Source organism: Capra hircus, chromosome 6, assembly GCF_001704415.2.
Source record: "Capra hircus breed San Clemente chromosome 6, ASM170441v1, whole genome shotgun sequence".
Taxonomy (NCBI): domain Eukaryota; kingdom Metazoa; phylum Chordata; class Mammalia; order Artiodactyla; family Bovidae; genus Capra; species Capra hircus.
Window position 1 is genome coordinate 90,165,852 of NC_030813.1, and position 144,179 is coordinate 90,310,030.

Here is a 144,179-nt window from a genome sequence, read left to right on the forward strand (position 1 = left end):
AATGGTGGAAAAGAAAGATAGAAGGAGCTCCTGTGACATCAGTGAACAGCTCCAGATCCACACATCTTGTATGAGAAAAACAAACTTTCATCTGGTGAAACTACTGTGACTGAATTTTCTACCATTCTGATTTGAATAAATTCCTAACCTAAATAATGTGAGGAAATGCCCTATAGCCATAAAGCTATAGAAAGAAGAATGCTTATCAAAGTGCTAATAGATTTTTAATTAAAAAAACCTGTGATCAAATGGTCTGGGAAACATCAAGGTAAACCTCATTAAACAGCTTGCTTTAACCAAGTAGATACAACATAGTGTACAACATATTGCTTTTACCAAACTAACCACAGGGTACCATTTCATTGTCTATTTTAATCCACTACTTTTCCTAGAATAAACTTTGGGAAATTCTATTACATAAAGTATTAATAATACAGGAAATGGCTAATGACATTGCTAAATGGAAAAAAGCAATTTATAGATCAAATGTATTTCTTTTCACTAAGGTTAAGTCTAATGAGTAATTTTAACACTTGATCTACTTGTTTTCCTTTTCCTAACTCTATAAGTAAATTACAACTACTATACATTGTTTCTATAATTAGAAAATCACAATTAATATTTTTTCCCAGTAGCATTCTGTTTACTTGTATGGAATGAGTGGAAGGATGTTAAACTCTTAAATATCGTAATAAGTAACAGATCTGCGTTCCTGCAATTTGCCCACCTGGATAGCATGGCTATTCTATTGCCTCACAGCTCAGCAAAATAGTCTGTTTGCTTAAAAACCTGCTGACTGAGCACATGACCAGTCGGGGAGACGGGAAAGTAAGGAATTTAAGGGGTAAGGCCCAGGTCAGACTATTTTATGGCATCAACAGAAGCCTTCTGAGAAGATGGAAACTCTTCAGTTTAAGGATAACCTTTTTTTTTCTAATTAAACAAAAAGAATTTTGAATAGTCTTTATTGAATCTGTTGAAATGTTCCTTCAGTTTTGTGTTTCAGTTTTTTGGCTGAGAAGCATACGGGACTTAGCTCCCCAACTAGGGATCAAACCTGCACCCCCTGCATTGGAAGGCAGAGTCTTTACCATTGCACCATGAGGGAAGTCCCCATAAAGATAATCTAAACAAGGTCCTCACAGGAGTACCAATTGGATAAGCTCCTAGTGAGTACAGATGCTTTCAGTTCTGTCAAAATAGTAAATATATATTAAAGAAGGAATTAAACAAAATTAAAATCATCAATACCTTATTCCTTCTGCATGTATTTAACCATAGGAATTAATTAAAAAATATCCTGCCACAAAAATAGCAGGTATTTGTAATTTATTTGGATAATAATGGTTTTTCTGTTTCTTTTTTGGGGGGTGGGGACAGGTCCAAAAAGAATACAATTATCAATTATCAAATCATTTTGGTATGGGAGTCATTAAAAATTGAAATGGGATCCAAGAATTACTGGTGGCTCAGCCGGTGAAGAATCTGACTGCAATGCGGCAGACCTGGGTTTGACCCCTAGGTTGGGAAGATCCTCTAGAGGAGGGAATGGCAACCCACTCCAGTATTCTTGCCTGGAGAATCCCCATGGACAGAGGAGTCTAGCAGACTGCAGTCCATGGGGTCACAAAGAGTCAGACACAACTGAATGACTAAGCACACAGCACCCATTGTATGTATATCAATTTCAACTCCCTCATTTTGATGGTTGTCTCGTAATAACATAGGAAATGTCCTTCTTAGGGCTTCTCAGGTGGCACTAACGGTAAAGAACGCACCTGCCAATGCAGGAGACATAAGAGACACAGGTTCCATCGCTGGTTCTGGAAGATCCCCTGGAGAAGGGCATGGCAAGCCACTCCCGTATTCTTGACTGGAGAATCCCGTGGACAGAGGAGCCTCATGGGCTACAGTCCTTAGAGTCACACAGAGTTAGACTACAACTGAAGTGACTTAGCATGATCGTAGGAACTAGACATTAACATATTTGGGAATGACAGGGCATTGATTTGAAAACTTTCTGTCAAAAGATTCAGTGGAAAAAAAGTTCTTTTTTCTCCAAAAAGTATTGCCCTTGCAACTTTTCTGTCAGCTTGTGACAATTTCAAAATGTAAAATACGTATTTTAAAAAATGGTAAAAGAAACAAACATGCTAAATTTCACTTTTCACTCTTTAACCCTTTCCTGTACATTACTTTGGAAAGGCATCCTCGAAATACAGTTCTTCCTCTATTTCAAAGTCTATTTTGTCTGGTATGAGTATTGCCACTCCAGTTTTCTTCTGATTTCCATTTGCATGGAATATCTTTCTTTCGTCCCCTCAATATAGTTCTTTCTAGTGAGCACCTTGACAGCATCAGTATTTCTTGGAGGCTAAAAATACTTTACTATCTAAATAACTATTCTCACCAATGAAGATACTGTATACTCAAAAAAAATAGTGAAGATTGCTACTTTTATTTTTATACTTTTAAAATATGTTTATATTTCCTTTATATTTTCCAAAATGTTTTTACATATCTTATATCATAGGGTTTTCATCAGATTGGAAGGTAACTTGGAGGAGCTGAAAAGAACAGGCCCTAGACCAGGGATGATGAGCACTGTGATTACAGCTCCATACATCCAAGCTATGTGACCTTGGGAACACCAGCTAAACTCTTTGAGCCAGTGTTTCATTATCTGAACCTTTGAATAGCAAATTTACTGTTTACATAAATTACACTTCCCATTTTGAAGATTTAGTGGGGTATAAATAAATGTGTCAAGGTATGAAGCGCAATCGAGGACCATCCATTCATCCAGCTCACAGTTATGGTGTCCCTGGCAGGTTCCAGGCACAGTTCTAGGCACAGGAGACAGAGCTGTGACCTAGAGATACAGTCCCTGCTGTCACAGAGTTAAGTCTAATGGAAGCCGAGACAGAGAGGACCATCACGTGCTGATGTCACAGAGAAACTGGGCTAAGGCATAGAAGGACTTTAGGTAAAGGGTGTCACAGGAGACTTCTCTGAGCAGAGCTGAAGCCTCAGTACTGTGAAGTACCCCTGCTAAGATCTGGACAGAAACCTCCTCCATTGTCAGGCACCAAAGACTGTCTTCCAAGGGGCAAGATGGCTTTGTGGAAATACGACCATGCTTACCAAGGGACAGCTTTCTGTTGGTGCCCTGTGATCTCACAGGTTTTAAAACACAATTCGCTTGTATTAGTCAGGGTTCTCCAGAAAAACAGAACCTGTGTATAAAAGGCGGTTTATTATGAGGAATCGGCTCAGTTAATTATGGAGGTAAAGCAGTTCCACAGTCTACCATCTGCAAGTTGAAGACCCAGGAAAGCAGTGATGTAATTCAGTCTGAGTCTGAAGGAGAATCAAGGAAGCTAATGATGTAAATCCGAGTCCAAGATGAGATGTCCCACCTCAACCATGAGGCAGGAAAAAAGAGGCAAATTTCTCCTTCCTCCGCCTTTTATTCTATTCCGTTCCTCCAGGAAATGAATGAGGCTCACCCACATGGGGGTAGAGGGTTGTTGTTATTGTTCAGTTGCTGGCCATGTCTGACTCTTTGTGACCCCATAGACTGCAGCACACCAGGCTTCCCTTTCCTTCACCATCTCCCAAAGTTTGCTCAAACTCAAATCCACTGAGTCGGCGATGTCATCCAACCATTTCATTCTCTTTCATCTGCTTCTTCTCCTGCCTTCAATCTTTCAGCACCAAGGTCTTTTCCAATGAGTCAGCTCTTCACATCAGGTGGCCATAATATTGAAGCTTCAGCTTGAGCATCGGTCCTTCCATTGAATATTTAAAGGTGTGGGTCAGCAGTGTCTTGCTTTGGGGGCAGGGGCACTGGAAGTAGCAGTCCTGGGAGGCGCCTGTTGGCATAATTTCTTTTCGAGGTCACCCTTAGCCCTAACATAGAGCTTATAGACTTAGGACTGGGAGGGAGCACAGCCCCACCCATCAGCAGACAGTTGTGGGGAGAGGGGCGGCTGCAGTCTACTGAGTTCACCATTCAGATGCTAATCCCATGTGGAAACCCCTCACAGACACATCCAGACACAATGTTTAATCTGGGCACTCAAGGGCCCACTCATATTGACATACGAAATAAACCATCACACCCCTTGAGCCCTGCTCTTGAGGTGGACGGTGAAGAAATCCCACCAGCATGAATGAATGCACTCTATTTTCTGTACCCCACCTCTAAGTCAAATAGAAGAGACTCAGCAAAGGCATCCTCCTAGGCTTCTTGGGACTATTATCTTAACAATGAAAATCAATAGAAATTATTTTGATACTGAGAAATGAATAGTGACACTTTTCCAGGTTATACTTAGAGCAGCAATTTATTAAAACAAAAAGATAAATTTAACCCAGCATATTTGATCATTCGCTTAATGAAGAGAAGTGAGTAACTAAATCCACTGTTAATTTGGCAAAAATCATCGACATTAGTGAAGATAATATAAAACTCAAAATACACTGACACACCAAGATATCAAAAAACACTGACTAAAGAGTGCTGTCAATTAAAAACTATTTGTATTCAATCATGGAAGAAAAACACTTGAAATGTTGGGGATATTTTTTAAAGCCAGTTTAGTGTTGTGTGTGTATGTGTGTGTGTGTAAGACTGGATTTTTTTTCATATGCTATTTTATGAGAATATTACTTGTGAAACTGGCTGTTTCCTGTTCTCCTAACTCAAACATTACACTCCCATTTAAAGACTATATTAGGGCAATCATACCCAAGTGTGATGAAATTGCTAAGAAAGGTGCAAATGAAGTCCTTGTGGCAGCACACAGGCAGACTGCATTACCCCTGAACTGCCATGACCCATGGAAGAAGCAAGGAGAAAAAGAAAGGAGAAGTGATTCCAACTCTAAAACCTCCAACTACCTACCCTGTCTGTCGTGAATTGTCCACAAATGTGGACTATTGGTTTTATTGCTACTTATTGTGAACATTCACAACAGGAAAAGTTTTATCACTTGATTAATGCTTCCAAATTGCTTAATTAAAAAAACTTTTCATGACTCAAAAATGGAAAACTCCTGAATTAGAAAGCCTCGTTTGCATTTATGTGCCTATTGGTGCTGTAAATGATTTCTCAAGTCGGCATTAACATTCCAAGCTAAGATTGCTCACAGAGAATTCTGAAATGCTTTCTATATTTGGCAGAACTGCATCAGAAACCAAAATATGCCCATTTAATTTTAAGAAAACATACCATGCTTTACATGTAATTCTAGCTCCCTCTTCCCTTTGCATTTTTCTTCCATAGGGGAAAAAAAATGCTCTCAAGCTATTTGGTCTCTGGCCAAAAATCTCCCAAAGACCTGTGGCTTCCTAGGAAAATGAGGACCCCTCACAAAAGACCTGGTTCAAAAAGCCAGGCACACAGAGCATCCCTGAGGTTCTTATCCTCTCCCTCCTCACCTGATCTTCATCATGAAGAAGAAACAGACTCACAGATATGAAGAACAAACTACTGTTTACCATTGGGAAGAGGGAAGAGGGGATGGGGGAATATGTGGATAGCAGATCAACAGGTACAAACTCTAGGTATAAAATAAGCTGTAAGATTTATCGTACAACTTGGGGAGTGTAGCTAATATTTTTCTTGCCTGGAAAATTCCATAGACAGAGAAGCCTGGCAGGCTACAGTCCATGGGGTTGCAAAAGAGTTGGACAGGACTTTGAGACTAAACAACATCAGGACTTCCCAGGTGGCACAGTGATAAAGAATCCACCTGCCAATGCAGGGGACACAAGAGAGGCAGGTTTGATCCCTGGCTCAGGCAGGTCCCCAGGAGAAGGAAATGGCAACCCCCTCCAGTCTTCTTATCTGGACAGTTCCATGGACAGAGGAGTCTGGTGGGCTACAGTCCATGGGATCGCAAAGAATCAGACACAACTGAGCCACCACCACCACCACCATAAATAGAGTATAACTTTTAAAAATTGTGAATCACTATATTGTATACCTGTAACATATATTATTACTGTGTACATCAACCGCATCAACCATACTTCAGTGAAAAATAAGAAGCACTCAAGTACACAGAGGCGTCAAGGAAACATTCCAGAATTAACTGAATGTTCAATGACTGCTAAATTGTCTCCCAATAGCACCCTATCCCCTTTTCCTTTTCAATTCCTGAGTATTGGCTGAGCAAAAACCTAACCATGGGTGGACTTCTCCCATCTAGGTGCAGATCATGTAGCCAAGTGTTGGTAAGCAAAGCATGAGCACAAGCTATTCCTCCAAAGAACCTTCCCACCTTAAAGAAGCTTAAAACCTGATGGGGAAAGATTTGTGCAGAAGGAACTACACGGCAAGGGAGGACGCACTAGCGCCTCGGGGAAGGCACTCTGCCCTACCAACCTCTCACACTGGCAACCACGGTGTTTCTGGAGCTCCCACAACTGCAGAATCACAACCATCCTCCCAAAAAGTAACCGAGAAGCTTATTTTCACTCCTCTCTCCTCCCTGTTTCATAATCTTTCTTCCCACACCAGCTACCCAGAGTCAGTGCTCTGCCACAAGCCTCATTTGCAAAGGTACCCCGTGTCCATATTCCCATCAAAATGTGTGTGTCAGTGTCCTTGTTCCTCAGGTTCTTACTTCCTGAAAGAATTCAAAAGGTTAGTCTGAGACCAAGTGTTGAAGGGATAGTAAGTTGCTTCTTTTCTAATGGTAACAGCTAACATTGATTCAACATTTACTATGGACCAGGTCCTATTCTAAGTTCTTTATATGTGACTCACTTAAGACTCACTGCAGTCCCATAGGAAGGTACTGTTAGTAAGGAGTGGTCAGTATTTGAACCTCGGTAGTCTGATTTTTGAGCATCCAGACTCCATGTTCTCAGCCACCACATTACACAAATTTTAGTATTTTATCTGTCACCTTTGGAAAATAAGAGCCTTGAATGCTAAGTGGTATACTCACAGGAGTTAAAGATGCTTTGTCAGAACCATCAGGGAAGAGAATTTGGTGTAAAAAAGTCTACACATCAGACCTTGAAGACAAGAACCTATCAGTTGTGTGTCAAATAAGCCCGCTGTCGTCTCCATGAGGTTAAATGAAAATTCTTTAGGAGACAAAAGATAGCTTCTCTCATCTCAAGGGCTTACTACCTGAAAGACTCTGCAACAGTTCAGTCTGTTCTGGGATGCTCTGGGGATTCTTTCAGGAATGAGGGGGCTCCCGTGATTAGGAAGAGAATCTGTCTGGGTACCATTCTATATGATGTCAGTATTGCCTGAAGTGAGGAGTGCTGTGCTGTGATTGCCTCCTCTTCATCCCAGTGGTGAGAGAAGGATTTCCTCCCTAGGAATATGGGGATGGTCGGACACACGGCATCTAAGATTGGAGAGGAGACCTCAGCCTCCCATAGCATTTTACTTGGGAACAGAATGAACAAGCAGCGCTCGTGGGGGCAGCCTCAGTGGGAGAAAGAGGATAAGGTGACCCCTGGTTCCTGTAAAAGATGTGACTGGCTCGTTTTAACAATTCTAAAGGCTGAAGCCTGCCAGGGAGGTGTAAGTAGGCTTTGTGCCTGGTCTCTGTAATTAGGAGGGTTGTTTGGTCAGGGGACATTTTCCACAGAGCAGGGGGGGCAGGGCATGTGGTTAGACCATCCAGTGCCTCCCAGTTTCATATGCCAACGCAGCACAAACACGAAATCTGAGTTCCAGACCTTAGACCACAAGAAGAGAAGGCAGTCATGGTAGGTGGTAAGGTGGGCTCAGGGAATTCACATAATCGCATTGAATCACCTGGTGAAAAAGTTACTGCCTTTCCAAGTCTCGTTCAATCCTCAGATTGTCAAGGAGAAAGTCTGGGGTTAATGCGAATGTGTGTTTACATCCCTCGAACACTTGTTAATTTCTCTCCAACAAGAATGAAGCAAGCGCCATTCTGATCCCCTGGTCATCTAACACTGTCTAGTCAGAAATTAGAAATATTTCCTTTTCACTGCAGTAGTATTTGTGGTTCACCTTCTGCTTCTAGTAGGTGATAATGATTTTCCAATGATGTGATAGAAGTCCATTTTAAAATGAACATAAATTCAAAATGCAAATATTAAAATGCCAATACTAATATTGAATAAGTGAATCTACAAACAATAGTACAGACAGAAGTAGAATTATTAACAAATTATCAACATTTAGGAAGTAATTCTTTATGTCTTTTGAGTTTCCTGGTCTATCCACTCTGGGCACATGACCCTTGATTTTAAAAAAAAAATTTGAAGTACAATGTTATGTTAGTTTGTGATATACACTGAAGTGATTCAGTTTATATATATTTATATTCTTTTCCAAGATGGTTTATTATAAGATATTGAATCTGGCTCCCTGTGCTATAATGTAGGACTTTGCTGTTTATTTTATATATAGTAGTTTATATCTGCTAATCCCAAATTCCTAATTTATCCTTTATCCACTTCCCCCTTTGGTAACAATAAATTTGTTTTCTATGTCTGCAAGTTTGTTTTTATTTTATAAAAAAGTTCCTATTTTAGGTTCCACATGCAAGTGATATCATGTGATATTTGCCTCTCTGTCCGACTTGTGTTGCTTAATATGTTAATCTCTCGGTCTATCCGTGTTGCTGCAAATGGCATTGTTTAATTCTTTTTATGGCTGAGTAGTGTTCCATCGTGTATATATACCTCATCTTCTTTATCCACTAACTGTTGTTGGACATTCAGGCTGCTTCCATGTTTTCCATGCTGTAAATAGTGCTATTATGAACATGTGGGTGCTTGAATCTTTTCAGATTATTATTTTTTTCCAGATATATGCCAAGGAGTGGGATTTCAGGATCATTTGGAAGGTCTATTTTTTTTTTTATTTTTTTAAGGAACCACCATACCGTTCTCCATAGTGGCTGTACCAATTTACATTCCCACCAGTAGCATAGGAGGTTTATATTTCCTCCACACCCTCTCCAACATTGATTTGTAGACTTTTTGATGATGATCTTTCTGTTAGGTGTGAGGTGATACTTCATGTTAATTTTGATTCACATTTCTCTAATAATTTGCTTTGTTGAACATCTTTTCATGTACTTATTGGCCATCTGTATATAAGGACAATATTAATTGAATCCATCAATGCTGGGCAATGACACTATCTGAAGAAGTTCTTGTAATTCCAGACATTCAAGGACTAAATATCACCAAAAATAGTTTATTTGAAAAGACTAGCACCCTCACTATATGATTAGTTAACAGCAAATAAATATACACACACTATTCTCTTTCTCACAACACATAGAAGTTCAAGTACATGCCAGAATGGAAAGAAAGATTAATTTGGAGTAACAGGCATCAAGTCCCTGCCCTGGTTCTAAACCCAAAGTTCTTAAGGCTACACTTTTTACTTCTTTGTCATAAGTTTTATGTACTCTTTTTCCTTCTAGAAATAGAACTTCACAGCTAAACAGACTTAGGCTCAAATTCTGACTGTAGTAACCACTTGCCAGATAACCTCAGCAAATTACTCAGCCTCTCTGTGACTTATTTTCTCATCTATAAGTGAAGGTCATTTGAAGAGATGCTAGAACTAATTCTTGAAATGGGCCTAGCAGCAACATTAAGTCCTTGAGAGCTGGCAAATGCAGCCAATTGCTCAAAGTTCACATGTTAAACTTATATTGCCTCTCTGCCTGGACTTCACATGACATCAAGTGTTTCGCTCCTTATAGGTTTCATACTTGCTGCTGCAGAAACGTGACATCCAAGGACCCTGTAGAAAGGTGTCTCCTCCTTTGCCAATACTTCCCAGCAAAATTGTTGTTGTTCAGTAGCTAAGTTGTGTCCAGTACTTTGCGACATCATGGACTGACACACATCAGGCTACTCTGTCCTCCACTGTCTCCTGGAGTTTGCTCAAATTCATGTCCATTGAGTCGGTGATGGTATGTAACCATCTCATCTTCTGCTGCTCCCTTCTTTTGTCTTCAGTCTTTCCCAGCATCAGGGTCTTTTCCAATGAGTCAGCTCCTCTCATCAAGCGGCCGAAGTATTGGAGCTTCACCCTCAACATCAGTTCAGTTCAGTCACTCAGTTGTGTCCGACTCTTTGCGACCCCATGAATCACAGCACGCCAGGCCTCCCTGTCCATCACCAACTCCTGGAGTTCACTGAGACTCGCGTTCATTGAGTCAGTGACTCCATCCAGCCATCTCATCCTCAGTCGTCCCCTTCTCCTCCTGCCCCCAATCCCTCCCAGCATCAAAGTCTTTTCCAGTGAGTCAACTCTTCGCATGAGGTGGCCAAAGTACTGGAGTTTCAGCTCTAGCATCATTCCTTACAGAGAAATCCCAGGGCTGATCTCCTTCAGAATGGACTGGTTGGATCTCCTTGCAGTCCAAGGGACTCTCAAGAGTCTTCTCCAACACCACAGTTCAAAAACATCAATTCTTTGGCCCTCAGCTTTCTTCACAGTCCAACTCTCACATCCATACATGACTACTGGAAAAACCATAGCCTTGACTAGACGGACCTTAGTCGGCAAAGTAATGTCTCTGTTTTTGAATATGCTGTCTAGGTTGGTCATAACTTTTCTTCCAAGGAGTAAGTGTCTTTTAATTTCATGATGAATATTAAGGGTTGTTTCCTTTAGGATTGACTGGTTTGATCTTCTTGATGTTCAAGGGACTCTCAAGATTGTCTTCTCCAACACCACAATTCAAAACAATTAATTCTTCAGCATTCAACCTTCCTTATGGTCCAGCTCTCACATCCATACATGACTCCTGGGAAAACCATAGCTTTGGCTATATGGATCTTCATCGCAAAGTGATATCTGTGCTTTTTAATACACTGTCTAGGTTTGCCATAGCTTTCCTTCCAAGGAGCAAGCACCTTTTAATTTCATGGCTACAGTTACCAACCATAGTGATTTTGGAACACAAGAAAATAAAATCTGTCACTGTTTCCACTTTTCCCCCTTATATTTGCCATGAAGTGATGTGACTGGATGCCATGACCTTATTTTTTTTTTTATGCTGAATTTCAAACCAGCTTTTTCATTTTCTCTTTCACCCTCATCAAGAGGTTCTTTAGTTCCTCTTCAATTTCTGCCAGTAGAGTGGTATCATCTACATATCTGAGGTTGTTGATATTTCTCCCAGCAATCTTGACTCCAGCTTGTGATTCATCCAGCCTGGCATTTCACACTGATGTGCTTTGCATATAAGTTAAATAAACAGGGTGACAGTATACAGCCTTGTAGTGCTCATTTCCCAATTTTGAACCAGTCTGTTGTTCCGTGTCCAGTTCTAACTGTTGCTTCTTGACTTTCATATAGGTTTCTCAGGGGGCAAGTTAGGTGGTCTGATACTGCCATCTCTTTAAGAATTTTCCACAGTTTGTTGTGACCTGCGCAGTCAAATGCTTTAGTGTTGTCAATAAAAACAGAAGCAGATGTTTTTCTGGAACTCCCTTGCTTTCTCTATGATCCAACGAATGCTGGCAATTTGACCTTTGGTTCCTCTGCCTATTCAAAACCCAGTTTGTATATCTGGAATTTCTCTCTTCACGTACTGCTGAAGCCTATCTTGAACGATTTTGAGCATAACCTTGATAGCATGTGAAATTAGTGCAACTGTGCTGCTGTATGAATATTCTTTAGCATTGCCCTTCTTTGAGATTGGATGAAAACTGACCTTTTCAAGTCTAAAATGCCTTTTAGAACAATGCTTGCTCCAATTACAGAGGCAATGAGAGGAGTCCCGTCAATCCGGCTATAGATAAGACAAAGTCTCCCTCCTGAACTTTTATCCATGATGAGCAATGTGACCAGAACTAGAAGCTTCTGAGGGGTCCACAAGAAGTTTTGAGACCAGGAAAAATACATTGGTACCAACACAGAGAAATAAAAATCTTACCAAATCAAAATTGACAAAATTTAGTTGAATAACCACAGAACTTAATACTGTACTGTAGTGGGTTGAATAGTGGCCTCCAACACATCAGATCCTACTCTCTCGAAGTCTATAGATGTTAGCTTATTTCAAAAAAGGATCTTTGTTGATAGAAGTTAAGGGTTTTGAGATGCAGGTATATTCCTATATTATCTGAGTGGGCCTTAAATGCCATCACTGTTGTCTTTCTAAGAAAGAGATAGAAGAGTATATACCCAGGGACTTTCTTGGTGGTCCAATGGTTAAGACTTCACCATCCAAGATCCCACATGTCTCAAAGCCAAAAAAACAAAACAAAACAAAACAGAGAAGTAGTATTGCAACAAATTCAATAAAGATTTTAAGTTTTCCACACCAAAAAAATTTAAAAATTAAAAAAAAAGTGTACACCCATAGAGAAAATAAGGTGAAAGTGAGGGTAGTGATTAGAGTAACACACCCACAAGCCAAGGAATGCTGGCAGCCTACAGAAGCTGCAAGTGGCAAAGAATGGACGTTTCCCTAGAGTCTCACAAAAGGAGCATGACCTTGCCAACACCTTGATTTTGACTCAGTGAAACATATTTTGAACTTCTGCCCTCAGTAACTACGAGATAATATATTTCTAATATCTCAAGCCATCCAATTTGCTATGGCAACTCAAAGAAACCCATTCATATGCCAACATGTCATACACACCTCACTCTCCTATAAACAGTATAAAGTTTATATCATAAGACCATAAATTCTTAATAACACTCAACTTTATAAAAACTTTTGAAATCAGTTTTATAGCCCCAAACACATCATTTGCAAAGTGAATATATTTTAATATATTTGGTATGGCAAAGAATGGAACTTCCAAAAATGAGCTATTAAGAATGTGAGCATCTGAAAATGTCCCTGGGTTTATGGGTCTTGAGATGCGCCCTAATTACTCAGAGATGCTCTAGTGGCATCTTCCAGGATAAGTAATTGGGATTAAAGTCCAATTTACTGTTCCTCCCACTCAAATATGAAAATAGGGAGATCAAACGCACATAGCTAGAGGAAAAGAAGTTAAAGTAATTTTGATGAGAATAGCTTTTCTTGCCCAGGCTTATTGTTAATTAACATTTTTATAAAGACTGTCCAAGTTATAAGATGCGTTTTGGTCATTACCACTAAAACAATCTGGGCTTTGTCTGTAACTCAGAATGTGTGTTTCCTTTACATAAGCTGTTGCTCTCTGAGAAATCTTGAGGACTGGAGGATTTAATGGTTTCTCTGGAATGGTTAGAAAATAAAATAATTGAACACAAAAGGCAGAACGATTTTTTTTTAAATTAGAGTTAATTGCTTTATAATGTTGTATTAGTTTCTGCTGTGCAACAACGTGAATCAGCTCTCAGTTCAATTCAGTCATTCAGTCACGTCCAACTCTTTGAGACCCCATGGACTGCAGCACATCAGGCTTCCTTGTCCATCACCAGCTCCTGGAATCTACTCAAACTCATGTCCATCAAGTCGGTGATGCCATCCAACCATTTCATCCTCTGTTGTTCCCTTCTCCTCCCATCTTCAGTCTTTCCCAGCATCAGAATCTTTTCCAATGAGCTGGTTCTTTGCATCAGGTGGCCAAAGTATTGGCGTTTCAGCTTTAGCATTGGTCCTTCCAATGAACATCCAGGACTGATCTTCTTTAAGATTGACTGGTTGGATCTCCTTGCTGTCCAAGGGACTCTCAAGAGTCTTCCCCAACACCACAGTTTAAAGCATCAATTCTTCAGTGCTCAGCTTTCTTTATACTTCAACTCTCACATCCATATATGACTACTGGAAAAACCATAGTTGTGACTAGATGGACCTTTGTTGGCAAAGTAATGCAAATATTAAAGTAAATTTAAAAAATCTTTTTAATATGCTGCCTAGGTTGGTCATAGATTTTCTTCCAAGAAGCAAGTGTTTTTTAATTTCATGGCTGCAGTCACCATCTGCAGTGAGTTTGGAGCCCCCCAAAATAAAGTCTGACACTGTTTCCATTGTTTCCCCGTCTATTTCCCATGAAGTAAAGGGACCGGATGCCATGATCTTCATTTTTTGTATGTTGAGCTTTGAGTCAACTTTTTCACTCTTGTCTTTCACTTTCATCAAGAGACTCTTTAGTTCTTCTTCACTTTCTGCCATAAGGGCGGTGTCGTTTATATATCTGAGGTTATTTCTCCCTGCAATCTTGATTCCAGCTTGTGCTTCATCCAGCCCGGTGTTTCACATGACGTACCCTGCATATAAGGTAAATAAGCAGTGTGACAATATATAGTCTTGATGTACTCCTTTCCCAATTTTCAACCAGTCCATTGTTCCATGTCTGGTTCTAACTGTTGCTTCTTGACCTGCATACAGATTTCTCAGGAGGCAGGTCAGCTGGTCTGGTATTCCAATGTCTTAAGGAATTATCCACAGATGGTTGTGATCCACAGAGTCAAAGCTGAATATTGGTATAGTCAATAAAGCAGAAGTAGATGTTTTCTTAGAACTCTCTTGCTTTTTTGATGATCCAACAGATGTTGGCAATTTGATATCTGGTTCCTCTGCTTTTTCTAAATCCAGCTTGAAAATCTGGAATTTCATGGTTTGAGTACTGTTGAGACCTGTCTTGGAGAATTTTGAGCATTACTTTGCTCTTGTATGAGATGAGTACAATTGTGTGGTAACTTGAATATTCTTTGGCACTGCCTTTCCTTGGGATGGAATGAAAATTGACCTTTTCCAGTCCTGTGGCCATTGCTGTGTTTTCCAGATTTGCTGGCATGTTGAGTGCAGCACTTTCACAGCATCATCTTTTAAGATTTGTAATAGCTCAACTGGAATTCCATCACCTCCACTAGTTTTGTCCGTAGTGATGATTCCTAAGGCCCACTTGACTTCGCATTCCAGGATATCTGCATCTAGGTCAGTGATTACACCATTGCGATTATCTGGGTTGTGAAGATCTTTTTTGTATAGTTCTTCTGTGTACTCTTGCTACCTCTTCTTAATATCTTCTGCTTTTGTTAGGTCCATACCATTTCTGTCCTTTATTGAGCCCATCTTTGCATGAAATGTTCCCTTGGTATCTCTAACTGTCTTGAAGAGATCTCTAGTCTTTCCCATTCCATTGCTTTCCACTATTTTTTTTGCATTGATCACTGAAGAATGCTTTCTTATCTCTCCTTGTTATTCTTTGGAACTCTGCATTCAGATGGGTATATCTTTCCTTTTCTCATTTGCATTTAGCTTCTCTTCTTTTCTCAGCTACTGTAAGGCCTGCTCTGACAACCATTTTGCCTTTTTTATTTGTTTTTCTTGGGGATGGTGTTGATCATTGCCTCCTGTACAGTGTCATAAACCTCCGTTTATAGTTTTTCAAGCACTTTGTCTATCAGATCTAATCCCTTGAATCTATTTCTCACTTCCACTGTATAATCATAAGGGATCTGATTTAGGTCATACCTGAATGGTCTAGTGGTTTTTCCTACTTTCTTCAATATAAGTCTGAATTTGGCAATAAGGAGTTCATGATGTGAGCCACAGTCAGTTCCCAGTCTAATTTTTGCTGACTGTATAGAGCTTCTCCATCTTTGGCTGTATAGAATATAATCAATCTAATCTTGGTATTGACCTTTTGGTGATGTCCATGTGTAGGGTCTTCTCTTGTGCTGTTGGAAGAGGGTGTTTGCTATGACCAGTGCATTCTCTTGGCAATACTCTGTTAGCCTTTGCCCTGATTCATTTTGTACTCCAAGGCCAAATTTTCCTGTTACTCCAGATATCTCTTGACTTCCTACTTTTGCATTCCAGTTCTCTATGATGAAAAGGACATCTTTTGGGGGTGTTAGTTCTAGAAGGTCTTGTAGGTCTTCATAGAACCATTCAACTTCAGCTTCTTCAGCATTACTGGTTGGAACATAGACTCGGATTACTGTGATATTGAATTGTTTGCCTTGGAAATGAACAGAGATCATTCTGTCATTTTTAAGATTGCATCCAAGCACTGTATTCCAGACTCTTTTGTTAACTATGATGGCTACTCCATTTCTTCTAAGGGATTCTTGCCCAGAGTAGTAGATTTAATGGTCATTTGAATTAAATTCACCCATTCTAGTCCATTTTGGTTCACTGATTCCTAAAATGTTGATGTTCACTCTTGCCATCTCCTGTCTGATGATTTTTAATTTCTGCTTTATTGACTATGCCAAAGCCTTTGACTGTGTGGATCACAATAAACTGTGGAAAATTCTGAAAGAGATGGCAATACCAGACTACTTGACCTCCCTTTTGAGAAACCTGTATGCAGGTCAGGAAGCAACAGTTAGAACTGGACATGTAACAACAGACAGGTTCCAAATAGGAAAAGGAGTACGTCAAGGCTGTATATTGTCATCCTGCTTATTTAACTTATATGCAGAGTACATCATGAGAAACACAGGGCTGGAAGCAGCACAAGCTGGAATCAAGATTGCCAGGAGAAATATCAATAACCTCAGATATGCAGATGACACCACCCTTATGGCAGAAAGTGAAGAACAACTAAAGAGCCTCCCGATAAAAGTGACAGAGGAGAGTGAAAAAGTTGGCTTAAAGCTCAACATTCAGAAAACAAAGATCATGGCATCCAGTCCCATCACTTCATGGCAAATAGATGGGGAAACAATGGAAACAGTGACTGACTTTATTTTGGAGGGCTCCAAACTCACTGCAGATGGTGACTGCAGCCATGAAATTAAAAGACCCTTACTCCTTGGAAGGAAAGTTATGACCAACCTAGACAGCATATTCAAAAGCAGAAGTATTACTTTGCCAAGAAAGGTCTGTCTAGTCAAGGCTATGGTTTTTCCTGTGGTCATGTATGGATGTGTGAGTTGGTCTGTGAAGAAGGCTGAGCACCGAAGAATTGATGCTTTTGAACTGTGGTGTTGGAGAAGACTCTTGAGAGTCCCTTGGAGTGCAAGGAGATCCAACCAGTCCATCCTTTAGGAGATCAGTCCTGGGTGTTCATTGGAAGGACTGATGTTGAAGCTTAAACTCCAATACTTCTGGGCACCTGATGGGAAGAGCTGACTCATTTGAAAAGACCCTGATGCTTGGAAAGATTGAAGGCATGAGGAGAAGGGGACGAAAGAGTATGAGATGTTTGGATGGCATCACCGACTCAATGGACATGGGTATAGGTGGACTCCAAGAGTTGGTTATGGACTGGGAGGCCTGGCGTGCTGTGATTCATGGGGTTGCAAAGAGTTGGACACAACTGAGTGACTGAACTGAACTGAACTGAACTGAATTTACCTTGATTCTTGGACCTAACATTCCAGATTCCTAAGCAATATTGCTCTTTACAGCATCGGACTTTACTTCCATTGCTAGTCACATCCACAACTGAGCATTGTTTTCACTTTGGCTCCATCTCTTCATTCTTTCTGGAGATATTTCTCCACTCTTCTCCAGTAGCATATTGGGTACTCACTGACCTGGGGAGTTTATATTTCAGTGTCATATCTTTTTGCCTTTTCATACTGTTCACATACTGAATCAGCTGTTTGTGTACACATATCCCCACTCTTGGGCCTCCCTCCCATCCCCGCATCCCACCCATCTAAGTCATCACAGAGTACCGAGCTGAGCTCCTTGTGCTATGCAGCAGCTTTCCACTAGACACTGCTTTACACATAGTAGAGTATATATGTCAGTGCTCCTCTCTCCGTTGGTCCCACCCTCCCTTTCCCTCACCCGGTGTCCATAAGTCTGTTCTCTGTGTGCTTCTATTCCAAGCTGAGTGATTTGGGCAGAATATTCTGGATGAGCAGGCTGTAAACTTGGATGCACTTGACTCTGTGGACTCAGCACAGACTCATCTGCCTGAACACCACCCTCACCTGGAAATCAAAGGGCTGGCGGCTTGACCTTTTGTCCTTCTGTAAAACCTGACTCTGACTCCTCAGAAAAGTGTCAAAATCAGTTTGACACCCCTTCTGACTGGTGATAATGGGTGATTTTTCCATCTTATACTTTTTTGTACATCTTGAAATTTTTGACAATGAGGAGTCTTCCCTTTCAAAATCAGAAAACAGTAAGAATAAAGGGGGTGACTTAAATTGCATTCAATTTGTATTTGTGTTCTAAAATGAAAATCTGGGCCCTGGTTTCTTCTCTTCTGTGCCTACTTACCATCAAAGATTCCTCCTTTACTTTGAGTCCCAGACTTCGTCCAAGGTTTGCTGGTAAAGAGCTTGGTGGCATAAAGTTAGTTCCTTTAACTCTGCATGACTCCTCTCTGAAGTCCTGAGGGCTGCAAAGGGCACCTTGCGTTATGACTTATTAAGGTCTCCGTAACAGTGAAACTGAGCAAGACAATTTCTAATGTAACCTGCCGTTTATACAGCAGCATCTTTTTAGCCAAGACTAATTTAATTCGTAGTCTCCCTTTGGCTTGCGAGATGACCCAAGAAACCTTGTTTTGGCTCAGGATGAATTCTAAATAACTATAAATCTTTATTATTCTTATCAAGCCCTTGCACGTGCCCTCCTATTCAGGCAGAGACTAATCCACACAGTTTGGAAGCTTACATATGGTGAAATGGCACTTACCTCTCTAAAGTCTTTCAGTTTTATCATGCCAAGCACCCTTATGTTTACCACGGAATATAATTAAGGTGAGGCTCACCCAGCACATAATTCAAAATCCACAAATTCAGCCTTGTGTCCTTTCTAGTTCTTTCCTCTCACCTCCCTAGCTAGTTGTGAAAAACAATGCACCCCCCCAAAAAAAAAATCTTCAAAATCTGTCACAGATCATTGTCCTCCAAAAAGTACTGTTGCCATGGAGATAGATTCTTATCATATCTTTCTTTTCAACTAAAGCATGACTGGAATATTTTTAGCTGTGGACAGTAAAGTCTGTTTATTAAAAGTTGTTACTAATTTGTGCAAACAAATTTCTGTGGGTTTAAAGCAACTGTGAATCACACATATCCATGATGGCTTGAATTTTTTTTTTTTTTTTTTAATTTGAGCTTCTAAATTTTTTCACTATGTGAGTTATCTCCTTCCAGAGCTAATTAGTAAAGGAAGTAAGACAGAACGAGAATAGATAATTGAGGGAAGTGAGGGGGAAAAGGGGGGGGGGGACAAAAAGACAGGTTAAGTATTTTTCTTGGGATCAGAGAGATCTCAATCACATAACAATGGTTTTTCACCCTGCTCTGAGAAAAACCAGCTTCACTGACTTAAGAGAGATGCTTAAGAAGAGAATTGGGTTTCTCAGTAAATCATGACTGGTACCCAGTCCTGCAGCTGTAAAAGGGGCTTTGGACCAGCTCGGTGAATTCCATGATGCACTTGGAGGAGTTTGGAGGGTTCCAAGCATGGGCCTTAGGAACAGCCTGGGTTCCCCACTCCCCAGTTTTTAACTGGTATATGCATTCACCCGCATAAGATTTTGCTACAGAGACATAGGATTTGGGGGCACGAGATTATTGTTTGTTTAAAAAAAAAATGGAAAATGAGACTGGTTAATCTCAAATGAGATTAAAATGAGATTGCTTTAATAATAAAGTATATTGTATATATTGTATAAACTGTTGCCCTATCGAGACTTTATTGCAACATCCATTACTTCTAGTCCTCACAACAACTCTGCTGGGGAGACAATGTTATTTCCTTTTCACAGATGAGATCAACAGGTACACATACTTCCTCCTCCCTTCTCTAGGGGATCTTCCCAACTCAGGGATCAAACCCCGGCCTCCTGCTTTGTAGGCATATTCTTTACCCTCTGAGCCACCGGGGAAGTTCTGCCTTTTTACAGAGGAGATCAACAACAACACACACTCCACCTCCTCCTCTTTTATTCAGATGATGACAAGCTCTAGTTGAGTGAATTACAAGGAAGCTGCCTCCGTGACCAGCGCTTCTACTTTCCCACATAGTTTCAATATTTTTCTCAGTTCTAAATTCTTCATGTATTTACTGTTTCTTTCTCAGGAAACTTAGGATGCAGAGAACCAGTCCTTAGATTAACTCCCCTCACTAAGGGTGAATCAGTGACCTAAGACGACCCTGCACACACAGACTCTCGTATTTCCTCAACTTGAGTTCATTCTTTCAAGCCTTCTGTGGAGCAGGCACTGGATATGCAGCAGCAATCAAAGTCAAGGCATGCCCTGTTCTTGAGGGGTTTCTCATCTGTGCCCCATAGTACAACTCCAGCCTTTTCAATGTCTTATCAAGAGCTTCCATGCTGACTTCCAGGAGCAAAGTGGTCACTTCCAAGGGTCTTCTCAATGCTTTCCTCAGTGGGCCTTTTGGTTCTCCTTGCAAAGAACTACAGCTATCATGACACTTACGGAGCCGTTAGTTGAGTGTGTGGTTCAGTCACCAAGCAGCCTGAGATGCCATCTCTTTTCCAGCTTTAGGGCATTATCAGTCAGCTCTGCAGTGCTGACTAGTTCATTTATGAAATGACCTCCATAAAATAAAATAATAGTTAAAATGTGAATGGCCTGAAACTCTTCCCCTGTTCTAACATCGAAGAATTCTGAAAGCCACATCAAAGTTCCAGAATGTAAAGAATTTTTTTTATGATAAATTAATCTGTTTTGGATTAATCTCTCCTATTTGTTGGAGATGGTCCAGCATAACAGATCTATCATTGCAGCATCTTCAAATCTGAAAGTGTTATTAACAATACTGAGACCAGTCCCCTTAACTTATAGATAAGGAAACTAAAGACCACAGGGGTAAAGTGCCTTCCTTAGGTCACAACTCTAGTCAGGAGAAAGCCTAGAAACAAACCTTATCCAGTGATCTTTTAACAACCACAAAATGTTACGTTGCATCTCCAGGTTCATCTAGAATTAGTGTCACATTCAGTCCTGTGACACATTCAAGCTAGGCAGTCTTTCTTCTGATAGTCGGTTGCATTGTATGAAGCATCCTAAAAAGGATATAATCTCATTATTATGTGTCATAGGAAATGTTGCCTACAATTAATTAAACAAAAAATTTCCCCAGGAACATACCTATCGTGGGAGCTTGCCTACCCCCTTCACTTTCCAAGTCTGGATCCTTCTGTGTCTAAGTGCCTGTATCATAGTAGAGGCTGATTTTACTAACTGTACTCAGATTCAGCTTGGCTAAGCCAAGAGCTAGGTGTTAGCTTTAATATTTTTCATGTGTGTGCTCAGTTGCTCAGTCATGTCCGATGCTTTGCAACCCAGAAACGATAACCTGCCAGGCTCCTCTGTCTGTGGGATTTCCCAGGCAAGAATAATGGAGTGGGTTGCCATTTCTACTCCAAGAGATCTTCCTCACCCAGGGACCAAACCTACATCTCTCATGTCTCCTACATCGGCAGGTGGATTCTTAACCACTGAGTCACCTGGGAAACAATATTTTTAATAGTCAATTTAAATGTAGTTTAAACCACAGTCATTTTATATAGCATCTACTTTTGTAACCAACAAAAGCTATAATCTTGAAAGTCAGATGCAATTGTACCTTGATATAAAAATTTGAAAACAGAAAGAGTAATCCAAAATTGTCTCTTTCACTAAAATCTACTTAAACCGACTATGTTAAATCATGTCTGTCTTAATGGAACAATCTAACTAAGATGACAATTTTTAGACTTAACCCCATCACCAATAATCATGTGAATTGGGGCAATTCAATCCTCTATGGTTCCCACTTTCCTTTCTGTACATGAAGAAAAAAGAGAACTAGAGTTGATCATCCCTCAGTTCCCTTCTAGCCCTAAAATGCTAAGCTCAGGGGGAAAAAAGTGAGACAGCATATGTACTCAAATGCTAAAATGTGAAACCTAACTCTGAGCATAAATCCAGACTATATGAGGGTTTGTTCTATGAAAAAGTAGTTTTTGTGTTGTAAATTCCTGAGATCTATACCCCTTCAATCCCAATCAGTGTGTCTGTGCTGTCACTTCTGTTGTGTCTGGCTCTTTGCAACATATGGGCTGTAGCCCAACAGGTTCTTCTGTCTATGGGATTCTCCAGGCATGAATACTAGAGTCAGTTGCCTTGCTCTCCTCCAAGGGATCTTCCTGACTCAGGGATTGAACCCACGTCATTTACATCTCCTGCATTGGCAGGTGGGTTCTTTACCACCAGCACCACCTGGGAAACCCAAACAGTAGGCAATATGTTTTCACTTCATATGTGTTCAAATAGTATAAGCTACCAGAAAACAAAAAATAATGGCTGTATCAGAACAGCTATTTGCCCTCAGGAAAGAATATAACAAGTGTTCTTTGTCCACCAGGGTCCAGCCCCGGTGGATCCAGGGAATTCGAAGGGTGGCGTGAGAAAAACTTATTTATTGATTGATATAAGATTAGATTAAGAAACAATAGTGTAGTAGGAAAATTAAGTGGAGGAAGAGGGCTGAATAACTTGGATTACGCAAAAGACCAATAAAATTCCAGACAAGGAATTTGCACCATCTACATTGGGCCGCCGGCGCTCGCTTGAATATCTAAGGGTGCCTCACCTTAGGCTCCCTTTCACACGGGTCTTAACAGCCAGGGCAAGTAAGTAGACTTGACGAGCCTCTGCGCCCCAGATGGGAATTCAGCCTGAAATTAGAGTGAAGAGGAGAAGAAAGAGAGAGAGACAAGGGGGAAACCAGTCCAGCAACTAGCTCCGTCCTCTATTGTTCAGAAGGCCTTTTATACTTTTGATAAAACATAGAGATCAATGGGTAACAAAGTTATGCAGCGTTAGCAGTCCAGACTCTTATCAAAACCAGGCTTTTCTCTCTACATACCTAATAGTATAAACAAGTCTTAGGTAATTTACATCATCTTCCAGCCAAAAGGGCCAATTAACATTTTACAGCCTTTTTTCTGATAAGGGTTTGTCAACCAGAAGACTTATTTGTGCTGATCTTCCCAAGGTCTGGTGCCACTCTCAGAAAGCACTAAATAAAGTTACATTCTTACACAGCAAAGATACAGCAACTTATAACAAGTAGAGGGAGTACAGTGATTTACAGCAAAAGAGAAGCAATTAACTCAAAAGTCTAATGTTACTAACATCAAAACTACTATGTATCTTTTTCTACATCCTGCTTACATTCAGTAACATCCTTCCAGGTGCTTAAAAGATGAATATGGAGGTCTGGCAGCAGTCATTGAGTCAACAGTGAAAACCCTCTACCAATATAATTTTTAACTCTTTAGAAAAGGCTCTGTATCTTTAAGATGCTTTCAAACTTTGTGCCTCTCGTGGTTGGGGGGCTGTAAGCAATCACAGGCTTAAGAGGTCTGGGGAACCTGTTAGGCAAACTAGAGAGCTATCAGAAGGGTTTTAAGTGAAACATCCCTTTCAAACGCAGAAGACTAAAGCCCTGATTTGACTTTTTCCAGAGAATATCAGAAGAGTGGAAAAGCAGGCAGATTCTTATTTTGAGGGGTGGGGGGTGTATGCTCAGGAAATTCCACAGGGAAAACCTGAGGTCTGATTAGCCTTGCCATCAGAGCTCTTGCCGCATGACCTTGTCACAGGTGCAATTCCTCATGCTGGCTCCCGGCATTTGTCCACTGTTAGGTTCACTTCTTTTCAAGGCAAAGCCCTCAAAGGACTCCATCAGTATCTCCTGAAGTTCTCATTAACATGCAGAATCCTTGCTTTCCCTTTCCTTCACCTAAACATTAAAATGGTGGCTGTAGTGGGAGTGGGGGAGGCTTTGTTAGCTAGGCTTCCCAGGTGGCACTAGTGGTAAAGAACCTGCCTCCTAATGCAGGAGACACAAGAGACTCAGGTTTGATCCCTGAGTTAGGAAGATTCCCTGGAGGAGGGCACAGCAACCCAGTCCAGTGATCTTCCTGGAGAATCCCATGGACAGAGGAGTCTGGTGGGCCACAGCCTATAGGGTCACAAAGAGTTGTACACAACTGAAGAGATTCAAGTTGCCATAGTAAAATACCACATACCAGGTGGATTATGGAATAGAAAGCTATTTCCTCACAATTCTGAAGGCTGGGAAGCTCAGGATTAAAGCGCTTGCCAATTTGGTTTCTGGTACAAGCTCTCTTCCTGGCTTGTAGATGACTCCCTTCTGACTATGTCCTCACATGGCCTTTCCTCCATGTGTGCAGGTAGATCTCTCTCTCTTTTCCTCTTTTTATAAAACTACCAATTTGATCAGATCAGGAACCCATCTTATGACTGCATTTACCCATAATTAGTTATCTCCTAAACGCTCTATCTCCAAATAGAGTCACAGTGGAAGTTAAGACTTCGACATATGAATTTGTGGAAGACATAATTAAGTTCAGTTCATAGCAGAGGAAGAGTCTGCAGTTTTAACAAACTCTCCAGATTATTCTTTAGCACAATAACATTTGAGAACTACTGGCTAGACATCAAGAAGAATTAACTTCTTGTCAAACAGCAAAATTTGAGATCATATATCCTTCCTTCTTTAGAGATTATAATGAGTAGATGAAGGGAAAAAGAAAGAAGAGAGAGAGGCAAAGACAGGACAGAAATAGAGAACATACCAAGTTAAAATGAGATTTATATAGTGCTTGTTATTCAAAAACTTATGAACTAACTAAAGACCCACAATGATGAGGATATGTCAAAGGGTCACAGGTGTCAAATGAAAGAGCTCCCACAGCCAAAGCTAGAACAATCTAAGCAACAAAATAAGCAATAATGTTGGATTATAACCCAAAGTATGAAATAAATATCCATGAATCCATACTAATATTGTTGTCTCTAAATTGTGTCTGACTCTTTGCGACCCCATGGACTGCAGTACATCAGGCTTCCCTGTCCGTCACTATCACGTGATCCTAAGATGGCAGAGGAATAGGATGGGGAGACCACTTTCTCCCCCACAAATTCATTGTAAGAACATTTGAACACAGATCAAATTCCACAAAACAACTTCTGAATGCTGGCAGAAGACATCAGGCACCCAGAAAGGCAGCCCATTGTCTTCGAAAGGAGGTAGGACAAAATATAAAAGATAAAAAGAGAGACAAAAGAGGTAGGGACAGAGATTTGTCCCAAGAAGGGAGTCTTAAAAAAGAGAGAAGTTTCCAAACACCAGGAAAATCTCTCTCCGGCAGGTCTGTGGTGAGCCTTGGAATCTCAGAGGGCAAAATAACTGGGAGGAAACATAAATAAATAATTAAAACCCACAGATTACATGCTTAACAGCAACTCCCAATGGAGTAGCAGCCCAGATACTTGCATCCCCCACTAGCAGGGAGGGGCTGGACAGGGAGACGCAGGCTGCATTGCTTAGGGTAAGGACCAGGCCTGAATGCCCCAAGGGCAATCTGAGGGAACTAGCTTGAGATAGCAACCCAGGCTGTGGGAAATCTATCCCATGAAAAGCCCTAACCTATGACATCGCTAGGCCCACTCACAGAACGAAGGATTGGGCAGAGCTAGCCAGCCATGGACTGGCCCATCCCCTGCCAGAGACAGGCAGGTGAGGGCAGCCAGAGCCGGAAGGGGGCAATTGTGGCCACAGAGAGGCATCCTATACCAAACCGCAAGCAGACTTCATTGCTAACCAAGACTTCTTGGGATTCTTGACAGTCGACATCTGCCGGGAGGGCTGCAGCCAGAGATCAGCTCCCCAGAAGAGACACACGGCACACCTGAGAAGGCACCCAGAAACCGAGCAGCTGAAACAGGGGAGGTGATAAGTCGCAGCCTTCAACTGGGGGCGACAGCGCTCTCCAAGCACCTTGTCACCTGAGGTGCTTGGACCTGGGACGGGCACAAAATGCAGGCCCAACCAAGTCTGTGCCTTTGTGGAGTACCCAAGAACCTGAACCTAAGCAGCTTAGACCCGGGGAGTGCATGCAACCCAGGGCCAGCATCAGACAGTTCCCAGCAGAGCAACCTAGAGCCTGAGCAGTGTAGACTGGGAAAGCACACACACTGTGAGTGGGGGCAAACCCAGCGTGCCTGAATCGCTGTGGACACATGCCAGTGATATTTGTTTGCAGTGTTCGTCCTTCCCCACAGCACAACTGAACAAGTGAGCCTAAAAAAAGTGACCACCACCGCCCCCCTTGTGTCAGGGCGGACATTAGACACTGAAGAGACTAGCAAACAGAAAAAGCTGAAGTAAACAGAGGGAACCACTTTGGAAATAAGTGCAATAGATTAAAACCCTGTAGTTAGCACAGACTACATAGGAAGGGGCCTATAGACCTTGAGAAGTACAAGCTGGGCCAAGGAACTATCTGAAAATGAATTGACCTCACACTGTCTGCAACAGTTCCACAGAAAGTCCTATATATATTCTTATTATTATCATTTTTTAAATTAAAAAATATATATTTTTATTTTTAAGTCCCCTATTACTCCTTTAATTTTCATTCTTATAACCCCTATTACCTTGCAAAAAAAAAGACCCTATTTTTAAAGCAAACTTCATACATATATATTTTATAATTTTTATGACTTTGTTTTCTTCTTTTTTTTTAATATTGTATTTTTGAGAATCTAACCTCTACTCTAGATTTTTAATCTTTGCTTTTTGGTATTTGTTATCAACTTTGTACCTTTAAGAACCCAATCTTCAGTACCCATTTTTACCTGGGAGTGAGATCACTGGCCTGATTGCTGTCTCCCCCTTTTGACTCTCCTTTTTCTCCACCAGGTCGCCTCTATCTCCCCCTTCCCCCTTTTCTTCTCTACCCAACTCTGTGAATCTCTTTGTGTGTTCCAAACTGTGGAGAACACTTAGGGAACTGATTGCTGGCTGGATCTGTCTCTCTCCTTTTGATTCCCCCCTTTATCCTCCTGGCCACCTCTCTCTCCTTCCTCCCTCTTCTCTTCTCTGTGTAACTCTGTGAACATCTCTGAGGGGTACAGACTGTGGAGAGCACATAGAGAAGTGATTACTGGCTAGCTTGCTCTCTCCCCTTTTGATTCCCCCTCTTCTCCTCCTGGTCACCTCTATATCCCTCCTCCATCTTATCTTCTCCATGTAACTCTGTGTGCCTCTCTGGGTGTCCCTCACTGTGGAGCAACTTTTCATCATTAACCTAGATATTTTATCATCGGTGCTGTATAGATGGAGAAGTCTTGAGGCTACTGTAAGAATAAGACTGAAAACCAGAGGGAGGAGGCTTAAGTCCAAATCCTGAGAACACCTGAGAACTCCTGAATCCAGGGAACATTAATCAATAGGAGCTCATCAAATGCCTCCATACCTACACTGAAACCAAGCACCACCCAAGGGCCAACAAGTTCCAGAGCAAAGCATACCACACTAATTATCCAGCAACACAGGAACATAGCCCTGAGCTTCAGTTTACAGGCTGCCCAAAGTCACACCAAACCCACTGACATCTCAAAACTCATTACTGGACACTTCATTACACTCCAGAGAGAAGAAATCCAGCTCCACCCACCAGAACACCAACACAAGCTTCCCTGACCAGGAAACCTTGACAAGCCACTCATCCAACCCCACCCACAGTGAGGAACCTCCACAATAATGAGTAATCTGTCAGTCACTATCCCCGGCAGTTTGCTCAAATTCATGTCCATTGAATCAGTTGTCTAACCATCTCATCCTCTGCTGCCCCCTTCTCCTTTTGACTTCAGTATTTCCCAGCATAGTGTTTTTTTCAATGAGTTGGCTCTTTGCATTTGAGTTGGCCAAAGTATTGGAGCTGCAGCTTCAGCAACAGTCCTTCCAATGAATATTCAGAGTTGATTTCCTTTGGGGTTGACTGGTTTGATCTCCTTGCATTCCAAGGAACTCTCCAGAGTCTTCTCTAGCCCCATAATTTGAAAGTCTTCTTTATGGTCCAACTCTCCCATAATATAAGTAAATAATTAAATGATTTAAAAATAATTAATTAATAAGGGGAGAATAGAACAAATATTCCATGTAGAAGAATTTCAAATAATTTATGTAGTTACTCCACCCTCAAGTCAATGGAGCATACCTTCTCACCCATTACATGTAGAATACACATAAGGACTTCCTTCCAAGAGTGTGGTATGGAAAATGTGAAAAGAGAAGTAACTTTACCATGAAGCACCTGGGAAATATTACCTCAGCCAGATAATCAAGGTCAACATCAGCAGTGATAAGTCATGTTGATAGTGTACACTACTGAATGCACCATGAAATGTACTAGGCAAATGGTACTTTACTTCTGTTTTTTTCCTCTGATAACACATGATACTAGTCTAATAATGAGAAAAATGTCAGACATATCCCAACTGAGGGACATTCTATTACAAAATACCTTGCTCCTCAAGACTTCCCAGTTGATCAAAAACAAAGAAAGGCTGAAAACCTGACAGCCAGAGAAGCCTAAGGAAACTTGATGATACAATATAACGTGGTATCCTGGATAGGAAATTAGAACAGAGAAACCAAAGGACACTAAGCAAAGGCTAAGGAAATTTGAATCAAATATGGATGTTAGTTACAGTAATATATTAATATTGGTTCATCGCTTATAATAATTGTATCATATTACTATGTTAATTAACTATGAGGAATAACATGAGAATTCTCTGCACCATCTTCACAACTTCTTTGTGAATCTTTATTTCATTCTAAAAAAAGTTTATTTTTAAAAGTGATTTAAATAAATCAGACCGTAAATGTGAAGAAATTTTAAGAACATTTTAACTTATTAATTTTTACGTAATACTTAAAGCTCCTTAGAAGGAAAGTTATGACCAACATAGACAGCATATTCAGAAGCAGAGACATTACTTTGCCAACAAAGGTACGTCTAGTTAAGGCTATGGTTTTTCCAGTAGTCATGTATGGATGTGAGAGTTGGACTGTGAAGAAAGCTGAGGGCCGAAGAAGTGATGCTTTTGAACTGCGGTGTTGAAGAAGACTCTTGAGAGTCCCTTGGACTACAAGGAGATCCAACCAGTCCATTCTAAAGGAGATCAGGCCTGGGTGTTCTTTGGAAGGAATGATGCGAAAGCTGAAACTCCAGTACTTTGGCCACCTCATGCGAAGAGTTGACTCATTGGAAAAGACTCTGCTGCTGGGAGGGATTGGGGGCAGGAGGAGAAGGGGATGACAGAGGATCAGATGGCTGGATGGCATCACTGACTCGATGGACGTGAGTCTGAGTGAACTCCGGGAGTTGATGATGGACAGGGAGGCCTGGCGTGCTGCAATTCATGGGGTCGCAAAGAGTCGGACACGACTGAGCAACTGAACTGAACTGAACTGAATACTTAAAGAACTCTTTCAATAGGAATAAAGCAAGAATTCTGCATCAAAAGGGAAAATAAAAGAACTTAAGAATAACTATAATACCTCTTCAATCTCAAAAACAGAAAAGAATAGTAAGTTGCAAAAATCATATGAAAGTATTCCTCTATAGTAGATGCCATGTTGCAAGTGCACTTAAAAATAGAAAGGCATAGCATTTATTTCTTTGACATCTGTCTTCCAAAGAGTTCAGTGTTAGAGTGTCAACTAAAAATGACTCATGTGAAATTTTTAATTAAACCAAATTTACTGTGAAATTATTGCCCAGATATAACTTTTGATCTTATTGAGTTGTTTCTTGATTATTGAGCTTTTAATTAGAGCTTCCAAATATAACAAATGCCTGAAAAAGTAAATTATTAAATTGTGATTATAATCCACTAGTAGAATTATATATTGTTTTCCTTTGCCCAGTTACGGCACACGGTAAGCATCTAGTAAAATACTGATTGCATGAATGAAGTTATTTCTTACTGCTCATTCAGCACACTAAGTTTGTCCCTTGACTATCACATGGGTGTAATCAACAGTTGGTTTGTTAGCTTAGATTTCTTCTAAATGCATCAACTCACAGGATAATACTAATCCTCTCTGGGATACCTGATTATTACAGATACAGATCTCTGTTCATTCTGGATTTGTGTAGTTGTTTGTGTGAGTGTCTCTGTGTGTGTTGGTTAAATTCAGAAGGTGGAGAGAAAAGCTGCTACAGCACATGAATTTCCCCACATTGTCTTACAACTGCTACTCATTTAATGCTATTTATGAAGATAGAAATGGAACTCCATCAATTCATGCACATCCAACCAACATCAATGAGTTTCTACTGCATAACAGACCATCTCAACCTAATGGTTTAATTCAGAAACCATTTCGTTTTGCTTGTGATTCTATGGGTTGCCAGAGATTAATGAGGACTTTCTTTGCATCAAATTTTATCCTAAAGGAAGGTAATCCAGTAATTTTGAGAAGAAGCAAATCCCAATACATAAGAATTTTTCAAATCTCTGCATAACATTTCCTAGCACCCCACTGGCCAAAGCAAGTCCCATAGGTAAATCTACATTCAAGGGTGGTGAAAAAATTCCACCTCTTTATAAAAGAAACTGCTAAATGTTATGGCCACTTGGTTTCCATCCACCACAGTCCATTCCCAATGCAAGCTACACTGACCTCCCCATAAGTTCCCCCCAAATCTGATCCAATTTGGTATCCTGTTCAAATGTGGATGAAATCCTCAAATGTAGCATCTTCAGTGCACATTTTCTTCATTCAGAGACCTTTACACTTATGAGAAGATAACTGCCTTTGAAACACCTAGCATGCAATGAAAAAACAGGGACAAAATAACCATAACAGGTATTCTCATTTAAAAGTGGAAGGAACACAGCAACACATCAGCCACTTTTCCAGAGCAATTCTGAAATCCATCTAAGAATATATTGGCAGATTTCCCTTCTATGGGGAAAAGGAATGATCCCTGCCTAGAAGGCAACTCTTTTACCAGGAAGTGGTGGTTACTTTGTCCACTGTTTATGTCTCTTGTTTCCACTCCCTAAACATTCCCCTAGTCATCTGAAATGCCCTTCATTTTCCATATAAAATTACATATTTGCAACTAAGTAGCTTTCTCAGACTGCTTCCTTCCTACTTATAAAAATTTGGGAACTTAGCTAATTTTTATTTTAATTTCAAATTATCATCTCTTCACCTAGTGTAAGGTTTCAGCACAGACTACTTGAAGAAGCAATGTTTAAATTGAGACTTGAAGGATGATGACAATTATACTTGGCACAGAAAAGAGTAAGCAGTAAAAGGAGAATATTATAAGCAAAAGAAATATTTTCTGAATATGAATCATGGTTTTGAACTGGTGTTGGAGAAGACCCTTGAGAGTCCCTTGGATTGCAAGCAGATCAAGCCAGTCAATTCTAAAGGAAATCAATCCTGAATATTCATTAGAAGGATTGATGCTGAAGCTCCAATACTTTGGCCACATTACCTGAAGAGCCGACTCACTGGAAAAGACCCTGATGCTTGGAAAGATTGAAGGCAGGAGGAGAAGGGGACAACAGAGGATGAGATGGTTGGACGGCTTCACAGACTCAGTTGACATGAGTTTGAGCAAGCTCTGGGAGGTAGTGAAGGACAGGGAAGCCTGGCTTGCTGCAGAGCTTGGAGTCGCAAAGAGTCAGACATGACTGAGCGACTGAATAGCAACAACAATGAGTCAAAAGACCACAGGCAAGTTCCTTGAGCTCAGATTCAGAACCTAATTCCTTCTACATGTGTGCATGTTCAGTTGCTTCAGTCCTGTCTGACTCTGCAACCCCGTGGACTGTTGGTTGCCAGGCTCCTATGCCCATGGGATTATCCCAGCAAGAATACTGGAGTGGGTTTCCATGCCCTCTTTCAGGGGATCTTCCCAACCCAGGGATCAAACCCACATGTCCTGTGGCTGCTTCACTGGCAGGCAGATTCTTTACCACTGAGCCACCTGGGAAGCCCAATTCTTTCTCCACACCTAGGCAATAGTACCTAAACATAGAGTTCTCAAAGCTGTAGGAACAAATAGAAATAAATTAGATTTTATTTGTAAAGGGCTTGATACTACACGTAGGAAATTACTAGTAAGTACTTCACAAATATTTTTCAGGGATGATAACAGTCTGGAGCCTGACCTCCTGCATGAGATCCTGAATTTGCTGCTTAACTAGTTGTGTGATCCTGGGCAAGACATTCACCTTGTGTCCTTCAGCCTCCTCTGCAGGAAAACACTTAAGTACTTGCACATAGGAATGCTGGGAGAATTCCATGATTTTTAGATGAAGCATTAGAACAATTTCTGACATATGATATGAATTATATGAATGTTAGCTTATATTAGAAATAAAGAAACCCTGAAAGAGTCCAATTAGGTATTTAGAAATTATTCTATGATTCATAAGAAAGTTGAGACTAGAAAAGTGTTAAGTACATGCCCAAGTTCATTTAGCTAAAAAAATTCCATGGTTTGAAATCCAAAAACATAATTTCCGGTTCCAGCCTTGCTCCGTGAGGCTTCCCTAAACTCCAGTAAGAACTGCCTTCTTAGAACCTCAAGAAACAGCCTTGGGCTAATCGAGATAATAATATTACCATTGATAATATTGTCCATTGGTCATTTCAGTGAAGATTTTCCTGAGAAGTTTCTGAGCTGTGGAGAAATAGGTGAGAATTCTAGGCACTCTGAATTACTTTGTGCAGAATATTTTAACCATAGCACTAAGCAAATTATGCTTATTAACAGGAAAGAAGTCTCAGATTTGAGTATGAGAAATAAGATGTGCAGAGAAAAATGCACTGGTCCTTGAAAGACTCTTCATATTTTTAAAACAAAATGAGAGCATTTCAACTTGAAGAATAAATTGTCAAGATACCCTTAGGTAGTAAGATTCTCCAGTGTCAAAATGCTGATGGAAAAATATTGCCACGATGTTGAGATGCATGCCCAAGTCTGTCTGACTCCAAATCCGTGGTACCACTCCCACCAACACATGCTGCCAGCAGAGGTCTTTTGCAATTGCTCTTCTTCTTGCTCCTGGGAAAAGGAGGTAGAGGAAGGGCTGGTGTAAAAGAACTAAATTGCACAGAAACCAAGGTTAGGGATGGCTTTAGGATTCACCTGGTATATCTCTGAAAGGGAACTGTGAACTGTAGTTCACATATTCATAGCCCAGATAATTGAAAAAAGAAAGAAAAAAAGAAATGTCATGTAGGCCAACCAAATCCTTAATATTCAGCCTTATCTCTCTATTCTCCTTTGGTTTGGTTTCCATGCCAACCTGTATTTATTGGGCAATTCTCCGTGTGTATTTGCTGAAGCCAGATGATTGCTTTTGCTCAGCCTGGAGGGCAGGAAAGTCTAGAGAGAGGTCATTTTAAAGAAAGAATCTTTTTTTGTGTGTGTGGGAATACTTTAAGCTAAAGTCTTTAAAAACAGCTGATGTTTAAGTGTTTCAACTTTGTGGTAGGCATTATCTGAAAGATGAGCTAAGTTCAAATCAATTATAAGAAGAAACGGAAGAAGTGAGAGAAGGAGAGAAGATGAGAGGGAGGGTGGTAGGGAAAAAGGAGAGAATAAACACAAGAATGGTGTGGGGATCTTCTCCGAGGACCCTAGCTCAATTCTAGCCACTTCCACTGCTTGCCTTCATACTCAGGGTGTCTTGTTTCCATCCACTCCTCTCTCCCTCTCTCTCATCCTTCTGTACCCTGACTTCTACCCCGTCACTGCAGTGAAACATAAGAGAGAGGCTGGCAGGATTGCTGGAAAGTCATGTACCCAAGCCACCACCACCTGAACAACATTTCCACAGACATAGAAACACTACCTTCCCACATCACATGCCTCCAAGTATCTGCTTCTCTGCCTGAAGGCTTTCTCCAGCAGCACAGGAGATTTCTCTACCTGTGAGCAGGACCACCCCAAAGTACAAGGGATTTAACCCTCAACCAAGTACCAAAGATGTCCGTAGACAGAAACTCCATCTCAACCCAAGTCTTCATGGGACACTTCTGAGGGGCACTCCACATGGTTCCTTCATAGATCCAAATGGGATTAATCTCACTGTCCACAACAGAAATTCTCTCACCAACATGCCCTTCTGAAGCTTCTTTCATTTCTCTACCTCATTTTTTTCCCCACTTTCTCACTTGTATATCCTAGAACTATTAATAGTTCCCAAATAAACAGTTGTGGCCAAGTGCTCATCTTAAAGTCTGTTTTTAGGTGAAGGGAAAATAAAACACTAAGATATTCCTGTCTTGGCATTAACTTTCCGGGAAACAGTATTAATAATTCAATTCTATTGATTTCAATAACTAAAGCAAAAGGAAGCTGATGCTTTTGAGAGTCGTCACTGTCCCACTGGGCTTCACAGGTGGTGCTAGCGGTAAAAAGCCCACCTGCCAATGCAGGAGACATAAGAGACACAGGTTCAGTCTCTAGGTCAGGAAGATCCCCTGGAGGAGGGCATGGCAACCCACTCCAGTATTCTTGCTTGGAGAATCCCATGGACAGAGGAGCCTGGTCAGCTACAGTCCATAAGGTCACAAAGAGTCGGACATGACTGAATGACTAAATACACACACTAAGAGCTTTACTCCAAAAGGTCTTGTCTGCAAAAGGGTAAAAATTACAACTTTCTATATTATCTAGAAAACAGATCAAAACCTCTGACTTTTCCTTGGTTTCATCCTTAAGCGTATGCCACCACAGATCACCTGCTCCTGTTTATTTCCTTCCTCTTTCCCTTTGGGTTTCTTCCCAATGCACTTTCTTTGTTCTCTTCCCAACTCTGGCCTTTCTTTCTGTTCCAAGGCTGGACCTTTTTTCTTCTCAATTGGTTTTAAGACTTTACCCAAACTTTTCCACCTTCATTTCTATGAAAGTTGTTAATACTTGATGGTGTGATAGATCACTTTGAGGGTCTGATAAACCTAAAGACCTCCAATATAGGAAAATGCATGTGAGTATGTATGGGGGAGGGGCATTCATTTTACTTTTCTCTTTTTGCCTCACTGAGGACACTAGCCTGCCCCGTCTTCCCTGTCCATGATAGTCAGCTACTGCCAACCAGGAATCTCAGTTTCCCTGCAGGCATCAGTTTCCTTGTGGTCTGGATGCTGAGTTGAGAGCTAGTCACTGAGCCATGTGGCCTGCTGCAGTAGAGTAGGTAACTTTATGGAGACTGTGATGGACCATCCGATCAGAGGCCAGGTGGAGGGTGAGGGGTAGAAGCAAGAGATATGAGAAGTCAAATCATCATGAACAGGATGGTTGCTGCTCCCTGGGATCATAACAGGGCCATCAGATAGGAACATGTGGTCGCCTTCATAGGAATACAGCATCCAAGGCTGGTAGAATATATCACAGTCAGGCCAAGGGACATCCCCCCAACAGCCCTGGGTATTTCTGCCAGAACAACCCAAGGATCTATGTGGGGCCAAAGTCCCTTTCCTTGCCCACTGCACACCAACTTTGCGAAGGAAACAAGAAGAGATGGCAGTTCTCTGAAAGCCTGTTTTGTATTCCAAGCGATGCAGAAAGTTTCTGGAAGAAACTGTTTACATTATACAATTGGACTGAGTTTAAACCAGATTGGATGTTTCATTAGCTTGTTTTCCCACTTCCTAGCATATGAGCACTCAAGAGAAAAAAATCATCAGTAATGGACTGAATTAATTTGTGAGATTTTTTTTTTCCTGGAACAGCCAATTTGGAGTGTGAATTGCGTTTTTTTTTTGTACTGTAACACAAATTTTCATTTCTTTTCAGAGATTTCATAATATCTCTGAGGGCTAAGACGCCTGCTCTACATTTATGGTGAAATACCATCCACTTACAGCACTTTCACCCCCTTGCAAAATCTTTATTTTCAGCTCCTGTGTATGATTTAGACATTGCAACTACTAGCAAGACACCTTAACTTGGATGTTCTATAGACAGCTTGCAACCCAATCAATGTACAGCAGAACTTGCCTTCTCTCCCTAAAGTCAGCTCCCACCTCGCCTGGCTCTTGCTGTCATGCACACGGCATGTTTGTGTTCTAATCTCCCTTGTTCACAGCATCAGCTGCACCTGTCTCCTCCTTTTCTTTCTCATTTGTTCCCAACTGTATTTAATGTCAGGTCCCAATTGTTTTCTTTCGAAGTATGATCTCAGTTTTACCCCTTGTTGCTCCATTTCCACGTGCATGTTATTACTGCACATTAATATGCTGCAGATTCTCCCAGCTTCCCCTTATGACCTCCACATCTGTGCTTCTTTGTCCATCTCCAGTACTTATAGATGCTTCTTAGTGAGGCTATGACATCCTTATGTCTTTCCCCTGCTCAAGGCTCGTCTTTTTCTTGACCTAGACTTTCCTTGACCTCCAGCTCTACATTCCCAATTGCTTGCTGAGTTCTCTGCAAAGATTCTCCCAGAGTCCTCAAAATCCCATTTTTGGAAAGCGAGCTCATTATGTTTACTACCTCACCAAACCTCCCCCACGCCTTGCCCCTCCTCCTCCGATCCATATCCCAATCATACCGAGACCTGCCAGGTCATCAGTGAAGAGCTATGATGTCAGTCTTCTTTCTCACTCTCTACTCTTACACATTCCAAATTCAACAGGTCACAAAGGTCCTGTTCATTCTCTCACCAAAATGTCCTAAGTATTTCACAGACTTTATATTTATGCCTTCCATTTCTAGTTCCTGTCATTTCTTCTGCCTTATGTCGCTCAGGTTTCCAATTTATTGCTCACAGCCCTACAGAACTCTCTCTCTAAATGATACGTATTTCCATGTCACTTGTCTGCTCAAAGCCTTTTGTCTTTCCCATCCAGTGAAATCCAATAATACTTAGCATGACATATCAAGCCAGTGTGATCTTGCCCTTCCCCTACCTGACAGCCTCATCTTCAGGTATATTTCCCTCAACACCCCATGATCCACTCTTCATTCTAGGGTGGCCAGATTTAGAAAAGAAAAAATACAGGATGCTCAGTTAAATGGCAATGTTTGGAACATAGCGATATGAAAATGCTATTTGGTGATTATCTGAAACTCACATTTGACTGAATGTCTTTCTCTTATCTGGCAACCCTGTCCACATAGCCTTCGCCAATTGTGCACCACATTTATTTATGTGATCTATGTGATCTTATTTGTAATTGTTGTCTCCTTCAAGAGCAATCCTTCCCCCTTCCCTCTCACATGTTGATCTTCCATCCATGAAATATGCCTCCTGAAATATGAACCTTACCTAAAGCCCTGTAGTGAAGTGGACTCTACCTCCCCAGCCCCTTTCCCTAGATGCTCTTTATATAAGAGAAAATGCTTGGTGATATAACTAAGGGGATGGGAATGGGAGGCAGAAATGTTTGCTCAGCAAAATAATGCCCTATTATGAGTCTTCAAGAAATGGAGTGATAAACTTATTGATAAAAGGGATACTGTCTTGGAGGGGCCTGGCGAAGGGGCATTGCTTCTACTGGCAAGGTCTGCTTTGCTAGACGTTTAACAGGGGAATGTTGGAAGCCCTTCATAATTCTCCTCCTTGCCTAGGGAGAGGGCAGGAAAGAAGCCAACAGACACTGAGACAAAGCCCAGAACTTAATTTTTTTTGTGAAAAGACACAGGCATTCAGTGGATAAGACTGCTAAACTTGTGAGACCACAGAGGGACCTGAGGATACTTAAATATTTTGTTTGTTGGATTTTTGTTTTGTTATGTGCATATATGGGACTTTTTGGTCTTTTTTGATATATAGTTGATGCACAAGACTATGTAAATTCCAGGTGTACATCACAACAATTCACAACTTTCAAAGGTTACATTCCACCTACAGTGACCACAAAATGTTGGTTATACATCCCGTGCTGCAGAACACATCCCTGTAGCTTATTTATTCCATACATAATAGGCTGCCCCTCCCAATCCCCCCCTTCCTGCTCCTCCCTTCTTCCTTCCCCATCTTGGCAACCACTAGTGTGCTCTCCACATTGGTGAGTCTGTTTCTCTTTTGATATATTCACCATTTTGATTTACCCTTTAGAGTCCACATATAAGTGATATCCCACAGCACTTGTCTTTCTCTGTCTGCCCCATTGCACCCAGCATACTGCCTTCCCAGTCTATCCATGTTGCTGCAAGTGGCAAAATTTTATTCTTTTTTATAGCTGAGTGTGTGCATGTTCAGTGGCTCAGTTGTTTCTGACTCTTTGTGGCCTTATGGACTATATAGTGCACCAGGATCCTCTGTCCATGGGATTTCCTGGGCAAGAATATTGGAGTGGGTTGCCATTTCCGTCTCCAGGGGATCAAACCCACATCTCCTGCATTGACAGGTGGATTCTTTACCACTGAGCCACCAGGGAAGTCCTTTATAGCTGAGTAGAATTCCGTTATATATTATACATCACATTGTCTTTATCAGTTCATCTGTTGATGGACACACGTTGTTCCCATATCTTGCCTATTGTAAATAGTGTTGCTATGAACATTGGGATATATGTATCCTCTCAAATTAGCATTCTCATTTTCCTTGCATGTATACCCTGGAGTCGAACCACTGGGTCACATGGCAGTTCCATTCTTAGTTTTTGAGAAACTTTTATACTCTTTCCCACAGTGGCTGCACCAAGTTACATTCTCATCAACATTTGTTATTTGTGTTCTTTTTGATGATCACTACTCTGACAGGTGTGAAGTGATATCTCATTGTGGTTTAAATTTGCATTTCTCTGATTATTAATGATGTTGAGCATCTTTTCCCATACCTACTTCTGCATTTCTTCTTTGGAAAACTGTCTCTTCAGGTCTTCTGCCCATGTTTTAATTGAATTGTTTGTTTTCTTGATGTTGAGCTATATGAGTCACTTATAAATTTTGTATATCAACCCTTTATCAGGCATATTATTTATAAGTATTTTCTCCCATTCAGCAGTTTGTCTTTTTGTTTTTTCTATGGTTCCCTTTGTTGTGAAAAGTTTAAGTTTAATTAGGACACTTTTGTTTATTTTTACTTTTATTTCCTTTGGACCCAAATCAAAAAAATCACTGCTATGATTAATGTCAAAGATAATTCTGCCTATGTTTTCTTCCAAGAATTTTATGATTTCCAGTTTTACATCTAGGTCTTTAATCCATTTTTTAGTTCATATTTGTATGTGGTTAGAGAATGTTTCTGGAGAAGGCAATGACACCCCACTCCAGTACTCTTGCCTGGAAAATCCCATGAACAGAGGAGCCTGGTAGGCTGTAGTCATGGGGTCACGAAGAGTCGGACACGACTGAGCAACTTCCCTTTCACTTTTCACTTTCATGCATTGGAGAAGGAAATGGCAACCCACTCTAGTGTTCTTGCCTGGAGAATCCCAGGGACAGGGGAGCCTGGTGGGCTGCCATCTATGGGGTCACACAGAGTCGGACACGACTGAAGTGACTTAGCAGCAGAGAATGTTTCAACTTCATCCTTTTACATGTAGCTACCCAGTTTTCCCAGCATCACTTATTAAAGAGACTGACTTTTCTCCATTGTATATTCTCGCCTCCCTTGTCATAGATTAATTGACCATAAATGCATGGGTTTATTTCTGGGCTCTCTATTCTGTTTCATTGATCTATGGGTCTGTTTTTCTGCCAGAACCTTGCTGGTTTGATTACTTTATCTTTGTAGCATAGTCCAAAATCAGGGACAATGACTCCTAAAGTTCTGTTCTTCTTTCTCAATACTGCCTTGGTTATTCAGGGTCCTTTGTGCCTCTATACAAATTTTAAAATCATTTGCTCTAGTTTTATGAGAAATGCCCTTGCTACTTTGAAAAGAATTACAATGATTTTGCAAATTGCCCTGGGCTTTGATTAGGAAAGAGGAATTATATCCTAGAAAATGGGGAAGAGAGAGAGTACTTGAAAGAAGAATACTGTGAGGTGGGTGGAGGAGGATTGGAAAGGAAGAATTAGGGGATAGGAGTTCCTCTGAAGGCCCAGCATGACACTGATTGGGTCCAAATTCCTTACTACCTGTTCTTAAACTGGATAGTTTCCGAATAATCACAGAAATCTCTTCAGAGATGAAATGGGTGCACCATAGAGGGTGTTCAACACAGACTGCTTTGAGGAAAAGTGGGTGAGGCAGCACTTGGAACAGGGAGAGAATGAGTAACCCTGTGTTTTCTGGTCACAGGCTGACTGGTCTCCTCTTCAGGGTGGACTACTGAGGTCATTCCAGAGCATCTCCACACAGACAACGACCCAGAAGGAAAAGGGTTAGTTTGATCTCAGCCTGAACCTTTCAATAGGAAGCTAAAGACACACTCCAAAGATATAAAAATATTAGAAAATAAGAAATGGCTTAAGGTGGTCACAGGTAGAAACTTCCAATTATAAAATGAATAAGTTCCGGGAATGTAATATTTAGCAAGGTGACTATAGTTAATAATATTGTATTATATTTTTGAAAATTGCTAAGACAGTAGAATTTAAAAGTTCTAATCACAAGAAAAATGTTTTTGTAACTACGTGAGATGATAGATGTTAACTTATTGTGGTAATCCTTTTGCAATATAGAGATAAATCATTTTAAAAACCTTCCACATAATAGCTCTTTACACTGTACTTAATGCCCTCTGCCTCATCTATGGGGAAGAATGACTTGCTGAGGATGGCACTGGGTGATCCAATGTGTTAAAATCACATTGTTAACCCAGAGTGAATGAGTGTGCTGCTAGAAATTGCTCAAATATATTTCTCTTCCCTCTCAGGAATAGGCAGGACTTTGTGATCCTAAACCTTTGGGCTTTTTGGGTCAGAAGATTATCAGCTTTTGTTTGACCACTGAAAAAAGTTGCTAGAGGAAGGAGGGATCAGACCAATGAAATCATCAGCCAGACTTTGCGTCTCGATTCCATTCAATTTTATTGCTTAATAAAAATAAAAAAAGAAACAGACCTTTCATATTAAGGTGTTGAAATGGTGAAAGCAGCCCAGTTTCTGGGAAATGTTCATGGAAGAGGGGCTAATTGTGAAACATGACCCCCTTGGTGATTCAGATACTCCAGAAGATGCTGACGAATGGATACCTTAAGGACAGGACATGATCTGAGAGCTATAGAAGGTTGTCCATGACTGAGGCATGTAGGTGCTGAAGGAGATACTTGCCTTAGAGCAGACCAGTTTAACGTGGGCAGGGAAGACCCTGCTTCTAATGGATGGTAATATAACTCTGAGGGACTGGGGACCTCCTTCCTTGACTGGGTGTATCTCCAGTGTTGGGACAATTCAAAAAGAGGGAGGGAAGTTTGTTTTCTCCAAAGTACAATTATATTTAAAGTCACCATCTGTGAAACCTCCCAGTTGTCTCTGGTATCCTTCCATTCCATTCTGGTTTTCCTAAACAGGAGATATAGGCCATAACTAACAAAGTGTTTTCTTTAAACCGACATATCCTCATGGGCTAAGCACAGGGCAAGAATCACTAAATATGCATGTGTGCACAAATCAGGGCTTCCCTGATGGCTCAGCAGGAAAAGAATCCTCATGCAATGCAGGAGGTAGGGAGGTTCAATACCTGGGTAGAGAAGATACCCTGGAGGAGGATATGGCAATCCACTCCAGTATTCTTGCCTGGGAAATCCCATAGACAGGGGAGCCTGGCAGGCTACAATCTGTGGGGTGGCAAAGGGTCGGACATGACTGAGCACACACACACACATGTCCACAAATCAACTGCAATACAACAAGATCCATTAAGGTGGATGAATGGATACTTTGCCATGACTACGACCAGCTACATAATTTGTGGGTTCTGGTGCCCAATGAAAATACCAAGCACTTGGAACCATTCTTACAACAAGGTCCAGTGTGTTGCACAGGTCAAATGCCCATAAAGCCAGCTCTGGCCAGAAGTTTTCATGAGCAGTGTTTCAATTATGCTTGCCACCAACATGTGGTGCAACGGGTATTACTGTATCAAATTTACAGATTAAGAACTGTGCGAGCATGCATGCTCAGTTGCTCAGCCGTGTCTGACTCTTTGTGACCCTATGGACTGCAGCCCACTAGGCTCCTCTGCCCATAGGATTTCCCAGACATGAATACTGGAGTGAGTTTCCATTTTCTCCTCCAGCGGATCTTCCCCAACCTGGGGATTGAACCTGGGTTTCCTATGTCTCCTGCATTGCAAGTATATTCTTTACTACTGAGCCACCCAGGAAGCCCAGGGAATGTATATGATTTGCAACCTAGATAGTATATTCAAAAACAGAGACATTACTTTGCCGACTAAGATCCGTCTAGTCAAGGCTATGGTTTTTCCTGTGGTCATGTATGGATGTGAGAGATGGACTGTGAAGAAGGCTGAGCGCCAAAGAATTGATGCTTTTGAACTGTGGTGTTGGAGAAGACTCTTGAGAGTCCCTTGGACTGCAAGGAGATCCAACTAGTCCATTTTGAAGGAGATCAACCCTGGGATTTCTTTGGAAGGAATGATGCTAAAGCTGAAGCTCCAGTACTTTGGCCACCTCGTGCGAAGGGTTGACTCATTGGAAAAGACTCTGATGCTGGGAGAGATTGGGGGCAGGAGGAGAAGGGGACGACCGAGGATGAGATGGCTGGATGGCATCACGGACTCAATGGATGTGAGTCTGAGTGAACTCCGGGAGATGGTGATGGACAGGGAGGCCTGGTGTGCTGCGATTCATGGGGTCGCAAAGAGTTGGACACAACTGAGCGACTGAACTGAACTGTCCAAAGACCTTTCACTAGCAAGGAAGAGTTCACATTTAAACTCAATCTAAAGATCTTATTAAATCTCTAGACTGATATTGGGAATAATGAAATGTAAAATTCACTAAGTTGTAGAGATTTTGTAGTTGTTTGTTTATGAAAAGTTGCATGGAGAACTGCTGCGTTTAGTTTCTTCTTCCTTTTGTCAATAACCAGCTCTGGCATTAGCATGAGGGGAGTGAGCCTGGCACTTGCTCCAGACCAAAATTAAAGGAGGTGCCAATGAACAGAGGACTGAAGATAAATAATGTGCAATGTGATTTTTTTTAATCAAAATTCACGCAAAAAAATCCACGATGAATAAACTATTTAAATTACAATTAAAGACCAACAAACAGTGGTTATTTATTTTACAACCTTGCATTATTATGCAACAGAAACACTCTGCCTTCAGTCAGCCTGCAGTTCCAGACCTGCTGCCATCAAGTCCCCAGCAGGACAAGTTCATGAGCACTGAGGAGAGGCTGTGAACAGAGCGTGCAATGCAGATCTTTATCGATTAGTCATGTATATTCACATGTATAGTCATGCTTTGTTATTACAGAGTTTTCATTATATTTTTTTTTCTTGATTCAAAATGTAAGAGGATGTTTTGATAAGTGTATATAAGGACTCACATTTTTCCTTTTGCCCCAGGCCTCAATATGTCACCCACTCCAGTGTTCTTGCCTAGAGAATCCCATGGACGGAGGAGCCTGGTGGGCTACAGTCCACGGGGTCGCAAAGAGTTGAACACGACTGAGCGACTTCACTCACTCACTCAATATGTCACTGTCAAATAATCTAGTATATCACTGCTGAAAACTCATTGTACTCTTGACAATGTACACAGTGCCTTTGATTTGTGGTGTACTCCATATGGTATGAAATGGGTACCACACACCCATTGACCATAGACATCCCAAAGAACATTTGGCCCATTGGGAAGCATACATTCCATTTGGAAGCAGATATTCCTTTTGGTTGGATGTACACTTGTCCTGTTCATCACCATCATCCATACAAACATTATGTCAGAGCATTTAAAGAAGCATATTCTCCCCTCCTTAATCAATCATGGATTCCCTGACGCTCTCATCTGCACTAAGCCAGGCACTCAAATTTCTGTCTTCTGCATCCCACTCATTCTTCCAGCCCTAAATAAATACCACCTCTTCTGAGAAGTCTTCCCTAATCCCTAAATCCCTAGTCCATACTGGCAAGGCATTTTTTTGTAGGTATAAAACTTTCCTCTTGGCTGCTAGAGAGTAAAATTCTGTAGGACGGGGCTAAGTCTAATCCATTCTTTTATCCTGATCTCTTGGCACCATGCTATGCATATAACTGTGCTGAATATTCACTAGATGAATAAATAGAACTTATTTGGCTTTTTATTATAACTTTGTGAATATGTCTTTTCTCCTGTTTGAAAGAAATACACTGTATGTTGTTCTCCTTTCTACTCTCCCTGCACTTAACAACACTTTATGCACATTCTTGTTGTCCGCTTCTGGTAATATTTAACCAGTTGGATTAGGATCTGAAGGTAGTTTATAAAAATGACAAGTTTGATTTTAAACATGTACTAATGTCACATGAGGTGATGATATCACTATGAAAAAAAGTTTTGCCGCTGAAATAACATTTTCAATGTACTGGAAGGGTTTATAACATTGACATCTACTGAATGTTGTTTTGAAATAACTATTTCTTCATTTTCATGAAGGTAAATATCTGCTTAGTCCATGCCTAATCAGTGACAAATTCTAGATGGGTGAGGTTTAAATTAATTAAGTTCCACTGATTCAAAGCACTCGAGCAATGTGGAGTCAATTTGGGGTATCAGAAAAATGTTTTTAAATTAAAACTATTTGTATTATACTTCATTATTTGCAAAAGGTTCTAGAATAGGCAAATACTTTACAGGCTCCTTATTTCCTCATATCTTTTGTGACTCAAAGAATTATTTTATCCTATCAAATTAAGTACTCTCCAGTAAGAGTGTTACGTGCATGCCTTGAGTTAGTATGCCTGCCCTGTTGCTCAACCTATCTGCGTTTTAGTCAATGTCCTTTCTTATTTCCAGATATTTTAACAGGTTTAAGAAAAGTCAGCTAAGCCTATTCAACCTGGCTGAGATGCTGAATTTTAAAAATAAATAAACATATTCAGCTGGTTGTTGCAGAACCCTCTTATTTTATTCCTGTTCTAAAATGTCTCAAAGTTTTGTCAGCCACATAGTCTTAGGGGGAATTTATTGAGCTAATTGGCGGACTCTAGAACAAATTTCTGTTTCTTTCCTTTTGGAAGGTAGATAATTTCAGTTGTACTTTTATTGCAGAGTCTGAGATACCAAGATAGTGCCAGCAAAATGTTTAGTCTAGAGACTGGAATATTTTAAGCATTCTCTAGGTAAAGGTTCAGGTTTCCCTGGTGGCTTGGTGATAAAGAACCCTCCTGTAAGGCAGGAGCCATAGAAGGCATGGGTTCAGTAACTGGATTGGGAAGATCCCTTGGAGGAGGGCATGGCAACCCACTTCAGTATTCTTGCCTGGAGAATTTCATGGACAGAGGAGCCTGTCAGGCTATAGTCCATAGAGTCTCAAGAGTTGGACACGACTGAAGCAATTTAGCACACATACATGCAGGTAAAATTTCAAGTAATATTAGTTATTATTAGAAAGATCAATAATATTAAGGATTATCGTGGTGATGATTCCTGGTGTTTTCTGAGCACTCTTATGGAAAGCAAGGAATATACCTAAGAAGCAAGTGACAATGATTTACTAGCAATGTGGTCTGGCAGGGGACTAAAGCTTCCTGAGCCTTAAGTTCATACTTGTATAAATGTGCATGATAATTCTTACTGTGCAAGAACATGGTGGATAATCAATAGAAGAGGTTATTCCCAGGCCCGGGCTCAAACTATACTCAATTCAAGTAATGTTGAGCTTACAAGTGGTAAAAGTCCAACCCCAGTTCCAAAAATAACAAGCTTAACTCAACATAGTTTAAAAATTATTAGCCCTTTCATTACTTTCAATAGCATTGTAATAATTCTTCCTTAATTCTTCTCATTGGGTACTTTCAAGGAAGAAACAGGGAAGGGAGAGAGGAAGAATACAGGGAGAGAAATGAGCAGTTGCATAGGGCCAGTCACTGAGTTGGAATCTTTACCTAAACATGGCTTGTTCAGACAAGAGTAGATTGACATTCCTGGGGATCATGAACTCTTAAAAATACAGAGAGCTTTTACTTTATCAGTGCAGCAATTTAAGTTCAGAAAAGAATTCCTTGTTTTCCATAACGGTGATCAGAGAACATCAGTATCATCACCACCATCATCCTTAGTATTATTGATCTTTCTAATAATAACTAATATTACTTGAACCTTTACCTAGAGAATACTAAAAGTATTCCAAGTGCTAGGCTAAGCATGTTACTGGCACGGTCTCATCTAATTCTCTCAGCCCACCATATTTATTATTATTTTTTTTCACTTTGCTAATGAAAACATTAGTAAGGTTAAGTAACTTGCCCAGGGCTTCATAGTAATTTACCTGGAATTGAAGCCCAAATCTGTCTGAATTATGATCTTGTGCTCAGAACCTTTATGTTATAATAGTTCAGAAGCAAGTTTCTCCCAACCCTATGCCATTTACAGAATGATCAGGACCACTGGTTGATTAGAGTTCAGATACTTTGGTGTGCAGTTGAAGCTATGAGACAGAGGGGGAGTGTACACAATGCAAGACCAGGTTATCTTCAGGAGTAAAACAAGACCAACCAACAAACAAAAAGCACTGTGCAAATTATTTTTTTAGAGTTGCTAGTTCTGGATCATTGAGTAAACAAATGTTCCCAGGGTATTAAAAAAAGAATATGCTAGAAACAGCTTTATTAAAATTAGTTTACACATGGCAGTAATATAAAAATGGCTTTATAGAGCAAGTCAGAAAAAGGTTCTCTCTCACTTCTTTCTAAAACCAGCATATGAAAAAGTTTTCATCCAGCTTGGATCACAGAGCTTCAAAATATTTTATATTCTGCACACACCATACAAGAATAATTACACTTTCTGCGGCAAGTAACACTGAGTTCTGTATCTGTGAAGTTCTGGTTTTTTTTGTTTTTTGTTTTTTGCTTAAATAAGCTGAAAAAGGAGAAGAGGGAAAACACCTACTGAAGTACTTCTGATTTTGTTTTTAGAGTTGTATCATTTATTTAGCTAATGCAGAATTTCAGACTACTTCAAACACCAAAAGCTGACAGTCGCAAGGTTGAATGGACTTGCAAAAGTGCAAACTAGATGTTATTATAAGATACACACTCTCAGGATCCAGTCACATTAGCAAAGAGACAGGAATAGACTATTAGCAAGTTATGTTCCAGTGTCAGTGCTCAAATGCCAAAGCAGGTCACATGGAAACAGGTTTCTTTGCAGAAAAATAGTTTGAGGCATAGAAGAGTCTTTGAAGAACAGATGACCGAATGTAGCACCCATATTCATCAATCATAAAAAAAAGATTGTATAAACCAAGATTCTTGCACCGAAGAAACATAAACTTTTTTTTTTTTTTTGCTCCTGATAGTTATTATTAAAATACGTAAATTACTTGGGGGTGGAAAGAAAACTGTTTCTCTCACCATATACTGAGTTCTGGGAATGCTCATCTTGAGTTTCATGCTCCAAGACAGTGGTATAGGTTGAAAGTAGGACAGTGTCCTCTGGATAACATAACTTCTTGGAAAAGCCCTGTTTTAAATTCAGTGCTGTGAAGGATTATATCCACTACAACATAAGCTAGTGACCCTGAGGTCACTGTTTGTCCACTGATGAGGTCCCAGGACCCAAGGTACTTGGCACTTAGTAGGTACTTAACGAATATTTTTGAGTGAATGAATGACAGCAATGCCCCAATATATTTAGGTTCTCATAATGTAGTGTATGCAGACTATATTAAAATGAAGGTTTCATTAAGGCAATAGCTTGGTCTTAAAACCATGGGCACTAAAATGTGTCCTAGACTTCCTTCATAAAATTTGGCACAAACCTGGGCCTTTTCCAAATAATAGGTTATTTGACCCAGAACATTTTACTCTACTCTCTGTGTAATACCATGGGCAATAATATAGAGTGGAAATAATGCACTTCAGGAAGCAAATCAAAAGCTCTCTATCTCAGCTCATTGCTATAACAGTATTGGAAGCAGAAACATCTTAGCTCACATGCTCATATACTTTACCCTGTCATTTACAGGACATCCTGAAACAAGGCTTCAAGCCTTCATTCTTTCTCTTCTCATATTCTCTCATAGTAACACCCACTAGTCCCTCCACTGCTAAGGCTTTCCAAGAAATTCTGTAGAATTTGTTACGGATCCAAGAACTATCTGGCCTTACCTGGGATATGGGGTAAAGACCTTTATTCTCAGAGCCAGGCATTAGTTCAGATGTAATTTCCCTCCAGAACCTTCCATGATTCCTTCTCAACTGGCTAAGTCATCCTCCTCTCTAATCCCATAATACCTGAGCCTCTCTTAGACAGCCAACTGTATTGAAATTATCACTGAGTAGCTATTTCCTCCCAGTTAATTGTAGACTGTCCAAGGGACCATGTCCTATTCCTTCTTAGCATTTGTCACAGTGGGTGGTACAGTGCCTAGAATTACAGGAGATGCCCAATCAGTGCTTGCTGGACTGTCTACTTAATCTCCACGGTCCCCTGTAATCATTATCCTGAATGACTATACGGTGATAAATGGAATATCATTGCTAAAAATGCTCCTCTAATTGAAGGCATTATTTGATAGTACTGTTTCATAAAGGACGTCATGTCTGCTTTAAGAAACTGTCATCCACGATCTCACAATACTTGATTAACTGGAGTTAATCAAGATCTTGGTTCCAAGTCATAGAAATCTAAATAGAACTAACTTAAGCCAAAGGAGGAATTCATTATAAAGATACTGACAGGTCTCATGGAGGCTACACACAGGAACTGAATGAAGCTAAACTCTGAGATTGCATGGGACAGGAATTCAGACTGTCAGGAAATTCATCTCTCACCTTGGTTCCTCATTCACCGGTTTCTTAGCTTTACTGGTCCTCATGGAACAAAACATGACTGTCAATAGCTTTGAACTGCACATCTGTATACTCCAAGAACCCAAAGAAGGATAACTTTATTTCAAGTTCCCAATTTCCCAGGAAATGACTCCAATTGGCCCAATTTCGTTAATTGCCCACCTTAGACCAACCAATTACAGCTGGTGCTTATGCTCAGCTGTGGCCAACTCTTTGCAACCCCATGGACTGTAGCCCACCAGGCTGCCCTGTCCATGAGATTCTCCAGGCAAGGGTACTGGAGTGGGTTGCCATTCCCTTTTCCAGGGGATTTCCCAAACCAGGGATCAAACCCACATCTCTTGTGTCTCCTGAATTGGCAGGAGGGTTCTTTACCACTAGCACCATGGAGTGAGGTTAAAAAATAAGGCCAGGCTGCTGAGTAGCCAGTCTCATAAGTGTCTACCACATTTTCAAATTATTTAGTTTCCAAGGAAAACTTGTGGTCAGAGTGAACTATTTCAAAGGTATTCATGATAGTTGCTATAAAACACAAGGTTTTGTAAGGCAATAATGTTCAAATTTATTTCTATTAATAATGTGTGGTAACAATAGAAAATTCCTAAGCAAATATATATTTGCTTTGTTTTAAAAATAAATTTATTTTATTACATGATAATACTGACAGTTTACATAAATGAGGTCATTCAGTATAGGCAAAAAAATTATAAAATACATTTTAAAAACATAGGAAAATCTTTGAAGCTCTTTCTTCGTAGTTCAGATCTACCAAATTTCAAGAGACACATTTTAGCATCAAAACAAAATTTCCAAGCTTGAATTGCCTTGAGAGATTCCATTGGTCAACCAACCTTGGTTAAGGAAAGAAGAAATATTTATAGCATTTTTAAAAATTTTAAATGCTCTAATGAATGTTTGCTTCAAGCACTCTTAGTATCAGTAAAGACTGAGAGAAAGCATGAAGAAACTCAGAGGAAGCTTTTGCAAAGAGTGTATACAACATGAATCAGGTGAAATTGATCCTATTTCAAGGATGGTCATTGTTTGACTTAGTTCTTACTAGTATTTGAGCTATTTCTGTGTTATACTTAAGCAGAGCCTCATCCTCACTTGAAATATGGTGTGTGATTAAAAAGCAATACACAACTTCACCTTTTCTCTGAATTCTCTGCTTCATTTCAGGCATGGAGTCTTCACTGCAAATTAGAATCTGCAAAGACTCTGGAAAAGCTGCTTTGCTAATAGGCACAACAGCCAAACTGTAGTAATTTGAGGACATCTGCCATCAGTTTTTATAAACGATCCACATAGCCAACGTAGGAAATTCCATATTTTATGGAATTTTGGCTAAATGTGCATTCTGTTTTTTCAGATTTAAAAAGAATCTTCATTAAATGTAATATGGAGTTGGAGGAGCACTGGCAAGATGGTCCCAAGTAACAGGTGACTATGGTCATAATTTGATTGCACTAAAATTCATCTGAGAGCAATCACAGGTACTGTTTTCTTGTGTCCTAAGTCACTTCAGTTGTGTCCAACTCTTTGTGACCCTATGGACCATAGCCCACAAGTCTCCTCTGTCCATGGGACTCTCTAGGCAACAGTGCTAGAATAGGTTGCCATGCCCTCCTCCAGGGTATCTTCCCAACCCAAGGATTGAACTTGTGTCTCTTAAGTATCCTGCATTAGCAGGTGGGTTCTTTACCACTAGCGCCACCTGGGAAACCCCAGAAGAACAAAAATGAGGATATATGCCTTATACATCCTGCCTGGGCTCTGCTGTGCTGTCCCTGACCATTTACCCCAGGATAAATAGCCTCTTCCAGTGCTTTATCTATCCTTTAGCAAGCAGAAACATTTATCTGGAGCTTAAAGATGATCATGCAATTACTTTCCATCTCTGTCATTTTCCTAACTGTGGGACAAACCTGTTTGGTTTAGAAATGTAAGAATGCATGTATATCACTGAGAATTTACAAAGGAGCAAAGAAACATAATTAAAGTCAAGCCTATAGAAAGCATGATGGAACAGTTAACATATAGCCAGGACTCTGCAATCTGAGTTTCTGCAGGAAAATGTACCAGTGCCTCGGTCATTACAAACACAGTTTAGTGTAAAGTCTTGGGTTATATTGTGCATTAGGTTGCAACAACTCCAGTGAACAAAAATGATGGTTAAGAGCAAACTTTGAACTTGGCTAAATATTGGTTCCAATTTCAGCTCCACCTACTCCTAACTCTAAAAATCAGGTTATATTATTTAACTTCTTGCGTTGCGTCCACCTCTGCGACCCCATGGACTGTAGCCTGCTAGGCTTTTCTGTCCATGGGATTCTCCAGGTAAATAATACTGGAGTGGGTTGGCATTCCCTTCTCCAGGATATCTTCAAGACCCAGGGATCAAATCCAGGTCTCCTGCATTGCAGGCAGATTCTTTACCATTTGAGCCACCAGGGAATGTCCTTTAGTTTCTTAGGACCTGTTTCTATACATGAGAAATGAGAATCATAGGGTTTTGAAAGAATTAAAGGAAATAATGTATTTCAAACTCTTAGCACATAGTAAGTGTTGGCTAAATGGTAGTTCTATTATTAATGCAATTCCTAAGATCTAAACTCCTTCCTACTCTTCTCTTTTGTTTGACTAGTAATTTTGGTGACAAAACTTAACTGGAAGTTTGTTAAAATGTCCCTGCTTAACTGGGTGCTTTTCCCAAATACTATATAATAATAAAATTATTTATTATTATTATAAAAACAATAGTAAATAACACAAATTAACATTATGGACAAAAAGTAAATACATTATTTAAAAATCATTTTGCTAGCTGTTTCCTGAGACCCATTCTGTCCGTTTTCAAATGAGTAAGAAGATACTTTGTAACTTGCCATCAACCTGGAATAATCTTCATAGACTATAGGAAAAAGGAAAAAAAGAAAAAAAACGAAAAGAGCAAGCCATTAAAAAGAAACTTATTATGTAATTACAAAAAAAAAAAAAAAAAACAAAAAAAAAAAACCACGCACACACAAAACCCAAGCAGGAAACTGCGGGTACTCTGTGGGTACCTCTGTCAAGTTTATTATTAACCTCTCTATCTGAACCTTTATTCCTTTTCTTCTTCAAAACTCGTTCTCCTCAAGATTGAGGAATATATAAGAAAAGGGGGGAATTGTAACCGAGCAAGACCCTATGGGGGCATTCCTGAGACCTGCCTTCACCCATATCCTCTGCTTTATGTACTCTCTCAAGTACCTAATTAATAGTATTTGACGCAAATTTCCTGACTTATTTTGCCAATGGGAAAACCTCCCACCAAATGGAAGAAGTCACCTACCTGATGACCCTGAACACGTAGCCCCAAGTTTCTCCTGGGGCCTAAAAACTGATAATGTTAATCCCTATGACACCACCATGCTGCCTCATCATCTGCCACTCAGAGGACTGTGCACAAGCTGATCATGTACCCAGCCATCCCACCTCCCACCTGCCCTTTAAAAAGGCTTTGCCAAAACCCTGGAGGAGCTCCAAGTTTTTCAGGACATGAGCCACGTATTCTCCTTGCAATCTCATAAAACACACACACACACCAAAAACAAAAGCCTTCAGAGTCAGCATTTTTGTTTTCAATTCATTCATGTCATTCTGATAATAAGCCAGAAGAACATTATAATTTCTTGATAACCATTTACTGTATTCTATTGTTCAGTTGAGCGTTCCTGGAAAAGGAGATTTCGTTGGGCAAGCTATGGAAAGCCACCACTTTCTCCTGCTGGATGAACAAGGCGGTGTGTGGCCATGGTTGCTGCTAGCTTCTTCTATGACCTAAGAGGACTTAGCCAAGGATGAAGTCAACTCTTGGAATGGTAAGCAGAAAGGCAGAAATAATAGTTCTCTGCATAGGAACTCTGGTACAAGCAGACTGGTCTCTTTCCTCTGGACTACCAGTGCTTGTGAAGAAATACATTTCCTTTATTTTAAACCAGCTTGGTGGAGTTTGATGCCATTATAGACCAAATTGCCCTGCCTGACTCAGCCAGCTATGCTTCATCTGTCCCCTGGAGCCTTCCTCTGCTCAGCACGCCAGGGGGAGCCCAGATTGCAGCCTGACCTATGGACTGCTTCACATGGGCTCCCCTGCCCCCTGAGTTCCTGTTGGGTTTGGCTAATGAAAGGTACCTGCTGAAGAGGTCTGGGGATATTCTTCTCCCGCTCCTGCCTCCTTCCTTGTTCAGGTGCTGACCTTGGCTATTCCCATCCATAGCTACAGCTTCTGCCTGGTGGGCCCTAGAGCACAGCCAGCTTCTCAGTGGCAAAGTAAGTGTTTTTCTGCTCTTTCAGGCACAGGTGGGGGACAGCCTCCAGCAGTTGCTAGACTCTGGGAGCCTCAATATTCCTATAAGTCCCCTCAACCCTGCCCTCCCAGCCCCTTCATCAAAATGTCTTTGTTGGATCATCTGAGAGAATTTGTGATTCCTGCTCGGATCTCAAATGATGGAACATTTAAAAGAGCCTCGAACAGTGCTTGGAATGTAGTAAATGCTCCGTAAACATGGTTATTATCAAAACACTGCTTTTGCTATTTCCTTTCAATGTGAGATGTCCAAACTAAAATCTTTCTCATTTGTGTCCCCAAGTGAAAAATATATCAAATATCTTATAATATTTTATAAGAATATAAAATCACCACCACAACCACACAGAACTAGAAACCAGACTGATCTAAGTGCATCAGAAAAACTGTGTAAAAGTCTATATTCTATTGCTGGTACCATGCAAAAGAAAGATATGATAAAGTCTTTTATCTGGCTTCAGATTCAATGGAAAAATTGTCAATTTATTTTTAGATGTTTTAAAACATAATCAAATTCCAATCAATGATTTACTGGATGCAATTAAACCCCACTTCACCAGGCAAATGTCACCTGAAGAGCTCCCCATCTACTAAGTTTATCATACTTACCATTAAGCAATACTAGTCTCTTGAATATCATCATTTATAGGAGTTATATCTTTACCCAGAGTTTCCATTTCTTCTTCCTTCTTTCTTCTTTTCCGACGTTTCCGAAGAGGACTTGGAAAACAAAGTGTTAGAAATTAGAGTGGTCTTTTTAGTTAACGCAGTCACAAAATTAAACATCAAGAAAGCCTATGATCTTATTTCCAGACTGGTAAAAATGTACAGGTTCATTTAAAAAAATTTTTTAGGTCTGTCTTAACCCATCCCTTTCTTTAGGCTCAAACAGCTACAACAGAAAAGCACAAAGAGAATGTTTATAGCTACATAGGAGGAATATAGAACTTGATTGTGTTTAGGGCTTGTTAAGCACAGGAAAACTTTTCAGGTCAAGACATTTTACAAAATAGACTGATAAGCATTATTTAGTATGTAAATAAAAGATAGTACAAAATGGAAACTGACATAAAACTAAGAGAATGAGGGTAATCTCTGAATATGTTAATTAAGTTTCTAGATAAATTAACTAAGAAATGTATTAGATATTCTGTAGTGCAGTCCAGTTTTCTTAAAATATGATACAAAATGAATGTAGTAAAATAGAGCATTTCCCAGCGCTGCTCCAAACTTGGCATTCTAAAATTCCTTTTTGCCATAAAGGAAGTAAAATGTTATAAATATCTATCAATTTTATAGCTAGAGGGACTCCTACAGATTATTTGTAAATGAGAGTTTAATCTTCTCATTTTACAGAAAATAAAATTAAAGTTTAAAGAGATTAAGAAGTTTGTCCAAGTTCTCAAATGTGTTTGATGGCACAGCTGGGACAAAAATCTCTCTAAACAGCTAGTAGCTGTGTTAACGCTTTTCTACCAAGAATGCTGTAACGAAAGGAATCATGTAACACCTTCCTGTAATGAGAAACACAGTCTAAAGTACAGTTTAGGAGGCTTCTCAAGATATGAAGGTAGCATTTAAGAAAATGCTTTTTTAGCACGCTGTGTGGGAGTCCTGGCCTGATAAAAAATTTGGTGAGTTTCCAAAACTAAAGCATTGTACTAAGCCATTCTGTCTCAGAGAAAAAACAAGGATTTTCTTGATTAATAAAGTTGAGGTATATAATGAAAAATAAAGACAGTGCAGGCATCTTTTGTAAATAAAATTCATTATTTTATTGTGACGAATAAAAAATACTTTTGTTTCTATCTTTCAAAGTTTTTGTGTAGTATAGTTTAAGAAAAGTATTGTTTAAACTATTAACAAACTTACATAAAATGTGATGGACTCTAGGGCTAAATAATTGACTTTTTTTATTTCCTTGGACTACAAGGGGATTAAACCTGTCAATCCTAAAGGAAATCAATCCTGAATATTCATTGGAAGGACTGATGCTGAAGCTGAAGCTTCAATCCTTTGGCCACCTGATGTGAAAAGCTGATTCACTGGAAAAGACCCTGATGCTGGAAAAGATTGAAGGAAGGAGGAGAAGGGGACGACAGCTCAAACTCAAGGAGACAGTGAAGGTCCAGGAGGCCTGGTGTGCTGCAGTTCATGGGGTTGCAGAGAGTTGGACACGACTTAACAACTGAACAACAAAACTGACTTTTTAAATTGATATATAATTGATGTATAACATTTTATTCATTTCAGGTATGATTTGATATTTGTTTATATTGAAAATGATGAACACAATAAGTTTAGTATTTAATATCCATCTCTACACTTACAAAATTTTTCATTCTTGTGATGAGAACTTTCCAGATCTCCCCTCTAAGAAACTTTCAAATATTCCAGACTGTATTATTAACTATAATCACTATGTGTACATTACATCCCATGACCTGTTTATCTTATAACTAGAAGTTTATATATTTGGGTCACCTTCATCCATTTTGCCCACTTCCTCTTTCTCAGAGTATTTATATAAATTTTAATTATAATAATTATGCTTAGAAAAATGACAAAAATCATGTCTTGTGTGCTTCAGAATAAATGATGGTGAACTGTAAAAAGTAATTTAAATTAAAAAAGGGGGGAAGAGAAAAGGCAGGAAGGAGGGAAGGAAGGAAAGAAGATAGGAAAGGAAAGATAAAAGTTTTTAGACTTCCTTAAAATTAAATTTAAAAATACTTACTGACAGCATGTGCAGATACTGACCACCAAAATGATAAAAATTACCATAACTGCTATCAAACAAATCACCAAAATCTGCCCTCTGTCTCCTCTTAGGTAAAACAAGTCAACTCTCTCACATCTGGCCCCAGCATAGCCTTCATCACAGCTATAAAAATAGAACAAAAACAGGGAAACAAGTTCAAAAAGTAAAAGACTTTTAAGAATCTCTACTATTTCTTTGTTGAAGAAATTAACACTTTTTTCATTACTTGGAATTAACAAAGGATACAATTCCTTTAAACAAAATGTGTTTAAGCTGTACAATCACTGTGTTTATGAGAAATTTCATTCTTTGCTTAAAAACCTGTCATCCTTTGAACATCATTAACAATATGTCTAAGATAAATAAACGGGGAGGGTAACACTAAAATCTACCTTGAAATTTTAGATTCTGAGTTTGAAAGGGAGGGGGTGATAAAATCCCCTATACAGCACTCTCAAGTGTTTAAATATCCCCAGACAGGGAATTCAAAAATCCCCAGGATTTCCCATTTCATCAGAGGGCGATACAAAGAGTTTCAGTGTGCCTGAGTTCTCCTATTAGAAATTAGATTTAAAGTATACGGTTTTATATGATCAAACATGGAACGTACACAAAGCTCTGTAAATGTTATTTCATGGGATTCCTCTCCACACAGCTTCCCCCACCCCCTGGCCTCTCTTTTGATCTTCCACACATCAGTTCTGGTTCTAATGCTTGCAGGAGTCACAGATTAGGTAAGTCTCTTCCATTCACCACCTCCCCAACTGCATCCCCTCAAAACACAAAAGATGTCCTGTCCAGTTCCTTTATCTGATCCTCTAAAGCCACAGTTTCAGATCTGTGCACCATTCCCTGTGTGTTTATTAGCTTGGTCGTGTTTGACTCTTTGGGGACACCATGGACTGTAGCCCATCAGGCTCCTCTGTCCATAGGATTTTTCAGGCAAGAATACTAGTATGGGCTGCCATTTCCTCCTCCAGGGAATCTTCCCCACCCAAGGATCAAACCTGTGCCTACTGCATTGCAGGGAGATTCTTTACCCTCTGAGTCACTGGGAAGCCCCACCTATCCCTCTGCTCTCTAAAGGCCCCTTTGCTGCATGACCATGGCAAAGTGAAGTAATCAGAAATCAGCAAGCTCTCCAAATGCCCCAGTTCCCCTCATCCTCTCATCAGCTTCATCAATACAGTCCTGAGTTGACCTCAACTTAGCAGATGCCCCCTGTCTGAAGTTACAGAGCCATTTGACCAAGCAGCACTCAACCACCTAAAATTCAGTAATCTGGGGACCGTCCATTGCAGTCCCTGACTTGTGTCAGATGCCTAAAGGATGCATAAAAAGTTTGTCTGAAGACATTTGAAAACCAAAATGATATGTTGTAACATCACTACTTTTGGCTAAAAAATATCTTTTTTTTTTTTTCTCCTCAGACTCATGCCAAACACAAAGAGATACTGGTCAGATACATAATTATTTAAATCTCAGAAAGATGAAGCTCTGCTTCTTAGAAAGATGACTGTGTAATTTCATGTTTTGTTGCTATTGTTTGTTTAAGAAGATATCTATTGCCAGGCCATTCTAGAGTCTATGTCTGACAAAAAGCCAAGGCAGTTAGTTCCCACAAAGCCTTATTTCTCAAGTAAGAAGGTCCCTGACTGATGATATTGTAGCTGCTACAATGATTTTAAAAAAAGAAAAACTAGCTCAGTCACAGCCATCAGTTGAAAGATGAGGCTCTATGCAAGCAAAGGAGAAAAAAAACACCTAAGGCCATCTATTGCAAAATGACCCCAGGATGTATGAGGGAAAATTGCTTCCTGCAAGATAGCTAGACTCTTCATTGCAAGGTCAAAATAACAGGAAGAGAGCTTAGAAATATCTGAAATATCAAAAAATCTCTTGCACATAGAACTGGAAATGGGGGGAGAATCACTTTTAATTGCAAGTGTGGGAGGGAGGCTTAAATGGGTTTTTTTTTTTAAGGTTATAATTAAAATCTACAAATATAGTCTCTTCTAATTAGCTGGAATGTTTCTCTAACAAATTTACTAAATACTTCATTTTTAAACAATAACTTTGCCCATAAAGTACATGGTAATTACTTGCTACTCTTTTAGAATGTTTTTCCTAATTATAAACTCTGGTTTCAGTTACTCACCCATGCTTTAAATGAATTTCTCAGTAAGCAGTCCTTCCTATTAGTTATAACCCAGTAAAGCTATGTAGAAGGTCAAACCCTTACACAGCTAGTTACAATGACTCATGTTATTTCACTGCTCATCTAATTAATAACATATCAGCTAATGGTCATTTCAGTGGGAAAGGAAGAGGAAAGGGTGAAAGATGCTAGCAAATGTTTAATAAATGCTGAGCAAATGAATGAGTTTTTATTTAATAAACATCCCATAAATTAAAAATAACATTTAAAGATGCTATGACCCTTGAGGACTTTGGGATCTTTGTTCTGAAATAATCACCAGGCACTATTGTAAGAACTTTATAAGTATTAACTAATTGATCCTTATAACAACCTTTGAAGTAGTATTATTGACCCCTTTTGGAAGATGGAGAAACTGAGATATAGAGAAAGTAGGTGAGTGGGGGCTAGGACTAAAATGCAGGAAGTCTGGCTCCCAAGTTGTCCAACCACATGTAACACTGCCCAGGGATCAAACCCTCATTTCCTGAGGCTCCTGCCTGGCAGGCAGATTCTTTACCAGATGAGCTATTGGGCTTCCAAGGTAGCTCAGGGATACAGAATTCACCTGTCTCCTGCAAGAGACTTGGGTTCGAGGGTTCAGTCCCAGGGTTGGGAAGATCCCCTAGAGAAGGAAATGGCAATCCACTCCAGTGTTCTTATCTAGGAAAGCCCATGGACAGAGGAGCCTGGCTGGCTACAGTCCATGGGGTGGCAAAGAATCGGACATGACTTAATGACTAAACAATAACAAGTGAGCTGTGCCATCTAAAATAAATGTTATGTATCTGGAAACAAATCATCCCCGTTCCCAGCAACCCCCTCCAAAAAAAAAAAAAAATACTGAGAAGATTAAGAAGGGATTGAGTTATTTGAAACACACACTTTGGTTTTTTATATAAAGTCAGGAGTCCACAAATTCCTATGATTCCAAGCAAAAGGAGAAATTTCTGGTTTCCCAAAATGGCATAATCGCCCATGGCAAGACAGTTTTGCCTGAATCTGTGCTACACCAAATCACCTAAAATGTGAAGCCTAGTTGAATAGCTCCCATTCAATTCAATAGTACATTTATGGAATATTTACTTTGTTCTGGGTACCATAAGAAATATTTTTGCTTGATGTATTATTTTGCTTAATTTTCAACACTTGACAGAAGGATATTATTATCTTCTTTTAGAGATAATTAAACACCCAGGAAAGGTAACCAACTCATTGTTAACGCTGCTCATAGTTGGTTGAACCAAAATCTTAGGTATATTTTACTCCAAAGACTCCAGTGTTCTTCCTCCCCATCACCCCACTGCCCTCCTTGGTCTTGTACCATATCACCACTAAGAAGGTGTTCCTGGTTCAGATTAAAGCCTTGGATTTGACATTTAGCACAGCACTAGATCAAACCCGGATCTCTTGCTTTGCAGGCAAATTCTTTACTTCTTTATTGTCTGAGCCACCAGGGAAGCCCCCAGTGGTAAAGAATCCGTCTGCCAATGCAGGAGATGTTCATTTCAGTTCAGTTCAGTCACTCAGTCGTGTCCGACTCTTTGCGACCCCATGAATCACAGCACGCCAGGCCTCCCTGTCCATCACCATCTCCCGGAGTTTACTCAGACTCACGTCCATCGGGTCAGTGATGCCATCCTGCCATCTCATCCCCTGTCATCCCCTTCTCCTCCTGCCCCCAATCCCTCCCAGCATCAGTCTTTTCCAATGAGTCAACTCTTCGCATGAGGTGGACAAAGTACTAGAGCTTCAGCTTTAGCATCATTCCTTCCAAAGAAATCCCAGGGCTGATCTCCTTCAGAATGGACTGGTTGGATCTCCTTGCAGTCCAAGGGACTCTCAAGAGTCTTCTCCAACACCACAGTTCAATAGCATCAATTCTTCGGTGCTCAGCCTTCTTCACAGTCCAACTCTCACATCCATACATGACCACAGGAAAAACCATAGCCTTGACTAGACGGACCTTAGTCGGCAAAGTAATGTCTCTGCTTTTGAATATACTATCTAGGTTGGTCATAACTTTTCTTCCAAGAGTAAGTATCTTTTAATTTCATGGCTGCAGTCACCATCTGCAGTGATTTTGGAGCCCAAAAGAATAAAGTCTGACACTGTTTCCACTATTTCCCCATCTATTTCCCATGAAGTGATGGGACCGGATGCCATGATCTTCGTTTTCTGAATGTTGAGCTTTAGGCCAACTTCTTCACTCTCCACTTTCACTTCCATCAAGAGGCTTTTTAGTTCCTCCTCACTTTCTGCCATAAGGGTGGTGTCATCTGCATATCTGAGGTTATTGATATTTCTCCCAGCAATCTTGATTCCAGCTTGTGTTTCTCCCAGTCCAGCGTTTCTCATGATGTACTCTGCATATAAGTTAAATAAGCAGGGTGACAATATACAGCCTTGACGTACTCCTTTTCCTATTTGGAACCAGTCTGTTGTTCCATGTCCAGTTCTAACTGTTGCTTCCTGACCTGCATACAGATTTCTCAAGAGGCAGGTCAGGTGGTCTGGTATTCCCATCTCTTTCAGAATTTTCCTCAGTTTATTGTGATCCACACATTCAAAGGCTTTGGCATAGTCAATAAAGCAGAAATAGATGTTTTTCTGGAACTCTCTTGCTTTTTCCATGATCCAGCAGATTTTGGCAATTTAATCTCTGGTTCCTCTGCCTTTTCTAAAACCAGCTTGAACATCAAAGAGTTTGCGGTTCACGTATTGCTGAAGCCTGGCTTGGAGAATTTTGAGCATTACTTTACTAGCATGTGAGATGAGTGCAATTGTGCAGTAGTTTGAGCATTGCCTTTTGCATTGCAGGAGATGTAAGAGACACCATTTTGATCCCTGGGTCTGGAAGATCCCCTGGAAGAGGAAACGGCAACCCCACTGAGTATTCTTACTGGTAGAATCCCATGGACAGAAGAGCCTGGCAGACTGCAATCTATAGGGTCTCACAGAGTGGGACACAACTGAAGTGACTTAGCATGCATCCAGGCACAGCACTAGATGAACTGTGACAGAGGGACTTGTTCATTTATTCATCAGACATTTCTTGAGCACCTAGTAAATTCTAGGCACTGTGCTTGGCACTGGAATATGAGAACAAATAAGCCATCATCACTGCCTTCTAGGAGCTCACAGTCACAGAAAGGAGGTTCAGAGAAACCAACAGTGATATTCCAGGAGGAAAGAGCTTTCCATGGAAATGTGACTAGATCACTGAGGAAAGACATCCGACTCAAGTCAGTGCAGGGATCCAGGGCGAGCTGATGTTTGAGCTGTATCTTAAAGCTTCAGTAAGAATAAACTTTCCAGACTATGAGAATAGCTTGTCTAATAAACCCTGCAAAAGAATGTAGGATTTCATAAGGACATTTGAGAATGTGGTGAGAGAAATGGCTGGAAAGTCAAGCCATTCAACTATACTTCAGTGAAAACATATATATATATATAACCAAAAAGGTCAGTGAGAGGAGTGACTCAGGCTGATATTAGAGAGGAGACTAGAAATCAGATCTGCTGAGAAGCTATGATTATTCTGGAAACAAGTAAGAAGAGACATTTATGGTTCAAAGTATGACCATGACTTCCTTTACATATAGAGATGTCAGCTCTCCCTGAATTAGTTTGTAAATGCAATATAATCCTAATAAAAGAAAAACAAAATAAAACAACTGAAAAAGAAAGTTAAGGCAGCATCAGAGGAGCTCTGGAGGAAATGGGTTTTAACCTCTGACTGAGGGAGACAGGCTGGGTAATTTTGTTGTTGTTTAGTTGCTAAGCCATGTCCAACTCTTTGTAACCCATAGGCTGCCAGGCTCCTCTGTCCATGGAATTTTCCAGGCAAGAATACTGAAATGGGTTGCCATTTCCTCCTCTAGGGGATCTTCCCAACCCAGGGATTGAACCCTTGTCTCCTGCACTGCAGGTAAATTCTATACCACTGAGCCACCTGGGAAGACCAGGCAGGTAGATTACAGCTGTGGTTTTCATCCTCGAGGGCATCGATATTAAAGAACAATACATGCACAGACATAGGGACCAGTAAAAGAAATGTACTGGGTTAAGAGGCATTAATCTTTTAAAGATTCATTATATTCTCCCAAGCCAGTAAGCAATTAAATGAAATTTTAAAAAATCAGCTCTTTCCCAACACATGTAACCACATTTTCCTTATTTCCTTACATTAGGCTTTTTTCTTATTCCCCTCTAAGTATTACCTATTTATATTGTTTTTTTTTAAAATTAAATTAAATTATAATCTAACTTTGAAGAAGTCCTCAATGCTTCAATTTTCCACTATATCAGGGCTTGCAATCACTGTCCTGAAATACTTGTGGGGGAGGTGGGGGTGGGGAGAAGAATACTGGGGTGACTACTCAGAAGAACATAAATATTCTATGAACTTTAGATTAAAATTATGTTTTTAAAAAATCACTATGAGATAAGGTCTCAGCACTTTAGCAAGACATCTTTAGCAGAAAATAAATATTTAAGATATGCAAAAAATTTGTTTGTGCCTGAGTAAAATTAAACTTGGACTCAATCTACCAAGAGTTGGAACGAGAACTCTCCTCCCAGTTCCCTGCTGCACTAAACAGGCTTTATGAATCTCTAAAAATAGGACTGATTTCCGTGCACTTAATTGACACCTGCAAAAGTAGCTTTGAATTTGGCAGAAATTTCCTTCATATTTACATTCACAATGAACTACCTAACAAATGCCAGAAGAATGTGTTCGAGTTTGAACCACATCAGAGTTTATTTGAGCTGAAAAGCATCCTTAACACTAGACAGAAACACTTTTGCTTGCTCAAGACAGCAGAGGAACATGCCCCCTCCCCGCCCCCAAGGCGATCTGGACTCTCGAACGCTCAGATTTCAGCAAGAAAGTGTGCGTCAGTTTCTCCATAAGTCACTGACCCTAAACAAGTGGGGGGGTTGGGGTGGGTAGGACCAGGAAAAACTGCACCCGACAGATGGCTGGGTGAGCTCAGACTTTCCACTCCTGTCACCACCCCCCACCCCAAGCCAGCACCAGTCTGTACCCCTTGGCTTGTAGGCTCCGTGCTCCACTTACACGCAGGAGGGCGTCTGCTCGGCCACCACGAAGCGACATCTCCCTTTAATGCAGTAATGCTTGTACTGCTTGGGGCACCGAGAGAAGTGGCCTCTTCGCTTTGGTTGTGTGGTGCTAACTGAAGAAGGAGAAATGACTCAGTAAATCAACTCACTTTAAATGCACATTTGTAAATATAATAGAATTATATTCCTACCGGTGTTGCCAGTGTTTCTATAGAATATACTGCAATTTCTCATCGCTTCTTCTCTCCACACTGATAACGTCAGACTTTGGGGACCAGAAACTGGCCCTAGAGATTGGCTATTGGGGAATGTGATAGGAACGTTTCAGATTTTAACTAAGATTTCTGTTTAAATGACCTCTCAGAAACGTCAGCGCTGTTTAAAGGGTAAACATAATTGTAATAAAAGAGAAGATTGGAAAGATTGTCAGAGGTGTGGGGCTGATGGCATTGAAAAGAGAAGAGGGTTTTTGTTTGTTTGTTCATTTATTTTTGTTTTCTTCTCCTTTTTTAAAACTTAAACACAGTATTTATTAAATGCCAGATGCTGGTCACTATGCTTTATTTAGAGAGTCACCCCTCAATATCTGAGGAGACTGATTCCAGGACCCCAGCTGATACCAAAATCCACAGATGCTGAGGACCCTTATATAAACGGCATTTACAGTCAGCCTTTGGTATTGCTTGGTTGGATCTTTGGTTGCTTGAATCTGAGGATGCTAACTGGAACCCACAGATTGGGAGAAAGGGCTGTATTAGCTCATTTAATACTCATAACAACCTTGTGAGTGAAGCACCATTCTAACTCCTGCTTATGGATGAGCACAGCACAACACTGGGAAAGACTGAAGGCAGGAGGAGAAGGGGACAACAGGACAAGAGGGTTGGATGGCATCACCGACTCAATGGACATGAGTTCGAGCAAGCTCCAGGAGATGGTGAAGGACAGCGAGGCCTGGAGTGCTGCAGTGACTGAACAAGAACAAAGCACAACACATCGAGGATAAGTTACTTTCCCACATCCCGCAGCTCGCATGTGGCAGAGCTGGGACGCAGACCCAGGCAGTCCGTGCATTTGACTGCTCCACTCTGTTAGGCAGGTAGCTGCTCCCTGCCTGAGGCACCCACAAGTCCTGCTCCTCTGAATTGAAATTACCCTACTCATTGGATCCCTGGAGGGCTTTTCCTGCTCTGAACGAAGAAAAGACTGGAAGCTTCATATCCAGGATTTTGTTCCCTATACTGACTTTTTTCTTACCTTTTAGAATCTTAATTGCCTAATTTTTCAATTAGGGGAATGGAGGGATAATATGGAGCAATTTCTCCATCATTTACCTGTAAAAAGTTTCAATAAAAAAGGGCTGTCAAGAGAAACATTTTAAAAAAATGCTAATTAGCTGTTTCATGGGTTGATTCATAATAAACACCTACCCACACCCAGAGAAAACAGCTAACTAGACAGCTGACCCAGAGTCGTACTTTCCATTGTCATGGTATGACCAACAGCTTGCAGGACTCAGACACCTGTGAAATCAGAAAGCCCACAGCGGTCACCGCAAAAGACCACTTCACACTAGGTTTGGTATGGCATCTGGCCCCACAATGACGTTAAACAATCCTTTTAGAGATAGCAATGACCACTAAACTTTTAATTAATATTATGAAATGAGTAAATATATAGCTGCCCAGGGTCACCACAAAGGACACTTGCAAAGAACTCTGGATGATCGATACAGAGGAAATTCCTGGGATGCCAGGTCACAGAGTTTCAGAGGGTGGAAGAACGTTGCAGAGGAACTGGCTGACCTGGTTTTGGTCGGTGACTTGATTACCAGTCGTGCTGACCGCTTGTACGTGCCAGACATTTGCTCCCATGCCTGCCAGTCAATGGGACTCTGATTGAAATTTCTCCCATAAATAACTGCAAAATGTCTCAAAGGCAAAGATCTGTGTATTTTGGCAAATAAATTGATTGACTGAAAATCAACTTCCATTCATTGAGTGTTTCCTCTTTCCAGAGGCCTATAGTAAGCATTAGAAAACTTCAAAGAAATAAGAGATACCCTATCTAACTAGCTACATTGGCATGATAGAACAAATTTAATTCAATAATAAGCAAGAAACCAGTAAAAACAACCATAGTAACCACATAAACAGTGTGATACACTGGAATCAGTGGAAAAAACACTGGCTTAAAAGGAAGGAAATCAGTGTTTCATTTTCAGCTCTGCTTTATAAGAGCCCTATGGGTCCAGGCAAGCTAATTAAGCTGTCTGAGCCTCAGTTCCATCATCTGGAAATTGAAGATGATAACATCTACCTTAAAGGGCTGTTGAGAGGCTCAAGTGAAAAAAATACATGCGGAAATTCTTAACTTCCCAGGTGGCGCTATTGGTAAAGAAGCTGCCTGCAATGCAGGAGACCCAGGTTTGATCCCTGGCTTGGGAAGATCCCCTGGAGAAGGAAATGACAACCCACTCCAGTATTCTTGCCTGGAGAATTCTATGGACAGAGGAGGCTTGTGGGCTCCAGTTCATGGGGTTGCAAAGAGTCAGACATGACTGAGCAACTTTCACTTCGCTTCATGTGCAAATTCCTAGCAAAGTGCATGGGACAATAAAGTCCTTGGTAAATGAGTTGATTCTAGAATCTTGAAAATCTTGACAATTCTAAAAGAAGTCTTGCAGCAGTACAAAGAGGGCTTATCTAATTAAAAAATAAATTCTGGACAATGCAGATTTTTTTAAGAGATGCAAACATGCATGCTCAGTCATGTCGGACTTTTTGTGACCCATGGGCTACAGCCAGGCTCCTCTGCCCATGGGATTCTCCAGGCAAGACTACTGGAGTGGGTTGCCATTTCCTCCTCAAGGGCATCTTCCTGACCCAGGGATTGAGCCAGTGTCTCCTGCATCTCCTGCATTGGCAGGCAGATTCTTTACCATTGAGCCACCTGGGAAACACTTTCAGGAGATGGTGAGCACACAACAGAGTTGTGGAGAATTTCAAGAGTGAAAACTTAGTCTTCAGGAATATGCCAGCCTTATGCAGGAGGAGGGAGGCAGATTTAATAGACATGGAAGAGACCTGAAGGAGAGCAGTCAAGGATGGCTGTGAATGGAAGTCAGAGACCTCAAACGTCAGCAGGCTGAAGTTTTACCCTTGAATGAGGTGGGAGAGAGTTGAAGAAGGTTCTTACAGGTTAAATTAAATGGTATGTGTGAAAACTAACTGTGAAGCATTTTGCCAATGTATTAGACAATAAAGCACAGAATGGATTAAAGTAAGAAGATGCCAAGGGGGAAAGGAGGAAACTAAGGCATATCTGAGCCACACAGACATACATGATACAGGCCTGGGGCAGGGGAATGGAGGGCAAGGAGATGAATAAAAGAACAGAGAATCATCAGTACCATTTCCATCATAAAATACAGAAAATTTAAAACATGATTAATACAATAAAATAAAAAAACAGGTAAGAACAAGGACCTACTGTATAGCTCAGGGAACTCTACTCAGTACTGCATAATAACCTATATGAGAAATGAATCTGAAAAAGAATATGTATATGTATAACTTCATCCCTTTGCTGTACAACTAAAACTAACACAGCACTGTAAATCAACTACACTCCAATAAAGAAGCAGTGAGACTTACTGACGGATCTGCTGGGCTCCAGAAAGGTCTTTTCTACTTTGTAAAGCACACCTGACTTTAAATATAAGCTATATGGCTCTGTATCCTGAACTCCACTAATTCCTCTGGCTGCCATGCCCTGCTAAACATAGCCAGCCTTTTTAATAAACACCATGCAGAGCAAGATACCAGAGAGCGCCTTAACCAGCAGCTGCTGGATGCAGTGATTTGATCAGCCTCGATTCATCCAAGCAACACAAATCCATGCCAGGAAAAGGGTTGCCAAGTCCTGTTTTGATTGCTCACAGAGTTCTCTCCTTTGCCAAATAAGCATGCCCTTAAATATTCCCAGCATTATTTGGATTTAAAAACCCTTCCATGTTACCAAGCAGAAAACGTCCTATTATTTCTCTATGGAACTTTAAAACCTGGAAGAAAAATTAATCATACATATTGCCCTCCCCACTCCCCACTCCCCTGCGAAAAAGCTAAATGGGAGCCTCTCTCTCTCTCTCTCTCTTGCATGGAAATGAGAAGGCTTTATCAGCATTTCCTCCTTTGAAATGCACCTAAAATTCCAGTTGCTTTCATCTAATATTCGTCAAGGTCACATTTTCTGAAAATTGAACAGCTGTGAAATCCAACATTTTCTGCCTATCATGAGACCTGCTGACATAGGGAAGGGGACAGTAAAGTCTATCCTTCCATTCCAGAGATATTTATCAAGAAAAAGGAAAAGTTAATCTTATGAAAAAAGAATGACTAGTCCTACGTATTGTGTTTCTCTATTGACAAGTGAACGGCATGGTCTAAAAAATGTAACAGCCATGAAGATTTCTCTGATACTGAGGTTTGTTTGCTGTTATTTAGTCACTAAGTTGTGTCTGATTCTTTCTCAACTCCATGGACTGTAGCCTGCCAGGTTCCTCTGTCCATGGGATTTCCCAGGCAAGAATACTGGAGTGGGGTGCCATTTCCTATTCCAAATACTAGGGGTGGTGGAACTTAATTGCTCTTTTTCCCTCCTACTTGCTCTTTTCCAACTCACACTCCCCAAACCAAATCATTTCTCTGGGAATGAGTTTGTTCCACACAATTACATGGGAAACTTGCATGAACCAGATCACAACACAATCTTTTAAGTGAATGGGCATGGCAGGTAACATATCACAAACTCTTCATGAGAAACAGTATTCCAGAGATTCCACAGCCAGTTAAATAAGAAACCACCAGGGCTACTGGAGGTCAATGATGTCAAAATTTGATTCCAAGAGTTAGCAGAAGGGACCAGAAGTAAGAATATCTTTCTTTGATAGTACGGGCAGGTAGATAGGAAGTGGTCACATTTTGGGGGTCATAAGAATCATCAGAAGAGATGTGATGGATTTTCTTGGGCCAAACTAAAGTGGAGGAATACAGCAGACACCCAGATAGCCTAGTTTAAATATAGAATTTTCCTCATTTTGATGGATGCTTTGATCAAACAGTATGGTTCTTTAGTCTTTCTGTGTGTATGTGCTAAGTTGCTTCAGTCGTATCTAACTCCTTGTAACACTATGGACTGTAGCCCCCCAGAATCCTCTGTCCATGGAATTTTTCAGTCAAGAATACCAGAATGGGTTGCCATGCCCTTCTCCAGGGGATCTTCCAAACCCAGGGATCAAACCCATGTCTCTTACGTCTCTTGCATTGGCAGGCAGATTCTTTTCTACTAGCCCCTCCTGGGAAGCCCTAGTCTTTCTGTACTTGATTCTTATTCTCCAGCCAAGCAGGCTTTGTCATGCCTTTGTGACTAAAACTCTTCACAATTAATACATTAGGCTTATTTTCATAAAATCATCCCTTACCTATTCTGATAAGGCTCATGAAAAATCTATTTAATGATTTTGCAAATGATATCAATATCAGCAACTCTTCTGAAATCAATTACTGGGATAATGCTTTTTTGGTAAATCTCATTACAGTATTTATAACCTCTTGTATCTCTAAACCTTTAGTTAAATACATAGTTAAATCTCTATGTAAGAGATTTAAAAGGGGGGAACTAAAGTCAGGCTTCCCTGGTGGCTCAGATGGTAAAGAATCTGTCTGCAATGCAGGGGACCCAGATTCGATCACTGGGTCAGGAAGATATCCTGGAGAAGAGAATGGCTACCTACTCCCGTATTCTTGCCTGAAGAAATCCACGGACCAAGAACCCTAGCAAGCCAAAGTCCATGGAGTTGCAAAGAGTCGAACACAATTGAGCAACTAACACTTTAAACTTCTCAACTTTTTATATTTTGAGATAGAAGTCCCACAAGTATTAACAAAGCGAGAGAGGAAGGAAAAAAAAAAATCGTTATAAATTGACCTTCCTACACAGATATCTGACCTAAAAAGAGGGGGAAACAATCAGTGCACTGAACAGTTCAAATGGTCACAGCAGAATCTGGAGAAAAGTTTCCTCTTAGACTATGAAGTACACCCTGAGACTTTAATATTTTAGACATCTTCCCAGTAGGGACTTCTTCATTTTACAACCTTCTTAAACCAAGAGGGGAGGAAGAAGGTTTTATTTTTTTAAAGTTAATTTTTCTTCTTATCTTGATAACTATCTCCATGGGACAAGGGAGTATAAATTCAGGATGTTCTTGAAAAAGTGCAACATCAGAAAATGTATTGTAATTGAGGATTCCCATTTGTCTTATGTTCAATGCTGTTTTTTGTCAAAATGTGAATTGGTCTATTTCTCCAGGAAAAGAAAAATAAATCTCACAGACGTACTTGTTACCCTCCTGAGCTTCTAGGATATGCTTATACAGAGGGCCATCAGGCCTCATCAGCAAGTCTTTTACCCAGAAGGACTGTGTCAACCATTTGTGAGCTTACAGGAGTGGACATTCACTTATAGCTGCACTTTTCATTCTAGCCCTTTTAAAGGAAGAAGAAAGAATTCAGTGTTGAGATTTGAGTGTATTTCATATATGTAATATTATTCTTGGCTAGGAGGTAAATAAGAATGAACAGGAAAAAAACTGTATTTCTTTTTGTTTTTCAAGAGTGCATGTGATGCCTCCTTTGCTCATTCTCCCTGGCTGGTTTGACTTCAACTCCCTCAGCTCCTAAATTTTGAAATGCATGGAGGTGCAACACTTTTTCAGCTTTTCTCCTTGCTCCTCTTCCTCTCTGGGGGTTTCCTGACCTCAAACAGCTTAATGATAACAATGCCCAAATTTGTTTCCATCCCAGATCTCTTCCTCCCATGCTAACTGCCTCATTAACATGTCTAACTGGCATTTCAACTTAACACTTCCAAAATGGAACCTAGAATTTCCACCCCCTCAAATCTTGTCCTTCCTCATCTCAGTAAATGGCCTCTACCTCTTTTTCCCTAGTATCTTTGTGACCTCATCTTTGACCATTTTGTTCACTGCTGCATCCTGGGCACTTGGAACGGGGCCTCCTGTATAGTAGGTAGCTCATAAGTACTGACAAACTGAATAAATGTTTCATTCAAGGTCTTAAATGACGGACTAAAAATGGAATGCTTAAAGACTGGGGCTGTTGGCAAGTAAAATCCTGAAATCATTTAGAAACAAGAAGGACTCTTAAAAATCATTTAATTCAGGGGTCCCCAACCTCCAGGGTGTAGACCGGTACTTCCTGTCAGATCAGCAGCATTTGAATAGAAATAAAGTGCACAATGGGCTTCCCTGGCGGCTCAGAGTAAAGAATCTGCCTGCAGTGCTGGAGACTTGAGTTCTCTCCCTGGGAGGATCCCTTGGAAAAGGGAATGGCAACCCACTCCAGTATTCTTGCCTGGAGAATTTCAAGGACAGAGGACTCTGGCAGGCTACAGTCCATAGGGTCACAAGAGTCAGACAGGACTGACTTCCTAATACTTTCACTTTTTCACTTTCAAAGTGCACAATACAAGTAATGCAATTGAATCATCCCCAAACAACACCCCCATCCCAGTCTGTGGAAAAATTGTCTTCTATGAAATCCATCCCTAGTGCCAAAAAGGTTGGGGACCACTGAAAGTCACTTCTTTATTTTACAGGTTCCAAATTAAGTCTTTGAAAGCTTAAGCAATGTGCTCAAGGTCACATAGTTACTCAACAGAGACAATCTGCTCCTGTTTTACATTAATTTCTCTTTCAAGAAACTACTGCCATTTGCACTTTCAAGCAATTTTTTTTTTCCAGAATTTTTCTCCTGTATTGAGCATTCTGGTCTTCTAAAGTGATTCTAGAATATTACCATGGGAATTACATTCTAGAGCCAGTCTTTCCAAGTTCATGTCAGGCTACTCTGCTTACCTGTGATCTTAAACAAACTAGGAAACCAACAATTTATAGACTGAAAGGGCAATCTACAGCCTCTATAGAAAATAGCAAGGAGTTTGTTCAAAAATTTTAAGTGGAACAGCCATATGATCCAACAATACCACTCTTGGATATTTATCCAAAAATCAGGATCTCAAAAAAGAAGCTGCACTCCCATGTTAATTGTAGCATTTTCACAATAGCCAAGATGTGGAAACAGTGAAAATATTTATCAAGAGATGAATTGATAAAGGAAATACAGTATATATAGACAATGGAATATTAATCAGTCTTAAACAAGAAGAAAATTTTGCAATATGCAGCAACATGGATGAACCTGGAGGGCATTATGCTAAGAGAAATAAACCAGTCACCAAAGGACAAGTAATACATGATTCAACTTATATGAGCATCTAAATAGCCAAATCCACAGAAACTGAGTAGAATGGTGGTTGCCAGGGGTCGTGGAGAGAGGCCTTGTTTGTTGTTCAAGGGCTATAAAACTTCAGTTCTGTAAGATAAATAATTTCTAGAGATCTACTATCCAACATCAGAGGCTATAGTTAATAATATATGCTAAGTCACTTCAATCGTCTTTGACTCTACAGCCCTATGGACTGTAGCCTGCTACTGGAGTGGGTTGCCAAGCCCGCCTCCAGGGGATCTCCCCGACTCAGGAATCAAACCCAGGCCTCTTAGTCTCCCACATTGGCAGGGGGGTTCTGGGAAGCCCCAGTAATACTGTATTGTGCACTAAAAATGTTGTTAAAAGTTCTCATGATAATAACAAAATTTAAAAATACATTTAGGAGGATAAGTAATATTTTTTAACCCTGTCAATCATCAGATTACAGAATAATCTCCCAAAGGAAATATGAAAGTGTCATTTAAGACATATGAAACCAGACTGAAGGAAAGCACACACATAAAGTAGGCTTTATCCTCCTCACTACACAGGTGACAAGAACCACACCGTCATGATCTAAGACAGCCATGGACTCCACAGCCCATGGGCACTCTCTAGACCACCCACTAATGGGAGGGAGGAAAGAGGAAAGTTGGGCTGGAACTGATGACTCACATCAGGACGACTTGCTCAGCGTGTTCCTGGCTCAGTTACAACATCCCCAGGACACTAGGAAAGGAGTACTTGCACCAGGTCACCATACTGCAGCTCAGAGAAGTTTCCAGAGATTCTTCTCCACTCTGCCCTACTTTCAGAATTGGCCTATGTTGTGTTGTGTTTGTTTTGAAATAAGAAATGGCCCCTGTAGAAGATCAGCCCATACAATGTGTAAATGACAGACAGACCTTAGACCAGAAGTCAGTCAACTGTGACCCAAAAACCAAATCTGGTTCACAGCTTGTTCCTCTAAAAAAAAGTTTTATTGGAAGACATCCAAAGCCATTCATTTGCATACTGTCTATGGCTGAGAGTTGGACTGTGAAGAAAGCTGAGCACCGAAGAATGGATGCTTTTGAACTGTGGTGTTGAAGAAGACTCTTGAGAGTCCCTTGGACTGCAAGGAGATCCAACCAGTCCATTCTAAAGGAGATCAGTCCTGGGTGTTCTTTGGAAGGAACAATGCTGAAGCTGAAACTCCAGTACTTTGGCCACCTCATGCGAAGAGTTGACTCATTGGAAAAGACTGATGCTGGGAGGGATTGGGGGCAGGAGGAAGAGAGGACGACAGAGGATGAGATGGCTGGATGGCATCACTGACTCGATGGACATGAGTTTGAGTGAACTCCGGGAGATGGTGATGGACAGGGAGGCCTGGCGTGCTGTGATTCATGGGGTCGCAAAGAGTCGGACATGACTGAGTGACTGAACTGAACTGATGGCTGCTTTCAGTGGTAGAGCAGAGTAGTTACAAAAAAGACCATAAGCCCCACAAAACTTCAGTTTTTACTATCTGACTCTACTAAAGCTGAACTCTGCCTCAGACTAATAACTTTGAGAATACTAATTCAAGCATCTGTAAGGTAAAATATGTTCTAAAAATTGATGACTTCTTCCCTTGTTTTAAGTTATAAAATGGAAAATAAAATTTGAATAGAATGTGCCAACTTTCTATGAATCTAGTCTAAGATATCACATGATGCTAGAGGCTGGAAGTCACGTCTATGATGGAATGAGAAAGACCTGAGTGTGAATCCCAAAATTGTAGTATACCAGCAGTGTGACCTTTGGCAATTACATATTCTTTCTAGCTTCACCTTGAAAAAAGTAAAAAGTGTTACTAGCTCATAGAGTTCTTGCAAGGAGTGAATGCATTACTGTATGTAAAGCCCAGTGCCTGGTACATTAGCAAGTGCTCAAAAAACTATATGGTTTTATGATTACTGTATTATCAACAACATAAAATTTAGGGAAGTCAGCTTTCTGAGATTGAATACAAAGCTGATGAAATACAAAGACATCACTAGTTATGCATTACCTGGGCAGTTTTCTGCATGATCTCCACAGAGAAAGCCATCATTTTCAGGACTTCTGGTTGAATTCCCATCTGCCAGAACACAGTGGAGGATCACTAGACCTTCAAGTTCAAAACAGAACCAAAACAAACATGAAACCTTGAAAATGTGCTCAAGACAAAAGATTCTATCAAAGTCTCGACCATTTACGAAAATAACAAGCCTGTGGCTCCCATTTCCAAGTTATTCTCTTGCATCATGGAAGGGGCACCCAGGCCAGCATGTCTCATTTTTTAAGCTAAAGGCTCAAGACAGAATTTTCAAGCCAGTATCACTTTCTGGGTTTCCCTAGTGGCTCAGACATTAAAGAATCTGCCCACAACATGGGAGACCTGGGTTCAATCCCTGGGTTTGGGAAGATTTCCTGGAGAAGGGAATGGCAACCCACTCCAGTATTCTTGCCTGGGAAATCCCATAGACAGAGGAGCCTGGAGGGCTATAGTCCATGGGGTTACAAAGAGTCAGACACGACTAAACAAACAACACACACATCACTTATATCTGATGAGACTTGGCCCTATAAGTGAGAAGACTTAGCCATAGCTGTGATGGAGCCTTATCCTATAAGCAGAAGAACAAAGGGAGTTCTCAGCCACCTGATGAATATGCACTGGTGAGCTTCAGGGAGGAGGGATAATGAACCCACGTGGCAATGTATTTTCTCCACTGGTCTTCACACACCCAGTGCTTCTCAAGTTTTAACTACTCAGTGTGCTTCCTTCTGGGGAGATGCAAACTAGATATTCAATTCATAGGAACTATTTTAAAATTTGAAGTCCCTCCAGCTTAGTAACTCTGTCTCTGAGAAGGACAGGCCTCATGGAAAAGCAGGGGGAGGAAAGGAACACTGTGCTGAGATTAGGAAAGTTTAGAATACCAAGGGTAGTCCTTGCAGGGATTCTGATTCAAACAAACCAACAGTAAAAATCACAGTAAAGATAATCAGGGGGATCTGACAATCTTAAGAAATTATTAGAGTGTCAAGCATGATAGGAGAAGGAAATGGCAACCCACTCCAGTATTCTTGCCTAGAGAATCCTGTGTACAGAGGAGCCTGGTGGGCTCCTATCCATAGGGTCGCATAGACTCGGACACGACAGAAGCGACTTAGCATGCATGCATGCATTAGAGAAGGAAATGGCAACCCACTCCAGTATTCTTGCCTGGAGAATCCCAGGGATTGAAGAGCCTGGTGGGCTGCCATCTATGGGATCGCACAGAGTCAGACATGACTGAAGCGACTTAGCAGCAGCAGCAGCAGCAAGTGTGATAATGATATTGTGGTTTAGATTTTAAAAAGAGAATCTATATCTCTTAGAGATATGTATTTAAATACTTACTAAAGAAATTAATGTATCTCTGATTTGCTTTAAAATAATCCAACCAGGGAAGACAGGTGTGTGGCAGTGAGGGAAAGACATAGATGAAACAAGATTGCCCACATATTGATCATTGTTGAAGCTGGGTGGTATGTATGTCAAGGTTCACTCTGCTGTTGTCTCTACTTTTACATATACTTTAAAATATCTATAATAAGAAGCTGGAGAGGAGAGGGCAGAGGAGGAATGATAAAACTGCTTGGGAGCTGGATGATCCTGAGTTCATAATCTGTTTTTGCCACTTTACAGCCCTGTACCATGGGCAAGTTTCATAACCTCTCGGTTTCCTCATCGGCAAGATGGAGATAATTATTATCCCTTCTTCAGAGTGCTGTCGTGAGGCTCAAACCAGCTAAGTATGCAAAGCACTTAATGCAGTGCTAACACTTAATCAGTACTCAGTTAAATTATTAAATCAGTACTCAGTACTCATTATTATGCAACTAGTAGGAACAGAGTAACTTGCAAGAACAGAGTAACTTGCCCACTGGTTGTGTTGACAAGGTTCTAAACTCCACATGCCCTTCAAGTACAATTAAGCTCAACAAACATCCACAAGCACCCCCAAAACACACCTGTGGACAGGAAATGCCCTATTCTCAAACTCTTCCAACGCTGCTAAGGCAGGTAATCAGCCAACCAAGTAATCAAAACACAAAGCGATAGTATTATACCAGATAACAATAGAATCTAGAAAGTTCAAAGGCTGGAAGAGTTTCAAAAACAGTTTTTTCAAAACAGAGAGTTTTTTCTATCTCTATTGAATTGGGGGGAAAAATTTTTTTTTTGAAAAAGAGATGGTACTTAGCATTGGAAACAGTGAAGAGAAAAAGAAACTCATATCCATTGATAATAGACAAATTATTACTACTCTTCCACAGGACAATTTATCAGGACTCTTAGCTTTTAGCTAAAAGCTTAAAAATTGTACAAGTGTTTAAATCCAATAGTCTCATTCCTAGCAATTTTTCCCAAGGAAATAAATTAAAATACATAAAAAGATTTCACTACAAAATTTCTACATGTGATGGTTTATAAAAAAAAATAGAAATTGGCCTAAATATCTAACAATAGAGAACTGATTAAATATATAGGAAATACTTCCATGTAATAAAATGCTCTTCAGTCATAAAAATCTGTTTCAAACATTTAAAAATATCCCTCAGTAAGAGAAGCAGTTTATAGAATAGTAATTAGTGAGATCTGAGTGTTTTTTCCTGCATGTGCTTGTGATAAATATAAAAATATCCACATAGATAAATAGTTTAAAAAAAGATGGGTAAGTAAATAGATAGAGTTGCCCACATGGTTAGAAGAATTTTTCCTTAATTATCCTAATTTGCACTTTCTAATTTTTCTACTTGACTATTCTGTTTGTTGAAACAAGAAAAAAGGAGCAGCTCAAATTAAAAAACAAAACAAAACACAACTTGGCACAACTTGGATACCAAATTTCTATATTTTTTTCTGCCTTTAACCCTATTACCTAGCTTCTCCTTTCACACTTAGAACAAATCAGAAACAGTCATTTAAGACTTCTCAAGTATAGGAATTGTATATTTCCCAGCTCTGAAATCCTGTTATTTAACACAGAGCACAAGGGATCTTCAACAAATGTTGACAGATGAGCAATCTTAGATTAATCTATGAACATACAAAACAAACATTAAGTTCAAAGATCCCAATGTCAATGTCCAGTGGAAAATTTTATCCTTTTTTATTATAAAACAGGTTTAAATCATTTTTAAAACCCCATATATGGGCTTTCTTCATGGGTAGAATCAGAGGTATTAATTCTTCAGTTAATCTGTTCTGATGATGGAAATTGAAAAAAAAATACTAAATCTGATAGAGATTTAACATCTGCAAACTAAGGATGGCAATATCTTCCTCTTAGGAGTATTGTAAAATGTAAATTAACATAAGAAAAGATATACACATGGCTCGGCAGAAAGTGTACAACTTTTAGTCTTCTTGAGCTCCTTCCCTTATCACTTTATAATTTAACCCAGCATTCTTTATTCCCACATGACAGAGGGAGTCCTGATTCCATGGAAATCCTGCCGGGGCCTCCAAACACTCTGGCAGGCTGTGCCCAGGCTGTCTTCTGTTAAGGCTCACTCCACATGCTGGCATCAGCTGGCAAAGAAATTCCACTAAGGAGAGCCCCTGGAAGGATCCCTTGGGTTAGACATTCTTGGGCTAATTAGACACCAAGTTCAAGGCTCTGGGATGAGGTACACAGTTCCTCCTACTCCCATGCAATAAACTTCATCAGCTAGTGGTCATGAACCAAATCAAGCTTGATTTTGAAGAACAATTTACTTGGTCTGCATAGTTTTTAAAAACTGAATCATGATGGTTCATATCAAGCCTGGATTTTTCTGCTTCTATTTTAAAAGTGGAAGTCTGAAACACCTTCATAGCAACAACTAGCTGGAACCTAGTAGCATGTGACCTCTTTAAATGCCACAGACTCCACCAGGCTTGCTGAGTTCATTTATTTTAACTTCCTAGACCCTGACAGGAATCTGAGTGTGTGATCCATATGGAGAGTCTCAGAAATCAGAGAAGTGCTCACAAAAGCATCTACTCAATATTGAAGGCTGCTTCAAAGAGAAAGGATGCTCCTGTTTCATCCATAATTCAACAGATATTTATTAAACATTTTGGGTTTGGCACTGATGCAAGACACTGAGTGTTCAAAGATAACAAATACTATCACTACCTTCAAGGAACTCATATTCTCATAAGGAAGATCAACACGCCAATCTATAAGATATAATGTGATAAGCAGAACAGAGGTAGCATGGGAATAACACACGGTGGAGAACCAATTTGCATACCAGCAAAACCTTCACAGAGAAGGTGAGAATTACAGTGACTTTTTAATAGGTAATAAATGCTTTTTAAAAACATCAATAACTTCTAGAAAACAAATACTGAGTTATCAAGATAACATGATTATATTATATTGCTTCAGCAGTTGACAATATTTATGCGGTAATGATAATGTAAATACTAATGAAAGTGAAAGTCACTCAGTCATGTCTGACTCTTTGCAACCCCATGGACTATATAGTCCATGGAATTCTCCAGCCCAGAATACTAGACTGGGTAGTCTTTCCCTTCTCCAGGGGACCCAGAGATTGAACCCAGGTCTCCTGCATTGCAGACAGATTCCTTACCAGCTGAACCACCAGGGAAGCCCAAGAATACTGGAGTAAGTAGCCTATCCCTTCTCCAGAGGATCCTCCTGACCCAGGAATCAAACCATGGTCTCCTGCATTGCAGGGAGATTGCTTACCAACTGGGCTATCAAACGTGTCATAAAATCAAGACCAGTGATTAGCCAACATAGACCATGTAGAGTAACTAGTTGTGATTAACTGTTATCTATGCAGTGCTCATCATTAAGTGTTTAGAGTATTACCCTTATAGTCACTATACTGGAATGAGAAGAGAAACTCAACAAGTCTGAACTTGACAACTCAAGAAATAGTATTACAAGCAAATGGTTTAGCAATACAGAGGTAAATACAGAAGAAGCACCTTAAAGAGTCAAAAGTGGTTGATTCTAGCAAGGTGAAGAGCCAGGAAGGCAGGAACAAAGATCTGCTAGTCAATATTATGATCTTTTTAGCACTATTTGATTTTTTTAAATCTGTGTATGTGTATTACTTTATTAAAAACAAAATTAATTTTTAAGAAAAAGACAACTAAAATTGTAACTAACCAGGGCATTCTAAATGAAAGAGACAACTTATAAAAAGGCATGGCATGAATAATACAATTTGTCCAGTTCTTTGGAGGGTGGGTGGGGATTGTGATGGAAGAAAAGATTGGAGGGCCTGTAGGTCACAAATGGCTAACAGCCATGTTAATTACTTTGGATCTGTTTCCCTGGTGGCTCAGACAGTAAAAAAAATCTGCCTGCAATGTGGGAGACCCAGATTCCATCCCTGGGTCAGGAAGATCCCATGGAGAAGAAAATGGCAACCCATTCCAGTATTCTTGCCTGGAAAATCCCATGGACTGAGGAGCCTGGAGGGCTACAGTCCAAGAAGTCACAAAGGGTTGGACATGGCTGAGCAACTAACACTTTCACTTTCATGTAGTTAAAATGGGGTCATTGAAAAGTTTTAAGTGAGAACCATTGTGATCATCTGTTTTTCCACTTTGAAAAAGTTCCTTTAATACCAGTACAGGTGATTCAGACACACCTAAATGAAGGTGGTGGCAACATAATCATATGGAGAAGAAATGAACATGAGATATATTCACAAAGTGAAGTATAAACAAAAAAAGACTTGGTGACTAATAAGCTAGAGTAGGAGGTGGGGTAAAAGGAGTCTAGGATGACTCCCGAGTTTGTGACTAGAGTTACTGGCTGGATTGTGGTACCAACCACAGGTATAAAGTATACAAGAAAACAAACAGGTTGAGGATTGCTATAGACTGTTTTGTTGAAACCTAATCTCGAATGTGATATGACTAGGTCGTGAGGTTGGAGCCCTCATGTTTGGGATCAGACCTTATGAGAGACACCTCACAGAGCTCCCTTGCTCCTTCTGCCATGTGAGGACACAGTAGAAAGATGGCTGGCTATCAACCTGGAAGCAGGCTCTCTCCAGACACTGAATCTGCTAGAGATCTTCATCTGGGGCTTAACAGCCTCCAGAACTGTGAAAAACAAATGCTTGTTGTTTATAAGCCACCAAGTCTATGTTATTTTATTATAGCAGCCCAAACTGAATAAAATAGGCATGGAGAAAAATTCATTTTTAGACATTCTGAATCTGACATGACTGTGTCTCATTTACAAATAGTAGATAGATATTAGATCTGGAACCCTGGAGTGAAGTCAAATCTACAGGTTCTGAATTTTGGAGTCATGAAAAATAAACTGGTATTTAACGGCATTGATATGGATCTGTTAGAAAGAACTATATGAAAAGAAAAAAGCTGACTAAGCATACAATCCTGAAAAAAAAAAAAAAACAGTATTACAGAGGAGCAGAAAGAGAAGAGCTCTCAAGGGATCAAGAAGGAACAGCCACAGAACTAAGAAGAGAAGTTTCCTAGAAGAATTTGATCAATTGTTTATGGTGACTTAGCAGTAAAAAACCACCTGCAGTGCAGGAGACTTTGGTTGGATCCCTGGGTCGGGAAGATTCCCTAGAGGAGGAAATGGTGACCCACTCCAGTATTCTTGCCTTAAAAATCCCATGGACAGAGGAGACTGGCAGGCTATAGTCCCTAGGGTTGCAAAGAGTTGGACATGACTCAGCAAAAGCAGGGATAAAGGCTGATGGAGAATTAAAAATAAAAACTGAAGTATATGCATTAGATTTGAAAAACAAAAAGCACTAACAATATCTTGCTAGATGGAAATGGCATGAAATGTGTGCAAATAACTGTAGATTACTCTTCAAAGATTAGAAAGGGAAGGGTACCATTAGTCAATATGTACAGAAAAGAGAATTACTTTGCTTTCATCTTTATTATGAAAGATAATTGACAGGAAGATGCCAAAGGTACCGGGGAGAGGCAAAGGATGAGTTAATAACAGAGGCAGAGAGTTTGGAAAGTGCAGCCCAAAAGGCAGGGCCACTGCAATTGCAAGGTAGTCCTTTGCCATCAAAGTTAGCAGTTCTGGCAGGTATAACTTTATTTCAAGTAAATGAAAAGTCCTTGGTGAATAAAAGCTTAAAGATATCTTATATTCAATATATCTTACCTCACTGATCAAAGAAACACACGTTCTGGTTAAAATGAGTGGGAAATATCTAATGGGTTTCTCCACTTTCACACTACTAGCATTTTGGATCTGGATAACTCTGTTTTGGGATGCTATGCACTGTACTATGACTAGCAGTATACCTGGCCTTTGCCCACAAAATGCCAGTGTCTCCCCCCTTTCTTCCTCCATCCAACCCTAAATGTCACAATCAAAACTATCTCCAGACCTTGCCAAATGTTTCCTTGGGTGAGAAATTACATTGGTTGAGAACCACTGAAATTTTCTTCAACCATTTGAATGTTTTTTTAATCCAAAACATAGCTTTCTTTTTTAAAATACATTCCTTTAATCTAATTCAACTGCATAGCTTCAAAGGCTCAAATTTTGACTTAAAAAATTTCTTAGGGAAAATGCCATTATCTTATGGGAAGATCACCAGATTCAGTCATTAATTCACCACTTGACCTTGAGTTAATTAACACACTATCCTGACCTTTTTCCCAAAGAAAAAGTATAATCAAAGGCTCTCTGCCTATCCCACGATCTAGTTCACAAAAATCAAGTGAAATAATTTAACAAAAGAATTTTTAAAAGAAGACACATTATTAAAATTATCAAAAAACTTATGGATTTTATTTTAGAGAAAAATGAAAGAAAGTATGATCCTAGATGTGGAAAACATAAGATTTTCATTCAAGAGTCACAAACTATATTAAATTTCAGAATTAGTAAGAACCTCAGAGGTATTCAAATCTCCTGCCAACCAACTCTCATGGCTAAATTGTCTCAGTCATGTGTGACTCTTGCAACCTATGGACTGTAGCCTGCCAGGCTTCCCTGTCCATGAGACAGACAGGCAATACTCCAGGCAGGAATACTGGAGTGGGTTACCATGGCCTCCTCTCTGGGATCTTTCCAATCCAGGGATTGAACCCATGTCTCTTATGTCTCCTGCATTAGCAGGTAGGTTCCCACTAGCTCCTGGAAAGCCCCCAACCAACTCTCAGCTTCGCTATAAAACATCCCCTGAGAGAGTTCATTAAGCTCACCTTTAAAATTTTGGCACAGAGACTTCTAAGGCATCCCATTTCAATGAGATCATTCATCCATTCTTTTGATCACAGTCATTCATTCAAAATAAATATTAAGCATCTATTTCTAAACCTCTATAAATGCTTCCTTATGTTGAACTAGTTTTCTCCTTCCCATAATCTTACTCTGCTAATTGGAATCACATAGAATAAGTCTCATCTCTCTCATGACAGATCCTCACATATTTGAAGCCAGAAATCAAGCCTTCCTGAAAGAATTTCTCTTCCTCAGGTTAAACGTCCTGGTGACTTCAATCATATTTTACCTGAAGTCACCAAGACCTCTCATAAACCTTACATCCTCCTTAAACACAGGGTTAAAATAAAGCACTATTTTATATGCTTCAGCAAAGACAGAGTGGGGCTCTCAGCCACCACACTAAAGGCACCATAAGCAGCCCCATAGCATATCAGCCCTTTTAAATTATTCCATTAATTTCAGGGGTTTTATGCTGCTTAGAATAAAAAGAAACTCCTAAATTTCTTATATGCTAGAAGGCAGTGTACTGATGGATTTTTTGTTCCTTTGTTTTGTTTTGTTTCAATTTTCACCTAAACATGAATTTGCACTTGTCCCTTTATATTGCATTAAATTTTAGCTGTCATCCAAATATTTCACAATCTCTTTGTTTTCTTATTCTTTCATTCAATCTATTATCCATGTCTCCCTGCTGCACATGACCTGCAGAATTCTCAGATGCATTCAAGCAATGAAAACAAAATAACACAAAAAAAAGTTAAATTAGCTACACTTACTAAGTGACTAGACATTGAGTCTGTATTTCTGGGGTTGGTTTTTAAATGGCGAATCTACTCATAAAGACAAAAAGGAAAAGAAACTTAATTCTACTTTAGTGAGTCAAAGCTCCATTTACTTTTCTGCACTTTGAGATTCTCAAATTAAAAATTATGGAATTTATTAGAAGTATTATCCCCGTCAGCCAGCATAGAGAATGAAGTCATTGGGAACAATACAAGCATTCAAAGAGACACAGTTTGACAAGGAGCATGACCCATCATCTCAAAGCTACTGCTAATGCTGAGGTAAGTCAAATAACAGCTGGGTCAACTATTTAAAAAGATCAAATGTGACCAAGCCAAACAGTCACATATGTTGTATTTGCCTCATCTTGGAGCTGAACTTTCCATTTTTAGACCCAAGTGCATTTTATATTTTTAAAATAAATATAACAGTATCACAAAATGTCCGTATGTCTATATTCTGATAATTTAGGACATCTACTTGTGTCTACTAAATCCAGTGACTTCCTGTGATATCATATCAACCTTATTTTAGGATTCAAATCACACACCATGTCCCACTAGGCAATCCAACTGTAAATCAACAGAGAATATATCAATTTACAAATACAAGCAGAAATCAGAACAATATTTCATAGTCAAATTCCCAAAAGTTCATTTATATTAGAGGAATTAATAAGAAAAGGATATGTTTGGAGTCAAATGGAGCTGTATTTGAATCCTGAATGTACCTTTTAATTTACCAGCTTTGTGATATGATTAAGTTACTCAACATGGAACTACAGGGTGTCCATCTACAAATGGAGGCCCATAATACATGACTTACAAGGTAACAATTTAGCTAGCTGCTTAAAGAAACTGGAAAAAGTAAATTATCATCATTAACCTTGACAATACCTGTCACAATATAGGACTCAACAGAATAGCAGCTATGGGACCAAAAGCAAAAAAATTCTTACTACTCTAGTAAAATATAGATTCTCATTCTCATTAATGGATACTGACATTTCTACATTTATGATGTGATTTGCCTCGTGTATAAAGTATTCCTATGAAACAAACTACAAAAGATAAATAAATGTACATATACCTATTACACTTCTAAAGTGCAAGATGAAATATGTTCAGTGAGAAAAACCTGTATGTTGGTCTTTTCACATGCTGTTTTTCTCCGGTGTTTTTTTAAAAATAATTAACGTGAACACACTTCAACCAATTAATAGAAATACATCATCTTATGCATTTCTGTTTCTTTATATTTTCAGTACAGTCTGTCAGCGACTCAGCATGCTGTTTATGTCAGATGGGTGCTACTGATTCAGTTGGTTTGTTAAATAAGTCATTGATACAAATATAACAGATAAATTCATATCTTAGATGATACTATTTAGCAATCAAATGTATTATATATCTAATTTTTAATTTCTGAAAAATAAAATTAATAAAGTTTTAAAATTTAAATCAATGTTAGAATTTAGGCAGTTGGGAAATTTCCCCAATGTATCTCTATTGTTAAAAAGAAAAACAGAATCCTAAGTATGCATACTATACACAAAAAGTATTTTCTACATCCAAAAAGAGGAGATATCTAAAATGGATTTGAAAAAAATATTCAGGGGTAGAAATCCTTTTTAACATTGAGCTTGTGGGTGGCTGAGTAAACCACTTTGAAATAGATTAAGTTTGACATTGATGTTCTCCTCCATCTTTTGGTGACGCCTTTCCTATCCTTTTTCCTTGTTGTCTTTTCCCCTCCTATAAACGAGTATCCTCCTATTGCTTTAACACTTCCCCTAATAGAACATAATTTCTTCCTAGATTTCCCTTTCTAGATGCCTTTGCTTTCAAAGCATACCTGCAAAGAAAGAAATTGTTTAACTCAACAGAAATATTCTAGAACCAAGTGCCTCAACTGGGTCTTCTGAGAGCCTGAGGTACAGATTAAGGGATTATCACTTTGTTGGGGATGTACAAACTCTGGGTCATGAGAATGAGAAAAGAGGAAAGGAAGCCGAGAAGGAGACAATGCAATGTCATGAGTGTACCCATCAGTCTGGGTGCAGCACCAGAGTGAGTCACAAAGACAGAAACGAGTGACACATTTGCTCATCCATAGTCTATATAAAAAGTCTGTAAAGGAACTGCATCTTGAAGTAGCACAACAGGAGAAAGAAGGCGGGAGGAATTTCTCTTCCCCAGTCACTTCCATCACCCATTTCCCACTGGATGAAATTTACCCCACTGGGTGCTGCCTGCCCCTCTGACTCCTTGGTGAATGAGAGGCTGGAATGCCTGCCCTGGGACATGGCCTTGTATCTAAGTCCCGAAAGAGGGGCAACCTGGTATGAATAGAGAGTAGATCAAGGGACAAGCGAGGTAACTGAAGGGCCCTTAAGAAATGCCTGACTTTGTGTCCCAATATAGTGGAGTATTTGGTGGCATCAGAACACCTCAGAGGGAGCCTTGTTCCAGGACAAGGAGAGATTTTTCTAATATCTCTCAAATCACACCACCGGAAGGACTATGTATTCTTAAAAAAATAAAGGACAAGTTCCAGATTTTCAGGGCTAGGAGAGGAGGCCTAGAAAAGGGTAGAGAAAAAAATGAGAGTCTTCACAAATAGTTATATCCATTCAAAATAAGGAAAGTAGAATACGAACTCCTTCCTCCTTCAACACAAAATTTTATTCAAAATGGTAGAAACAATATCTCAGTGTTTAAGAAGGACTTAGAATGATGGATTGTGTATATTTAACTCATAAAAGAACCCCACTATAATATTTTTAAAGCTCAGAAGGGGAAGCAATGTAACAACCTGTCATATATAAACTAACTCATATATCTGAAAACTGTCAACACAATGCCTTTGCAGTAAATCAACCTTTCTATTTTGGCCATTGACCATTATTAAATCAATGACAACAATGACTAAATTGAATAAGAACCCTATAGTAACCTTGAGTTAGTTTCTTAGAAATCATCAGTTGTCAAAACTTGACTTTTTGAATCCTATTCCTTTATGATAAGGCCAGACAAGACAGTCAGACATTGTAGCATTTTAAATGAAAAGCTCTGGGCTCACTGAGTTTCCATAATAGTTCAATGAGAGGAAGCAAAAGGAACCAAGGAAAAAGAAAAATATGTTATCAAGGAGGATTATCTGAGTGCAAAGTGAGGAGGAATAGCGAAGTTGGTCTCTCAATCAAGCAATAACACAGCCTCTGACCCATGAGGAAACAGTCATCAAACTTTAATAATGGTAAAGAAAAGAACATAGGGTTTTAGAGTAAATGCTTACCCAACCTAAAAAAGTCCCAGCATTTAGGCCCTTAAAATAAGTTATGGTAAGTTAACCCAACTTAACATTAACCCATTATTATCTCTATTGATCAAACCATTCGCAGAGACCAGAAATATCAGTCAGTCAATATCAGACAGTATATTTATAAGTGCCAGGGCTCCCCTGATTGGCTCAGATGGTAAAGAATCTGCCTACAATGCAGGAGTCCTGGGTTTGATCCCTGGGTCAAGAAGATCCCTTGGAGAAGGGAATGGATACCTACTCCAGGAGACTTGCCTGGAGAATTCCATGGACTGAAGAGACTGGTAGACGACAGTCCACATTGTCACAAAGAGCTGGACACAACTGAGTGACTAACGGTAAATAACTATAAAGAAAATAAATTCTAATAGCATTCCAAAAAGAGGCAAGGTGTTGAGCTGAAGAAATCACCGGGAAAAGTTTCACAAAAGAAGTTGGAAACCAAACTGAAGCAAAGGTAATGACATAGAAAGGAGCTGAGTATGCTCTGGGAGACAATGCGTAAAGATGTCCAATCAGAGTGAAGAATTATACACAGAACTATTAAAGAAACAAGGGCCTTCTTGATGTGTGTGGTGTGACTGTGGAATAATTCAATTGATTTTCTTGTGTGACCTATGAAAATAAGACTCATTAAGAAATAGTCACACCTCATATTTCTAATTGAAACTTTGCAACCTCTGTTCACCACATCCTGAATAAGGCATCTGACTGATCTAGAAAACCACTCAAGAAGTATTTAATAGGGGTGGATGCTGTTGGGTAGAAACCAGTAAGAAAGAACAGAGTGCATTTTGTTATGCTTCTGTCAAGGCCAATAAAAAGTGTATTCATTTCATCTGGCATCTAAGTCACATTTTTGTCCTTCTTGCCCTCTCTTACAGGGTAATTTTCATTTATGTAAAAGTGCGTAGAGAATCTTCTCATGGAAGTTTCCTATCACAGGATGGCAATTTTATAAATGTGTCTCCTGAAATAATAACATTTGAAATTTTAGTCAACAGAATTGATCAATTATAGTTATGTCAGGGTTTTTTCCCTTTGCAATAGGATCCCAGGTGATAATTATTATCCCAACAAATGGTAAAATATAGAGTCCAGAGTCTTTAAGGCAAAAACTGAGCCTATGGCATGGGATTGACACTATATCCCAGGATATACTTTCATCACATCGTATGAGGGGTACATGATGCTGTATTGGCATTGTTGGTTGTGTTAACCGTGATAATTATAGCTGTGGAAAGACATGGTTACTGAATACAGTTTGGGGCAGGGAGAGGGAGGGAACAAGTGATTTTCTTGTTCAAATTCTTTACCGTTGGCCCCCAAGGTCTCCAAATGTCCTGCCTCTTTTCCTCTCAGGGAAGTCAGCCGTCAGTTTCTTAGTTTGAAACTCTATCTACCAACCTCCAAAGTATCCCCAAAGTGAAGTGGCATCACAGTAACATCCATCATTCATAGAGACATAAGAACCCTCGGTGGTCATTTGGTCCAACTCCTACCTCAACTGGGAATCACCTGTATACAACCTTCCTAAATGCCACCCAAACCACAGACATATCCAGGCTCGCAAAGCTCACCACATCCCAAGGCAGTTGATTCTATTTTTTTCAGAGCCCTACTGGGAGAAATTTTCCTAAATTAAGGTAAGACTATCTACTATGTACAAGAATCCTCAATTCTATATTCCCTCTGTACTGGGAATATAGCTGTGACAAATCAAATAAAAACCCCTGACATCATGAGTCCCATTTACATTCTAATGGACCTGTTGAAAACATGGTTATAATAAGGCAGATTTCTGCTTCATTTTTTTCCTTTGCATGCTTCCAGTGGTGAATATGATAGCAATTTCCTTTGATCAAAGTACAAACAACACTCCAATAGGCTTAATGAACACAATGATTCTATTCTTCCTTTTTAGACACATCTATGAAATAATTTAAAAGTTATCTACATATTCATAAAGTTAAGAATATTAATAAATTTTGAGCAATTTTTAGCCAATTATCTGCTAAAATCTTTTCCTGCATTATCCTATTTTATCCTCAATACACTCCCATGTCTCTAAATGATAAGTACTACTATCATTATTGTCATTCTATAGATAAGAAAATGTACCACAGAGAGACTAAGTAACTTTCTCAACCTTATAAGACAGTTATTATGGAACAACTTAATATTTATGCAGGGCTCTTGGCTCTTTAACATCTGAAGAAGTTATTCTGCCAAAAGAAAACTTTTCTAAAACAACCAGGTTATTTTCCATTTGTCTGACATTTAGAAATGAATTTTGACATTGCATCATCATTCATTCTTCAAAAATGACAGTTTATTCTCTTTATATAAGGTAATTATTTGCATAACTCCCAATAAATGAGATAACCTCATTTTGATGAAATTAAAAGTATCAAAATTATCTTGTAAATATTTTATTTTTCTCTGCTAGTGAAGAATGACTTTTTATCTGATTCACCTTAAGATGCTGGGTTTGGAGGTCAATGTCAGGCAAGTGCTGGAAAGCTTTTCATTGCACAAAACTAGGATCAAAATTGGCGGTTGAAGAAGAATCCATTGAGACTTTTTTATTTTTAGAAAGCAGATAAGCATTTTACAGCACCATTCCTTACATTTGTTCCTTCCTATCAAAACCAGCCAAAACAGAACTCTTTTGAGAATTTGTATCTATTGCCTGTTTCATAATTAGTGGGAAGAGGAATTTGGGAAATAAAGGCAAGGGAAAGTTTTCCCACAGGCTGGTAGGTGCTGATTGTATTTTAGACATACCCAGAATCAAAATATCTACAATTTTTAAAATGGATACTTTCATCTGTGCTTTCCAATTATCCATTATAATAGCCCGTGTTAATCTAGAACTAACTATATTGCAGGCACAGCTTAAGTGCTTTATGCAGTAACTCACTCAGTCCACATAACAATCTCAGTTCTGTTGCTGTCAGCTTGTACAGATGAAGAAACTGATGCCAAGAGGGTTTAAGAGATTTGTCCAAGATGAAGTTGTTAAACCACAGCGCCAGGGGAGTCATGCCTAGATGGTCCAGCTCAGAATCTATTCTTTTGCCCACAGCATCACATTGACTCAGGATATGCTCTTTTAACTCCTTCTCAGTAATAGGCCTACAGATGCGATCAGGGGGAATCTAAAGCGACATCACCCCTCTCCATCTGCACTAAGGAGCGTTCCCTAAGTGTCACAGTGTTGCAAGAATTCCAGGAAAGTGCAGGAGTCACCCAACAGGTTCACACTTGTTTAAGGACAGGATCAGACTAGGATGGTCAAAGTGATTTTAGGCACAGACCAAAGGAAAACACCTGGCCTGATCAATGCCAACTGTTCACTACCAGCTGGAATGGCCTGGGCCTGGGACATGAGTGGGCAGGTTTCCTGGCTGGGAGGAAGAGCCAAGAGTCCAAGAACCTGAGGCGTAGCCCAAGCCAAGGATGCCACAGATGTGCGGGTAGGCAGCAGGGAAAGCAAAGATGGTAGGAAAATAAACTTAAATGCTTTTTAAATAAGAAGAACTATGTTCCTCTTCAATACAGTGATACATATTGCGCTTTAGTGTTCTATCCTCTGCTGTCTTTCTCATTCAGCCATAGATACTTAGCTACTGTGATCCAGGCATTGCCACTTCATCATCATTGTTCAGGCTCATAAAGCCAGAACAGGTTACTTAACGCCTCTATGCCTCATATCCTTCAACATAAATGGGAATCATCATTATGTCTAGCTTGTGTGTTCAGGGAATAGTGTTACATGGATGAAACCAGATATTACACACTTAGAATAGTGCCCAACATGCATACTATGTAATTGCTCTGCTATTATTTTTGGTGTAAAGATCAGTGAGGTAATGGTATTAATATGGAAACACTTTATCAATTGTGATGTTCTCCAGAGTGTAAAGAGTTATTATGCTGAGGTTTCATACCCAAGGTTAAGCAGATATCTGAGTACATAGCAATGTCTTGGGTCAGTCACTCTAGGAGATTGGACTAGTCAAATGCCAGAAACCCAGTAGGAAGGTGGTCATGAACAAGTCAAGTCTTGCTAGGTCACTTCAGTCATTTCTGACTCTTTGTGACCCTATGGACTGTAGCCCACCAGTCTCCTCTGTCCATGGGATTCTCCAGGCAAGAATACAGGAGTAGGTTGCCATTCCCTTCTCCAGGGAATCTTCCCAAGCCAGGGATTGAACCAGTGTCTCTTATATCTCCTGCATTGACAGGCAGGTTCTTTATCACTAGCACCACCTGGGAACCCCCAAGTCAAGTCTGGGTCTCCTCAAATGGCCTCATTCAGCTCTGATGAGAATTCCCTGTCCTTTCTACTAGGCTGTTTGCATTAGAGGAAGAAATAAGCCTTCCTCTCCTACTCTGGACAGGCCTGAGCCATTGGCTCACAATGCTAACATCTAACCATCAAGGAATCCATACAGTGGATAGTTATGAAATACTTCGACATAATATTAGATAAGTCAGAGACTCCCTCAATACTAACAAGTCAGACTGCATTCAGCCTCCACAGCAAATCTGTCTCAACTTCTATGGGAACCATCAAAGGTTTTCATATATTTAATACTAAGCAGAAACCCATAAATAACCAAGTTGTTACTCCCAGCTAATGAAACACACATGTGTTAGGAACAGTTCTAATCATATAAGAGAGCAAGTCACCTCACACCTCACAAAATCCAAAGGGCATTTTCTTTAATGAACCAATGGAGAATGCCCTGAGTCCAATGCATTTCCCTCCCTGCTTTAAACACCTGCTCTAAAAGCCTATATTTTGACTGATGAGATCTGCCCTTCAACCAAACATGTGAGACACAAGTAGCAGTTCTGAACCTAAAACAGAAGTAAACTTACTATTTGCCAAATAAAGTCCCTTTGTGAAGGCATCTCTAGCACCACTGGAGGCGAGTTCCAAGTAAGAAGAGATGAAGAAATGCGTCCTTCTACATCATCTCTGAGTTGTGAGCATGTTTTGGCAACAAGAAACACCTGTTTTCTTTACTGAAACTACTCTTCCCTTCATGCCTGGGCACTGTCACCAACAGCCACTTGCACTCATTCATTCATTCATCCAATAACTAGCATGTTTTCAGCTCCTACTATGTGCCATGCACTTTTTATACATCTCAAAGATAAGGCTAAATTAATGAATAAATCCATGATTTTGCAGAGCTGTGGTTTAGTCACAAAGTCATGTCCGATTCCTTTGGGACCCCATGGCCTGCAGCCCACCAGGTTCCTCTGTCCATGGGCTTTCCCAGGCAAGAATACGGGAGTGAGTTGCCATGTCCTTCTCCGGGGGATATTTTTGACTCAGGAATTGAACCTGCATCTCTTGCATTGTAGGCAGATTCTTCACCACTGACCCACTGGGGAAGCTCTTTGCAAAGAGAAATGCTATATCAGTAACTCATCCTATTATACAACCAATTGGAGCGCTTTGAAATAAGAAGCCTGGACACAAACACTGTCATACTTTCTGTCACTGTTTTGGAATCAGTGATTCTGGTCTGGAGGTCAGGTAAATACTATACTGTGTGTGCTCAGTCGCTTCAATCGTGTACAACTCTTTGTAACCCTAATGACTATCGCCCACCCAGCTCCTCTGTCCGTGGGATTCTCCAGGCAAGAATATTGGAGTGGCTTTCCATGCCTTCCTCGAGGGGATCTTCTGCACCCAGGGATTGAACCAGCATTTCCTTCAGCTCTTGTATTGCAGATGGATTTTTTACCACTGAGCCACTGGGGAAGCCCAAATGCTATAGTATATATCCTTTAAAAACAAACATAAAGAATGCATAAAAGTACTTCTTGGCTATTTGACTTGGTATTGCTGATAATCAATGTAGGTTACTGCCTAACTGATACTAGTTAAGATGGAATACCCCATCTCTCTCCAACCATCTAAAAAATCTTTTGTAAAAAAATATAGCAAGTACAGATTCATGTGAGCTACCAAGATTCCTTTTTTTAAGATATAAATATGCCTGAGCAAGTTAGCAATTAGCAACAAAAAGTATAGCCATTTTAATCAGATTGCTTTCCTCTTAAATTTTATTTTGGGAGACTCTTAACCAACTAGAATATGGATTCTTTGTGGATCCAAGGGTTGTCTACAAATTTGGAAGTGTATCAGGATTATGGATTAAGCCTAAACTGCCTGCAGCTCAGATTCTGGATAATCTATTTGGACTACCCTAGGAAGACACTAATTGTAACAGCGTGCTATACCCTTTGCTCAATCAAGTCTGACTCTCTGGGATCCCATGGACTGTAGCCCAGCCAGGCTCCTCTGTCCATGGAATTTTCCAGGAAAGAATACTGGAGTGGGTTGCCATTTCCTATTCCAGGGGATCTTCCCAGCCCAGGAGTTGAACCTGTGTCTCTTGAGTCTCCTGCACTAGCAGGCAGATTCCTTACCACTGTGCCAAAGCTGATAATCATGGTTTAGACGGGTGCCTCAGGCTTCAGTTTGGTACCTGTTTCACTGACTCACCTCTAACCTAGGCTCCTAGTAGTATTCATGCCTGTGTCCTAACGTGAGCTGACTTCTATTAGTATGTGTCTTAGTCGCTTAGTTATGTCCAACTCTTTGCAATCCCATGGACTGTAACCCACCAGGCTCCTCTGTCCATGGGAATTCTTCAGGCAAGAATACTGGAGTGGGTTGCCATTTCCTTTTCCAGGGGATCTTCCTGACCCAGGGATTGAAACCCCATCTCCTGCATTGCAGGCAGATTCTTTACCATCTGAGCTACAGGAAGAGTGAGAGAAAACAAGAGGAGGCTTTCCCACTGGGCTCTCCACAGATTTCAAGAGCACACGGAACTGGGGCAAGCAGTCTCAGCGGAGATGGAACAATGCTCAGGGTGTGGACAGACACAGGTACTCTCTTTCCTGGGCACCTTTGACTTTAGCACAGATATTTGCAGGCCAAGTTGGCGGAGCCATTTTCAGTGGGCACAACAAAGCCTGTCTGCAGTACTGAGGTCTTTCTTGCAGAATTATTTGGGAATTTCCACACAACAACTGAGACTGGAGCAATAGTAAAATTTGATTTGTAACACTTGTTAATATGCAAGTGTGGCCTATGAAACCTGGAATTTTTGAAAAGGAAAAAAAAAAACTCCAAGGCTTTTCTAAGCCAAAAAAGCATAACTGAAGAGGCAAACCCTAAAATCCTCACTGTGTGGGCCTTCAGCTACTTCCTTTCTATAATGAGAATTTTACTTGCTGCCACCTACCTGCTTTACAACTTGAGTCAGATATTACATCATGAATACATTCATATCTTCAAGAAGAAAAAAACAACTTACATATATTAATGGTGCAGATGTTTATAAGGAGCAGAACATATTTTTGATCTTAAAACTCATTCATTGTTTTTTATAAAGCATTTTTTCCCTTTTTCACTGGTTAGGATTTTAGCTTTAGCCTGTTACAGCAATGGATAAGAAGGAGAAATTTATAAGGAATCCAACTTCTTCAAAATTAAAAAAACACTTTAAACAAAGTTATTGCCCTTTTACTATATTTATCAAAGAAAGGAGCATGTATGATTCTTTTTTGTAAAGATAAAGTTTATAGGAAACAGAATCCATTACAAGTAACTGGAAATTGAATGTTATTGTAGAAAGATTTTGCTCTTAAATTCCCAGGAGAAATGTTGGTTAAAGATCAGGAGAGTGTTGGAACATCCCTGGTGGTCCAGTGGCTAAGATTTCACACTCCCATTGCAGGAGGCCCAGGTTTGAACCCTAGTCAGGGAACTAGATCCCACATGCCTCAACTAAGAAGAGTCCACATGCCACAGCTAAAGATCCTACAAGTCTAACAAAGATCAAAGATCCCAAACGCTGCAGCTAAGACCCAGGGCAGCCAAATAAATAAATATTTTTTTAAAAGATCAGCAAAGTGTCAAGTTGATAAGGACCTTAGTCTCATCTAAAGCAACCTCTTTACTTTACAGAATGAGAAAAACAATGCCCAGAAAATTGCAATTTACAGACATCTCAGAGTCATGGAATGGCAGAGCTGGAACCAGGTCTCATGTCTGTTCACTGCCAGCTCTCAAGGCACTTTTGCTATGAGACACACATACACACACACACACACACACACCCTAGAACATCACACAAGCCATTGCTCACATTCTTTTCAAGAAGTAAATAAAATAACATGTGACTTAAATTAGGAATGAGACTTAAAAATTAAGTATGTGTGAGAGAAATAGAACCACTTAATGGAAACACTGAGGTCAACAAATTACATCCTTTGGCATTTTGCAAGGAGTGGAGCCTCTTAGGGAATCTCGAGACTGAATTCAGTTCACTAAGCCAAACATTCAACAAGGCAGTTGCACACTTAGCTTACCCTCAGTTACAAGAGCACTGGATTACAGCTCTGTTTGGCTTTGCTTTTTCATTTCTGCCTTTTGACAAGTTTTGAGAAAAAATTAAAAAGCACCATGTGATAGTTAATAGGAAAGAATGCCCATCAACCTGGAATAGTCATTTCTACTATAGCCATTTCTGCAGGCACATCACCCTAATCTTTGTCCCAAATCAGCTCTTGCCTGGATTATATCTATGAGACAATCATGTACTCTGGCCCCCTCTCCTTTCACACTGCACTTCACTGCCAGGCTTGTCTCCTTAAATCATTGTTTGCATTATATCACTCTGCATTCAAGACTTACGATGGTATATGTTTAATGGTTTACTGATTCATCAAAATATTTTAATCTGGCTTCTTTTGGCTCTTCATAATCTGTCTGCCTCTCATCAATTCTACTTTCTGGCAAGCAGACTCCAAGAAATTGATCTCATTCCCATCACCAACACTTTGGTAAATACTTTTCCCCCTTCTCCTGCCCCTCTCTCCACTATTTCAAATTGTATGTGTGTGTGTATGTGTGAATCTGTCTGTGTATGTGTGCACACATGCTCAGTTGTGTCCAACTCTTTGCAACCCCATGAACTGTAACCCACCAGGCTCCTCTGTCCATGGGATTTTCCAGGCAAGAATACTGGGGCAGGTTGCCATTTCCTTCTTCAGGGGATCCTCCCGAACCAAGGACCAAACCTGTGTCTCTTGGGTCTCCTGCATGGCAGGTGGATCCTTCACCAGCTGAGCCATCAGGAGGCCCTCCCTCTCTCTTAACTATTTCAAACCCAGCCAAGCTCCAATCCAACCCACTCAAGTCCTCCATGCACCGTCACCACTGTTCCATTCCTCTCTATTGAGTTCTCCTTTCTCTGGTTTCATAACATTTTCTCCTATTGTTTCATATCTGTTAGTCCTGTGTTTCTAAATTTAACACATATCTTTTAGGTCAAGAATCATGTTTTAAGACTCTCTTGAGCCCTCTTCCCACCCCCATCCTAATATGCTCTAGCCTCTTGCTCACTGTAGCAGATTCTCAATAAACACTTTGACAGTAGGACAAAGCAGATAAAACAGAGGAAGAAAATGCTAGTTTCACCCAAGTGATGCTGGTAAAAGCATAGTACTGTCTCTAGCCCTACCTCTCAGGCTCACTGCCCTTCTTCAGGCTCCATATCACTCCATCTCTAAATTATTTCTGACTTCTCCCTCTGCAGGCTCTGTACATCAGTTCTTTCTCTCTAACCATGGTCTAAGTCTGATCTACTTCCAACCAAGGCCATGACACCTTTTAGGCACCAATCTGACTCCAAGAACACAGCCAAATGGAAGTTTTCATTTAGACCTCACCTCTTTTCCTCCATAAGAGAAAGCCCAGTCCTTTCCAGACTGGAAGATAGTGTCCCCTTCACACAGACACTTCAGCTGTCACACTGGTGCTCCAAGTCCAGACGTCCCTCCCGCTCATCCCAGCCAGGACTACAGAATACTGCCAGTTGCCCATCCCTCTGCCCGCACCCCCTACCTCCAATGATCAGGACGCAGAGGGGACACCTTGAAGTAGTAGGATCTTCCCACCTGAGTATCTTCCTGCTACTTTCCCATACTGGAGGGCGAGGGGAGCCTTGCTTCCAGCTCTATAAAGTCACCAGCATCCGAAGCTGCAGCTCTCTCTCTGCCAGCCCTGACTCCCAAGGAGGTGAGGAGAGCCTCCAGGGAATCCCAGGCACCCTGCCACTGCTTCCATTAACCACTCTTCCCTAACAGGTGACCACACCCAGTAGTCCCTAACCTACCCACTCAGGTTTCACCTTCGAGGTGAAGAAAAGTCTTCTCTCTGCAATTTCTCCTTAAAATAGGAAATCATATATTCTAAGTGGAGCACCTATGTGTTTCATCAGTAGTACTAGCCCTCAGTGAAATACCTCATCTCCTTTTTCTTTACTTTCCTATCAGCAACAGAAGACCCAGAGGACCTCAAAAGTTGAGTCTTTTTTTCTTCGCCTTCTCCTGTTCCCCCTAACTTGGCCAGCAACAAGGGAGTGTAATAATTCTTCCCCGGGCCCTCTTCAGCTCCCTCTGCCTCCCAGGTCCTCCCCCTCCTACCTCTAGTACCCGCCCAGGGCGCACACACAGGCAAATAGCTCTCCACCAGGCTCCACACTCCCCAAGGCCTGCATCGCCAGCCAAGGAGTTCCTTTTCCTCCTCCTCCCCGGGATGTCTTCTAGGTCTAGTCTCCCAGGCTCCCACTTTAGTGGATTTCCCTGCCACCACTCCTCGCTCGCGGGCATCTGCGCCCCTGCCCTCCGCTTGGCCCACGCCAGCAGGATCCTTACCGCCCTCGGGCCGCCCCCTGGGCCCAGGGCCGCTGCAGCAGGTGCAGCCTCAGGTGCCCAATTGCTGGATCCTCGAGCTACCCAAAATCCTGCAAGTTCTTCGACCCGCCCCTGCCAGCGCAGGGTGCTCTTGGAGTCCAAACGCCAGCGCGGAAGATTTGCCCTCCTTGCGACTCCACCCGAGACTCTCCTCCCGGGTCTCCAGTGCCCAGTGCGGCCACTTACCCAAGGCGAGGGCCGGGAGCAGGGGCAGGGGGCTGGCGCCGCTGCCCGGGGCGGCCCGGGCCATCAACCGTGCTGCGGGGCCGCGCAGCCCCTAGACGAGCCTCCCGCCTCCTCCTGCGCGCCCTTCCCGAGCCGCGAGCGCCCGACCGGGTGCCTGGAAACGAATGCCCGGAGCCAGCAGGAAGCGAAACTACTCCCCAGGCTGGCACCCGGGCTACCGCGCGGGCAAACACCCAGGGCAGGCGGCCGGGAGGTTCGGCGAGTTTCGCCGGGAGGAGGGAGCTTCCTATTTATCCTCACTCCCGTGGCACACACCCCACCGACCGGGCGCAGGACTCGGCTGCGGTGACCTCCACGCCGTTCCCACCCAAGTTACCCCACACCCACACCCACACTCCGGGACACTTTCGGGCTGCCCTGGGGCCGGCTCACCCACTCCCCCTACTGGGTCGCACCTGGCGGTTCATTTCCCTCCCCCGGGGAAGTCGAGGAGGTTGGGAGGGCACCTGGAGAGGTCCGAGATATGGGGCCTGCGGGCGGCCCAGGGGGAGGCAGGCTCTAAACTCTTGGAGCCCACGGGGCGAGAATCAGAGCTCCGGACCGTTCTGGAATTCCAGGTTCTCTTATTTCAGCCGATTGTTGGCGTCTTGGACAGACCAGAGCCAAAGCTCACTGTGGTTAACCTCAGGCATTTCCCAATTTACAAGCTTCTCTTTTCCGTATATAATTAGTTGAATATCTGGGAGTTTGGCCTCACCAGGAGCTACTTTAAGAATGTCACATATAATTTTTTATATCTCCATTTACTCGTCTATTCATTGCATTTTCATTTATTTATTTAATTCACGAACTCTCCTGGATCCCTGGATCTGGACGATCCCCTGGAGAAGGAAATGGCTACCCACTCAAGTATTCTTGCCTGGGAAAACCCATGGACAGAGGAACCTGGCAAGCTCCATGAACTGGAGTTCATGGGAGTTGCAAAAGAGTCCAACACTACTTAGTGGCTGATCAACAAACAACAACAAAATGGATCTGTTAGAATAAGGAGAAAGCCTCCGGCTTGCCAAGCACTATCTCTGTCTCAACACCCCTATTCTTGAAGGAGAGGTGGGATTTGATGACTCAGCATCAAGCATCTTCTGGAACACAAAGCACCCTCACAGCTTTCAAAGACAAAGGCAGCGTTCAGTTTTACCTTACATGAGTAATACGTTCATCTCCAAAATAACTAAAGGGCACAGCAGTTTTCATACTGATCTATGCTCCTCCTGTAAAATCAATATGTGTCATCACGCCCCTTCAATACAGAAGTTTATTTCTATAGCATCCAAAAGTCCAAAAAACATTCATTTACATAAAATATGCAGTTCAGATATCTTCCCCTTCTTCCCCACTGTTTAAATTAAATAAATTATTATGTGCTTTTCTTCCATAAGTGACAGCTCATTTCAAAACCAATTCACGTTGTTTTAGTGCAGCAGGCTACCAATATATCCAGAGGAATAAAAATCAGTTGTTCATTTTCAGAATCCCATTCTAGCCCCCACACAACAGCTCATAAAGCATCTTTGGGAGGACAGGCATGAGGTTCAGAAAATTCAAGGTTGTGAGACAGACAGTTACTGCACCCCAGATCAAGAAGGCAAGAGCACAGGAAGCTTAGGGTTCACATCATCTCCCTTCTTTTCGTCTCCATCCTTCCCTTTTCCTGTCTAATATTCTCTCCTTCCCTCTGGTCAGGACCCTAGATTAAGGGACCTTTCAGTCCGAGATGGCACTTTAGCCAACAATTGTCATGGTGTCCTCAACCGAACCTTACTGTTTCATTTTCCTTCTCCATAGATACTAATAAATAATAAAACAAACCTAAGCAAAAAATACCAAATGTTTGTCGACTGTTGTAAAGTGCCAAGATTTTGCATAGATGGTCACCATTCATGCCATTCAGATGGTATGAAATTAACTTTTCAGGCCAGTGGAGTATGAAATAGCATACTTTAGTATATTAACTAGACCAGATAAACTAACAACCTTTCCTAAGGGCTTTATTTACTGCCAGAAGTAATATAAGTACTCCGGAGAGTAGGCCTTCCAAATTTCCTGGCACCAAAGATTCAGTCTCTTCAAGATCAAGGAACTTTCTCTTTCTTTTCGTTCCTCTTGCCTTCCTCCTTTCTCTCCCTTCTTCCCTTCCTCTTTCCCCTTCTCTTTCCTTTCCTCTTCCTCCTTCTTTTTCTCTCTCTCAATTCACCAGCCATGGGGGAAGGTAAATCTGAGTTCCAACCACTAACTTTGGAAGAGGAGGAGATAGGAATTGACCTTCATGAGGCCTCATTTGTGTAACTGAGGTGTGTCTCAATGCTTTAGACTATAAACTGAGCTGTGACTAAGAGAAGTGAGAGGCTAACAGGCAGGAAGGCCAGGGGACTCCAAACGGAGGAAATAGGCTGCAAGTGTCAAACATGTCAAACATTTTTTATCTAAGCGGCAGGAGGAAACAAACTAGTGATACATTTTTTTTTTCCCTTTCCCTTCTCTATACCAATTTAAAAGGAAGTTTCTCTTAAAATACTGTATTGCCATAATGACACCTGATTCCACCTGGAGGTAACTATTCTCAAACCTTGAGTTAACCAATGCATTCTTCTAATGGAAATATTTGTCTTAAGCTATGTTAATGTACTATGCATTTACCCCAGACTCTGTCTTCAAGTCGGTATGGCTCAGAACCGACTTGACAAACCAGTATGTTATACTCAGACATTGTTCCCCTAATCTGTGTAAACGTAACTATTTGTATGGTAATCTGCCTTTCTACAAGATTCAAGTCAATCGTTTTATGGCCCAGGATGAATCCTCTGGTGCCAAGATTACCCCAAAATACATCTTTTGGATCAGGGGTCTGGTACCATTCTGAGTTTTAAGACATTCCTTTCTTTCATTAACAAACTGCTAGTGACTATATAGTGTAAGTAAGTGTGTTAGTTGCTCAGTCGTACCCAGCTCTTTGCAACTCCCTGGACTGCAGTCCACCAGGCTCCTCTGTCCATGAGATTTTCCTGGCAATGATACTGGAATGGGTTGCCATTTCCTTCGCCAGGGGATCTTCCCAACCCAGGGATCGATCCCGGGTTTCCTGCACTGCAGGCAGATTTTTTACCAACTGAGCTACAAGGGAATCCCATATAGTGACTATATAACATCCAGCTAAAAATTAGTAGGGGAGTATTCTTTCTGCCCCCTTCTGATGCCTATGTCAGAAGCTTTCTCTAGCTCCTTTATACTTTAATAAAACTTTATTACACAAAAGCTCTGAGTGATCAAGCCTCTCGTCTGGCCCCGGATTGAATTCTTCTCCTTCAGAGGCCAAGAATCTCAGTGTCTTTTTGTAGTTCACCAACAACCTTTCAGAAGAACAACAGAGTTATAAGGTAGAACTTGTGTCCTCAGAATCCTCAAGCCAGGGATTTCTTGAAAGGTGTCTTTCCTCTGCCAGCTTTAAGCTGGTCTAACCAGCCCTCCGGAATCTTAGCTGGGTGCCTTTGAATTTCTTTAAGCATCAATTTTTCTCTTCCCACACAGAGTGGCCTCCAGGGGGGACACTCTTCCCTCTCCTCTGGACAGTATAAACTAAGCTTGTAGTTGTTTTGGGCATTTGTGGTTATTGTGGTTATTATGGGACACAACACCTAAATAGACACAGCAGTGGTGGTTGACAGGAAAATTCTGGAACATATCCATTCAAGATCAGCATATATCCTCCAAATTATAACTTTAAGGTATCCAAGGTATAGGAAGATTTCCTAGTGGTCATTAACATTGTTTAACTCAATAACAGTAGGTAAATAAAAATATATATTAATGGTGAATATAATGTTTTTATAGTAATGATAAATATTATGCATTGTAGATTATTAAAAATTAGTAGTATAATCTATGTGCTCAGTTGTGTTCAATTCTTTGTAAACCTATGGACTGTATTCCACCAGGCTCCTCTGTCCATGGCTTCCCTGGCAAGAAATACTGGAGTGGGTTACCATTTCCTCTTTCAGGGGATCTTCCTGACCCAGAAATAGAAGCTACATCTCCTGCATTAGCAGGTGGATTCTTTACCACTACCACTATCAGTGCGCTAGTGCTAAGTCGCTTCAGTCGTGTCTGACTGTTTGTGATCCTATGGGCCATAGCCTGCCAGGCTCCTCTGTCCATGGGATTCTCCAGGAAAGAATACTGGAGTGGGTTACCATTTCTCCAGGGGATCTTCCTGACCCAGGGAACAAACCTGTGTCTCTTAGACTCCTGCAATGGCAGGCAGGTTCTTTACCATTAACTTGTTTTCAAATATTCTTGAAACTATTGAATAAGTCTCTAAGGAAAACCAGTGAAAAATCATGGCTAAAAGCTGTCTCCAGGTGATCTTGTTTTACAATCTAGTTTTTTTCTGGGGAAAGGAGATTATTACTTTTTTTCTATTATTTTCGATTTTCTATGATTCTTTTTTTTTTCTATTTTCTCATACCTTCTTCTTCAGTCCTTCAGGCATTCAGATTTTACATGTATGCCTCAGTCTGACTTGCTCTCTTTTTAAAATGGCAACTTAATGGAAGTTTCAGTTCAGTTCAGTCCGTCAGTTGTGTCCGACTCTTTGCGACCCCATAAACTGCAGCATGCCATCCAACCATCTCATCTTCTATCTTCCCCTTCTCCTCCTGCCTTTAATCTTTCCAAACATCAGGGTCTTTTCCAAAGAGTCAGTTCTTCTCATCAGGTGGCCAAAGTATTGGAGTTTCAGCTTCAACATCAGTCCTTCCAATGAACACCCAGGACTGATCTCCTTTAGCATGGACTGGTTGGAACTCCTTGCAGTCCAAGGGACTCTCAAGAGTCTTCTCCAACACCACATAAATCTCAAATATAATCGTCTCTGTGATATCAGTTTCAGCTCTCTGTTACGACCTTTTCCTCTGACCATATTCATAAACACTTGAAAAATATACTTCAGCTTAAAAAAAAAAAAATCTATGCTTTTGTACAGGCCCTAGTTGTAGACTAAGTAGGCAAGCACCTAAGAGGCATAATTTTAATGCTGTAATATGGCCAGGTCTTAAACAACCCTCCCTAGTACACCTGGCACAGTGGCTTCATCCCTTCCTACACAGCTACATTTTCCCGTTAGGGTCGACACTCCTCTATATGGGACAAAAGAGTGGAATACTCTGTACAATTGGTTTTGGAGTTTGTTTAGTCTGTTCATATGGGAGTCTGTCATTGAATGCCTGGATCACAGATTACTCATTTGAAGTTTTGCAATCTATGTAAAATGTGATGGTAATGATTGACATAGTTTTTATGAGGTCACAATGATATATATCTCTAAGGCAAAAATCTGGCATATTAGAAATTATTCAGTTATTAGAGTTATGTTATTTTGCAAGCTATGTATTGGTTACAAAGGGGAGAAAAGTAAGAACTGGCTTCCTTCACTAACCCTCTCTTACATAGTCCTAGCAGAGGGAAGGAAAGAGCACTGAGCCTAAAATTACTCACTAGGAAAGTAACAGTGAGCCTAAAATTCCATGAATTGGGAGACTATTTGTGCCTCTGGAACTCCCTTAGTCCCCTCTGACCTTCTTTCATTTGGTAGCTTCAAACTTACCCCAGGATTTGGTGCCATCGTAGCAATCATTGGAACAGAATGTTAGAAGCAGAGTTATTAGGAGAGAATGTGGAAACACATCTGTGGGAATCTCAAGTCCTAAAGGCAGACATTACAGGGCATAGTGGAAAGTATTAGGGGTAAAAAAGAAGTGGGATAAAGAAATAGAAGTTACATTACTGTGGGAAAGCTTGCAAATACCTGGCCAGATAGAGAACATTCTCCTGACCCATACAGTGGCAGAACTGTCCCCCTACACACACACAATTTTTTTCCACTCTTGTTCCTATCTTCTAGTTCATCAAACATTGAATACCTTACCTTGCACCATGCATTGTATTAGAAGGTGCTGATATTACCCAAATGAACACAACTAATGTGAGGACATTTTTCTTGTAGCACATTTCACCCTATTGTGGACACACTCATTGTGGACAAAGTGAATATTCCTAAATCCTCCCTGCTATAAGTCCCCCTCACAGGGAGGGGAGGAATTTTTTCAGCTAAGTTTGCATGAGTTTATCAACCCACTGCCAGAGTAGTTAATAATAACAAAAAACACTTATTGATGCTTATTGTGTGGCAGGTACTATTTTCAGCACTTTACATGCACCCACTTTTTAAATGACAGGTGAGGTTGTCTAGTGGTAAAGAAAGCACCTGCCAATGCAAGAGGCATAATAAACATGGGTTTGATCCCTGGGTCAGGAATATGTCTTAGAGGAGGGCATGGCAACCCATTCCAGTATTCTTGCCTAGATAATCCCATGGACAGAGGAGCCTGGTGGGCTACAATCCATAGGGTACCAAAATAGGTGAAGGAGTGTGTCAAGACTGTATATTGTCACCCTGTTTATTTAACTTATATTCAGAGTACATCATGCAAAATGCTAGACTAGGTGAATCACAAACTGGAATCAAGATTGCCAGGAGAAATATCAAAAACCTCAGCTATGCAGATGCTGCTGCTGCTGCTAAGTCACTTCAGTTGTGTCCGACTCTGTGTGACCCCATAGACAGCAGCCCACCAGGCTCCCCCTTCCCTGGGATTTTCCAGGCAAGAACACTGGAGTGGGTTGCCATTTCCTTCTCCAATGCATGAAAGTGAAAAGTGAAAGTGAAGTCACTCAGTCATGTCCAACCCTCAGCAACCCCATGGAATACAGCCTTCCAGGCTCCTCTGTCCATGGGATTTTCCAGGCAAGAGTACTGGAGTGAGGTGCCATTGCCTTCTCTGGTATGCAGATGATACCACTCTAATTTGGAGAAGGGAATGGCAACCCACCCCAATATTCTTGCCTGGAGAATTCCATGGACAGAGGAGCCTGGCTACAATCCATGGGTCACAACGAGTCAGACATGACTGAGAGACTGACACACAACTCTAATAGAAGAAAGCAGAGAGGAACTAAAGAACTTCTTTGATGAGGTTGAAAGAGGAAAGTGAAAAAGCTGGCTTAAAATTCAACATTCAAAAAACTACAATCATTATATCCTGTCCCATCACTTCATGGCTAATAGAAGGGGGAAAAGTAGAAGCAGTATTTTCTTTTCTTGGGCTCCAAAGTGACTGTGGATGGTGACTGCAGCCATGAAATCCAAAGACACTTGCTCCTTGGAAGAAAAGTTATGACAAAATTAGACAGGGTATTAAAAAGCAGAAACATCACTTTGTCGACAAATGTCCATATAGTCAAAGCTATGGTTTTTCCAGTAGTCATGTACAGATGTGAGAGTTGAATGATAAAGAAGGAAGGGTGCCGAAGAGCTGACGCTTTTAAATTGTGGTACTGGAAAAGATTCCTGAGAGTCCCTTGGACAGCAAGGAGATCAAACCAATGAATTCTAAAGGAAATCAACCCTGAATATACTTTGGAAGGACTGATGCTGAAGCTCCAATACTTTGGCCACCTGATGGGAAGAGTCAACTCATTGAAGAAGACCTTTATGCTGGGAAAGATTGAAGGCAGGAGAAAAAGAGGGCTACAGAGGAAGAGGGGGTTAGATGGCATTATCGACTCAATGGACAAGAGTTTGATCAAACTCCAAGAGATAGAGGACAGGGAAGCCTGGAGTGTTGCAGTCCAGGGGGTTGCAAAGAGCTGGACATGACTGAGTGACTGAACAACAACTTTTCAAATGCTCATCAAATATACTGTGAATTATGTACTTTTATTATTCTCATTTCACAGTGAGAACATTAAAACACCAAAGCTAAATAAGTTGCCCAAAGTCACGAAGCTGATATAAGGCAGAGCTATGCTGTATAAGCTCACATTCTGAATCCTGAATACACTCTTCACACTCAGTGACCTAGTAGTAGTAAATCATTGCCTCTGACTTTGAGTAGCTCAAATACTTATGGAGAGTGAGGTCAATCCTCTAGCTACCTGCTGGAAGTCTCATTTGGGAAAAACAGTGTGTCTGATGAGTTCTTCACTTGACTTCCTGAAAAACTGCATCTTTTCAAAATATAGATAAAAAGATGGGGAATTTGCTGAATTGGATATAATTCTAACTCACAAGGTAAGATTGGCTGTAAAATTAAGAGCAAAATAAAACGTAGGAGAAAAATGACTATGCAACCCTAGAATTGGTTATGGCCACTTAAGGGAAGACTAGTATCAGCTACATGACATCAATTGAAAGAAGGCAGACTTCCAAATGTAACCCAGAGGAAAACAGTCATGGGAAGAGGGCTTGAGAAGCTAAAAAGGACGAATGTTTCAACAGAGTTAAAAGCTCTCAAAAAAGCGATTCCTTATGTAATTATTAACAATTTCAGTTAAAATTAATCTAAAACCTGGAGGGGAAAGCACATATTCATGTGCAGACAAAAGTGATTGTCATAGAGCTATGAAAATAGCCTCTGAAGAGGCCGAGATGTGTGAAAGTGACTTGGGACCACAGAGCTCTCATTATGTTCATAATGAAAATTTCAAAGAGGGGCATGGCCAATTGTTCAATATGGTGCAACATACATGAATCTCTCACACATGTGTGTGTGCATACACACACACATGGGTTTTGTTTTGTTTTTTTTTCACTTCTTTTGGGATTTAATTTTCTTCTGCCAAGCAGATTTTTTTAAAAAGAGCATCTGAAGAGATATCAGCATTCACAATTTTCTTTTTCTTTTTTAAGGCTGACTAGTATTTTGTTGTTGGAGAAGGCAATGGCACCCCACTCCAGTACTCTTGCCTGGAAAATCCCATGGACAGAGGAGCCTGGTGAGTGGCAGTCAATGGGGTCACTAAGAGTCGGGCACGACTGAGTGACTTCACTTTCGCTTTTCACTTTCATGCATTGGAGAAGGAAATGGCAACCCACTCCAGTATTCTTGCCTGGAGAATCCCAGGGACGGGGGAGCCTGGCGGGCTGCCGTCTATGGGGTCGCACAGAGTCGGGCACGACTGAAGTGACTTAGCAGCAGCAGCAGCAGTATTTTGTTGTATGTACACACCACATTTTCTTTATCCATCCATTTGTGTATGGACAGTTAGGTTGCTTCCACATCTCGGCTACTGTGAATAGTTAAGCAATGAACATGATAGGAGTGCCAATGTCTCTTCAAGATCCTGATTTCAGTTTGGGGAGATAAATACCTAAAGCAGGATTGCTAATTCATATGGTAGTTCTATTCTTAACTTTTTGAAGAAACTCTGCATTGCCTTCCATAGTAACTGCCCTATTTTACATTCCCATCAGCAATGAGCAAGAAGTTCTAATCTCTCCTCATCCTCACAAAAACTGTTATCTTTTTTGTTATAACAGCCATTTAGCAGGTGAATCCTGCAACATGCCTCACCAGGGATGAATCTGGAAGACATTATACTAAGTGAAATAAGCCAGTCCCAGGAGGAAAAATATTGCATGATTTCATTTACATAAGGTGCCTAAAGTAGTCAGATTCATAGAGTCAAAGTGTGGAGCAGTGGTTTCCAGGAGCTGGGCAGACAGAGAAAAGAGGAGTTACTAATCAACTGGCATGAAGTGTCAGTTAAACGAGATGAATAAATGCTACAGACCTGCTGTCCATTGAACCCATAATCAACAATAACATCATGGACACTAACAATTGTGTTAAGATGAGGCTGGATTTTAAGTTGCGTTCTTACTACAATAAAACAAAATATTGTTAGGACCAAACTGAAGCCAGGACAGGCTCTAAGGGGCAGGCTAGGCCTGAGGTTTAATCTCTAGGAAAGCTGAGGCTCTGGGAACTCCCGCAGGCAGTGTAGCTCGACCAATCAGAAAAAATCCCGGTAGGCACCCCCCCCCCACCCTGCCCACGCCAGACCTGAGCCAATCAGGATAGGGATGTGAGGTTTAAAAGTCCCACGCAAGCATCCGGTTTAACCAATCAGCTATGCTGTTACAGAAACAAAGAACCGTCTGTATAAAAGTAAATGTGATTCAGAGCTCAGGGCTCTCCTCAAGACTCCCTGTGCTGGATGAGACGAGCTCTAGCTAGAGCTAGAAATAAAACCCTTTTGTGCTTTTGCATTGCTGTGAGTGTCTTATTCTCTCAGTCTTGGAAAACCGGACCGTGGACATAACAATATAAAAATAAGAAGCCCAAGATGAATGTAGACATTTTGAGAGAGTTTGCAAATCCTTTGAGGAATTCAAGTGTTTTGATTCATATGAGTTATATTCCAAGACACTGGGAGGAAGAGGAGCTATCAGAATTCTAAGTGAAATCAATTCCAAAAGAATGAAGATAAGGAAATACATTTTTAGTGCTCCTCAAAGGGAAGAATGTGTATCTCCTCAATGATAAGTTGCTAAACTTAATTGGACTGGTGAGGGTTCTTGCCTCTCTTTCACAAATAACAGTTCTTTCTGGGTTGTTTAGCTTTAAGCAGAGAAGACAGAGGCAAGAAGGGAGGGTGGGAAGGTGGCTTGCATGATAGATTTTTTCAAATATTTGAAGAGTTGTCACATGGAAAATGAATTCTATTCATACAGCTTAGTCCCAGGGGTTGCAACAAGGACCTAAGGGTTAGAGGGAGATGAATTTGGATTCAATATAAAGAATATCTGTCTAAAATCCTAAAGAGAGAATAGATTTCCTCAGGAAGTAATAAGTTCCTTGGCACTGGAAATACACATACTATGAACCGTAGAGGCAATTCAAATAATTTCATCTCATTCCTAACCTGGAGATGCTCAGATGCTAAGGCTAGATGACTTTAAATGGGCCTTTTCAACCATAAAATGCTAATACAACATTGTAAGTTTCCTTCCTTCAATACTCTTTTAAAGTGACCAGATGGACACTAAGAAACCATTTCTGCTCAAATCTGCCATGAAACTAGACACTTAAAAACTAATTTTGAAAACTAATTAACATACAAATGGCTATGAATTCTACTTATGCTAGACTATCTTCTAAATTTAAATTGCAACTTAATTTAAAATTTAATGTAAAACTAGTACTTTTAGTTTATGGCCCATAATATTTATGTGATCACCAGCTGCCAAAGAAATAAAAAATAAGTAGTAAAATGTACTTATTACAAATCATGGTTGATTGGTCTCACAGATGATACTGTTTAACAATTTCTGCTTTCTTAGCCTATCAACAAGTACAGGATGATGTCAATTATCAAATAATTTAAATGTAAGTTGCAGAAGGTTACATTTTGACACAGTTCAGATCACCATCTTTAAGCTATCTAGATTATATTTTTTTATTGTACTCCCAGAGGCACAAAATGGAGATTTAATTTAGGGGTATAACATAAAATTGCATTTAAATAGAGTAAATATTCCCATGAACAAAGAAATCTAAAGGAAAGATTCTTTTTAACTACAGTTGATGCCCAAGAAGATGAAGTCTAAGACTTGAAATGTAGTCTAGACTGAAAAGCTGTTATGGAGACTTTCAGCTGTGATGACAAATGACATTTGTAAATCATAATAACTTATAACTGCTGTATCCCTTTCTTTGGGCAAAGTGTCAAAATGGCAAATTCAAAAGAAAAATTCCCTAGAGTGAGTAAATAACCTTAACTTTCTCCCTTCAAATGTTCCTAATTTAAGATTTTAGATTTTTATGAAGTGTCTTTCGTCACGTACCTCCTTCATCCTCAAAACACCTTGGAAGCATCCATTCTAAGCTGTCTCTTATAGCCTTTGTTTATAAATAAGATATAAAGTTTTATAAAGCAAGCTTCAGCATTAGAACTAGAATCAAGGTCTTTTACAACTGAATCCAATAGATAACTTAGTACACTGGATCCTTCTGCCACCCTAATGCTGACAACTTCATTAATAAAACCTATTTCAAGTAATTTCAAACTTGCAAATGTCATTGCCTGTCATCCCACAGGTAAGATCGAAATTATGCCCCTACTTTAGAAATTTACCTAGCAGAAGATGGTGAGGCAAAGAAGCTAAAACATTTATTATACAAACCCTCCCTCAACCCTCTCAAGTTTTATGTTTTCACCATCTCTCTTGGTTTAAGGATATATTTTCATGGCAGTTATTTTCAACTATATCCTTTATTATCGTCTGAAAGACTTTCCTCCATGAATCAAAATGATAGCTCTGGAAAAAATAAAATAAAAAAAAAAAAACAGTGTCTCTTGGAGCTTTATAAAGAAAACATTATCAAAAACACTTCTGCCTGGAGAAGAGACTCAAGCTCCCTGCACCATCTTAATGGCCACTTATGCAGTGCCCAGCTCAGAAAGAAGGAAATGAAATAACTAAAGATGGAAAATATTATCTTCTCTGCCCCGCCACTTCACCGCCTGATTTTCTGCTTCATTTCCAATACTATTGCATTAACTCGGACCCTTATCATCTCATGCCTGGAATAAGCTTCTGATTTTCCCAACTCCAATATTATTTCTCTGCTTCAGTTCCCTCATGTATAAAGTGGAGAATAATAATGATTCCTCTTTCAATTGGATTGTTGTGGGAAATAAATGAGTACTGCTGCTGCTGCTGCTGCGTCACTTCAGTCATGTCCGACTCTGTGTGACCCCATAGATGGCAGCCCACCAGGCTCCCCTGTCCCTGGGATTCTCCAGGCAAGAACACTGGAGTGGGTTGCCATTTCCTTCTCCAATGCATGAAAGTGAAAGTGAAAGGGAAGTCGCTCAGTCATGTCCGACTCTTCGTGACCCCATGGACTGCAGCCAGGCTTCTCCATCCATGGGAATTTCCAGGCAAGAGTACTGGAGTGGGGTGCCATTGCCTTCTCCGAATAAATGAGCAGATACATAGAAAGTGTTTGGACTACTATCTGGCACACAGTTAAGCACTCAGTAAATGTTAAGTAAAAATTTACCCTCTATGCGGCAAGACTAGTAATTCCACAATGAAAATCTGAATATATCCAGAATCTATGTTTCTTATTTATTCGATTGCTACCACTCTGGTTCAAACCACCATCATTTCTTGCTTAGATTATTGCAAGAGCCTCCTAACTGGCTTTTCTGCTTCTGCTCTGGAGAGGCTGTGCTGAGCTCAGTAGCTGAATGACTGTTTTTAAAGCGATGTGTCAGATTTATTACTCCTCTGTTTCTCTCTCTTTATCTCTCTCTCCCTAATGGCCGTTCATCTCTCTACAATATAAACCAAAGTCCTTAAAAGGTCTATAGAGTCCTGCTCAGCCCCAAGTCCCCTTTCCATTACTTTCTTGACCTCATCCAGTCCTCCTACTTGATTTAACTCCAGCCCTCAGGCCTTTTCCAGATTCTGCATACTGACCTTGTCTGCTCCCACCTTCTGGTCTTCAGACCAGAGCTTCCTTCTGCCTGAGGCATCTTCCTTCTCCCCACACAATGCGTTATTCACTCCTTGGCTCCTTCAGATCTCTGATCAGTACATTTCAGGTCAGTCGCTCAGTTGTGTCTGACTCTTTGTGACGCCATGAATCGCAGCACGCCAGGCCTCCCTATCCATCATCAACTCCCAGAATTCACTCAGGCTCACGTCCATCGAGTTAGTGATGCCATCCAGCCATCTCATCCTCTGTCGTCCCCTTCTCCTCCTGCCCCCAATTCCTCCCAGTATCAGAGTCTTTTCCAATGAGTCAACTCTTCACACGAGGTGGCCAAAGTACTGGAGTTTCAGCTTTAGCATCATTCCTTCCAAAGAAATCCCAGGGCTGATCTCTTTCAGAATGGACTGGTTGGATCTCCTTGCAGTCCAAGGGACTCTCAAGAGTCTTCAACATCACAGTTCAAAAGCATCAATTCTTCGGCCCTCAGCCTTCTTCACAGTCTAACTCTCACATCCATACATGACCACAGGAAAAACCATAGCCTTGACTAGACGGACCTTAGTCGGCAAAGTAATGTCTCTGCTTTTGAATGTGCTATCTAGGTTGATCATAACTTTTCTTCCAAGGAGTAAGCATCTTTTAATTTCATGGCTGCAGTCACCATCTGCAGTGATTTTGGAGCCCCCCAAACTAAAGTCTGACACTGTTTCTACTGTTTCCCCATCTATTTCCCATGAAGTGATGGGATTGGATGCCATGATCTTTGTTTTCTGAATGTTGACCTTTAAGCCAACTTTTTCACTCTCCTCTTTCACTTTCATCAAGAGGCTTTTTAGCTCCTCTTCACTTTCTGCCATAAGGGTGGTGTCATCTGCTTATCTGAGGTGATTGATATTTCTCCTGGCAATCTTGATTCCAGCTTGTGTTTCTTCCAGTCCAGCGTTTCTCATGATGTACTCTGCATAGAAGTTAAATAAGCAGGGTGACAATCTACAGCCTTGACGTACTCCTTTTCCTATTTGGAACCAGTCTGTCATTCCATGTCCAGTTCTAACTGTTTCTTCCTGACCTGCATACAGATTTCTCAAGAGGCAGGTCAGGTGGTCTGGTATTCCCATCTCTCTCAGAATTTTCCACAGTTTATTGTGATCCACACAGTCAAAGGCTTTGGCATAGTCAATAAAGCAGAAATAGCTCTGATCACCCTCTTTCAAATTGTATCTCTTCCTCCTCCTCCCAAGTCCACCCTTAATCTGCACTATACTTTTACTTAGCACATTTGGCCATCAACATACTATATTGAGTAACTTAATGATAATATATATTAATATATATTGTTTCCCATCAGTGGAAAGTAAATTCCAGTTGGGTTGTTTTTGTTTTAAGATTCCAGCCATTTTTTTTTTCAAATTAATTAATTGTTGGTTGCACTCGGTCTTTGTTGCTTTGAGGTCTTTCTCAAGTTGCAGTAAGTGGGGGCTACTCTTTGCTGCAGTGCAAGGGCTTCTAACTGGGGTGACTTCTCTTGTGGAGCACGGGCTCTAGGGCATGTAGGCTCAGTAGCTGCTGCACGCAGGCTCAGAAGTTGTGGCGCACTGGCTTAGTTACTCTGCAGCATGTGGAATCTTTCTGTACCAGGGATCGAACCCATGTCCCCTGCATTGGCAAGCAGATTCCTATCCACTGCACTACCAAGAAAGTCCAGGACAAAGATTTGTATCTCCTGTACATTGTTCGGTTCAGTTCAGTCAGTCGTGTTCGACTCTTTGCGACCCTATTAATTGCAGCACACCAGGCCTCCCTGTCCATTACCAACTCCTGGAGTCTACACAAACCCATGTCCATCAAGTCGGTGATGCCATCCAGCCATCTCATCCTGTCATCCCCTTCCCCTCTTGCCCTCAATCTTTCCCAGCATTAGGGTCTTTTCCAATGAGTCAACTCTTCCCATGAGGTGGCCAAAGTATTGGAGTTTCAGCTTCAGCATCAGTCCTTCCAATGAACACCCAGGGCTGATCTCCTTGAGGATGGACTTGTTGGATCTTCTTGCAGTCCAAGGGACTCTCAAGAGTCTTCTCCAACACCATAGTTCAAAAGAATCAATTCTTCAGCACTCAGCTTTCTTCATTGTCCAACTCTCACATCCATACATGACTACTGGAAAAACCACAGCCTGATATGACCTTAATTCCTGGAAGTATGCCTGGCATGAAATACCTTATTCGGTAAAAGTGAAAGTCGCTCAGTCATGTCCAACTCTTTGTGACTCCATGGACTGTACAGTCCATGGAATTCTCCAGGCCAGAAAACTGGAGTGGTTAGCCATTCCTTTCTCCAGGGAATCTCCCCAACCCAGGGATCGAACCCAGGTCTCATGCACCAGGGAAGCATAGACTGAACACATGGATAAATGTGTTGCCACCCTGATGGATACCCTTCAATACTTCCCCATGGCTGGGGATCAGTCCAGACTCCTCAGCCAGCATATAAATAGCTGGCCATCTGACTGTCTGGCCTCTTCTTATTCTTTCAACCCTGCTCTCTGAAGAGTGCCTCCTCATGCTACGGTCCCAATGAAGTATTTGAATAAATGCAGCTTCCTGGCCAAAAGCTTGTCAACTTAAAAAAAAAAAAAAGCACAATGTGAGAGTTGCAAGTTAAGTTTTATTGGGGGCAATATGAGGATTGCAGCCCAGAAGACAGCACTTCAGATAGCTCCTAGAGACTGCTCCAAAGAGGTAGTAGGGAAGGGAAGGATATATGTGATTTTGATAAAGAGGGAGCACATGCAATCAAGCACATATTTTTTTCCGTAGAAAATTTCTTCTGTTCCCATGAAGCTTCTGCTAGTCACAAGAAACAATCATCATCATGAAGGATGTTAGTGTTTTTCAAGATGTGAGAAGATACAGGAATCGGGCTCTAAAATCAGCTCCTGAGAATATCTAACTATCTAAAGACCTGTCCTGCCAGTTTCTCAGAGCACACAGCGCCTCTGTGCTGCTCTCCACATTGAACTTCTTCAGAGGGTGTTGGAGGTCAGCAGCTTCAGCAGCACATTAATCCTTGCAGAGGTAGATGGCAAGCATCCATGGCAAGTGCCAATTTGTGGTGGACAAGCTGAACATCTTTTGCTGATCTGAATGTCTGTGCTTTCTTATCTACCTGGCGAATCCTTTTCGCTTTTCAGGATGTCAACCTTGACTGTGAGGCTCTTTTTTTACCTTCCTGTCCCTGGTAGAATATATCTGCCTCTCTTTTGTGCCCCTAGTATAACCTGAAGAGAGTTTTAGCTCAGCAGGAAAGTCACCATAATGGCTTTCTTTTTTTTCCCATACCTGTCTTCTTCGACCACATCATAGGCCTCCTGAGGGAAGAGACCCTATTCAGATACCCAGCATCTTACACAGTACCAACTAGGCCATGTGGGTCACAGAAGCTCAATATATATTGTTGCATGTTCACAGTAATGAGTGAAACATGTCAAGCGGATTCAGCTAGTTCCGATTCTAATACCAGTGGCTACGTGAGACAGTAAATCTCCTCCAGGTCAAAGATTCTGCCCGCATCATTCAAAGGAACTCAAGACACATGCTGATGCCATTAAGGAAGATACCAGAGGTGAAACAGGGACTGCTGAACATGGGGAAAGGGCAGAGGTCTGACCACAAGCACACAGAGATCTGGGGTTCTGTCTTCACATGTGTTGGTGGAGGCATCTCTGTCAAGGGAGGGTCCTACCTGGACTACCTGGATCTCTGGATCTTTCCTAAATGACATTAACTCTAAGGGAGACTCTACTGAGGTGTGGAGACCAGGAGAAAGGCAGCCACACACCGGATGATGACTCCAAGGAGACTCCAGTAATGGAAGGTAATAAAGTGTTGAGGCAGGAACAAGCAGAGAAACTGAAGAGACGAAGATGAAGGAGAAAGAGAGAAGGAAGGAAGGAGGGAAGAAAGAGAAAAAGAAATTGCCACTTCTTTCTCCAACAAAATAGTCCTTGCAATGCCCTGTTTGTCATTAGCCCAAATTTCAGCCCACATCCCTTCTATGGGGATAGTCCCTGAGGATCAGTCTCATAAAGCTTTTATTTATCACTGTCCTTGAAGCACGGCTTTCAAGTATCCTCTCCTTTTCCCACTGATCAGAAACCTGCTTCTCGGGCCGGGCATTTTTCCTTGTTTTGTTATCAGTTCTTTGGGGCAGGGTCACATAGCATGCTGACTAAGGTTAATTACTTCATTAATTCATCCACTTTCCTGATGCGCAGTATTATTTTTATCACCTTCTGTTCAAAAATGAGTTGAATTCATTACTAAGATTTTGTGCATGAAGGTCAGTTGAACTTCAAACTGCAGGCCAAGACACGAGGAATAAAAAAAGCCTGCCATACTAATGCTGAAAGTTGTCCCCAGATGTACAGCTGTGCCCTCAGTCCTCTGGAAATATCATGACACAGCCTGGGCTCAGCTCCGTTTCCTCCACAAACTTTTCAGCAGGATACACATCTATGGTTTCCCTAGTGGCTGCTAAAGAATCAGCTGGCAAAAAAATCCTCTTACAATGTGGGAAACCTGTGTTTGATCCCTGGGTTGGGAAGATCCCCTGGAGAAGGGAACAGGCTACCCACTCCAGTATTCTGCCTTGGAGAATTCCACGGACTGTATAGTCCATAGAGCGGCAAAGAATCGCACACGACTGAGTGACTTTCACTTCACTTCACACATCTATGGCATAAAGAGGCCAGAGGGTCTCTGTCATCTCTTCCCAAAATACCTCCTTCACACTTACATCCATTCAATTCATTCATTTAATAATCAGGGGAGAAGCCCCACTCTGTGTTAGGTACATTGAAAGCCTTAAGGCATATCAGATCCCGTAAGACTAGTCTATGCTTCGGGTATGCGCAGTGCAATTAAAGAACAGAAAACCAAATCAAAAGTTGTTGTAAAGTATGATGAATCAAGTAACGTTGACAATAACAAGAGTAATAATAGTTGCTGAAATTTATTGAATTTTTACTGTGTGTTGGCTGCGCATTACTTTTCATGTATTAATTCATGTAGTTAATTCATTCACTTATTAAGTCAAACAATCCCATAAAGGCAGATGCTATTATTAGTAGGTGAGAAAAATGCAAGATGGAGAGGTTAAGTAATTTGTCCAATTGGTTGATAAAGGGCCAAGCCCTGATTTTACCCCAGACACATGCCCTGAAGCATTTATAATTTTAAGCATCCTTCCCCACAAAAAATAATTTAAAAAAGCTTTTAAAAGTGTATTGAAGGACTTGCCAGGTGGCTCAGTGAATAAGAATCTACCTTTCAGTGCAGGGGAGAGAGTTTCGACTCCTCGTCCGGGAAAGTTCCCCATGCTGTGGAGAAATTAAACCCATTCCCCCAACTGAAGTCTGCACGCTCTAGGGCCTGAGAGCCACAATTAATGAGCTGCTGTGCCTCAACTACTGAAGCCAGCACACCTAAAGCCTGTGCTCAGTGTCAAGGGAAGTCACGGCAATGAGAAGCTCATGCACCACAACTGGAGAATAGTCCCCACTCTCTGGGACTTCCCTCGTGGTCCAGTGGTTAAGACTTCGCTTCCCTGGGGACTCAGACAGTAAAGTGTCTGCCTGCAATGCGGGGGACCCAGGTTCGATCCCTGGATGGAAAAGATCCTCTGGAGAAGGAAATGGCAACCCATTCCAGTACTCTTGCCTGGGAAATCCCATGGACGGAGGAACCTGGTAGGTTACAGTCCATGGGGTTGCAAAGAGTAGGACACGACTGAGCGACTTCAGTTTGTTTAGTTCAGTTCTGCGACTAAAGTCCACACACAGCAACCAAGACCCAGCGCAGCCAAAAATAAACAAATAAACAAAAATTTTTTTAAAGGCTACTTTTTTAAAAAGTGCATTAAAAAATGTTTCATTATATTGTATTCTAAGACAATGATTTACACGTAAATGACCAGGTAAGTAAGTAAGTGAAAGCCACTCAGTCATGTTCGACTCTTTGTGATTCCATGGACTATACAGTCCATAGAATTCTCTAGGCCAGAATACTGGAGTGAGTATTCTTTCCCTTCTCCAGGGCATCTTCCCAACCCAGGGATCGAACCCAGGTCTTCTGAATTTCGGGCGGATTCTTTACCAGCTGAGTTACAAAAGAAGCCCAAGAATACTGGAGAGGTTAGCCTGTCCCTTCCCCAGTGGATCTTCCGGACCTAGATCTTCCTGACTCAGAAACTGAACCAGGGTCTCCTGCATTGCAGGTGGATAAAGAATCCAATTTTTTATCTCTACCCAATATTGGGTAAAGAACCAACTGAGCTATCAGGGAAATCCAAATGACCAGGTGGATACCCAGAAATTTAAATACCGTTTTGGTAAATGGTTTAAAACTACATATATATTTAAATTTGCAACATTAGGCAGTGTAATTTTAACTCCACTTAGAATATGGTGAAGGAAGAGATAAAGTAAATATATAAGTAATAACACATCTAATTAAAATATCTTTTCTCCGCTAAGGCCCTGAAGCATTCAAATCAAACCAACTGACCCAAGACTCCATGCCTTAACTCTACCCTAGCTATACATACCTATCTGTAATCTCTGTACCTGACTTGTCTGTTAGAAAAACTATCACTTTCCTGACAGTGATAACTATTCCCACGGAGGTACTCCCGCATCCTAGCATCTGATGTGCTAAAACAAAGACATACCTACAACCAAGGAAATATAAAAGAAAAAGGTGATCAGAATAAAATTGTCAGTGTCTGGCTTCTCCAGAGATACAGAACCAATCGTATTTACTATCAGCAGTGGGCTCACCTGATTACATAATTGTTCAAATTCCAAATTAGGTAAGATGATGTCAGTCCACATGTTGAACCAACCCTCCACACTGGCAGCTGGCTCATTCAGTGACACACAAAGAAAGCAAGCTTCTATTTTACAGAGATTTTCTGAGTTGGCCATGGAATTTTGCAGGGTCACTTCACTTCCCATCAGTCAAAACACAAGTTAAGACAATGGATAAAGAGAAAAGATCTTCTCAGCCTCTAAGCCAGTGATTCTCAAACCTCATTGTGTATATGAACCTCTTGTGAAGTTCTTCTTCTTCTTTTTTTTTTCTTTTTAAATGTGTATCCTCAAGCTCTACCCTCAGAGCTTCTCCTTCAGTAAATTTCAGGTGAGATCCAGGAATCAAGGATATGACAAGCAACCACATGATTCTAATATGAGTGTTTGATTTTCAGATCATCTTAGGCGAAAAGATTTTAATTCACTCTCATCTTCTCCTTTCCTAGCCAGGAACTGCAAATTATGATTTGATTATGCCTTGTAGTACAACATGCTATTACATTTTCTCCAGACTCAGGAATGGTCTCCCCTTGTGTTCCAAATGGCCCTTCACCAGAATCACCACCTCTAGGGGGACAATGTTGGAGAAGGCAATGGCACCCCACTCCAGTGTTCTTGCCTGGAGAATCCCAGGGACGGGGGAGCCTGGTGGGCTGCCGTCTATGGGTTCGCACAGAGTTGGACACGACTGAAGCGACTTAGCAGCAGCAGCAGCAGGTGGACAATGAGGCTTTCCCAACCCTCTGCTTTGTAGTTCATTTCTTGATGCTGTTATTCTCCTGAACTCCTTATCTTACCTTACTTTATCTCCCTCCTGCCTATTTCTTCTTATGAAGTAAACAGACTGCATCTATTAAGGAGACAGCATAGAGATTTCCTTTTATCTTTAACTGCCTTTCATTCCTATTGATACATTTCTGAACACTTGAGCCATTTCCCAGAACTGCCTGTTAGCAGTTACCAAAGGACATTCAGACCCCATGAGGCCAAAGCTAGCTTGACCAATTGATCTAGAGGATTTCACCTCATCAGGAAGGTTAGCCTGAAGTAGACAGAAGAGACAGCCAAATGCGATCAGAGTTTCATAAAGCAGTGAAAAATCCTCATAATGAATCTGACTAAGCTTTGGCTAAAAAAATAAGTAAAATGCTGATATGTCCATTGAAGTTAATTGGCTCACATTTGCCCTTTAAGTTAAAGAAATTCTGACTCTGAGCATCTGCAGTTTTCAAAGTGAACTTCCCACAACTATTGAGGAACAGATGGTTCTCTTTTATTATCCTCAGAACCCTATGCCCACCATCATTTGTCTCTCATTGAAATTTTAAGATCAATACCCATCAATTGTCATTTACGGGGTAACAAAGATTCAGACATGACTTAGCAACTGACAAGAACAAGAACATGAATCCCTTGGGCAGCAAGGAGATTAAACCAGTCAATCCTAAAGGAAACCAACAGTGACTATTCATTGGAAGGACTGATGCTCAAGCTAAAGCTCCAATACTTTGGCCATCTGATGTGAAGAGCCAACTTGTTGGAAAAGACCCTGATGCTGGGAAATACTGAGGGCAGGAGGAGAAGAGGGTGACAGAGAATGAGATAGTTGGATGGCACCACCAACTCAATGGCCATGAGTCTGAGCAAACTCCAGGAGATGGTGAAGGACAGGGAAGCCCAGTGTGCTCCATCCTGTAGGGTCACAAAGAGTCGGACATGACTGAGCAACTGAACAGCAACCATGGGAACAACTGTTTATCTTATTTCCACTTATTCCTTCAAGATATCTCTCTTCATTTTCCTTTCTTTATCCCTACCATTTTTTGCACACTCATCCATCCCAACACAAACACACACATACAAACACACACACATACACAGTGGCTCCAACACAATCCTCTTGAGTCTCAGCCCTCTGAAATGAAGCCTTGCAGCAGGCAGCAGTGCTCATGTGTATTTAACAATTAATTTTAATTTTTTTAAAAAGAAAATCTAACATAAGTTTAATTTGTGACTTTTGCAAGTAGGAGTTATAGGATTTATAGTTTGACCAGAATAATTATATCATTGGGCTTCCATCGTAGCTCAGCTGGTAAAGAATCTTCCCGCAATGCAGGAGACCCCAGTTTGATTTCTGGATCAGGATGATGCCCTGGAGAAGGGATTGGCTACCCACTTCAGCATTCTTGAGCTTCCCTAGTGGCTCAGCTGGTAAAGAATCTTCCTGCAAGGCGGGAGACCTGGGTTTGATCCTTGGATTGGCAAGACCCCCTGAAAAATGGAATGGTTACTCACTCCAGTGTTCTTGCCTGGAGAATCCCATGAACAGAGGAGCCTAGCAGGCTACAGTCCATGGGGTCACAAAGAGTCGGACACAACTGAGCAACTTTCTTTCTGTTTCACTTTTGTAGGAGGGATTCAGAAAGCATTTTATTTGCCTTTTGCTTTCTTTGTAGCTGCTAGAACCTGCCCTGATTCCATGAATAAAGCTGGAATTGAGTCAGACAGTGATGCCATCACCTGCTGCCCAGCAGTCATCACGGCCCATGGCAGTTTGTGTGCCGTGGCCTTAGGAAGAGAGAACTCACAGAGCTTTTCCTGCCAATACCCCGGTGAATGCGTGCTATACATAAACGAGTCCACAATCTCTCATGCTTCTAACCTGCACTGTGATAGTATTTGGAAATGGGGCTTTCGAGGTATATAAGGTGAGATGAGATCATGAGAATAACCACTCGTGATGGAATTAGTGCCCTTTTAAGAAGAGACACAAAACCTCTTCATCTCCTTCTCTCTACCTTTTTCTCTTTTCCTCTCTCTCTCCCATGTGAGGACATAACCAGGAAGAGCTCTTGCTGTTGTTGTTGTTGTTTAGCCACTAAGTCGTATCCAACACTTTTGTGTCCCCACAGACTATAGCCTTGCCAGGCTCCTCAGTCCATGGGATTTCTCAGGCAAGAAAACTGGAGTGGGTTGCCATTTTTTTCTCTAGTGAATCTGCCAAATCAGCCAGATCTTCACCTTGAACTTTCTCTAGGACTGTGAGAAAATGAATTTCTGCTGTGTAAGCCTTGCAGTCTGTGATATTTTGTTAAGGCAGCTCAAGCTGACTGGTACATTATGAAATCATTATTTACTAAACAGAAAGGGAATGTGTAGCAGTAAGTTATATCACAAGATTCATAGTCCTGGACATATATGTAAATCCTCTCTCAATAAAAAGGATAGCTTTCAGCAATAAAGTTGTGATAGCATTTTTGTTATATTTCACATGTCAGTCAGTCAGTCAGTCAGTTCAGTCACTCAGTCGTGTCCTGACACTTTGCAACCCCATGAATCGCAGCACGCCAGGCCTCCCTGTCCATCACTAACTCCTGGAGTTCACCCAAACTCATGTCCATCAAGTCAGTGATGCCATCCAGCCATCTCAGCCTCTGTCGTGCCCTTCTCCTCCTGCCCTCAATCTCTCCCAGCATCAGGGTCTTTTCCAATGAATCAATCTTCACATGAGGTGGCCAAAGTACTGGAGTTTCAGATTCAGTATCAGTCCTTCCAGTGAACACCCAGGACTGGTCTCCTTTAGAATGGACTGATTGTATCTTCTTACAGTCCAAGGGACTCTCAAGAGTCTTCTCCAACACCACGGTTCAAAAGCATCAATTCTTTGGTGCTCAGCTTTCTTCACAGTACAACTCTCACATTCATACATGACCAATGGAAAAACCATAGCCTTGACTAGACGGACCTTTGTTGGCAAGCCAACCTCATTTGGAGTAAAATGAGGCAGTAACATGCATGGCATGATTTCTGAAATCTCAGCCTTTCCTCCAGCTTTGACATAGTGCCTGAAATTCTCAACCCTTTAGGCTCACTCTTAAGGAACATCAGGAAAATAGGCATTTTTAACTGGGCCATTTTCAAGGAATAATAATAAAAAAAACTTGTAACGTATTTAGAGGCATGACCAGATGTTTCCATTTTCACATCTGATTCTCACAGCAGACATGTGAAATACCATTACTTTTGTTGGAGAAACAAGTGTCACGGAGAATGGATAAGGGGCTTGCCCTTATGTTGTGTACACAAGGTGGCAGATCCAAAATAGTAGAAATACATCACCATCCTTCAGTGTCCTTGGAATCAGGGAAGAAATTAGGAAGTTACTTACTAAGCTGGGATCAGAACAAGGGGGCTGAAGAGTCCATGGTATTTGGTCCAAACCATGAGACCTGATGCCATGAACCCTCCCCCTGTCCACTACAGCAGACACCTCACTCAAGGAAAGTGTTTCTCTACCTGAATGATGCAGAATTACCACATGTTCATTCCTGGCCCTGATCTCCAGGCTGGCCCTGGTCAAACGCTTTCTTTTTGCTCTAATAACACCTGTTTCTGTGATCAGAGCTCTACATAATAGATATGCATATTAAAAAAAAAAGACCAATAGTTAATTTACAAAGGCAACAGTAGGTTTTGAGTTAGGATGTATAGGTGATCTTTCTACAAGGCCATTATAACAATTTTATAAATTTAAAATACAATAAAATACTATCCAAAACATTTTTTTCTAGGAATTCCTATCTTAAACTAATAGATTTAACTAACACTTTTATTTTTGTTGTACCAAGTATGCTGCTGCCGCTGCTGCTTAATTGCTTCAGTCGTGTCCAACTCTGTTTGACCCTATGGCTTGTAGCCCGCCAGGCCTCTGTCCATGGAATTCTCCAGGCAAGAATACTGGAGTGGGTTGCCATGCCCTCCTCCAGGGGATCTTCCCAACCCAGGAATGAAACACAGGTCTCCTGCATTGCAGGTAGATTCTTTACCACTGAGCCACCAGGGAAGCCCACTGTACCAAGTATACTCTCTTTTTATAGCTCATCAAAAAGAAAGAGTATGTGGGCTTTGTAGCTATGGAATCATCCTTTTGATGCTCTCCAGCTATGTTTATTTAACATCTCTGAGCCTGAGTTTTCTCATCTATAGAACTTCAATAATAATCCTTACCTCGGGAGACTGTGATTAAGGTCGAGAGGCAATCTATGTAAAGCAGTTAGTCCAGTGCCTGACACAGAGTCAGCATGTGACACAAGCTGGTTCTCATTTCACCACGAGCACTTTCACAGCCAGAAGCACACAGTCCACCTCAAACCCTGTGGTGCCCAGCAGAGGCCCCAGCACAAAGTAGGTGTTCAAAAAATGTTTGTAGAATAAATAAGTCAGCCAATGAACAAACACAGGATACACAGTAATTGCAAGTTCCTGGTAAGTTATTTGCTGAAGTACCAGATCAATGTCCTCTAGCTAAAGACACACTTGTAGTTGAACAAATTAAATTTATTATTGTCACAGCCAGGAAGAAATTACACCATGGGTAACTATGGGGCATCTCAGTGAGGCTGTTAAAAAAGACTTACTGGATTCAGGATTCCTGTTAAGAGACTGGGGAGAGGGTTTAAGGGAAACAAGGCTTGATCTTGATTGAATATAGTCATGAAGTAGATTTAAATCTATGATTGGGTCTTTTCATAAATCTTATCTAGAGAGAGGACAAACAAGAGTGAGCTTAATGCTGTACTTGGTAAAGAGTCAGCAGCCACTTATTTTAGGCAGGATAGCAAGAAGTTAGGTGGTGGTGTGGTTTGGACAATGCTCATGATTTTGAGAGTGTTCAGACATGATAATGGAATGGTCTGGTTGTCTTCTCACCCTCTGCCTCCCTCTTCTCCTTTTGCTTTCAATCAATGACATGGTTGGATAGCATCACCGACTCAAGGCACACAAACTTGAGCAAACTCCGGGAGATAGTGAGGGGCAGGGAGGCCTGGTGTGCTGCAGTTCATGGAGTTGCAAAGAGTCAGACACGACTTAGCAACTGAAAAACAACTGGTTGTCTCAGTCCATCATATCACAGAGTGACCTTGTCTAATGCTGGTGTGCTATAAAATTATCCAGCAGGAGAACACCAAAGCCTAGTTGTGAGTTCTAGACCTTCTCTCGATACTGGGGCAATGTTTCTTTTTTCTCACTCTGAAGCAGCTTCTTGGTAACAGGATATAATTCTTGAAAATATATCTCTTAGAATGAGGATCTATTTCTCTATAGGACATTTCTCTAGTTTTCATTGATTATAAACCAAATCTATATTTAATCTGGTGAGTGTTGGTTCAATTTTCACCAAAAAACTACACTTGATAATTCCTGTGACTCCTGCATTACAGGCAGATTAGTAATAGACATATATATTACTTTTTAAATCTCTCAACATTATAAATTATATTACCCTCATTTTACAGATGATGGAAACGGAGGCTCAAAGATGTAAGTAACTCTCCAATACTAGGTGATAAAGCTGGGATCAGAACTCACAACTGCCCCACTGCCAGGACCACAACACTATTTCCCTCTCCTCCTTCCTGGAGTGATTCACAAGTCATTGATAGTATTAACAAGAGAGCAAGATGAATTGGAAAAAGGCAATGTAAAACTATAAGTAAGATACACATAATTTTGAGAATTGTCACTTATTATAAAACTATATTAAAATGAAGATAATGTTGTCAAGACAATTGCAAAAATAAAGTACGGAACAAGATGGAACCAAATGGGAAAAGCACTTGAGTTTGTTTTTGGTTGTTTCAGCTGTTTTTTGTTTGCTTGTTTTAGGTGATGGTGCTGAGGCAGCATGGAACCGTGGAGAGAGACATGAAATCCAGTAGATGTGCCAGTTAGTAACTAGAAAGGAATGTCAGCCGACTCTGAGACAGACATAGATATGCAAGAGGTTTATTGGAAAGATGTCTTAGTCCACTAGGGCCGCAATAGCAAGAACACTATAAACTGGCTGGCTTATTAAAAACAGAAATGTCTTTCTCACAGTTGTGGAGGTTGAGGAGAAGTCAATGGCATTCTCCCCCTCCCCTCCCTTTCTGATTACACACTACAAAAGACAAAGAGGAAAGAAGACACTGGTTGGGCAGGAAGAGCCTTTCAACCACAAGGTTGACTTGTCACCTGTACAAGGAAAAGGAGAAGGAAGCAGATTGGACAGGGAAAGCCTCCAGCTGCAATGTGGCTCTAACAGACCTCTGCCAACTCAGTGAGTCATTCCAAGCCCATTGGGGACAAATGACAAGGCCCTAGGAATCCCAGCCTGCCCACTTGCTGACTGGGAGTTGCCCAGAAAGAGCCTGGCTTTAGCTTGCAAGCTTTGGTAGGTGCTGAGGGGGCTTCAGCTAGAGGTTGTCATCTAATTACCCTCCCTGCAGCTGGAAGGCAAATTCTTTCCTGAAGAGAGGTCAGAGTGGTCCATCTCCATGGCTATCACAGGATGTACATTTGATTAAGAAGTAGGGGCTCTTCCTCAAGATCTGCTGAAGCCAAGGTGAAATATCTCCAAGTACATTCTTTTCTTTAGTCTTGGGTTCATGCTCAACAAGCAGCATTCAGCCACTTGGATTAGTAGGTATTCCAATCCCGGGAAAGAAGTAATTGAGAAAGCCAGCTCAAAGTATGATAACTACTAGGAAGAGAAGTTACCCATTAAAATGAATGCACAGACTATCAAAACAGCACAGCTACTGGCCCACTTCTTGATTTTACAGATAAGGAAACCAGCCCACAGCAAGGTTGACTCATCTGCCTATAATCCTAGAATGATGGAATGAAGTAGAACTCAGGTCCTCTCAAGCCACTCACTTTTGTTAAGAAGCATCAGTACACATTAGACCCATCACTTCTGCATACCAGGTAGAAATTCTGTGTCTAAACATGAAAAGCTAAGTACCTGGTTTGGATACTGTTAATCGTATCAACACTTAACAACCCATGGGATTTCTTCAGAAACAGTCTGTTAAATATTATTCTCACGCATCACACACTGTGTTGTAGCAGGCATTTTTAATATCTTTGGATTTTCAGTCCATTAATGCTGCTGGCAGCTGAAACAATCACATGTACCAAGATAAAGTTCTTTCAAGGTTCTTCTTGATGAAGTTTCCTAACTTTCACGGGCTTTTTATTTTTGAAACTTAGTAGAAAATTCTGTACTCCTAAGTGAAATATTAGTGTCTTATATGTCTTAGTACCTGACTCTATTTTGAGATCATAGCCAAAGATCACCTGCATTTTAAAGCAAAAATCCACAAGGATATAGTGTATATAGTATACAGAAGAGATAGGAAAATATTTAACTTTTAAATCAGTCCTCATGTTTAATATTTTATAGAAACTTCTAACTTCTCAAACTTGCTTTTATATGAATAGTAATCCATATTTAATATTATCAAATAGTTTTTAAATTTATTGGAAACTCCTGATTATTTTTGATGAAGTGTCCCCTTAGCAATTTTTAAACAGTTCACTGTGTTTATCAGGCTCAACCATGAGACAAAAGAGAGATAATCTTCACTTAAATAAAATGGTATTTTCCATTTATTCCTGGCTCAGTTTTGGAAGGTTATACCTTTCTAACAATTTGTCCTTTTCTTCTAGACAGTCCCATTTCATTGGCATATAGTTATTTGTAGTAGTTTCTTATGATCCTTTCCCTCTTCATGGATCACAGTCTTGTCATTGAGAAGGGGCTTGCATAATTCAATGAAGCTATGAGCCATGCCATGCAGGGCCACCCAAATTGGACAGGTCATAGTGGAGAGTTCTGACAAAACATAGCAGAAAGTGAAGAGAAACTAAAGAGCCTCTTGATGAAGGTGAAAGAGGAGAGTGAAAAAGCTGGCTTAAAACTCAAGAAACTAAGATCATGGCATCCGGTCCCATCACTTCATGGCAAATTGAAGGGTAAAAAGTGGAAACAGTGACAGATTTTATTTTCTTGGGCTCCAAAATCACTGCAGATGGTGACTGAAGCCATGAAATTAAAAGATGCCAGCTTCTTGGAAGAAGAGTTATGACAAACCTAGACAGTATATTAAAAATCAGGGGCATTACTTTGCCTATAAAGGTCCATATAATCAAAGCTATGGTTTCTCCAGTAGTCACGTACAGATGTGAGAGCTGGACTATAAAAAAATATCTAAGGGCCAAAGAATTGATGCCTTCAAACTATGGTGCTGGAGAAGTTTCTTGAGAGTCCCTTGGACAGCAAGGAGATCAAACCAGTCAGTTCTAAAGGAAATCAATCTTGACTATTCATTGGAATGACTGATGCTGAAGCTGAAGCTCCAATACTTTGGCCACCTGGTGCTAAGAGCCTACTCGTTGGAAAAGATCCTGTTGCTGGGAAAATTGAAGGCAGGAGGAGAAGGGGACGACAGAGGATAAGATGGTTGGATGGCATCCACCAACACAATGGATGTGAGTTTGAGCAAACTCTGGGAGATGGTGAAGGACGGCAAAGCCTGGTGTGCTGCAGTCCATGGGGTGACAAAGAGTCGGACATGACTGAATGACTGAACAGCAACAACAAATTGTTTCATTCCATCACAGCAAACCCAGGACCTGCACCTTGCCCAAAGCAAGGTGAATCTATATTCAATAAATATAGATTGAATGAATGAATGAGGTTTCTGATTAGCTGACTATCTGTAACTAAGAACTGATTTATTGTCAACCAGAGAAAGAATTTTCTTCATTTGAAGACTTTATAAATTGATTTATACATATCCACATTACTAAATATTACTAAAAATATTACCACATTACTAAATCACTCTGATTTTTCAAGGTAGGGATTTTAAATGATGAAACCATATAAGGAAACACTAAATATCATAGCTTTGGTCAAAATTACTTTTTCTTCTTCTATTTCATTTTTTCATATATAAGATTCAACCAAAAAGCAAAACTCTGTACACAGAGGATTTAATAATTCTATTAAGCAAGCCAATTAAATTAGAATTAAAATCTGGACACTAAAGTTAAGATTGTTGCAAGGACATAACAACAGAGCAAGAAAAGAAAACACTTTGGACTTTCGATAATTAACTGGATACCAAGGAAACTGTTATGACTCTAGGAAATGTAGATGAGATAGAATGCATGGGTTATGTTCTGCCTTGTGAAACATTAATGCAAATATTATAAAAGTTCTATCACATTTTTATAACATACAGATATATACCTTTGTGCGCATACCTGCAAAAGCTCTCCCATTAAAGTTCACATGGTTGTTGCATGTATATACCAGGGGACAAGACTTTTAGAGATCTTAATTAGTACAACTTGCATTCAAAAGCCTGTGAATGTCAGGTTACAAGGGCCTGGTGAAAGGAACTGCAGAGTTCCCCTGAGAATCCCTAAATTCCCACACCCTCTGAGTTATGGAGGTCACCATAGCAACATCTGTGTACATCACTGCTTCCATGTGGATGGGCCACAGCTGCTAAGGCCTACTGGGGATCCATCACACCCTGTCTGGCTGCATATTAAGTCACAGTCTCATTCCAAGATTTCTGAGCCTCTCTTAGTCCTTGAGCTCATCCTAGGAGAAATAATTAAAGTCACACTGACTTGAGTAGCATATGGGATAACAGTATGTCATTAGCTATTTTACAGTTCTAGGGTGACAGTCGTTTCAGAAGACAGCTGACTGCACCTGAAAGGTGTGGCCCCTCTGAGTGGCTCAGAGAAAAATGCACTCAGCAATGGTGTCCCAGACTGAGTTATCTCAGTCAATGAGGCTGGACAAAGCTCTGTGGTGCTGGATCCCCAAACACACTGTCTCGTAAGGGCTATAGGTCTTTTCTGATTGCTGTGACTTCAGTTAAGAATAGACTATTCCTCAGGTGCCTGGGTAAATATCTCTGGGATTGTCAAGTTCTGAAAATGTCTAAACACAGCTAGGAGATCTGCAGTATAAAGATATCCAAGTGGGGGAAAAGAACCTCAGATATGCTTTTCACAGGCTGCCAGATCTAATCCACCAATGATCTGCTGTCACTAAAGAGATAGATAGTATGTAAGTTTTTATTTCTCAAGTATGGCCCTCTAAGCATCAGGCCTGGTATATGCAAAGGCTTACTTTTTAAGACCCCTGGCTGAATGTGTTGAAAAACCAGCCACGCCTTCCAGTCTTCATGTTCTGTGTGCTACACAATTATGACTCATCCAAGGGGCCACGGTTCACATTATGTACACATATTTGAGAGCACATGGGTCAATGTAGAGATCCAGCCTATCAAGACCCCCATCCACATAAACCCACAATGGAACTCATGGTCGTGCATACACTTGGAAAAGCATGGGTTACGCAGTCCAAGATTGCCCTACTCACTGCACAACACTGAGAGATGAGTTGTTGGGACAACGAATATTGACTTCATTCAGAAAGCCAGCAGACCAAGAAGATGGTGGACTAATGTCCCAAAGAACCGTCTTGTCCAGGTTTGTATGCTGGTTTCTTTTATAGAACAAGGTGGAGGGGGAGGAGTGAGGAGGTAAAGTAGAAAAAGATGTAAGTTGTTGCAAATGTTTCCTGGTGCTAACCAGACCTCAGAAGGGATGTGTTAATTTCTTCTTTCCTGCAGCTGTTCACAAGTGAGCCTGGTCAGATGCTTCCTGTGAGCTAAACAAAGGCAATGTCACCCCACTCCAGTACTCTTGCCTGGAAAATCCCATGGACAGAGAAGCCTGGTAGGCTGCAGTCCATGGGGTTGCAAAGAGTCAGACATGACTGAGTGACTTCTTTCATTTTTCACTTTCCTGCACTGGAGAAGGAAATGGCAACCCACTTCAGTGTTCTTGCCTGGAGAATCCCAGGGATGGCGGAGCCTGGTGGGCTGCCATCTCTGGGGTTACACAGGGTCAGACACGACTGAAGTGACTTAGCAGCAGCAAACAAAGGTATTTTAGCTTAACACTCAGACATGGAAAGCAGGGCTCCCAGAAATGAGCCATTATGTATACTTTAAGCTATAGACAACATACCTTTAGTGATTAACCTGTAGCAAAAGCAACAGAATACAAAGGTTAAAATAAAACAGATCAAACATGGAATTATATTTGCTCTCCTCTATTACATTTGCATGTACACACCCATCATCACACATATATGTGCACAGCTGTGCCCTACCATAAGGATATTCCCTAAAGTCACATTTGGATATTCCCTGAGGTCACATTTCTTGTCCGTCTTGCCCACTGCTCTCAGAGACTTTGTCCCCTACCACACACCATCCTGACCTGACCTAGCCATCTCACCTGTGGTGAAGAAGAAGCAAGCAAGCTGCTGCTGCTGCTGAGTTGCTTCAGTCGTGTCCAACTCTGTGCGACCCCGCAGACGGCAGCCCACCAGGCTCCCCCATCCCTGGGATTCTCCAGGCAAGAACACTGGAGTGGATTGCCATTTCCTTCTCCAATGCATGAAAGTGAAAGGGAAGTCACTCCGTCGTGTCTGACTCTTCACAACCCCATGGACTGCAGCCCACCAGGCTCCGCAATCCATAGGATTTTCCAGGCAAGAGTACTGCAGTGGGGTGCCATTGCTTTCTCCGAGCAAGCTGCTAGTGCCTACCAATGTCCACAGACACATGAGCATCCCAGAGAGTGGGAATATGTGCATGCAGCCAGGACCGTAGGCTTCTGGGATTCTAGAGCTCACATATCAACACAGTCAAAAAAATGAAAGAACAGAGACTAGATATTCTAGAGTGCAGCATCAGAAAGGAAGCTTAACAATGCAGTTCTGAGGATTTGTTACAATAAATAATTACAAAGAATCCTTATGAAGAAAGAAAGGGAAAGCTTTGTAATAAACCCACATGACTGACAGCATGTCAGTGAGTCTTGATTTAAATAAAGGAGAGGTGTGATGGGTGGCCAGGATGGGGGAGAATATGGAACAATAGCAAGAGCTTGTACGAACAGCATCAGGAATGCAGATCAAGGCTGGTAAAGACCAGGAAAGGAAACAAGGAAATGACACTCCGTAGAGAAGTTTAACGGAGAAGGCGATGGCACTCCACTCCAGTACTCTTGCCTGGAGAATCCCATGGACAGAGGAGCCTGGTGGGCTGCCTTCTATGGGGTCACACAGAGTCGGACACGACTAAAGTGACTTAGCAGCAGCAGCAGAGAAGTATAAAGGTAAGTTAATTGCCTAAGACTGCATAGACCCAGGTAGTAAGCAGCAGAGCCAGGATTTGAAACCAAGTCCACCACACACTGTCACAATACTGCTCTTCACATGCAAGAAGTTAGCAAGTTCTCCTCACGGTTTGATCTCTGCTTTTGCTCAGACTCTCATCCAGGTAATTTCTCCCAACTCATCTCTGCTCCTCATTTTGCCCAACTGAAATGTATCATCTAGGATTCACCTAGATTAAAGCCAGTCTCTTAAAATCTGACTGTGTTGTTCTTCTTCCAAAACCCTTCCAGGGGCTTCTTTTCACTCTGGAAATGGCGTCCATGGGGTTGCAGAGAGTGGGACATGACTGAGCAACTGAACTGACTGAATTGATTGGGTCTCCTTGATTTGACCCCCACAGTTTCTGGAGCCACATCTCATGACCAATCTCCATAACAGAAGGGAAACACAAGTACCAAGCATGTAAAGAGTCTTCAAATTTTATCATGTTTTCTGCTCTTTGTTCACACTGTTCCCTCTGCCCACCACCTAGGACACTGTCCTTCAGAACGGAGCACAGGCTCCACCTCCCACCTCAGGATCCTTCTCAGACCTCCCAGCAAGCTCTGCTCAGAGTGGCTGGGGTGCCTTGTCCTCTCACCACACTTATGTTGTGTGGAACCTTCCTCAGCCGTTTGTGAGCCTGTCTCCCTGGAGTTTAAGCTTCTTATAAGAGGGAACATGGCTGACCCATTTTTTTCTCCCCAATATCTATATATTGCCTGCTCCAGATATGTCTGCTGAACTCTAAATTGCATTAAGTATAAATTCTTCAGATGGACTATAGGGCTTTCCATTATTTGGTCATCGAATCTATGCAAAATTTTCCTCTCCCCACACCCTCCTAGGGGATGAAGTCTTCACAGCAAGACTAACTAGTCTCCTCACTGTCCCAAATGCACACCTTTTCAAATACATGGTCCCCTCTCCCTGAAACACCCTCTATTATTGGTTATGGAGATGTTGGCTCTCCTTGGCAATTCAGTTCAAGGGTAAACATTTGCATGAAGTCATTCCTCATGGCCCTGGTCCTCTTTGTTCCTGCCTATGCAGTAAAGCCACTAAGTGCACACCAGGTAGAAACTCGCGGTGCAGACAGGGCTTCGTGACCACTCACTTCACTCTAGATTTAGACAGTGGGCCCGCTTGTTTGTCAGAACCCACCAGCAACACTATAGGTCTCTTTCTTGGACAGTGGAAGTTCTTCCTGGTACTAATCCTTCACACTTCATGTTGGGGATATACCTCTGACTGCAGCTTTTCGGGAGCAAGGCTGGATAAAGAATATTATGGGATTCACCCTTTACCATGTAGATATTCGTTTAATTTCCAGTTTTCATTTCTGCTTTCTGTTGTGTCCAGTGTCTTTAGTCTCTTTCATGTATAGTTTCTCTAAGGAGCAAACCCATGCTTTCTTCTGGGAGTGAAGAAAGGGTGCAGGCATCCACCTGCTCCATATAGTCTTTCAGGTAGTGTCCAATCTTTTCAACCTTCCTTTCCATAACCTTCTGAAGTAACTGGTCCCTCCAACTTGTGAGCCCCTCTGGGGTTCTATAGAGTGAGCAGGCTTCCTAGTATTTACCCTCCTCAACAAGATGATACAATTTCAAGATCTGTATTAAGTTGCAATATCTTTAAAAGATCACTTTAAAAATTTGTTTTCCAGCTTTCATCAAAGTATAAGTTGATGAAAGCAGGAACTCTGTTGTGTTCACTTTAAAGAACAAAGCCTGGCAGCACTGTAGATCTCTACACACACACACACACACACACACACACACACACACACACACATATAGACTGCTGAAATGGTTTCTCTCCTTTTCTCTTTCTTTATGAATTTAAAATTGTTTTACTTATATACTGCAATTTTAGTTGAATTTTAGGAGAAATATGAGATAAATGCACATATTCAACCCACTGGGTTTAAAGAGAAGTCCTATATATATATACCTACATATATATGTATACACACACACACACACATATACATGTGTGCATGCATGCTAAGTCACTTCAGTCATGTCCAACTCTTTGTGATCTTTTGGGCTGTAACTCTCCAGGCTCCTCTGTCCATGGGATTCCCCAGGCAAGAATACTGGAGTGGGATGCTATGCCCTCCTCCAGGGAATCTTCCCGACCCAGGGATTGAACCCATGGGTTCAATCATGCTTTCTTCACTCCCAGAAGAAAGCATGAGTTTACTCCTGTCTCCTGCACAGGTAGGTGGGTTCTTCACCACTAGTGCCACCTGGGGTGCAGGTGGCATTTGCAGTAAAGAGAATTTATTTATATTTATATATATATATTTATATATATATATTATCCTTTTACAGTCTATTGTGATCTTGTTGAAATTTAAGACAAATTATATTTTTTCTGTGCTCATATTCCTCCAGTGACTTCCCCATTCACTGTAAGTAAAATCTAAAATCCTTCTGTGCTTACACAGTCCTACAGCCTGGCTCCCTAGGACCTCCCTACAATCTCTTTCCTCTCCCACTTCCCACCCCTATTCTCACTCTGTTCCAGCCACCCAGCCTCCTTGCTCTTCCCAGATCACACAAAGCACATTCACATCACAAGGCAAATATTTCCTCTGTTCCGCTCTGCCTGGAATGCCCTTTCCCCAGAAATTGCAATACTAACTTCCTTCACCCCTCAGGCTTTTCACAAATTATGTCCTCAACAAGTCCTGCACTGACAACTCTATTTAAAACAACAATTACCTCAACACCCCCATCTCTTGTTCCATCACCACCTTATTATTCTCCATAGAATTATGACATCTGACATTCTATGCATTCAATCTATTATTCCATTTAGTTTCCACTTTTGTTTCAAAACATAAGTCAATGAAGACAGAGACTTTCTTTTTTTCATTGATAAGAACAGCACTAAGCACAAAGTAGGGGCACAATCAATACCTGTTGCCTGGATGAAAGAACACATGAGGGAAAGAACCCCGCTACCCGAGAATTCAAGTCAGGAAAAATCTGTCATGTGGCAAAGGGTGACCCTGACCAAGGCCTCCTGGTAGCCGGAGATCCAGTGAGATGTGTGGAGAGCTTATCAGGATGGAGGGGTGAGTCCGACCTGGTGATCCAGCATCAACAAAAGACCCTAAGGCTTTGTGGCAGGGGCTGCCTCTAGCACAGCATGTGGCTGGTTCAGGATGCCTCTCCAAATCTAGCCTTCCTGGCATGGTGCTGTTAACCTAAAGAACACACTCACCAACTATGTGAGTGTGGGCAGAGCCCTCTAGACCAAGCGTGGGCAAGACCACAGGCTGACCATACTCTGACTCATAAGAGCTTGGCCACAGGATGGATGCCTATGCGTGCGCCCACCCAAAGCCTATGGTCAACAAGGTAGGCACCACAGGGTTTGAATGAAAACAAGGCTTGGCAGTTTCCTCTTTCTGCTTGACCTATTGTTACCAAACCAAACTTGGGTCCACTTGCCCACACGCAGTTAAGCCAATCTACTGCTACGAGGTTGTGGTGAAGGAAAGTACAGCATTTATTGCAGGGCATCAAGCAAGGAGTCCAGGGAAGCTAGTGGTTAAAAGACCCTGAACTCCCCATGGCTTTCAGGGAAAGGTTTTTAAAGACAGGGAAAGGGAGGGGAGTTGTGAGGTGTGTGATCAGCTTGTAGACAGTCTTCTGACTGGTTGTTGATGATCGGGAGTTAACATCCTCAGTCTTCTGGTCCCGAGGATCTGGTGTCTGCGTGCTACTGAGCCTCATACAGTTAACTTTTTTCACCTGGTGGAGGTTTCAGTATCTGCAAAATAGCTCAAAACATGTGGCTCAGAATATCATCTATAGCCCTCGAGGAGGAACTAAAGGTCCTTGGCTTTGTTTAATGGTTAAATTATTACTATTTTCTCTTGCTTGACTGTTTTCCTTTCTTTATGCGTTTTCTCACTTCTTTGATTAAATGTACTCTTTGGAACTCAAGAAAGTCTTAGGAGGTTACAGTTTTCTCTACAGACAAGAGACAGGGGAGGACATGTTGGAGGGGGGTGGTCTCTTCCAGAAAGGCCCCATAGAGTCCTGCTTGGTTTCATTATTATGACTGGACTGGCCTTTTTCACTTAAATCAGCCCTCGGGATTCTGGAACAATTGTAAGGAGGAGTGGGAATAGAGAACAGGGCCATGGGGACAGAGTATAAAAGGAGCAAAAGTGAGCTTCTCAATGCCTGGGTGCTACAGTGACTAATTTGGGAAATAGGAGATAATTTACTTATTATTTCTATGAAGCTGGTGAAATGACCGTACTGGCTAAAGTACCTAGCATTTAATGGGACAGTGATAAGTATTACCTGTCCTTTACACTTACTATGATTATTCCTTATAAAGCACCCAGCCGCATCTAGCACAAGAAAGTGCTCAAAAAATGGGTACCAATGCCATTACTGGACAAGTAGGAGAGCACCCCAAAAATTTACTTCCATTTGAATGTCCATACTGCTAAAAATTAGGTCAGTATAATTTTTTCAGTTACTCCTCATTGGCAAATTTAAAAGTTGGACATCTTCCCTCTAGGCACTGAAGCTGTCACTAGCGTTCTACAGGGGAAAGGTTACATCAACTTTAAGGAAATTAATATTCGTCACTTAATTGCCTTGCCTTGCAAAATAATGTAGGCTTTTATTCCAGTGACTTTTTAACTGCATTTCTCCCATTTTGATTTCAATTCCCTCCCCTGTAAAAAGGAAGTAATGCCTACCTCACAAACATTTTATGAGGATCAAGTGAGATCATGTTTGTCAGCAACATAGAAGCGTAAGGCTTTGTCATCACTGTCATTGTCACCCATGCCCTTCTGAGCACACACTCACTTTATGCTTTGAAAGGTACCCTTTACACAGTCCCCGAAGCAATGTGCTTGGAAGCTTCTGCGGGCATAGCTTAGGCCAAACGTCTATGTTGACACCCTGGGCCCTCTGCCACATGCAGAATAGGAATGATTTATGTGAATGTTCCATGTGATGGCATTAGGACACTTTACTTATTTTACTTATTCTTGGAATTAAGGGTTTCCCAGGTGGCACAGTGGCAAAGAACCCTCTTCCAATGCAGGAGATGCAAGAGATGTGGGTTCAATCCCTGGGTCAGGAAGATGCCCTGGAGAAAGAAATGGCAATCAACCCCAGCATTCTTGCCTGGAAAATTTCATGGACAGAGGAACGTGGTGGGCCACAGTCCATGGGGTCACAAAGAGCCAGACACGACTGAATGACGGAGCACACATTACTAAATCTGATGCCATTCTACAAAGCTGACAATGTTGACAGTGCGACCGCCATATTTCCACAGTATGTTACTCGGAAGTATAGCAACCAAAATTTGCTAGGTATGTAATTCCATGGGGTGAATGTGAAAGCCATGATAGATAATTCAGAAATCAAATAGTCTTGGGCCCTCGGGGGTGGGACTTTTATGATAGATTTGAATGGATTCTTTTGTTATTCTAGTGTGTTTGCTTTTTATTTATTTATTTGCAAATTCTTAAAGGGTTTCCCACTCTGGCCTTCAAGGTAGAGCTGCCAGATATTACAAACAAAAAATTACAGAACAAACCCAGTTGAATTTGAATTGTAGACAAATAATAAGTAATCTGTAGCTTTTTTTAAAATGTTACCACTTATTTTTGTTTTAATCCAAAGCAAACAATTTTTTAAAGTCATTTAGGGGAAAAAGGAATGACATCTTTTAAAGCAGCAAGAAACTTACATGTTCATCTTAGAATTTTTTCTTAATATAGCCTGTGACTAGAAGAAACTGAATGTTTTTAAACATGGGCATCAGAGAATCAGAACTTCACTTCAGGATGAGAGTTCTAGCATGTAATATATACGACAGATGGAGATCAGTAAAATCAGTCAAGATCTTTCTGTTCAGGGAGGGAGTGAGGTCTGAAACTTAGAGGCGGAAATACAAATAGAAAAGAAGGAAACTGTGTGGGAGATACCAGGGCAATGAGGAATTAACTAAACAGGAGGAAAAGAGAAAATTAAATGTCAAATGTAATTCTTGAGGTCTAAGTGTAATAGAATAAGGTCTCACTCAAGGAAAATAAGGAAATCAACAGCATAGGCTGATTTTGAGGACAAAGATTGTAAAATATCTTTAGGACTTGCATAACTATAAATGTTCTATTAATTAGGCATGTCTAGAGCTGAGGAGCAGAGAAGGCAATGGCACCCCACTCCAGTACTCTTGCCTGGAAAATCCCATGGACGGAGGAGCCTGGTGGGCTGCAGTTCATGGGGTCGCTAAGAGTCGGGCACAATTGAGCGACTTCACTTTCACTTTTCACTTTCATGCATTGGAGAAGGAAATGGCAACCCACTCCAGTGTTCTTGCCTGGAGAATCCCAGGGATGGGGGAGCCTGGTAAGCTGCCGTCTATGGGGTCGCACAGAGTCGGACACGACTGAAGCGACTTAGCAGCAGCAGCAGCAGAGCTGAGGAGGGACTTCCTAGGTGGCTCAGTGGTAAAGAATCCACCTGCCAATGCAGGAGCCTCAGGAGACGTGGGTTCAATCCCTGGGTCAGAAGATCCCCTGGAGGAGGAAATGGCAACCCACTCCAGTATTCTTGCCTGGAGAACCCCATGGAGAGCGGAGCCTGGCGAGCTATAAGTCCATGGGGTTGCCAAGAGTCAGATGTGACTGAGCACACACTCATGCACACAGAGATAAAATGTTTAAGTCTATATAAAATGCACTAAAGTAACCTTCCAATAAAAGGAGAAAACAAACACATGCTCACACACACACACACACACACACACACACACACACACACATAAACATATGCCTTAAACATAACAAAAAATATATATAACCTTCCTGGTGTGACAAGTTCTGATTGTAATTTTATCCATTTGATTAATCTTCCTCCCAAGAAAAGAAAAGCAGTCACTACTATTATTATGTAATTTGCTTAATCTAACCACTAACAAGCGCTGACAGGTCCTGCATTGGTCCACCCACTGGGCAAACAGAGATGGAGCTGGACAAGGCTCCCACCTTCACGGAGAGGGGCAAGTACACAGGAGATGCATAATATAGTTTATCATTTCAAGGAGAGATGAGTGCTAAGAACGAAAGCGAAGCAAGATATGTGTTAGAGTGTGACTGGATTCTCGGGTCTCTGTCTCAGGGGAAAACAAGAAAACTCCCCCTGATGATGTAACCATTGAACAAGGACCTGGACAAAGTGAAGAAATGAAATCTGATGGAAAAGTAGCCTGGACAGAAGTAACAGAGCAGTGCAAAGGCCCTGAGGCCAGCAGGTAGAGGGTATTGCATGTTACCCATCTCTTTCTACCCAGACCCACCATGGCCCCTGTGCAGTTCCTCTCCTTACCAACCTCAGGCTTAGGTGTGAGTGGTGCTTTGGGTCCAGCAATATGGGGCAAGGGGTGTCATAAAGTCACACCTGCCCTAAAGTTTTGAGTGTTTTCATGTGGTTTTGCTTGGTCACCAGTCTTCCTGACATCTGTCATCCTAAGCACATGCTTCAGTGGCCACAGCCTGCAGGATGAGAGACCTGTGGGGCACACCTCCACCTAACCCCAAGCTGAAGCAGAGGTGTCCCTATAGTGCCCACATAGCCATGAGCAAGAGAAAAGTTTTCATTTTAAGCCACTAAGATTGGGGGTGGATACTAAACAGCAGAATTGCAGCAGAAATATGATTGATGCAACAGAAAGGACCTTGAATACTGATGGAATAAGGAAACGCAAGAATAGCTGGAGTAGAATACAGGGTAGGAAGGATACTTGGACACAAGGTGAGAAAGGAAAGTGTTTTAAAGGGTGTCAAATTATAGAAGGCCATGGGGCCCTTCCAACCCCCAGGACTGCTTATTTATACTAACATTCCCTGTTTTCAAAAAAGAAAAAATTTTAACTTAGAAAACAGGCCACTCAAAAGGGTTCAAGTTTGAAATGTCCTCTAAGTATGATAGTTAGGACTTTGAGGCTTATGTTTTTAACAGATCTTTCTGGAAAGCTGTGAAGAATAGAATGAAAGGTGACGAAAGTGGAGAGTGCTGCTGAGAAGAGATGTTTCAAGTCATCCAGGCAAGAGACAGCGGTGGATAGACCCTGAGTGAAAGTGAAAGTTGCTCAGTCATGTCTGACTCTTTGCCACCCCATGGACAGTCCATGGAATTCTCCATGGGTAGGCTACCATACTGGAATGGGTAGCCTTTCCCTTCTCCAGGGAATCTTCCCAACCCAGGGATCGAACCCAGGTCTCCTGCATCGCAGGCAGATTATTTACCAGCTGAGCCACCAGGGAAGCCCTGAGTATAGCATTAAAAAAAAACTAAGATCATGGCATCTGGTCTCATCACTTCATGGCAAATAGGTGGGGAAACAGTGAGATTTTATTTTCTTGGGCTTCAAAATCACTACTCACTGTCACTGCAGCCAGGATATCAAGATGCTTGCTCCTAGGAAGAAAAGCTATGACAAACCTAGACATATTCAAAAGCTAAGACATCACTTTGCTGACAAAGTTCCGTCTAGTCAAATCTATGATTTTTCAAGTAGCCATGTATGCATGTGAGAGTTGGACCATAAAGAAGGCTGAGTGCTGAAGAACTGAGGCTTTTGAATTGTGGTGTTGGAGAAGACTCTTCAAAGTCCCTTGGACAGCAGGGAGCTCAAACCAGTCGATTCTAAAGGGAATCAACCCTGAATATTCACTGAAAGGGCTGATGCTGAAGCTGAAGCTCTAAGACTTTGGCCATCTGGTGCAAAGAGCTGACTCACTGGAAAAGCCCCGGGGATGCTGGGAAAGATTGAAGGCAGGAGGAGGAGGGGGCAACAGAGGATGAGATGGTTGAATGGCACCACCAACTCAACAGACATGAGTCTGAGCAAACTCTGGGATATAGTGAAGGACAGAGAAGCTGTTGTGCTGCAGTTCATGGGGTCTCAAAGAGTTGGACACAACTTAGCAACTGAACATCAGAACAACAGTGCAGAGCGGAGACATTGACACATCTCTGAAGGGTGAGCTGGCAGAACTTGTTGTGTTTTGGAGGTGGGGTTGCTGGTCCAGAGACCTGGAGGGTAATTGATTCCCTAGAGTTTGGACATGAGTAACACCCTAAAATATTCCCAGTACTGTGGTGTGCTCCATAGGAAACAAGAAACATAAGACATACTTCCCATCTATTGAAACCTTATAAAATATTGTGTAATTTTTAACCTTAAGTAGCCTTTGCTTTAGGACAAAAGAAAATTAAAATCTTATAATACATATTGAAGATTTCCAGGAACAAGTTGCATCAGAAATAGCACTGTTTATATATACAGTACACACACAGATTGTATGCCTATATTCACACATCCACGTTCACACACACATGCAGGATTTTAATCATGATTTATAATGACCTTAAGGAGGACAGACACTCTGAGTTCTGTGTGAATTGCCAGTGACATTCTAATTTGAATTAGGTTGTGTAGTAGCAGAAACTAAAAGGAAAGGACCAGTGGGAAAGACTTACAGGGAATTTGCTAATATATTCAGATGAGCAGGAAGTTAAGCATGGCTTTAAAGTTTTAAGTAAGGTGGCTGGGAAAAGCTGCACTCTGAGGAAAAGAGAGAGAAAGGCCAGTTTGTGGAGGGAGGACATGTTGGGTTTTGGAAATGTCATGTTCAAGGTGACAGCAGAGTGGAAATGAGTAGCAGCGCCTGGAGAGAAAAGACTGGAATAATAATAATCACCCACTAACACTGAGCACTTACTGGTTGCTGGGAAGCACTTTGCATGTATTATCTTATTTGACCCAACCCTTAAAAACCAGATTCCAGTGAGGAAACTGGCTGAGAGAGTCACTCAGCTTTGCGGGGAGCAGAACCAGGCTGATGGAGCCAGCCAATCTGGTTCCACAGCAGATGCTGTGCTCTGGATGCCAGAAAGAGGGGACAGGTGTAGGGAGCTTAATGAATTAAATATATCCTCAGCATCTCCTTGAGTCATACTTAGACTGGTTCTCATTAGCACTGTGGCAATATATCTGCTCCGGGTTTGTCTTCCCTCCCCATCCAGGCTTTTAAGCTGCTGGAGAAGCCCCACGGTTTTATTCTTGCCCTTCAGTGATTAGCACAGTGTTGGACATCTTCATTCCTTCATTCATTCATTGATACTGCAAATTTTTGTTGGACATCAGTGATGGACCAGGCACTGTGCCGGGAGAGGGGGCAGATTATGAGGACCACCAGGATCTCTACCCTTGAGGAGACACCCTCGTGTAGAAATGAGCGAGATGTGGATTTCCCTGGTGGTCCAGTGGTTAAGATGCCATGCTTCCACTGCAGAGGGCGTGGGTTCATCCCTGGTCAGGAAACTAAGATCCTGCGTGCTGCGAAGATCCCACGTGTTATAAAGGTCCTGCTTGTTGTGCGGCTGTCCCCTTGTCATCTAAGCAGAAGGACTTTCCCCACGGCAGCCCCTGTGCTTCCTACCTGGACAGGTACAGAGACAGTCACGAACCCACCTATGGCATCTACTGAGTGACCGGCTGTGTCATCCACTTGGGAGAGTGAACTGGGCCTTTCAGGCCACACTGGCAGGCTCCACAGGCAGGAACAATAGAGATACAGCACACTGCCGTGCCTGAGGCAGCCCCTCTGCCAATGCCACCCTCCCAGCAGCTCCAGGGCTTAGGAATGAAGTAGGCTGGGGGCGGCGGGAGATATAAAGAAAGATTTTTGCTGTTAAAAAAAATTAAAAAGGGATACGTGAGCTTATCACTACAGAGTAGTGTGATGATGGCTATAATCCAGGTGAAGTGCTACAGCCTCCCTCGTGTTAATTTCTTAATTGTGACCAAATCTTTGCGACCCCATGGACTGTATTCCACCACGCTCTGCCATCCATGGGATTTCCTAGGTAAGAATACTATAGTGGGTAGCTATTTCCTTCTCCAGGGGATCTTCCCGGCTCAGGGATTAAACTCAGGTCTCCTGCATTGCAGGCAGCTTCTTCTTCTTTTTTTTTTTTCTTCAGCTAAGACAGCAAAAGAGATGATTTATTGTACACGTTACATTCAGCCACAACTGAGAAGATAACTAGTCCATAGTTATCACAGGTCCAGGGCAATGGACCAAAAGGGACGGCTTCGATATGAGCAAGGTAGGCCTCTCAAAGCTGGTCAATGTGATCAGAATGGCCATAGATGCTCCAGATCCACTGAGAAGTTCTAGATAGTAGGCATGCAGTCCACACTTTGTACCTGCGTCCCTGGCCTCTGGTTTCCCTCGTTTCTGCTTCTGTGGCTTCCATAAGTGTACAAGTTTACTTGGACCTCTGCCTCATCTTTCTTCTTTTGCGCTTCAGCCTGCGCATTCGCTTCTTCCTCCACTTCGCTCTCATGGTGCAGAGGTTTCTCAGAAGATGGCGCTAAGGCCGAGAGCTGCAGGCGGCTTCTTTACTGTGAACCACCATGGCCTCCCTTAGGTACTCAAAAAGCAAGAGATGCTTTTGTTGTCTTTGACCAGATACTAGATGAGTCATTAACTTCTGAGGACTCTCATCATAAATTACCACCAATTGGGTGGCTTAAAAAAGCAGGAATTCTTTCCCTCTAGTTCAGGAGGCCAGAAGTCTGAAATCAAGGTGTAAGCAGGGCCACCAAAGGCCCCACACATCCTCCCTTGCTTCTTCCAGCTTCTGGTAGCTTCTGAATTCCCTGGCTTGTGGCAGCAGGACTGCAGTCTCTGCCTCCATCTTCACACGGCCCTCTATGTGTGTCTGTCTGTGTCCTCTAAGGAGAAGACATCTTATAAATACAGCAGTCATTGGGTTTAGAGCCCACTCAAAATCCTGGATGATTTCTTCTCCAGATTCTTTTTTATAAATGTAATTTTATTGGTTTATTGCCTGTTCTGGGTCTGGGTTGCCACACAGGCTTCTCCCTAGTTGCAGCAAGGGATGGGGCTACTCTAGTTGCAGTGCACGGACTTCTCATTGCAGTGGCTTCTCTTGTTACAGAGCACTGGCTCTAGGGTATGTGGGCTCAGTAGTTGCAGTTCCCAGGCTCTAGGGCACAGACTCAATAGTTGTGGTGAGTGGACTTAGCTGCTCTGTGGCGTATGGGATCTTCCTGGACCAGGGATCAAACCTGCGTCTCCTGCATTGGCAGGCAGATTCTTTACCACTGAGCCACCAGGGAAGCCCCTTCAGATTCTTAATGAATCACATTTGTAAAGGCCCTATTGACAAATAAGGTCACATCCCAAAGTTCTATGGTTCATACTCAGAGAAAAATGAATCATCTCCCTAGCCAAAAACCTCTGGCTGCAACCCATTTCAGCTAATCTGGGAAAAGGGGGAAATCGGGGCTCATGCAAGCAGAAAGGGCCAGAAGCAGTCTCGACACTGCCGACTTGTTTCTCCCTCTTTGTTACACATTTATTCTGGTACCCCTATGCCAGCTTCATTCTCTACACTTCTTTGTAAACCTGGAGACCTATGGACCAGTGACAGCACCAGCACTCATATCTTTCTATCTTCATGGTCAGAAAAGAAAAGCCAGTTACCCAGCTCCAGAACTGAAAATCCCAGGACACAACCAGTTATGCGGGCTTTCCCAGAAAAAGAGAGCTATGCTTTCTGAATCATGAATAAAAGAAAAAAATATGTCCTCAGGTGGCCAAAAAGGAATAGAAAAGGCTGAGATCATCACCAATCTAAGTAATCAAACAGAAATTATATGACTTCAAATTTTGATAATCACACAAAAATGATTACTGGTGTTCTGATAAAGTAACAATTGAGAGCTTTTTGAGGTGCTAATTAAAAAGCTAAAGGAATGATTAATTTTACTCATGGGAAAATGTAAGATCATAATCCACCTTGAAAAGAAGGATGGAGTAAACCTTTCTTTGGTAATTAAAGATCACCACAAGGATTTCCATTTTAACTTTCTATGTAGGATGTGAATAATACAGGAGTTGGCAAACTTTAACTGTAATGGGCCAGATAGCAGGTATTCTAGCCTTTGCAACCAAGAGGTGAAATTAAGGAGATTATGTAGGTACTTATATAACCATTTAAAATATAATCTGAAGTTCTTAAAAAAAAAAAACCCTTCTCAGCTCATGTATCACACAAAAACAGGTGGCAATCTGAATTTGTTCTTCAGCCATGCTAATCCCAGATATAAGCCGTCAGGCAGCAAAACTTCAAAGTCTACCAGTTCGATTTAATATTGGTTTTCTGTAAATTCATAATCAAATACCCTTAGGATGGTAGCAATTAGCTAGTGTGATTTTTCCATTTGTGCACAAGGAAATGGCCCAGAACTATGAAATAACCTACTCACGCCTTTAGCTCTAGTCTATAGCAGCACCGAAGCAAGAATTTGGTTCTTGAAACTCCTAACCTAGGACCTTCCCTCTAAACCAAGGTGCTCTTACAGATTCACTCTTCTTCAATAACCAAGAGCAAAAGACTCAAGTTTAAATTTTCAAGCATTACTGCCTAAGCTAGGCCTGATCTCATATTTGGTGGCAATTCAGAGATTGATGGGAATGGCATGGCAAACTTAAACAAAGACAGGCTGGGGTAATTGTTGTCCCATTTGAGGTGTGCTTTGTTGAATTCCCAAGGCATCAAGTGCTACTATAGTCCAGGTCACCAACCTCTCAACACCTGCATAAATGGCAACAACAATACCATGAACAATGAGAGTTATTAACATTTTTGAATACTTATTCTAAACCAAGCACTTTTGTTACATTTTATAAGCATTCACTTATTGTTTTAAGATTCTATAAAAGGGAGATAAAATCACCTGTATAGGTTTCTTTGCACACCTCAGGAGACAGACACAGCCTGAACATGGTAATAAGACACATTACATGACCTTATTCATTTGTCATTATTGAGACTGGTGTTTTAAGCTTATAATTTATGGCTCTGACATGCCGCTATAAATTAAAACAGGGTGGGTGTCCGATATAGCTCACAGGAATGACGTTCCACCCATGAAGCACATTTTCTCCAAGGTGGAAAGCAGCCAGGGTGAGTGACATGTTACAACCTTATGTATGATAACTTCGTGTGTTCCTTGGCATGCCATAAGCTTATTTCCCAAGAC

The 144,179-nt window shown here is 41.1% G+C and overlaps 1 protein-coding gene across 1 annotated transcript; it reads right to left on the bottom strand.

The window, feature by feature from the left end:
- Window positions 49,102-97,074, bottom strand: BTC (betacellulin). The gene is made up of 6 exons (XM_018049586.1): window positions 96,686-97,074; window positions 73,369-73,467; window positions 62,978-63,095; window positions 55,674-55,820; window positions 53,546-53,656; window positions 49,102-51,496 (listed from the first exon to the last, which is right to left on the bottom strand). Exons 1-5 carry the CDS (start codon window positions 96,747-96,749, stop codon window positions 53,548-53,550), a joined length of 537 nt encoding a protein of 178 aa, XP_017905075.1. The 5' UTR covers window positions 96,750-97,074; the 3' UTR covers window positions 49,102-51,496; window positions 53,546-53,547.

Coding starts and splice junctions, on each gene's coding strand:
- BTC (XM_018049586.1), bottom strand. CDS start 96,749: ATGGCCCGGGCCGCCCCGGGCAGCGGCGCCAGCCCCCTGCCCCTGCTC. Junction 63,096..73,368: donor TCATGCAGAAAACTGCCCAG/GTAATGCATAAC, acceptor CTCCTTCTTCAG/TTAGCACCACACAACCAAAG. Junction 55,821..62,977: donor GAGCAGACGCCCTCCTGCGT/GTAAGTGGAGCA, acceptor CTATTTTTATAG/CTGTGATGAAGGCTATGCTG.